At 38.4% G+C, this 144,179-nt stretch overlaps 1 protein-coding gene, 1 non-coding gene and 2 pseudogenes across 2 annotated transcripts; all 4 read left to right on the forward strand.

The window, feature by feature from the left end:
- The first annotated feature begins 11,492 nt into the window (after positions 1-11,492).
- LOC129249812 (calcium-dependent secretion activator-like) lies at positions 11,493-95,333 on the forward strand. The gene is made up of 2 exons (XM_054889461.1): positions 11,493-11,914; positions 95,229-95,333. Exons 1-2 carry the CDS (start codon positions 11,577-11,579, stop codon positions 95,260-95,262), a joined length of 372 nt encoding a protein of 123 aa, XP_054745436.1. The 5' UTR covers positions 11,493-11,576; the 3' UTR covers positions 95,263-95,333.
- On the forward strand, positions 48,400-48,593 carry LOC129250944 (U2 spliceosomal RNA). The gene has a single exon (XR_008582870.1). It is a non-coding gene; the product is annotated as a U2 spliceosomal RNA (small nuclear RNA).
- LOC129251118 (U2 spliceosomal RNA) lies at positions 49,068-49,250 on the forward strand (annotated as a pseudogene).
- Positions 49,725-49,907, forward strand: LOC129251124 (U2 spliceosomal RNA; annotated as a pseudogene).
- Positions 95,334-144,179: the final 48,846 nt, after the last annotated feature.

Raw genomic sequence — 144,179 nt, forward strand, 5'->3', positions numbered from 1 at the left:
TTTGCGCAAAGCTAAAGTTTTTTACATACTACGCAGGGTGTACGAATAATTGTGTGATCACTGTATGAACGTAAATATAAGTCGGCATACATATATGTACATATTATATTATGTATATGCACTCGCACGTACTCACCACAGTAAAAATATCAACGAATTCGCCAAATTCGGAACAATTCTATATTGCTAGTAGTAGCACCCCCCATACAAAATAATTTTTGTTCGAGATTGTAACTTTATGTTATTACTTACTCAATGATGACTGGGGTGCTCTCATATTATTTGAGTTCAGTTCTTGTGCTTTGCTTTTGCTAAAGCATTTGGCAAATGTTCTGCGTTTAAGAAGAATAAAATATTTCACAAATTTCCATTCAATTTTATAATAAATAACCTTAAGGAGTTATGTATCTCTTTTCTTCTTATTCAATTCAGCTACAAATTGTGGTATCAGAACCATGTGTCATTATTGTTTTATTGATTAGAAGAGTTAATTTCTTACTAACCTGATTATGTATGTATAATAATCAATCAAAGACATATTGCCTTGGCGCAATATGCTAAGTTCCTGCTAGCTTTACATATAAGGACATTTAGCAGCTTCCCGCCCGCTAACAGCTCAATGTAATTATACGTAAAGGGTAGTAAAAGATATTTCGATAACCATTTACCCTGCCTTTCATCATGATTCGTCACAAGCTACATTTGGATCTATCGTTTGCTTGGTGTATTCGCAAACGTTATTAAAGTTAACTACTGCTTCTAATTGCCTTCTCAGCTCCTCAATTTCATTCCTAAGGGCTGCTATATTTGTAGCTATTAACCTTGCTACGATTTGGAGGGACCTACAGTTTCAAGCCGACTCCGAACGGCAGATATTTTTATGAGGAGCTTTTTCATGGCAGAAATACACTCGGAGGTTTGCCATTGCCTACCGAGAGGCGACTGCTATGAGAAAAATGTTTTTATTAATTTTGGTTTCACCGAGATTCGAACCAACGTTCTCTCTGTGAATTCCGAATGGTAATCACGCACCAACCCAACTTGAAAAACAAATTTAAATCTTCACATGCCCTAGGAATCGGAGCGCTCACCCCGTAGTTGCTTCTCGAGAAGCCAATTATAAATAGATCCAGAAATGATATGAATAATAAATGAGCACGATAGAATAGATCGTCTGCTGTCAAGGAGTTTTAACTCAATCAATAAACATCGAGAGAAGGTTTAGAAAAGTTGAAAGATCGGAGCGCAAAACGAAGAAAAACATTCTGAACTCTCTTAATCTGATTAGAGAGACCTATTTGGCATGGTCTCCAAATACAGCAACATGCTCTAATTTTGACCTAACAAAAGGACAATACAATGTTTTGAGAGTGTATGGGTTGGTAAATGCAGAACAATTTCGGCGTATGATTGCTAGCATCGAATATGACCGTCTTATGGTGTGGTTAACTTGGCTAGTGAAATTCAGTTTAGAGTCGAAAATAACGCCTAAATCTTTAATTTCTTCAACGGATTGTAATAGTAAGCCAGCAATATTACATATACGAAGTATGCAAAGTATTGTTCGACTTAGCATATTTTACGTGAAAGCATTTGCTTATACATATTTAGTGCAAACGATTTAAATAGCACCAGTTCCGGACATTGTGTAAGTCGGATTGCAACTTTTCAGAGTCACTAACACTGTTAACCACCGCAAATATTTTAATATCATCAGCATATAATAAATGTTCAGCAAAAGAAAAGCATCAACGAATATCGTTAATACAGAGAATAAAAAAGGGGTCCTAGAATACTTCCCTGCGGAACACCAGAGGACGCAATAAATGCACGGGATGTCGTATTATCAACGGCTCCAACGCGGTGTCTATTGGACAAAAATGATTTGACAAAAACGTGGAGTGTATACCCATTGGCGCAAGCTTCGACAAGAGTAATCGGTGCGATACTTTGTCAAACGCTTTAGAGAAGTTTGTATAAATTGTATCAACTTGAGATCTGTTATGAAAGGCTGAAATGCAGTAATCATTGAAAATTGACAAATTAGAGGCAGTAGAATTGATTGCAACGAAACCATGCTGGTTGGTAGATATTAAGCCTTTGACAGCAAAATATAACTTATTATTCACAGTTATCTCAAAAAGTTTTGAGACAGACGATAGCTTCGGAAAACGAGCTGTAATTGCTAACATCGTTTTTATTTCCACTCTTAAATATAAGCGTAACGGAAGTTAATTTCCAGTCATCAACAAAGATACCAGAGGACAACGATTTATTAAACATAGTTGTAAGAGGCTCGGCGAGGCAAAAACAGTTCTTCAGCAAGATGGCCGAGAGCCATCCGAGTCAGTTTTCGATGTGGGCTTGAGCTTCATAATACCATTGACGACATCAGTAACAGATAGGCACAATGTCCCAAAATTAAGAGGCGAAAAACTATTAGAGGGCAAACCAGAATCGAAGTCTAAGTCGCGTTTACAATTAGAGCAAAAAAAAGTCAGCAAATAAATTGGCAGAATTTGCAAATTTACTTTTATAAAAATAGTGTTTGGCACTGTTGAGCAAGACTTTTTGATTTGATGAATTGCCAAGGGGCCTTCGAATCCGAAATAATATTGTTTTCGAAATTCAGGATGTAATCTTCTATATATATAAAAATGAAATGATGTTCGTTTGTCCGCATTTTTTTGGGCCGATACGAAGCCAATTTTATTCGTTCTTTTTTCATATTATAGGGATCCACTAGGGGAAGGTTTTTAGCAAAAAAAAAAATTCTTTTAAATATTTTCTTCATATAAAAAAAAGAAAAAATCAAAATATTGTCCAAAACAAAACTTGCTCGATTGTTAGATTAAAGTAAGTTTCGAATCGACATTCATTTTATGTGTAATTTTATGTGTACAACTTTTTTTGAATTTTTTGTATTTGTATTGTGATACAGAAATGTATTGTATACAGAAATTTCAAATGATTCGAATGAAAATTTTTTTTTTTTTATTTCTTCCATAAAATATTACACCTGTCGTTAGACAATAAGTAATTTAGATAAGATAAGAGTTTATTAAGTAGAAAAACGTTACAATACTTATGTTATCGCACAATTTACAGAAAAATAAGTAATTTGATTTACAAAAAGATGGAATGAGAGTGATATTGAAGGGCCAATGCCCCCAAGCTCATTTAGAAGAAATATATACATATTATTTAAAAACAAGTGGTTAACAAACAATGATATATACGATTAGTTGACAATTGATTACAAGGATTTTGCAAGATCTGTTGGTGTTTGACGGTTAAGCCGACTTTGGGTAGATTTTTCTTTATTTGGTAGTCTTCTCATCATAGGATTTGTATGCGTTAATAGTCTATTTATGTGCCTTCTGCTAGCGCTTTGTATTGTTTCATCAATAGTATCGATGTCAAGGTCGCGATGAATATCTGCGTTAGGTATGTACCAAGGTGCATTAGTTAAGGTCCTAAGTATTTATGAAAATAATGTTTCAATTCAATTGAGCAATGTTAGAATTCGAATTTTTAGATTTATTTTGTTTATTTCTCATTTTTTCAGAAGTACACCACACAACAACTCATTCCAACTCTGATTTTGAAATCCTGTTCGAATTGGTGATCGATAATTTTGTCACTATAATGGTCAATGGAAATTTGCGTGTATCAGACCCTACATATTATTTACCATATCAACTTTTTATGGAACATATGGACCAAATGAACACAAAAAAATAATTTAGTTTTGTTTTGATTTTTTGCAACATTTTGGTTTTCAGTTAATACAATAAAAACAATACTGTTTTTTCGTGAACAAAAAATTCTAAATTTATTACGTTGTTTGTTTAGAATTTTTTTAGAAAAAAAGTAAATTTTTTGGTTTTGAGGAAATTTGTTTATTGTTGCTATTTGTGAAAGCGTAGATATTTGTAAGTATTTGACTATAATCCTAAAAGTTAATGGAATACCACTATGATACATAGAAAACATTTTTTCAAAGGGGTGTTTTTCGAAAATTATAAAAAAAATTGTTTTCAAAAATTTTGAAGAAATAAAGTAAAATAAAAAAATTTCGAAAGCATGAAATTTTTTCAAAACCAAATTTTCCTCAAAAAGATATTATATAAGAAATTTCTTCGAAGAGGTGTTTTTCTAAAATTACAAAAAAAAAAAATTTCAAAAATTTTAAACAAATAAAATAAAATAAAACTTTTTCAAGGGCATGAAATTTTTTCAAAACAAAATTTTCTGAAAACCAAACAAAATTTAAAAAAAAAATGGTGTTTTCAAAGCATTTCATATTATTATTAATAGAGAATACATTTTTTCGAGGGGGTGTTTTTCAAAGCGGAAAAAAATCATTTTTAACAAATCAGTTTAAACTTTTACAAAAGTATGAAATTTTTTCAAGAACAAAATTTTCTCAAAAACGTTAAATTAAAAAAAAATAGTTTTTTCAAAATATTTAATTTTCAGCAATTAACTGAGAAGAAATTTGTTAGAGCGAAGTGTTTTTCAAAACTTCAAAAAACACTTTTTAACCAAAAAAAATAAACCTTTTTTCAAAAACAACAGGAATGATAACATTGCCTAACAATTTCTGCACTTTTGCACAGTCTAAAGAGGCATTGATACAGAGTGTATTTCCAAACATAATTCAACATTACAAAAACCATGATTGACTCAGCGAAAGAGCAATTTCAGCTGGGAAAAAAAGGACGTCAATGATATAAATTCAGCTATTTTAGATCAAATACCTGGTGACATAGTTGCGTTTAAGTCAATGGACACTATTACTGATCAAGATGAGGTCGTAAATTATCCAACTGAATTCTTAAACTCACTCGATTTGCCAGGCTTACCACCTCATAATTTACGATTAAAAATTGGAGCACCGATTATTATGCTGCGCAATAGTAATGTGCCCCGACTTTGCAACGGTACCAGACTCGCTGTGAAGAAGCTAGTGGGTAACGTTATCGAAGCAACAATTTTGAAAGGGAAGTACAAAGGAGAAGACATTTTGATACCCTGAATTCCACTGATTCCGGCGGATTTACCATTCGATTTCAAACGTTTGCAGTTCCCTATTCGCCTTGCCTTCGCTATGAGAATTAATAAGGCGCAAGGACAGTCTCTACAGATGTGCGGTATTAATTTAGAATACCCAATTTTTTCTCATGGACAATTGTATGTAGCTTGCTCACGAGTTGGCAAACCATCGTCATTATTCACGCGAAAGATGAAAAAACCAAAAACGTTGTCTACCAAAAAGTGTTACAATAAAGTTCGAATGAAATTGTATCAAAGAATTTGCTTTGTTTCGTATTAATTTTATTCTCTTTCAGCAAATCATTGAATTTATCGTCTAGCGAAGCGGGCGAGGGTACACTAGTTACATATAAAAATGAATGTTTGTTTGTATGTCCTCGATGAACTCAAAAACTACTGGTCCGATTATTAAAAAAATTGGTATATATATGTATTTTTCCACGGAGAAGGTTTGTAGAACATGCTCATTGCTGCCACTCGCCACCAGGTGGCGCTGTAGAGTAGCAACTTCTGCCCCGTTCAACCGATTTTTTCGAAATAAGCAAAGTAAAAAAAAAGGGTTCATTCATTTGAATATTGATGTACTGATTTCTCTTTAAAGTTATTTTTCTTAAATTTATTTTAGTTGTTGGCGTAGCAAAGCGCACCGGGTACAGCTATTTTCTATATAAAGACTTGTTCAAACAGTTAAATTCCTTTAAATGGCACTGAAATTTTGAGTAATGTATTGGGTCACCAGACTTTTTAACGAAATGAAAAGAAGAGCTAACGTCATTGTCATGTAAGGGTCAATACTTAGCACAATTTCTTTAAAAATTGAGAAGTCTAATGAGTTGTAGTTGAATTTGATGTTAGGCTCATCGGATACCTCAGAAAATTCATAAAATTCCAACTCAAGAGAAAGAGTAACATAATGTTTATCACTTAAAGATATGGGAGCAATACCTTCCGACAAAGTTTGATGTTTTTGGAAATAAACACTATATCTAGGATTCTATGTATGAAGGCTATTATAAAAACGTTTAATTTGCTATAAAGCAATGCTTAAAAAACTGTCAATGACATGAATTTCCGCTGAAGAATTTACGTTAGAAGCCATAAAAGCAGCCGAGTTTCTAAGTGGGGTCCAACTCAGGCGACATAAACTAAAATCACCGAGGACACAAAGACGACTGTCACCAGCCATGCTTGATGCTAATGACACAACATTGTCAGCATGTGCAAAGTATAAAAAATCCGGACTATTCGGCGGAACGTAGGATGCACACACATACACTGTTCCAGATGAGCGATAAACACGTACACAAAGCTGATCGATGTGTGATCAGAATTGGTAAGTGTTACCAATGACGCCCGAAATTTTCTCCGAACAGCAATGAGAACACCACCTCCTCTGGAACATCTGATTTGACAGGGTCACGATCTTTACGGAAAACATCGTACAAATTTCACAGTCAAGAAAAATTTCATTCAGCCAAGATTTAACGAATACAAAAATATCAAAGTCTAAGAAAGAACTTTTCATACACACAGTCGATCATTTAGTCCGAAGTCCCGATATATATTGAAAATACACTTTTAGTAAATCATGATATTACTAGTGAGTTAGGTGCGGCAGTAATGGAATTAGAGTTGGAGTGACGTCTTTTTGAAAATAAGTGAATGGCCGAATTTTTACGTTCGTAGGCCATATATCAGCATTTAACAGTTTGTCATTAAAAAATTCAGATACGCCTAGCTTAAAGTTTATTTTCTTTAAATCCTTTACGTGGGTATCCTTTTTGATTGGCATATAGCATGAACGAAATTTGCGGTCAATTTCTGCATGTTTCGCAACATAGTCCACAATATCGGCTACTGTCACAGTGTTAGAGAATGACGATATGTGCAGCCACTTCATGTTAGGAACTACACTTAATTCATTATTTTGGTTTGAACCGATAACTAATGGTTGTTTAACATTTTTTCTATTAGCTCTAGTTATGGTTTTCCATTCATATGTACGAGACATCATTCGAGACATCAGTCGTGGCTAATTGAGCTGGCGCTTCCAGTTGAATGCGATTTGATGTAGGTGCAAGAGAAGTCGGGATTGCCGTTGCTCGTACTCACTTTTTATTTAATTTTACACTAAAAGCATCTTTTTTCTTCTACACAGATTTATTCACAATAAATTATAGCGCAAATTGATATTGTACTTTTTCACAAAAAGTAATTGTTAAAAGATTAATTGTTTTTTCGGAAAACTTTTGTTGTCACAAGAATTTTTATTGTTTGTTTATTGGATTTTTATTTTTCTCCTTCTTAAAAGAATACTTGTTTTTCGCCAAAATGTTTGTTGTCACAGAATTTTTTTTTGCTTTTGTCAGTCTAGCGCCGAACGCCGAACAGTATAAGCCCTGAACGGTGATGACTCTCCCGTTTATTCGTCAATCCTAATTACATTACAATTTTATGTTTACATTATAATCCTAATTCTAAGCCAGTTTGTGCTAGTTATAATTATTTACATTAAATTCCATTGGGATACTAATGGAATTATTGGAAATTACTGTTAAAGTTCAGAATATGAGTTGTACTCAGCAGGTGCCATGCGCCTGTTATCTAATACCATAGTATAAAGATGCCAGTTAGTTTTCCTAAGATTCCTTATTAGTGTGCATTTTATCGTGTATGAGAACGTACTGTTAAAGCCAATGTACCTACGGTCCGAGTGTGCTAAGCATCCTCCAATTCTCTACAGTTATACTTCTTTCGGAGCATAGCGTTATATCTAGCACGGGACCCCACCCTGATTCGCTATAACAAAGCTACTTTGTAATATAAAGTTAAGTAGTGACTCATCTCTGGTTTCGTGTCCTGTCCTCGCCAGCCTTTGAAACTCGCTCGTCAGTGTGCCGTTTTCGTGTGGTAAGTAGCACGACGCAAGAAGTAGACGCCGGCTACTATCACCAGGATCATCTGTTGAGAGATTAGAGTTGAAGTAGGAGCTTATGCATTTACAAACTCATTATTACTCGGTTTACTTGTGAAGTAGGTGTTGTTTTTTTCGACTTCAGTTCAGGAATCGTGGATTGCCTCGAGGAACATAGTCGTAACCGCCCTCCACTAGGTTAAGGAGAAGCTCGGCTGAAGCGAGTTTAGATTTGTGGAAGTTGATATGAAGAACCAACGCCTTGGTTGCTCTTCCTCTACATTTCTTAACGGAAGTGAGGTCTCTAGCATCGCTTCCAAACCGAAATCTTTCTCTACCTCTTCCTTATGTAGCTTGTTGTGGTTGTTATCTGCTTTTTTTGAGGATCAAGGAATATACTGCCTACTCCCCACTTCATCTTCCCAAGCCTCGAGTAACGAATATCTTTCGCCTCCTTTTTTATCTGGAGAATGTATTGCTGATCTTGCTCGGCTTTGACCGGCTTTGGCACCATCCAGTCACTGGTCGGTACGTCTCGACTCTGTCGTTGTAGCAACCTTATTGAATCTTCTAGATCTACTACTCTTGGGATTAGTACTTTTGTACTTGTACATATGTATGTATGTAATAATTTAATAACAATTTAAAAAAAAAGTGACATGCCGATGTTCAAGTAGTTTAAATGTACAAACAAATTTTGTGTACTGTCGAGCTGAGTGTGGTGACATCGTACTCGCCGTTCGCCTTAATGTTTGGCAACTCACACTATTCGAGGCCCATGAGACTTTTCTATAAATTAACGTTCTCTGCATATGTAAATCTTACATGGTTTGTTTTGATAGTTCCAAAATTCCAGATTTGCTTAAAGTGGTCATAACTGGTGGCGAATCATGGGTATATGGTTATGATATCGAAACCAAAGCCCAATCGTCCCAATGGGAGAGTCCAGGAGAGCCAAGACTAAAAAAAGCACGCTAAGTTTGATCAGATGCCTGTTTTCTTGGATTATCATGGCGTAGGTAAATAAGGAGTATTACCTTGAAGTTATGCGCCGCTTGCGTGAATCAATACGAAAAAATACCCGGAATTGAGGACAATAAATTAAGGACTTTTGCATTATGATAATACACGTGCTAATCAGTGCTCAGCTACCGTATTCACAAGATTTGGCCCCCTGCGATTTTTCCTGTTCCCGAGATTTAAGAGACCCATGAAAGGGCGACGTTTTGCGTCGATTGAGCTCTCTCAGAGCTCAAGGATATACCAAAAAGTGCACATCAGAACTGCTTCGAGGATTGGAAAAAACGATGACACAACTGTATTATATCTGAAGTGGACTACTTTGAAGGAGATAAAATACAAATTGATGAATAAATAAATATTTTTTGAGAAAAATGAAAATTCATCTTAATTTATTGAAAGAAATAAAATTGGTAAATTCATACTATAATCAAAAACAATAAAACAATTATTTTTCAAAAAATTTTGCCTTTTTTAGTTTTAACTATATTCGTTGATTTCTTTAATTTGGCTGAAAATTTAGATTTAGTACAACTTAGGCAAATTCCAGAAAGCAAAAAATCAATTAAAGACTGTAATTAATTTTACAAACAAAAAAAAGTTATAATAACAAAAACCCAAGTTATAGTAACAAAAACCCATTCGGCGGTATTTAGAAGAACCAAAAAAGAATTTGTTATATCAGTAAAAGATTTCGGATAGCCAAGCTGCGATCCAGACTTTGGACTCGGCTATAAAAACCTCTAAAGTGGTGGAGCAAAGTAGGAATGCCTCACCACCTTGAGTGAAAACCATAAAGTAACCTTAATTTTGGTCCCGGGACACCAGAACATAGAAGGTATCGAAAAAGCCCATGAGCTGGCAAGAGGGGGATCTGCCATGAATAACGTTCTTGCAGTACCAGTATTCGCACCATTAGGTGCAGTCAAGAATGCAATTCCCCTAAAATACCTTCGAATCGCAGGTTTTAGATGGAGAGACCAGGCGAAATGCAAAATCAGCTGGACGTTATGGCCCACCTACAACCTCAAGCAATCGTCGACATTGATAAACATGAAACGACGGGACGTCTGTCGCCTGACTGCAGTCATAACTGGCTTCTGGAAACAATCTTCCATTTCCTCTGTGAATGCCCTGCCCTATGGAAGGACAGAATGTTAAACGTGTGTATATTAAAGAGTTACATAAATTAGCATTCAAAATTACCATTCGCTAAAATTATAGTTTAGAAAGCTAAACATATGCATTTATGATAATATAAACTAAAAAAAAAATATTTAAGGTAATGTGTCAGTTGGGCGCATGAAAAACTGCAAGACACGGGTTTTCTCAAAAATTTTAAATCTTATCTAATTTTTAGACTAAATGGATAAAAGAAAGTATACCTTAAAAAATTAAAAACAGGTTTTTATGATAATGTGAAGAAAGATTAAAAAATAGTTGTCAATAAAAAAATTTTGTGTAAAAGAGATAGAAAGTTCCCTAACTTGATGTAATTCAACATTTAAACGGCCTTAAAATGAGACGATTGGCGGCCCGTAATGGAATCATTACTGTATTCCCCCTTTCAATGAGCTGAAATATTCATGTAATTTAATTCATACAAGTTTTGTTTTTAGATTTTGTATTACCATGCGCTCTTGAACGCGGGCGCCGTACCCGAATGCGTTGGTGCGTGACTACCATTCGGAAGTACGTGGGTTCGAATCTCGATTCGAATGATGCCGCAAAATGATAGAAAATTTTTTTTTTCTGCCCCTTGGCAGGCTACGGTAAACCTTCGAGTGTATTTCTGAAAAAGTTATTCATAAAAAAACCATTTACCGTTCGGAGTCAGCTTAAAAACTGTAGGTCTCTATTTTTGTGGAACAACATCAAGACGCACACCACAAATAGGCGTAGGATCTCGGCCAAACACCTAACAAAAGTGTATGCGCGGATGATTTTTATTTTTATTTATTATTCGCTCTTGAACACCCAGAAATAAAAAGAGAAATAATATTAGGTTTGACACTGGTGATTTGCGAATGTGGTAAGAATGAGAAAATGGTTGAACGTGATGGGTTGCCAATGCAACTTCTCGCAACAATGAGATTGAAGTGAGTGACAATAAAATTAACTTTAACGGAAAGCAAATCTTGAGTCGTTTTGTTTTCCATTAAAGTTAATTTTGTTGTTATTTACTTTAATATCATTTTAAGCTTATTTAAAAAGTTAAATAACATCGAGCTAGTTTTGCCCTTATACGATATCTTAATATTTACAAATTGTTTTTTACCATACTTTTTGCTTACATTTTCATAAACTACATTAGTTTAAATATTTTTAAACTAACATATATAAATAATATCTTGGTATTGAGCTTATCCTCTTTCTGACCTGTTGCTAGAACATCCAAAATTTGGCATTTACTGCATATGTATTTTTAGTACCTACGTATTTTTCACTCATTGTTTAACGTAAAATATTTTATTTTCTTTTATATTTATCACATAGTTTAATATTTCTGCAATCAAGGAATATTTAAATTAGATCCTCACTTGACTGAGTTTATATATTGTAAAGCTATAAAATCAATCCAGCTATGATCGATCCAAGTTCAAGTGAAGAGGAAGGCGATGATGAGCCCGTGATCGTAGCGCTCCCGAAAGGCCGTCCTGTTATGATAACATCTTCTACTTCAACTTCCAAATCAAATCTTGCAACGACAAATGCAGACTCGAACGTCTCTAGCTTTAAACTCAATGGGGAGCACTTTCAAACATCTTCACATAAGTCAATTGGGGCGTCTGCTAATGGCTTTGAAAGTGGCAGTGCCAGTGTAGCGATTAGCGGAAACGGCAAGTTAGAGCACAGTACCCACACGATAGTTGGTAGTGACGCATCCGGAAATTTAGAAGTACCAAGCAGTGCCATACCAAGGTAAGAAGTATGCTGAAAGTACAAGAAAACACATACATTTTTTGCACCATTGAACAAATTATTTAGTAATTATTAATTTAATTTCTAAGATTCGTAAATTAATTTGATTCATATATTGGCAAAAACTTTAGCTGTATTTATTAGTAGAACAACACGATTTTTTGTTATATTATGTTAGCTTTTTCAAACGGTCTGAAATTTATTTATTTTCTCAAAGCACCGTCTGAAAAAAATATAGTTTTGCAATATAATACTAAGTAATAGCACTAGCTTTAACTTTTAAGTACCAGCTATGCTGTAACATTTAACTCACAAAACTTTTTGCTGGTACTATATACATATGTAGCTAGAAAGTGGTAGCGAAAGCTGGAATATCCAAACATATGTGAATTCATAAAAAATATCTGCCGTTCGGAGTCGGTTTGAAACTGTAGGTTCCTCCATTTGCGAAACAACATCAAGACGCACACCACAAATAGGATGAGGAAATCGGCCAAACACCCATTAACTATTTTACTCCTTACTTTCTGAAATCTACTTAGATAAATGTAAATAATCGGCCGGAAGATAATGTGTCCTCATGTGGTGTTCACTCCTTTGGAGAACTTTCGGAAAATCAGACTTAATATTAAAAAAACAATCAGAAGATAACACACTGTATTTTTACAAATAAAACAGCAAAGCCACTTGACTATACATGCTGACAAAGGAAAACGTAGAAACCAGTAATTTTAAGTATTCACCAGATTTTTTTCCCCCCAATGTCGGAAGAACTAGTTTCTACTAGCCAGCAATAAGCACCAGGTTTAACTGAAATTTTTATTCACCTTAAAGCTAGTTTAAAGTTTAAAGGTTCACACTTACCAATGGACATACCATATGTTTGACTATGTTGGCACTTGCCTATGTGAATATGCATGGAGATCTTACATATTATATATTACATTACATTATTAATATATATATTACATTACATTATATATGTTATTAAAAGAGAAGCAAAAATGTATTTTGATTGGTGGTGATGATTAATAACTGGTAGCGTAGATTAGTGACGTAATATTGTATTTAAGAAATTCCAGGATGGGTCGGGTTGGGTTATAACTATTTTCCTATTATGGGCTTATGACTATTTGTGATACTGCACGGGAAATAGGTATGTTGTAGTATCTCCTGAACTAATTGTTGACAGAAATTTTACAGAAGCCTTAATGTCGACTAATTTAATATCCTCCAAATAATCGAACAACTTGTTTATTTCGCTTTTACAAATCTGTTCAATGTCCATTAGATTTATTCTACAAACATGTTTTATTTAAAAATAAATTCAATTGAGTTTAATTTAAAATTGTACGTGGTTAACGTGAATTGGGGTGATCAAGAAAATCGTATCGCGGTAAGTGCGAGAAAAACGCGAGTCAGATATTACTAAAGCCGTGATAGTCATGCAAATGCATGTTGCATGCATATTTTTCATGTTTCGTCCATAAAAGCATATTTCGATTTAAAATACATGTTTGCATATTTTTTGAGTTATTTTAAGAAATTTAAATCATTCTTCTAACCAAAACATAAAGACAATTCGAAGCTGAACTTTCGTTTAAAGAACAGATCCATAACATTTTATGCGCCCGTCTGATTCAAAATTTTTTTATTTGCTTTCTCCAATGAGGCGACAAATGATTTGTAAAAATGAGACTCGAAAATTTCCACGAAATGAGTTTGGCGCAATTATTGGCTACTATGATTTGTAAAGAGAGCACAACGCCAAGTGCTATGCGTCACTTGTGTTAGTATGAAATGCATAGTAAACGCAGTAAGTTACATCATATTCTTCTCAGTTATTGCATGGTATTTGAAGTAATCGGTTGATTGAAAATTGGGTTAAGATGCCCCAAGATAGAAAAGAAACGTCGGGTTAATTTATTGTGCGTATGAAAAACCAATTTGCCAATGTTTTTCGGTCGGACAAATCAGTTTTATTTTGTTCACACGCAATGGTTTGGTGTCTGCGAAAAAAATATTTCAAGTCAAACAGCACATTGATTCAGTGAAATACAAGAATGCTCAAGAAAGAAAAAACAGAAATCTGAACGTCAAATGAGCCAATTGTAAATATCAAATTATTCAATATGGATTTATATAAAACTTTAATCGACGCCTACATTCCATCAAATAAAGTGAAGCATCCGAGTGTAGTACAATTCATAGCAAACAAAATTCACTTCACAAGCAGTTCCAGATCAAAGTACACTTCGTCGAAATTATATGCCACATTTGTATGAAAAATCGATTGAAAAATTGCATTTGAAAGCTGATGGAAAACATATTTGGGTTACTCTGGATTTAACAACGGATATAGAAAAAAGATCAGTTGCGAATGAACGTTAAAGTTCAAGTCCTTCAAGTTTTATTCCCAAAAATGCTACATGTTACAAGTTTTTCCCATGGATTGCATGGTTTGGTAGAATTTATTCGTTCAGAGCTCCATGAAGTAAATTTGTTGTTATCAGAAGTAAAAGCTTCTTCTTCTTCTTCTTAATTGGCGCGATAACCGCCTTCCTCTTCCTGTGCTACAACCAGCTGGTACCGCATCGAATACTTTCACAGCCGGAGCGTTTGTATCCATTCGGACGACATGACCCAGCCAACGTAGCCGCTGGATCTTTATTCTCTGCGCTATGTCTATGTCGTCGTAAAGCTCATACAGCTCATCGTTCCATCGTTTGCGATATTCACCGTTCCCAACATGCAAAGGTCCAAAAATCTTACGCCGAATCTTTCTCTCGAACACTCCAAGTGTCGCTTCATCGGATGTTGTCATCGTCCAAGCTTCTGCGCCATACGTTAGGACGGGCATGATGAGAGTCTTGTAGAGTGTTAGTTTTGTTCGTCGAGAGAGGACGTTACTGCTCAGTTGCCTACTTAATCCAAAGTAGCACTTGTTGGCAAGAGAGATTCCACGTTGGATTTCAAGGCTGACATTGTTATTGGTGCTAATGGTGGTTCCTAAATAAACGAAATCTTTTACAACCTCGAAATTATAACTGTCAACAGTGACGTGGGTGCCGATATGCGAGTGCGCCGACTGTTTGTTTGAAGACAGGAGGTACTTCGTTTTGTCCTCGTTCACCACCAAACCCATTCGCTTTGCCTGCTTAGCCAGTTTGTTGTTCTTTAGCCGCGTTATCGCTATTCTCACCTCGTCATGGTCGGGTAGCGGAACGTCGATTCCGTCGTCGTCGATTGGAGTATCGGGATCTTCACATTCTCTGTGACATGCGCAGCTATCACTGTTTAAGAGGTTCGAGAAGTGTTCCCTCCATAATTTAAATTTGCTCTAGATGTCAGTGACCAGTTCGCCGTCTTTGTTCTTACAGGAAAACGCCCCGGTCTTAAAACCTTCTGTAAGCCGCCGAACTTTCTGATAGAATTTTCTTGCGTTGTTCCTGTTGGTCAGTATCTCAAGCTCCTCGCACTCACGTATTTCGGCCCCTCGTTTCTTCTTCGTAAAGTAAAAGCTACCTTCGTCAAAGTACATATTGGTATTTTTATCTATAGTTCAAATTCTTATATTGAAAAAAACATTAAATTCCTTCACAGTCAGCTGCTCGACGACAGCTGTTTAAGCAAGCAAATCCAAACATTCCACTGCCACCCGAACCAATTGTCACTAGATAGGGAACTTAGCTACAAGCATGTGATTACTATGCTGAAAAATTTGACGCTATAAAATCGGTGGTTGATTATTTGAATGATGCAGATTCGGAATGTATTCGAGGTGCAAAAAAAGCATTTAGAGCGTCCAATATTCGATAAGATTTGGCATTCATAAAAGCTAATCTCATGTTCATCGCAGACAAGATCAAAATATTAGAATCGAAAGGACTGAATTGAAGAAGTATATAGAGCTGAATGAAAAAATGTATTCTATCTTAGGCATAATGACCAACGACCGTTTTTTGAAGAAGTTCGAAGAAGTGTTATCTCGGAATGTTGGATATAGTTCGTTGCTTGAAATTAATGATATTTTGCATGGAGATTCACGAGCTAGCGCTTCAAATGAATATATAACAGCATTGACACCATGTGAAATAACATTTTTTAAATTTGCTGTTGCTACATCGGTGGATGCAGAATGTTCCTTTTCAACCTAAAAGTCAATTTTAACTGAAAAACGGCGGTGCGTCTCGTTCGATAGTCTGAAACAACATCTTGTTTTGACTTGCAACAATGAACTACTATAAGTATCTGGCTAACTGATATAAAAATGTTTACTAGCCCAGGAGAAAAAACTACCTTTTTTGCATTTTCGGTATTATTTTGAGAGATTTTCGAATATTGTTTTGGGTTTTTTTGCATGTTTTCATACATATTTCCGTCATATTTTGTCTTTTTTGCATTTTTTCGTGCATATTCCAGAGTTTTTCATGCATATTTTAGCCTTTTATTTTGCATGACTATCACAGCTCTAGATATTACAATACGTTTGTTGAAAATAAGTCAAAATCGTTTTCTCTGACGAAGCCCATGTCCACGGCGGTTATGTTAACAAGCAAAACTGCCACATCTGATGATCAGAACACCCGCACGCGATCGTCGAGAAGCCAATTCAACCTCGGAGGGTGACAATTTGGTACGGATTTTGGAGCGGTGGCGAAACTTTTGTTTCATGCTACAATCAATATTTTATAGTTAACCGTCTCGGGGATGTCAATTGGCCACTTCGGAGCATCGATTTGACGCCGTTATACTCTTTTCTGATGTGTTGTGATGTATGTTAAGCAAACAATCTATTAACTACTCGGACCCTTAAGGTAAACATCGAGCAAGCCAGCCAAGGCAACCAGATCAATAAAATTGTGTGCCAATAATGGAATGTTTGCTCTTTTGAATAAACTAAACACCAAAAATAGTTGAATCTTGTTAATTTCTTTGAATTTTGAAAAATGAACTACTAAATGGATCACTCTTTTTATTGCATCATCAATCGTCTTTTGAAATCATCTAAAATGGAGGGCATGATCAGATTGGTCGTACGCGCATGTTTCGTTCGAGTAGGGCCATAAAAACTGTGCGGGAGTGAATTCGCTGAAACTCCTTAAGGAAGCAAAAATCATGGCTGGATATGTCTAATGTCATGCACACATAATGGTTTGGTAGGGAGTATCCCATAAAGGCTTAATTTCTTTACATTTTCACAAGAATCGCATTTTTAGAAAAGATGTCCTGAAACACGGGATAAAGAATTTAACAACCCTCTTTAATGGAGAGTACTTGGTGACCGGCACATAAAGCTAATCAACTCAGAAGTGGTTACGGCAGAATATTTCAGTTTTTATTTATGTTGAATATTGACCGTCAGGGAGCCGAGATTTAAATTTTTCAACTAAAAATTATGGTTGAAGTTAGAGAGCATGGCCTGCCAAGTTCGCACTTTGTAACTATATACTTAATGGCCCTTAGTTATAAAGAATTAAAGAAAAAGGTTTAACGATTAAAACTGTGTTTTATAAATAATAAAGTCAATTTTAACTCTGTCATACTCTACTTAAAATTTATTTTATCACAAAAACAAAGCTTTAACTTTGTTATGAAAGAAACATGATTTTAAAATGTTAAAAATTTAAATTTTTCTGTCAAATTTGTAAAAAATGTAAAGTATGCAACTCGATTTTAATAAATTAAAACGCAAGTGAATAAGTCTTATTTCTAATCACTGAATATTTCGAAATTTTGCGATTTTGGATAACGTAGTATCAATGGTGAAAAAATTTTGAATGCCTGACTAACACCAAACCGTTCAAAGGCGCCCAGCGAATTTGAACTAATCAACAGATATGCTGATGTAACTGTGGTCGTAACAGTAGTTTGTTTACGAAAACACTAAGATTATGTTGCTGCTATACGAAAAAAAAAACGCGGTCTTCACTCAAGATGTTTCGTTTTGTCGGAACAACGACTGATGGAGTGACAGGTGATTTCGTTTTTAACATAGCCGATGGCCAAACCTGGTAATGTATCATCCTTGGTCACGATGTATAGAAACTAAATGTGGCGTGTTCCGAAAACAACTACTTTATTTTTCGAAATTTTCACAACCAACTGAAACCAACAAATATGTATATATATATTTTTTTTTATCGGGACAGACTAGCAAGTGCAGCACTCGGACACAATTAAATCCATTGTACTACACTCGGGTTCCCTTTTTAATTTTCTTTAAATCGACTCGATCTCCGAAGAAATCTGAGTAGATCTTGTAGTGCCAAGGAGCCAAAGTGGTCACTTCTTAACACATCAGTGCCAAATACCTCAAACCTGATTTGAGCGAAAGCGGGGCAGACACACAAAAAGGGGACCGCCGTCTGATCCTCCTCTCCACATGCTGGGCAAAGTGCACTGTCTGATATGCCCACCTTTTCCATGTGCATTGCCCTTAGTAAGTGGCCCGTCATCAGTCCATCCAGCCTCCTACAGTTCCTTCTATTTAGTGACTGGAGGAACTGCAACAGTCGGTCGGATATGACATGTAACATAAGTTTTGTCCATCTGCAGCCTCTCTCAGACTGCCAAGGCTCTCTTGTGGGTTAGAGTAAGACGTTTGCTGACCGTGGCTTTGATAGCTGTAGAAGGGAGTGGGAGGCCAACTTTTTTGGCTAAAGAGTCAGAGATCTCGTTTCCCGCGATATCCACGCATCCCGGGACCCATCTTAGAATCAGGCTATAATGTCTACCGACAAAATTCAGCCTGGATTTACAGGACTCGACTACCTTTGAAGTGGCACCCAACCGCTCTATTTATTTCCCACACTATAGTTCATCGCTTCTTGAACAGCATACACCTTCGCTTGAAACACAGATGCATGCATTCCAAGAGCAAAGTGCAATTTTTTCCTGCTGGATTCCACGTAGACCCCAGTGCTTGGCCCTGGAACCATCCGTGAAAATGCAAAAACAGTGCTTGCGGGCTCATTTTCTGAATTTGACTCCAGTTGAGCTTTTGGCACCACCACACTGTATCTCTTGTCAAGCAGGACTCTGGATGGTATGGAGTAAAGGGGCATGGCAAGGACCGTTGCGTCGAAGTCCATGCCTACTCTGTTGTCCAGTGCCATACAGGAAGCGTACCAACTCCCATTGTGTTTCAGCCTGCAGATGGCCTTCCTTGGACGATAACATCAAGTGGTGGTAGACTAATCAGAGCATCTAATGCCCGGCCTGAAGCAGTCGGAAAAGCTCCGATGCAACAGATGGCCACAGTGCGTTGAAGTCTCGATAAGGTCTTCCTGACCCCCACGAGAGAGAGGTTTTATAATAACCATGAACTAGAACCTTGCTAGGATAAAGACCTCACGTTTTCACAAAGACACCTTTGCACTGCCAGAAGGCTGTAAATGCTTTGGATGTCTTTGTTTAAACATGTGTTTTCTAGAAGAGCTTACTATCGAGGATTCCTCCAAGATATTTAATTTCCTTGGACAGCTGGATTGTGACTCCCTTTAGCTTAGACAGAACGAGACCACCAAGCTTCCTCCTTCTGGTGAAGAGGACAATACCAGTCTTGGTGGGATTTGCCGATAGCCCATTTGCACAGCACAAAGTGTAAATCATATCCAGAGTTTTCTGGACTTTCCTGCAGATGCTCATACGCGAAGGGGCTGCTACGAAATAGGTAACATCGTCCGCATATGATTATGTGTAGACTCCCGAATCGTTTAAGGTGGTGAGCAGAGGATCGATCACCATACATCAGAGCAATGGAGACAGCTCACCACCTTGGGACCAACCTCTATTAATCCCGGGTGACACCAGCAGATCTTCCTCTGCTCGTACCGAGACGATTCCTTGGGCCAGCATCGAACGAATCCAGTTCTCTAGCACCCGGTCTACGCCGTGCCTATTATCAGAGCTACACATACTGTCAAAAGTGGCATTATCAAACGCCCCTTTTATGTATAAAAAGGTGCCCATAGCGTAGTTCCTCCTGCCGATGGCCTAGCAACAAGCTTTTGCAGTGCTGACTCGCAAGATTTTCCACTTTGGTAGGCATGGGGCTTCTTCTGACGATTGCGCAACTCATCTAGCCGTTCTAGACTTTTCACCATCTAGTCGTCTCTACCAACCCTTGGGATGAAGGCGACCCTCACCATCCCCCAAGAACGTGGTATATAGACCAGTGCCAAGCTTGTAGTAAAGGTTTTCTTCAAGGCTGTAGTCACGAACTTTGAGCCTTCCTTCGGAATGGCAGGATGTATGCATTCAGGTCCGGGCGGTTTGTAGCAGCCAAAAAATTTGATGGCAAATCGAATGGCGGCCTCATACACCACAGATCTTGCAGTGTACCAGTCATGCCGAGAAGGTGCAGCAGCTCTGACCTCAGCCTCTTGCAATAAGGACTGTTGTCGGCCAACCTTTATCTGATTATCTGGAAAGTGAAATTCCATCAGCAAGCTGATCATCTCAGTTTGCCTCTCCGTGAAGGAGCCATAAGAATTCCTAAGTGACCCCAGCTTTGTAGTTGAGTCCCTTTTCAGATCCAATCACAAACTTCGACCAGCCGTGTCTACCTCTATAACACACCTCAGCCGCTACCAGGTCTTGGCAACACAATTGCTCAAGACCCATCACAGTGAGATAGGATGATACTTTAAGACCGGTCCTAGGTCTACTCGAACTCCTGTCATATAATAACATGGCACCTTTCAACGTGCTTAAGCCACAGAGGTGGCCCCTAAAGACCCAGGGCTCTTGCACTGTTGTTATGTGGGGTAATGTGTGCAGCTGAATAAGCTTTCTACTTAGTAGGTAGCGGCTTTGGAATACTGCAAGTTTATCTGCGTCACCGCCAAAGGACGGTAGCTACAGGAACCGTCCGAGCCAATCATTTGGGAAAGACGTGGAAACTGACCGTCCCAAAGAAGAGACTCACACGGTTCCCGTACCGTGAGCATATGACATCAACAGTGGCCCCAGATACTTCCACCATAAGAGAAGACCCTTCCTTTCCGTTGCTACTCTTGGTATGCAAAAGAACTCGCCAAAGCCTCGTGCTGATGCCCGGATTCTGAGCACGTTGCAGGATAGGAATCCAGCAGATAGCCTTCCTCAGGGGTACACTCTCTTCGCTGTAGACTGCGAAGCAAGTGATCCGCATGTGGGCACGTTATTGACAGCGGTGATGATCCATTCGAAGTTGGCCAGAGACGCGCACGTCACCCTTATGATGCCAGCCTTTGTCTCATAGCCCTTCGCGTTGGCTTTAGGACCGGAGGAAATTGCCTGGCGCATCAGTCGACTTTTGCAGTATTTGATTTCTGCATCCGTCAGCTGATGGTCCCAGTTTTCCAATCACATCCACAGGTCGTGGGCCAGCAGACTTCTCGCTATAGGATGGCTTGGCCCCACCCTTGGATTTGCTTGGGCGAAGGTCCAGCTCGACATTTGGAAAACTGACGAATATTTCGCTGGACAAACAGCTGTGCTGGACTTTTTGTCGAGGCGCCGATAGGACGTGGCTCAGCAGAACCTTTTTCCGCCACATAGATTGGCGCCAAAACCGCGCTCGTACCTTGGAGTTCGTGGCTCGGCCATTAGCGGCAGCTGCAGGGGAGGGTGGTGTACTTCTTTTATCCACCGTCCTTCTCCGCTTACCTCGAGAACGAGACAGTTTGGGAGCGCCCGTTCCCACCGAGGACTCGGTACCATCCGTGGGTGTGACTTTCGCCGACCGAGGTCTTTTGGAAGACACAGACGCAGAAGGGCCGGCTGAGTCCCATGAGGATTTCTCCCGCATGAGCCTTGCCCGCCGCTTTCTTCTCTCCCTCCTTGCCACATTCTTCGATTTCTCGACTTCTTTGTGAGGTCGTGTCGCCACCGAAGAGTCTCACAACTCAGGCCGTCCCAAACTGGGAAACGTTTGTCAGACTCTGAAAAAGAGGAGATTGATATAGCAGCCCCCGGATCCTCCAGGATTCGATCTCGCTCATAGAGCTGAGAAACTTGTGTAATGGTTGGGACCAGAATACATGCACCTGCCGCGGAAGCGGGTGTATTGTCATTTGTGTGGATTCCACCTGGAGTAATATCCTCTGTATTCTCCATTACCAAGGAGGGTTTTTATTCGGGACTCCTCCCTAGCCAGTTGGCTTCGCGGATGGCACCTTGATTCTATGCCAACTTTGAGCCATCACACGAATGTTGAACCTACCCCATCACGGAAGGCCACTCGTGTGATGTCAGGGCTTCCCTATCCACCACCTGGGATGCGCCCGATGGGAAATCAGCCAACTCCTCACGAGAGTGAGGATATATAATTATACAAAACAAATAAACAAAACAAACAAAAGGAAGAGAAATGATAGGCCTATCATATTGGGTCCATTCCCGCTATTGCCGTAACGAATTTGGCTGACAAAATAGATTATATATTATATTTGAGACGAAGGCGTCACATGCCGGAATGCATAAAAACTGGCAAATTTATTTTTTTGCCCTACGACAAGTGCGGCATAATTCTGCCATGAAAAAGCTCCTCATAAAAATATCTGCCGTTCGGAGTCGGCTTGAAACTGTAGGTCCCTGAATTTGTGGAACAACATCAAGACGCACACCACAAAAAGGAGGAGGAGCTCGGCCAAACACCCAAAAAAAGGGTCCTTTAAGTCCTAGCATGCATACATATACACATACCTACTTGCCTTCTCAACTTTCTACAAAATAATTGTATTCAAATGTAGGTTCATAGGTGCAAAGGCAGCAGCGTGCGAAGCGCAAAGGCTGCCTTGTCACCACGCATTCGAAAATATTCTAGAACAGAACAAAAACACATTTTTGTCATTTCGCGGCTCCGTATATATGTATGCACTAGGGCGGTTCGATTTAAAAATCGCTCATTGCTCTGTGAAAATCGTATGCTATGGATCAAAATAAGAAACTTTGCCGAAGGAACCATACCTCTAAAGCGAACTCTGATGTCCCCCAATTTGGGTCGAACTTTAGGGTAGGGGCAAATTTTGAAAAATCCCACTTTGACCCATTTAGAGTGCTCCAATCGAGTTTAAATGTATGACCGACCCCCACAACTTTGGACGGCCGAGCCACCCATGCCAGTGGCACACCCCCAGGAATTTCCATGTGGGGTTCCCCATGCAATCATTTCAAAATATCACCATTTTTGGCCTTTACATGAAAAAATCAGCGTTTCTTTATTTTTATTTCTTTATAATAATATTTATTATTTATTTATAATAATATCTATTTTTTCTCTTAAGAAATTTATTTAGTCAGAACATATGTAAATGAAAAAATTAATTTAAGTGAGTTATAGAAAAGAAACTAAAAAGTCCAATCCAAATTGAGGGACATCAGAATTCGTTTTAGAGGTATGGTTCCTTCGGCAAAGTTTCTTATTTTGATCCCTAGAATATGATATTCCCAGAGCAATAGGCGATTTTTTGCCTCCCCACAAAAGAAACTAAAAGTTCGACCCAAATTGGGGGACATCAGAATTCGTTTTAGAGGTATGGTTCCTACTGCAAAGTTTCTTATTTTGATCCCTAGAATATGATTTTCACAGAGCAATGGGCGATTTTTTTGCTTCCCCACAAATCGACCCGGCCTAGTATGCACCCTTATCTATATACATATATAAAAATTCAGCCGTTTTTCGCGTTGTGATGAACTTTACGGAGAATGGCTCAACCGATTTTAACCAAACTTTGCCACATTGAAGAGACACATATGGAGGAGGTTTGTGTTTTGAAATTTTCGGAATCGGATACCAGGGTCTCGAGAAATAGGCCAAACGTGGACCCGGGTAACCATAGGATGTATTTGTACAATATGGGTAGCAGACGGAAGCTGTTGATGATGTCTATAGTATAGAGTAGTTTTCTTACCGTTCCGTGACTAGGGTCTGGAGATATATGCCAAAACGTGGACCCGGGTAACCCTACGATGTGTTTGTACAATATGGGTAGCAAATGGAAGCTGCTGATGATTGCTATAGTATAGAGTATTTTTGATGCCGCTCCGTGACTAGGGTCTCGAGATATCGGTCAAAATGTGGACCCCGATAACTTAAGGATGTGTTCGTACAACATGGGTATCAAATGGGAGCTGTTGATGATTGCTATAGCATAGAGTATTTTAAATGCCCACTAGGGTCTCGAGATATAGACCAAAACGTGGACCTGGATAACCCTAAGTTGTGTTTGAATCACATGAGTATCCATTGTAAGTTGTTGATAAATGCTACTGAAAAGAAGACTTTTCTTCTCGCTGGGTAACTAAGGACTCCAGATATAGACCAATTGGGAGCTCGTGGTATATTCAATCACATCTATATATATAAAAATTCAGCTGTTTTTCGCGTTGTGATGAACTTTACGGAGAATGGCTCAACCGATTTTAACCAAACTTTGCCACATTGAAGAGACACATGTGGAGAAGGTTTGTGTTTTGAAATTTTAAGAATCGGATTCCAGCGTCTCGAGAAATAGACCAAAACGTGGGCCCGAGTAACCCCAGGATGTGTTTGTACAATATGGGTAGCAAATGGAAGCTGCTGATGATTGCTATAGTACAGAGTATTTTTCATACCGTTCTGTGACTAGGGTCTCGAGATATAGGTCAAAACGTGGACCCGGGTAACCCTAAGATGTGTTTGCACAATATGGGTAGCAAATGGAAGCTGCTGATGATTGCTATAGTATAGAGTATTTTTGATACCGCTCAGTGACTAGGGTCTCGAGATATCGGCCAAAATGTGGACCCTGATAACTTAAGGATGTGTTTGTACAATATGGGTAGCAAATGGGAGCTGTTGATGATTGCTATAGTATAGAGTATTTTTAATGCCCCTCCGTAACTAGGGGCTCGAGATATAGACCAAAACGTGGACCTTGATAACCCTAGGATGTGTTTGAACCACATGAGTATCCATTGTAAGTTGTTGATAAATGCTAATGAAAAGAGGACTTTTCGCTGGGTAACTATGGACTCCAGATATAGACCAACTGGGAGCTCGCCTTCAGGTTAAGAGATTGCATTCTTATGTACTACAACCAGTTAAAATGGTCCCCGAACAGGTAAATAATATTTTCAGTGTGTTGACATTTCAAAAAAAAGTTAGTGCCATGAATTTTTATTCTTATCGATTGATGGTTCGTCCACAAGAACAAAATTATATCTTGAGATGTCGTAAACTATATCATTAGTACATCGTTGATATGTATGCCAAAATAGAAACAGAACGTCTTAATTTTATTCGTTTCAACCAAGCAAAATTAAGATCTGAACAATATATTCATTTGCAATCTATATATATAAAAATTCAGCCGTTTTTCGCGTTGTGATGAACTTTATGGAGAATGGCTCAACCGATTTTAACCAAACTTTGCCACATTGAAGAGACACATGTGGAGAAGGTTTGTAACTGTGTTTGGTTAAAATCTCTTTTACTTCTTCGTCAACACACAGTATACACGAGGCGGCGTTCTTTTTACGCGTGTGGTTGTTATTGTAAACGGTTGCATGGGGCGTACATTTTACGCACATACATTTCAATGGAATGCAAACATACATACATATACATATATTCATACAGCAGTGGCTGCACGCCTGCATTCGCATAGAATAGAAACATACAAATTAGCAGGCACAGCTGTAGCTGACCGCCTGCAATAATTAATCGTAACACAATGCTGCTGTGACTAACTTAACACTTTGCTTAAATACTTCTTCTTTACACCCACACTTCGGGATAACCGAAGCAAAAACATTAGCTCAACGAACCTGAACAGGTCGTCGCTAAAAAAGTACTTAAGCAAGGCCGTTTTCTTAGAAGATTACCAAAGGTTATCAGTAATAGTGCATAGTGAAAGAAAGTGTTAAAACTAACAAGAACGTGTTTTATTTGGTAAAGTGTTCAAGTGAAGCAGTTTCCAAGCATCAACCAAAGAGATACAAAAAAGTGCGTCAGAAATATTTAAGACAAGAGATTGTTTTCACATTTTCCAACGATATTTTCACGAAAAATTTACAAAATACATATATATTAATTTTGCAAATGATTGATAAAAAGTGAAACAGTGAATAAATGGTGTGAAAAATACACACACCAGAAATCGGCAAAAATAATTAATATTTTAGAAGTTTTTACTTAAGATATTTAAGAAAAGAGATTGTTTTCACACTTTCCGTAGATATTTTCAAGAAAAATTTCAAAAATATATATTATTTTTGCTGATTATTTCCCATTTTTGTTCTGTGTAATTTTCATTTCAACGCGTGCTCACAGTTCAATTATATTTTTAAAAGATGGCGCTAACAGTATCTTAATTTGAATTCCAGTTTAAAAACAAGAAAAGTAGCAATCAAGAGCTCAGAGTGACATAAAGAAGACATAAAGAAGAGAAAAATTTCAAAAATATATATTATTTTTGCTGATTATTTCCCATTTTTGTTCTGTGTAATTTTCATTTCAACGCGTGCTCACAGTTCAATTATATTTTTAAAAGATGGCGCTAACAGTATCTTAATTTGAATTCCAGTTTAAAAACAAGAAAAGTAGCAATCAAGAGCTCAGAGTGACATAAAGAAGACCACTTTGATTCGGTAAAAGAAATGCCAAGAGGTAGAAGACATGCTAACATCGGACGTAATACACGTCACAATAAAAATGTGCAAAATCACAGACAAAATGAAAGTGAGGAAAATCATGCTGATAGATTAAGTCAACAAAGAGATCGTACTAGGTCACGTTCTCAAAATCGGCCAATAAATATCAATTCTGTAAATTTGAATGGTGCAGCATTTCAATATAATCCACAACTTGATTATTCATCTCACAAATACGTTGTCATTGGAAGTATGGATAAAATTTGCGGATTTTGTCAAGCATTGAAATTCAAAACTGAAACACCAGGCATGTGTTGCGTTGCAGGAAAAGTTCGTTCACCAGACATACAATATCCGACCGAACCATTAGCTACATTATTATCGGGAACATCACCCGATTCCAAACATTTTCTTGAAAAAATTTCCACATATAACTCATGTTTTCAAATTACATCTTTTGGTGCTGGAAAAATTATAACCGATAACTTCATGCAAGGTAATACACTTCAACGTTCAACAACATTCGTTGACACATCTAATGAATCATTAGATTTTATGGACACAAATTATGGCTTTTTTCAGATTCAAGGGCAAGCATATCACTTAATAGGTTGATTACTACCACTACCCGATCAAGAGTCAAAATTTTTGCAAATTTTTTTCATTAATGTCAACGATGATGAATTTGAAGCACGGTGTGCATTATGAGAGTGTTACAAGATTTATCACACACACACAATGTTGGTGCAAAGTTCTAAAACAACAATCGAAAGATTGTTATCTGATAATCATAAAATTAAAATTGATGCAAATAAAACGCCTGCCGGCGAACATCGTGAAAGATACAATCAACCAACTTCAAGCAACGAGGTTGCAATTGTTATATCTGGAGATGAATTTCAACCAAAAGATATTGCTTTGCAAAGAAGAAATGATACACTGCAACGTGTTAATGAAACGCATCGAAAATATGATGCATTACAATATCCTCTTATGTTCTGTCGTGGTGAAGATGGTTATTCGATTGATATAAAACAAATAAATCCAGCAAATGGTCAAGAAACAAATAAAACTGTAAGCGCAATGAATTATTATGCGTACAGAATCATGATAAGAGAAAATCAAGAGAATCACATTTTAAAATGTCGTAAATTATTTCATCAGTATATTGTTGGCATGTATGAGAAAATAGAAACAGAACGATTGAATTACATTAGATTCAACCAATGAAAATTACGTTGTGACGAATACATACATTTACGAGATGCAATTACCAACGATACCAACGTTAATAACATTGGTCAAATGGTAATATTACCTTCATCGTATACAGGCTGTCCAAGGCATATGCATGAATACGCCCAAGATGCAATGTGTTATGTCAGAAATTATGGTCGACCAGACTTATTCATAACTTTCACATGCAATCCGAAATATGATGATATTAAGAATCATTTATATACTGGGCAATCAGCTACTGATAGGCATGACATTACTGCAAGAGTGTTTAGACGAAAGCTACAGTCTCTAATGGATTTCATTGTAAAACATAAAGTTTACGTAGATGTACAATGTTTCATGTATTCTGTGCAATGGCAAAAAAGAGGCTTGCCTCATGCGCATATTTTGATTTGGTTAAAACAAAAACTAACCACAGATAAAATTGATCATATTATATGCGCTGAAATTCCAGATATAAATGAAGATCCAGAATTACATACTACTGTAACCAAAAACTTGATTCATGGACCGTGTGGTAGGTTAAGTCAAAATTCTCCATGTATGGTTGATGATAAATGTTCAAAAAACTACCCAAGGGAATTAATTGCTGAAACAATAACTGGAAATGATGGATATCCATTGTACCGTAGAAGATCACCAGAAGATAATGGAAAAACAGTCACAGTGAAAATAAATAATCAAGATGTAGAGATCGATAACCGTTGGATAGTTCCGTATTCCAAATTATTATCGAAAACATTTAACGCACATATAAATTTTGAATATTGTAACTCCGTAAAATCCATCAAATAGGTACATATGCAAATATATCAATAAAGGAAGTGACATGGCAGTATTTGGAGTTGTAAATCGAAATGATGAAATTACTAATTACCAAATGGGAAGATACATTAGTAGCAACGAAGCAGTTTGGAGAATAATATCATTTCCGATTCATGATCGCCATCCAGCTGTTATTCATTTGTCAGTCCATTTAAAAAATGAACGAAGTGTTTATTTCACTGAAAATACTGCTCAACAAATGGCCGAACGACCACCAGCAACAACACTAACTGCATTTTTCAACTTATGTGAAACAGATTCATTTGCAAGAACATTGCTTTATTCAAATGTTCCTGAATATTATATGCATCATCAAGGTCCTGGGTACGAAGGCAACGAGGAATACCTGTAGATGGATATCCAGGTGTTCATTTGGGTGATGCAATTGGACGACTTTACACTGAGCATCCAAGGAAAGTGGAATGTTTCTATTTACGTTTACTCTTAGTTGATATTCCCGGCCCAAGATCATTCGAAAGTTTGAAACGAGTTAATGGTCATCTTTGTTGTACTTATCAGCAAGCATGCAAAGAATTGAATTTGCTTGAAAATGATAATCAGTGGGATGCAACTCTTATGGATGCATGTGCAACAAGTTCTCCTTACCAAATAAGAACACTATTTGCCATTATTATTGCTACATGTTTCCCAGCAAACCCAAAAGAATTGTGGAGTACTTACCAAGAATACATGACAAAAGATATCCTACATCAAGTACGTTGCATTACTGCAAATCCAAATTTGAATTATACAGATGAATTATATAATGAGGCATTAATTAAAATCGAAGACTTTTGCCTGATGATTGCAAATAAAACTCTGACTGAGTTAGGTATGATCGCACCAACTCGTCCGATGCATGATGCATACAATGCAGAATTAAGATGTGAAAAAGAATATGATCGAAATGATCTGAACACATTTGTAACAACAAACCTACCAAAATTAAACACAGAACAAAGGCAGGCATATGACACAATTATAGACAATGTCGCAAATGAAAGCGGAGGAATATTCTTCTTAGATGCACCAGGTGGGACTGGAAAAACGTTTTTGTTGTCGTTAATTTTGGCCACCATTCGAAGAAAATGAAGAACCAACTTGCAACATTTCTAAAAATTCTGGAATGGGAAAGGTTTTACAAACATGTAAAATTATTGTATGGGATGAATGTACGATGGCTCATAAAAAATCACTGAAAGCCTTAAATAGAACACTGAAAGATTTTCGAAATAACACAAACATATTTGGTGGTGCACTAATTCTACTGGCCGGTGATTTTCGAAAAACTTTGCCTGTTATTCCCAAATCAACAGCAGCTGATGAATTGAGAGCGTGCCCTAAATCTCCTAATCTGTGGAGATATGTTCAAAAACTCACATTAACTACTAATTTTCGTGTGCAGTTACAGAATGATCCAACAGCTGCTGAATTTTCCGAACATTTGTTGCAAATCGGAAATGGACGAAAGCCAATTGGTAAGAATACAGGCATGATCACACTTCCAACTAATTTTTGTACCGTAACAGAATAAAGAGTACAATTAGTGCAAAATGTATTCCCAAATATTGCACAAAACTATCGAAATCAAGATTGGCTAAGCGAGAGAGCTATATTAGCTGCCAAAAATGTTGATGTCAATGAAATCAATGCCAGTATTTTAACTCAAATTCCAGGTGAAGTTGTCACCTATAAATCAATTGATTCAATCACTAATCCCAACGATGTAGTGAATTATCCAATTGAATTTTTGAATTCACTTAACTTGCCTGGTTTGCCACCACATCGTTTGCAATTGAAAGTCGGCGCAGTGATCATTATGTTGCGAAATATCAATCAGCCGAAACTATGCAATGGGACAAGATTAGCAGTGAAACGGACAATGAACAATGTAATTGAAGCAACAATTTTGAAAGGCAAATTTAAAGGTGAAGATGTTTTGATACCGCGCATTCCAATGATTTCAACAGCCTTTTGATTTTAAGCGACTTCAATTTCCCATTCGCCTTGCTTTTGCTATTACAATCAATAAGTCTCAAGGTCAAACACTTGAATTACATGGATTTGACCTAACTTATCCATGCTTTGGACATGGGCAACTCTATGTAGGATGTTCTCGAGTAGGGAAACCATCGTTACTTTATATTTATACACCGCATGAAAATAAAACCAAAAATTTTGTGTATCACAAGGCTTTAGAATAAGTTGTTAGTTTACAATCATTAGAGTAAGTCACTAAAATAAATAAAACATTGTTATTAGAATAAGTCACAAAATAATGGCCGAGCATGAATTAAATGATGAAACAAGAAAAAAACAAAGAACACTTTTCATTTATATTTTTCTTTCACCCAGCGAAGCGGGTGAGGGTCCGCTAGTATGTACATATGTAAATATGTTTTCTAAATGTTCGACAGCCGCGAGTTGAATGCGAGTTAGATTTCTTGAACAATTCCAGCAAATCACATACGTATACCCTACCATCAGAAAGTACCGGGAATGTTTACATAAAACAAAACAGAGTTAAATTTCAGGCAAATTTATTTTATCCCCTTCAAGCGAGACACGTGTGCCAACGTTTACCCCAGCCCTCCATGCACCCCTGATAGGCCGACGAAAGTTTGGCCTTCAGCTCCTTCGCCGCATTCTTTTTGATCTCCTCTATCGACTGAAATTTCCATCCATGAAGTGGTAACTTCAACTTGGGAAACAAAAAGCGTTGTTATCACGCAAAATCCAAAACGGTTTGGCCACATTTGCGGCCGTTTGCGACGCTTCGAAACGGATAAATAATATTCTTTATTGAATGTCTGGCCCGATGGAAGGTACTCATGGTGCACTACGCCTTGGCAATCGAAGAAAACAGTCAACAACATTCCCGTTACTACTTAAAAAAAAAAAAATTTTTTTTTAAATTCATAAATTTTAATTTTTTTTTTTTTATTTTTTATTAATATAAGCCAGCAAATATTTACGCACAGGATACATGTAAGCTCATAATTCTGAATTACCCTCAAAATGTCAAAACAAAATTAAAAGTGTTTCGTTATCATTATGCACACACTAGAAAGCGTTTAGTTATTATCATTGCCAAAAAATAATCAGTGGCGCCTGGTGGCACCTGCAATTGATTAAAACTGAAAGAGACGTTATTAAGCAACACGTTGATACTAGTTTCTGACCGTAGGTAAATGTAGCTCAACTTGCAGATCCAAGAATATGAAGGAATATGATTTTTTTTTTTTTCGTAAAATTAATTATAAATAGATAATCAAATGCTTTACAGCCTTTGTTCTTCCGGCTAAAATATATAAAAATATCGTACCCTAAATGAAAAGAGGTTGTCTGTAAAGTCGGTTTACTGACGATAGTTTAACGTGATAACGTCATAAGAAAATACTGATTGAATGGTTGCATTTTTCAAAAGAAAATTTTAATTTTATTTGTTTGATAGATATTTTGTATGGATATAGAGAATGAGTTAACATTAACATAACATAATATAACATAACACAACACAACACAACACAACACAACACAACACAACACAACACAACACAACACAACACAACACAACACAACACAACACAACACAACACAACACAACACAACACAACACAACACAACACAACACAACACAACACAACACAACACAACACAACACAACACAACACAACACAACACAACACAACACAACACAACACAACACAACACAACACAACACAACACAACACAACACAACACAACACAACACAACACAACACAACACAACACAACACAACACAACACAACACAACACAACACAACACAACACAACACAACACAACACAACACAACACAACACAACACAACACAACACAACACAACACAACACAACACAACACAACACAACACAACACAACACAACACAACACAACACAACACAACACAACACAACACAACACAACACAACACAACACAACACAACACAACACAGCACAACACAACACAACACAACACAACACAACACAGCACAACACAACACAACACAACACAGCACAACACAACACAACACAACACAACACAACACAACACAACACAACACAACACAACACAACACAACACAACACAACACAACACAGCACAACACAACACAACACAACACAACACAACACAACACAACACAACACAACACAACACAACACAACACAACACAACACAACACAACACAACACAACACAACACAACACAACACAACACAACACAACACAACACAACACAACACAACACAACACAACACAACACAACACAACACAACACAACACAACACAACACAACACAACACAACACAACACAACACAACACAACACAACACAACACAACACAACACAACACAACACAACACAACACAACACAACACAACACAACACAACATAACATAACATAACATAACATTACATAACATAACATAACATTACATAACATAACATAACATAACATAACATAACATAACATAACATAACATAACATAACATAACATAACATAACATAACATAACATAACATAACATAACATAACATAACATAACATAACATAACATAACATAACATAACATAACATAACATAACATAACATAACATAACATAACATAACATAACATAACATAACATAACATAACATAACATAACATAACATAACATAACATAACATAACATAACATAACATAACATAACGTAACATAACATAACATAACATAACATAACATAACATAACATAACATAACATAACATAACATAACATAACATTACATAACATAACATAAAGCATTCACCAACAGCTTCAATTTGATATCCATATTGTACAAACACATTCTAGGGTCCACGTTTTGACCTATATCTCGAGACCCCAGTCACGGAGCGGCATGAAAAATACTCTCTACTAAAGCATTCACCAACAGCTTCAATTTGATATCCATATTGCACAAACACATTCTAGGGTCCACGTTTTGGTCTCTATCTCGAGACCCTAGTCACGGAACGGATGGAAATACTCTGAACTAAAGCATTCACCAACAGCTTCCATTTGATACCCATACTGTACATACACATCCGAAGGTTACCCGGGTCCACGTTTTGACCTATATCTCGAGCCCTATTTCCAAAATAAAATATAATCCATGTTACTCGTGGATGATGTAGCTTTCGAATGGTGAAAGAATTTTTAAAATCGGTCCAGTAGTTTTGAGCCTATTCATTACAAACAAACAAAGTTTTCCTCTTTATAATATTAGTATAGACAACATATTTTATAAGGTATATTATATGGTAAATATTACCATACATTTTTTCCTTCATATATAATAAAAAAATTAATAATTATAACATTAAAACAACAGGTATTATTAACAAACTTGGTTTTATTTTAAATTCTTCAAGTGAATCAAATTAATAATAACACAGGCCAACAAAATCTCGCTTTGTTACAGCTTTTAAAACGGCTATGGGTGTTTCTTGAAGGGTTTTTTATGCTGACAACGAATATGACCTTGAAAATGCTCCAGCACGTCAGGATTTTTGGCAATTTGAGGTTAAAAAGTCAAAAAAGGCAGATTTTGGCCATTTTTGATAATTTTTTTTGGGATAGAAAATTTTTCTTTTCAATTTTCGACGAAAAGGTTGCATAGTACAACTCTTTAGCTTTAAAACCCATTTTTTTAAATTATTGTGCGATTTTTTAAAAAAAAGTTATGACATTTTGAAATTAACAGTTTCAGTTACGTATACGTTGGGTATAACGTCTATTGGCGTAACTGAAACTGTTAATTTCAAAATGTCATAACTTTTTTTTAAAAAATCGTACAATAATTTTAAAAAATGGGTTTTAAAGTTAAAGAGTTGTACTATGCGACCTTTTTGTCGAAAATTGAAAAAAAAAAATTTCTATCCCAAAACAAATTATCAAAAATGGCCAAAATCTGCATTTTTTGACTTTTTAACCTCAAATTGCCAAAAATCCTGACGTGCTGGAGCATTTTCAAGGTCATATTCGTTTTCAGCATAAAAAAACCTTAAAACCTTAGTTAAAATTATCGAAAAAGTTTTTTGGTTGTTGGCCTGTGTAATCAATAAGAAGGCATATGCAAATACAAATACGTGAATTTATATATGTACATTTGCGCATATACATACATACATATATACGCTCACTTAAGTAGGAGAGAGCAAGATATCGAACGTTGCCGTTCGTTTGCTTTGTTTGCTTTGTCGTTCGTTCCGCCCTTTCGCTTGCAGTTCATTCAATGCAATGAGCAAGGTAACGGCAATGAGCAAGGTAACACTAATATGAGCAAGGTAACACTAATGAGCAAGGTAACACTAATATGAGCAATGTAACGGCAATGAGCAAGGTAACACTAATATGAGCAAGGTAACACTAATGAGGAAGGTAACACTAATATGAGCAAGGTAACGGCAAAGAGCAAGGTAACACTAATATGAGCAAGGTAACACTAATGAGCAAGGTAACACTAATATGAGCAAGGTAACACTAATGAGCAAGGTAACTACATACGAGCAAGGTAACGACACATTTTTTCGTGCGTGCAGCCTGTTAAATCGAATTATAAGACGTTATCACGTCAAAAATAAAAAATTGGAAGTCGGCTCAAGCAAAAAGAAAAAAACCACCTTGGGCTTTGAAGTTTTTTCTTGGTCAGTTCAATACTATAAAAAAATTATACTTTTGACATATCTATAAAAAAAAAACTGTAAGTCGGAGTTTAGTAATTCTTTTTGATTTTATTGTTGGTTCTATTCTGGAATTTAGAAATACCATTAAGCATTGCGTAGGTGGTATGTTGCAAATTTGACTTTTTTCCGCAAAATCCCCAGTGTGCGCCGCTTGCGCGAATTCTCCGGTGGTCCAGGTAAATTTGGATCTTGGAAAAGAAGTGTGGAAAGGAGTTATTAGCGTTATCAGGAATAAAATTATAGGACATGCGGGCATTGTATTTGAGTCATACAATACACCCTTAAACAGGGCCGCTATTTCCCGCTGCCTTACCACTCATCACGGTGACAAATGAGATTTAGATACTCTCGAGTATCAAATGTCATCTTTAATCCAAGGAAATCTGTCCATACAGGAATTTTACCAAAAAGTTTATACCAATCTTTCCCTAATCCTTAGCGTAATTACATGTTTGGATGCAGGAATAGAATCTCGCACCTTGCTGGTATCCACATTGATAAGAGGTCCCAACGGAGGTCTCAACGGAGACTTACCTAGATTACTAGGGATTCGGGAACCTTCCAATCTTGCTGAGGCACTCCAATTGTGCTTAAAATTGGAAAATCAAACTTTCAGAGCAAACGTTGCTCACTATAACTCCCGTAAAACTCATCGTGCAACGCCTCCACCTCCACCTCTACGGAGGAACTCTCAACCTCAAATATTTTATCCACATTTAATTCATTGGAATCAACCAATGCAAAGACATAGGTATTATCAACCCTCACCTAACCAACAATGGCAACGACAACAAAATTTCAATACACGGCCATAAATATTTAACCAAAAATGGCAACAAGTTCCTCCTCGACTTTTTGCACCTAAACCATTACCAAAACCTGAACCAATGGATATTGACCAAGTATCCAAACACAAAGATTTAATTACATAAATCGACCAGCCCCGAGTCCCTTTTTAGGGATAAGCCCAACAAATTCCAAATGAGCTTCTGTATAAATTCTGAAGTTCACCCTAACGAAGAAAACTACGGTCAATTTGAGGAAATACACTACAGTTATCCTGACCAACCAAATCAGGGATGTAACGATAATTATGAAACAGATAATTTTGACCACCAAGAAAGTGAAACTTTTATTGAGGATCTTTCCGATATACATTTTTTAGACTAGCGAACTCCTCACTGCCTTATTTTGAGTGTAAGACTCAGGTTCTAACAAAAATTACATTCAACATTCTATAGTACCCAAACCAATTCCGAATGACAATATATTCTTGGCGAACTCTATCGGTGGTAACGTAAAAATAACGCATTATACAAACGTAAATCTTTTCGGAATACCAGATCTAAAGATATAATTTTTTATTCTGCCTTCATTAAAATCTCTCCATGGAATTTTAAGAAACGACAGTTTAAAAGCCCTTTCGGCCATAATTCACACAAAACATGACTAGATATATAAGAATTCAGAACACAGTAAAAGTTCCAATTAAACAACATATCATGCAGGCAATCAACAAAATTGACATACGTACTGACCATATAACAAAATATCAAAAAGATACTTTAACAAGACTGACTGCTGATTACTAGACACTCCTTAGTGAACCTGCCGAAAAGTTGACATTTACTACCACAGTGACCGGTGAAATTAGAACTACCAACTACCGTACCCAATGTGCCCCAAAGAACAGGTAGAAAAGCAAATTGAGGAATATCTCCGTGACGGTATTATTCGACCATCTAGGTCTCCATACCACTCACCTGTATGGGGAGTACCAAAAAAACTTAGATGCGTCAGGAGAGAAAAAATACCGAATGGTGATAGAGTATAGGAAACGAAATTCAGTAACAATAGCCGATAGATATCCAATCCCCGAAATAAATGGAGTACTTTCAGAACTCGGAAAGAATAAATTATTTTCAGTACTCGATTTAAAGAGAAAGTCACAAAATGACAAACCAATAACGTGCATTTCTAGAACTTTATCGAAGACCGCAAAACATTACGCAGCGAACGAAAGAGAAATGGTAGTGATAATCTGGTCCCTAAATTCCTTAAGAAACTATCTTTATGGCTCCGCAAAAATCAAGATTTTTACTGATCACCAACTACTCACATTCGCCCCTAGCAATAGAAACCATAACAGCATAGTAAAATGAAGAGATGGAAAGCTAGACTAGAAGAATATAACTACGAGTTAATCTATAAACCAGGCAGAACAAATGTTGTAGCTGACGCACTCTCAAGATTACCACAAATATCTCACAATAATTCATTGACAGATAGCAATGACAGTTCCGCACATAACCTTATTCCCGCAGTAGAAGCACCAATAAGCGGTTTTAAGAATCATATTTGGCTCTTAAGTGGCGAAGAAAATAGTTATCAATTTAAGATTCCATTTCTCACATTTCATATAATTACATATTTTTATTCAGCATGACTACACTGACAAAAATCTAATTTCCATTTTCAAACGATACTTAAATCCTTTAGTAACAAAAGGCAAGTTTACATCGGAACCAATCATCGTAAAAATTCAACAAATATACCCACTAAATTTTTCTAAATTTAAAATACGTTTTACTCAAACTTAAGAAGAAGATTTGTCAGAAGAAGATAAACAGGAAATAGAGACTCATTAAGACAGATAATTTTCGCCTTTGGCGTACCCAAATTTATAATAGTAGATAATGAAAAAGCTTTGAATTCAGTTTCGATATTTTTCGTGCTTGAAGATCAGTTACAAATACGAATTTATAAAGCACCTCCTTACACAAGTACAGTCAATGGACAGGTAGAATGATTTCACTCAACCTTTACTGAAATTATGCGTTGTCTGAAAGTTGAAAAAATGCATAGATTCTTTTCAGAACTTTTAGATAGATCTGTATATGAATACAATTACACCATTCATTCTACAATAGGAAAACGACCAATAAAAGCATTCTTCGGAAGAAGAGTTTCTACAAACCCAGAGCAATATGAGAATTCACGAAAAGAAAACATAGAGGCAATTAAGAAAAAACAGGAAAAAGATTTAGAAGTGCATAACAAAAAAATAACTCCTATGAAAACATATTCACCAGGCGATGTTATTTACGTAAGAATTAATAAAAGATTAGGTTCAAAACTCACTGCTAGATATAAAAAGGGAATAGTAAGAGAAGAAAAATCAAGTATAGTTATTACTGAAAAAGGACGAACAGTACACAAAACCAACATTAAGACACACAAAATTTTATATTTTTCTTTTTAGATTACTTCTGCCACTAGTCACTGGCGAATTTAGGATACTTGACTATACTAACTCAAAATTAGCGACTTTTAATACAGGATAGACCAAAATTCAGTCCGTAACTTATAGAATTATTCATACAATTGACAATAAATGAACACCAAAGGATATTGGACAATCTTAACAATAGCATAAGACATAAAATTATTGCTACCGATTCCCTACTCCCCTTCCTAAATAACGAAGTAAAACAAATACAAAATTTCCTAAATATAATAGATTAAAACCTAGAAAATCAAAAGTTAATAAAAGATCATTAAATGACCTAGGATCTGCTTGGAAATGACTGGCAGGAAGTCTAGACTATAAAGACTTTAAAATATTAGAAAATAATATTAATAATGTCCTTGAAAATAATGATAGACAAGTAATGATAAATAAGTTAATGAATGGAAGAATTAATAATATTACAGGGATTTCAAACAAAATAGTTGCACTATTGAAAAATCATGATAGCATTCAACATGATGTTGCTGTAAGTAAATTGAAATTAATAAAAAACCTGGCTGGCTGAAAGCCATCACATAGACCTATTGATCCTTAATGTTACCAGATGGAGCTAGACCCTTACGTTTCTTTATAGTAGACATCTTGTAATAAGTCTGCGTCTGTTGCGAATATAAGTAAACTTTGGAGCTCTATACCCGAGAGGTACTCTAACTTCTCATATTGTAAAGCTCCTAAGCATTTTAATCTGGTTCTAGCTAATGCAGGGCAGGAACATAGAAGGTGTTCTAGCGTTTCCCTCCCTTCTAGTTCATTGCAAAATCTGCAGCTATCATTGTTTGTAACTCCTATCTTGTATGCGTGCGCCGCTAGCAAATTGTGGCCTGTCAGCATACCTACAATAGTTCTGCTTTCTTTTCTAGACAGAGCTAGTACGAATCTGACGTCTTTATCTGCACTCTGTGTACACATGATTTTCGTGGTTTTGCAAGTGGCTAGATTATTCCACTTCCTATCTATCCGTATTTGCATGTCCGCAGCGATGTTCTTGTATTCCGTATTTAAAGGTTTCAGTATGGCGTTTTCTTCTTTCGCCCAGAGCCCATTTTGCCACTCATTTCTGCGTCCATCACAGCCACGGTCAGCAAATGGGTAACTACCACCCACAAGCGAGCTCGGCAGGCTGAGAGAGGCTGCAGATGGACTAAACTGATGTTACCTGTCATGTCCGATCGACTGTCGCAAACCCTTCTGTCATTAAGCAGAGGGGAGTGCAGACGGCTGGTTGGACTGATGACGGGCCACTTTTTCTGGGCGAAGCTCATGGAAAGGTTGGGCATCTCAGACAGTGTACTCTGCCCAGCCTGTGAAGAGGAGGATGAGACGGCGGACCACTTCCTGTGTGTCTGTCCCGCCTTCGCCCGAATCAGGTTTGAGGTCTTTGGCACTGATGTGTTAAGAAGCGACCATCTTGGCTCCTTGGCACCACAAGATCTACTCAAATTTCTTCGGAGATCGGGTAGATTTAAAGAAAATTAAAAGGGAATCCAAGTGTAGTACAATGAACTTAATTAATGTCTGAGTGCTGCACTTGCTAGTTGTTCCGACAAAAAAAAAAAATGTCGTTTTCTTGTACGAATTGTCTATAAACAGCGCTTTTGGCAATCTCATCTATAATTTCGTTTCCTACAATGCCCTTATTTCCGGGTACCCAATAGATATGTAACCGTCTGTCTGCGTCTAATCTGTCTATGGCTTCTCTGCTTCTTAGAACATTTTTAGATGAAATTTCATATGAGTTTATTGCTTTTATCGCAGCTTGGCTATCAACGTATATATTTATTTTGCAGTTGCTTGATTTCCTTGCGAATGCTATTTCGGCAGCCTTACCTACAGCAAAGACTTCTGCTTAAAAGATACAGCAGTGGTCAGCAAGCTTAAATTGCTGTTGATGCCTAGCTCTGCGCAGTAGATCCCTTCCCCTACTCCGTCTAACATTTTCGAGCCATTAGTAAATATTATATATTAAGAGTATTTGGGTTAGGTTTCATTCCTTTTTTCCATCCCGGAATTTCTTCACCCAACTGCATTTCGGAGTCATATAGTCCATTTGGACCCTAAAACTAATACCTATTGAGCTATGTCCGAATGTTTTACAGGTAAATTCGCCTGTTGCGGCGGATTTAGCTGCTAGGCATTCCGCCGTAATATCAATCGGTAACAAGTTGAGTATTTTTTCAAGCGCTGCCGTTGGAGTAGTTCTAAATACACCTGTTGTGCTCCGTATAGTAATATTGGCTTTACTATAGCTAAGTAGCACCAATACATTATAGCAGGAGATAGACGCCATATAACTCCCAGCATCGTTTTGCATGCGTATAGTGCGTTACTGGCCTTTTTCTTTCTCCCTAATATACTGTGCTTCCATGATAGTTTACTATCCAGAATTACTCCAAGGCACTTTGTGTGGTTTTTAAGAGTTAATTCCACGTCGTTTAGCTTCGGGGGTTGCCAGTAGGGGATCTTGTACACTCTAGTAAAAAGTATCATATCCGTTTTATCAGCATTTATCCCTAGGCCTGGCTGTGTTGTCCATTGGTGCACTGCGCCGGGTGTATTATTCATTATCTCACTCACGTTGTTAAGGTATTATTTGCCTGTCACTAATATGGCTATGTCATCTGCATATGCTACTAGTTTCGATCCCGTACCTTCAAATTTCTTTAGTAACTCATTAACAGCGAGTAGCGATAGAACACCGCCTGTGGCGTACCCTCGCATTCTACTTTAGTGAGTTTAGCTTCGTCCCATTCCGCCCTTATTATTCTACAACCTAACAGGTTCTTTATCCATGAATAAATAGCGGGTTCTGTATTCGTTGTGTTTAAGCGCCTTAAAATGGCATCTCTCGACACATTGTTGAATGCACCACTAATTTCTTGAAATACTCCTAAAGCATATTCCTTGTAAGCTAGAGCTTTCTCTATAACTAACACTAGTAAGTGTAACGCAGTCTCTGTGGATCTGCCCTTAGTACAATATATGCGTTTTGTGCCTTAGACATGAAGTCTGTCATCTTTTCTCTGATGTGTGCGTCAAGGATTTTCTCAAGCGTTTTCAGAAGAAATGAGGTCAAACTAATGGGCCTATAGTCCTTTGAGAGTTGGGTTGTTTCCTACGGGTTGTTCATACTAGTTTTCGGTATATATACAACCCTTGCTTCTCTCCAGATAACAGGTGTATAGTTTAGCCTCAGACATTCTGTGTATATCGCTTTTAACCATGTTACCAAAAGATCGCTCATCGCCCATTCTATTTTTTTGGATTGTAATAAACTCTTCCGTGATGTGTGCTACGTTATCTCTCAAGGGATCGTGATCTGAGTAGTCTATGCATCCTGGAAAATGCGTGGTGACTAGATCTTGTAGGGATTCTTCAGAACTATCAGTCCAGTCTCCGTTAGTTTTGCGAATTAAATTGGGCGTGGTGGAATGTTTCGATAACAGTTTCCTGATCCTAGCTGCTTCATTTGTAATTTCTATACTGCCACTGAAGTCTTTCCACGATCTGCAAGGTCTGCGCGTTTGTCACCGTTCTAATACTTCTTCCAGTTTAACATAAGAGCTGAACCTACGAGGTCTCAATGGTTTTTGCTTAGCAATTTCCTAAACAAATTCCAGTTTGTATTTCTAGGATTTCTGAAGGTATTGCTCTTTAGCTTGGGCGTGAAAGTTGTTCTGAAATGTATGTATCTGTGGTCGGAGAAGGAAGGCGTTAATAACACTCTCCAATCTTCCACCATCGTAAGGTTATTCGTAAAGGTTAAGTCTAGAACATTTTTCGAGGTGGGCCCACTATATGTTGGTTCCTCCCCATGGTTTGCTACTGCAAGGCTACTTAGTAAAATAAAATAAATCTATCGCTTATGTCGGAGCTTTCCCAGATGGTATGTTGGGAGTTTCCATCGGACCCTACGAAAAGCGCTAGCTTCTTGCCCTCGGCTTCCTTGACCAAATTTTGAAGCTCGTCCAGCGGTGCCTCCCTTTCGTGTGACATGTAGCAGGACCCGAAAAGTAAAACTTTATTCTTGCAGTCCTGGATTGTTACAACTGTCAGGTCATCTGTGGAGAGATTAGAATTAAAGTAGGAGCATACACTTTTCTTAACGAGTATCACTGCTCTTACCCTGTTTGTAGCGATCGGGAAGTAAGTACTGTAGTTTGGTGAGCCTAGTCCAGACACCAGGTTTTCCGAACCAATCCATGGTTCCTGGACCAGAGCCATATCGTAGTTGGCCCCTTCTAGATTCTGAAGAAGCTCAACTGAGGCTTCCTTACATTTATTTAAGATTTATTTGAAGAACCTTCAGTATCAGGATTCGGCTCCTTCAAGGGGTTGGATGCCTGCTCCAGCTCACCCTCCTTCACTTCTTGTAGAATTAGGGTGGTTTCGAGGATGTCTTCTATGCCGAGATCCTTCTCCACCTCCCCAGTTTCCAGCGTGTTTTCATTAATGTCTGTTGGGCTGCGTTTTTTGAGGCGAAGATACACGCTACCAATACCCCACGCCATTTTCCCAAACCTTGCATATAAGATGTCCTCCGCTGTTTTATTAATTTGGATGATGTAGTTTTGGCCTCCATCAGCACTTGCTAGGAACATCCGTATTTTGTCGTTGCAGGAGTTTTAAGACCTACTCTCTATTGACCGTGCGCGGTATCAGCACCTTGGCTTTCGGTATTGTTGGTGTGCAACTCCGATCCTCGATTTCAAGAGATGCCCTTCCCATAGGCCGCTTCCTTAACCCATATGAGAGTGGGATCGTCTTTACACTTTATTATCTAGACGCCGCTGATCCAACCTGTTCCATCAAATGTAGGCATTGTTGCGCTTGGATCAGCGTCAATTTTGGCGAACAAGGCCTCCAGTAGTCTCATCTCAACTACCTTCCATTGCTCCTGCGTCATTCGTCCTAACGGGTTACTGCGATCAGTAAGCGCCACGGTCAAGTGCTTCTTGGCTAACTCACTGACTGCCGCCGCTGCTTTAGATGTGGATGGTTTTTCACGGTATCTGGTTGAGTGCGTTGCGATTAGCTTTACAGCGGCCTTTGCACCTTCTTTTTGTCTTCCTTTCGCTTTCCGTATATCGCTGCCTCTTTAAGGCCATTTGCTCCTCTACCTTGTTGGAGAAGTTTGGGTTCGATGCGGAATATCCAGCAGGTGTTGCAAAATATGCACGGCCTTTTCCTACTTCCTCCCTAGCCCATGCCAGTCTTTCCGCTGCTGCTTGCGTCAGATTGGCCATGCCACCAAGTCGGTCGCAGATCTTGACCGCTGCTTTGTATCGCGACTTAGCTTTCATCCCCTCCTTACTTGGCTTTACTCTAGGTATTTTCGTACTGTCAGAAATGGCACCATCGAGTTTTACCGGAGAGCTATGTAAAGCGTCTTCTCTGCGGTATTTACGCTAGCTGAGATTTCCAGGCTATTCCGAGTCTACTTGAACTATGGCACCCACATGTTGCATAGCGATTTCGTTTTTTGTGTTTGTGTTTGTGTTGGCAGTAGCAACTGCTCCCGTTAGAGTAGAGGTGTGGCCGCTGGCGACCCAGCTTAAATCTTCACTGTGCCCGTCGGTGGTAGCAGCCTCTTCTCCCACCGACGTTTGGGGTAATATCCTAAGCCGCGTGTTTTCCTCGTCTACCTCCATATGAGTTTTTCTTTCAGGGATCTCAAAGCCATAGCGTTTTATTCCTAGCTGCCAGGAACGTCATTAGCAATGATCTTTGTATTAGCCCCCCGACCACACCTTGGGATATTATAACATATAGAGTTAGTCACCGCGGAGAGGAAGGAGAGCTCATGCATCGATCCTAACTAGACATCAACGATCCACATTGCACTCAGGTAGACCTGGTTAAGCCTAACCTCATGCAATGCAGCTAGTGGTGCCCATTGCCCAGTCGGCGCCCATGGGGAGGAACTAGCTACGAGGATTTTCGCCAACCATATTGAAATGAAAATAATAAAAGAAATTTTTGAAAAAGATTAAATTCCCTTTAGTAATGTTGAAGAATCTGCAAATGTGAAAATTGCTTCAAATAACTCAATGATTTTATATCTAATTGATATCCCATTAACTGATGAAAGTTTATGTGAATCTCTATCAATTAAAACACTTAAAAAGGGAAAAATATATATATTTAAATTAAATTTTGGGAAAATTTTAGTATTTAAAGATAAAGTTTTCGGCATGAAAAATAATTGTGTAAAGCATAATGAAATTAAAATTTGTACAAAAAAATATTGTCCTCCTGTATTCCGCATTTACTAAAAAGCCTTCCACTTACTTGCATTTTAATAAACAACCAGCACTTTCCAACAGTCGAAGAAATTTTCGCCGATGTCATACTTCTCAATCAATACAAAGTAATAGTTCACATAGGCCAGGAAGATGTCAATCTATCCGGCTCTTTTGTTTACAATACCGCAATTCTACAATTACAATAACCAAACATATTCAGGCAGCAAGCCCCTTCCTGCGATATAACAATCAAGCGCTATAAGAACAGCGGAAGAAGAAATATTAAGCATTGAAATGTTGAAGGAACTTCACTTGAAAAACATAAAAAATCTTCAGAATCTCGAAAGTAAAGGACTAACAGCATCTTTGGCAAATTTCGGAATATCTGGTACCATTCTAATCATAATGCAATTTTGGCTATCAGGCTAAAGCTAAAGAAGAAATCAAAATTAACCGACAAGTACATTCTTAACATCGAAAACAACATTCCGTTGCAAAAACTAATTCTGAAGCATCACGAGCAATCTGAACCGCTTCCACGGGTGGACCAATCAATCCCCCACCATGTGTAGACAAACGAGGACGCCCGTTTTTAAAGGCGGAGGAGTTAACACCAGTAAATTCAATTTATTACTTTCCCAAGAATTCGAGTGAACTCGGTACTAACAAAATTGTAAACAGACATTAGGTCAGCATAAAATAATAAAGCGTGCCGGAAATGCAAAGGCATTCGTATCGTATTTACCAACAGAAATGCAAACCTATTCGTATCGTACTTACCAATGGGAATGCAAACAAACCATTTATGTACATACATACCTATATACCTACTAATGGGAATGCAAACATAGCATTTATCATACTTAGTAATAAGTTTAATTAGGCAAATAAGGTGTAATAAGAAAGTATTGAAAAAGTATAGTCAGTCTGAAGTTTGAAGTGAAATAAAGAAGAGCTAAAAGCTCTAACTATTTTTTAAAAACATCAAATTAATTATAATATGAAAACTTATATACATGTATGTTTGAACGTGCATGGATGTAAATACTTACATATGAATACAAATATTTATTAGGAAGTTGAGAGGGCAAGTAGGTATTTATGTGCATATGTATGCTAAGGCATAAAGTAGGTATATATACATACACACCTGCATATACTTTAGAGCAGCACTTGGAAGAAATTTGTTCATTAGTACGTATTTTTTTTTTTGTTAACGAAGGGGGAATCTTTCATAGATACCGTCAACTTAGAGGGCATGCACGATTCATACTGCTTGCTTAGGGTACACCTCATTCGGCACCACGCGCAGTCAGTAATTTTCATACTGTCTGGACTTGCAAAACAGTACACCTACGTACTAAACCCTTGAATTCCGTCTCCTCCACCACTCTCCCTGCGGAACTGCTTCAACGTATTACTTCGCAGGGCTGGTTAGCTATATAGCTTCGTCAATGTCTATCGGCTAATGCGTCTCATTTGCTCAATGTATCTGAGCTTTTTTTGAATTCTAGTAGCGAATGCAGCTACCTCCTCCCACTTTTCTTCCGATTGTAACATGAAGCCGACTACCTCAGTTGCACTTGGAATTATTCTTCCTGTTATAAAACGTGGGCAGTGGAAACTGGCATGTTCCACGTCTTCTTCTACATTGATGCACACAGGGCAGTAGGGGCTGTCATCATGCCCGAGCCAATGCAGGTATTTCCTAAAACTTCCATGTCCAGAAAGGAACTGTTTCACATGGTAGGTTGTATCTCCAAGACTCCGATTTAGCCATGGTCGCAAATCGGGAATCAGTTTATAAGTCCGTCGCCCTTTACTGGAGGTATTCCATCGGTCTTGCCACCTTGTTAGTGACGCAAGCCGCTCTTCTTTTCTCATCGCTCTTTTATTTATTTCGGCATCCGCTGCACATCTGTCATAGACTCGCTTCATTTCACTCGCGAGAATGTCCGCTGGTATCATACCAGCTATGACAAACGCCACGTCATCCGATATTGTTCTGTAGCCGCAACATGCCCTTAGGGCACTTAGCCTATATACAGACAATAGCTTCCTTTTGTTATCCTTCAGTTTCGCCGTATTTGCCCAAACTGGGGCTGCATACAGGGTGACTGAAGGGGCCACATTTGCCAGCAATTTTCTCCTAGTTGACTTAGGACCACCTATGTTAGCAGTAACTTTGTACATTTTTTGTTCCAGCACTGCTCTAATACATCAGTTCTCTATCAGAGAAGTAACTCCTTAATATCCTGAGAAGATACGGCGGAATGCCAATTTCATACAAGCTTTTCACTACTACGTATTTATATTTGACTTTTTGTGATGTGCTGAGACATGTGTAAATACATAAGTCAAGGTTATTTGGGCATACATGCATATGTAGATACGTGTGTACATATGAAATGAAGATGCTGTTGCACTAGTGCATTATTGTTTTCATATACAAATATACATACATACTAGGGTGGTCCAAAAAAAATTTGTATGCTGCCGCCCCCCAAAATAGTAAAGAATGAAAAATAAAAAGACCCGTATTTTTTTTTTTTTTAATCAGACCATATTTAATGGTGCCGCCGGGGCTTTGAAATATCCCATGTATTTTGCATGGGAAAAAAATACTTTTTCGTAGATTTCATGTAAAAACCTGGAAAATGAATATATTTTAACCGGATAACTCAGTTTCTCTTCATAATTGGTCAGGGAATAACAACCTATATCTCGAGACCCCAGTCACGGAGCGGCATGAAAAATACTCTGTACTAAAGCATTCACCAACAGCTTCAATTTGATATCCATATTGTACAAACACATTCTAGGGTCCACGTTTTGGTCTTTATCTCGAGACCCTAGTCACGGAGCGGCATGAGGAATACTCTGAACTAAAGCATTCACCAACAGCTTCCATTTGATATCCATATTGTACATACACATCCGAAGGTTACCTGGGTCCACGTTTTGACCTATATCTCAAACCCTATCCACCTCGCTGATGGTACCCTATGTTACTTCTATCACCTCCAAAAACATGTGTACAAAGTTTCGTAAAAAAAATATCATAAAAGTAATATAAAATATTGTTTTCCGATTTTTTCTTAGATTTTCGTTTTATGGGGGCTTTTTGGGGTTCTATAAAAAATAGTTAATACAAAAAAATTAATTATTTCATAATTGGTTGTTATTCCCTGACCAATTATGAAGAGAAACTGAGTTATCCGGTTAAAATACATTCATTTTCCAGGTTTTTAGAATCGTTGGGAGTGAAACGAAAAAGCGACCCTCTTGGCTACGAAGCGTTATATTATATGTTGATATAAACGTAGCGACGAACTAAATAAAAATAACTTTTATTTTTTCTTGTGATTCGAACCAAGGATTTTGGATCGGAAGCTCACATTGCTAGTCGCTCGGCTACCGCGCCATGCTGTCGTCGCTGGCCTAAAAGTTATTTAGTTACGAAGCGTTATATTGTATGTTGATATAAATAATTTTTGTGAGCGTGTAATTCTCAAAAGGTTTATTAGAAAATCTATTGACTAGGTAGTGTGGTATCAGTTCTTATCATCTTAACATCTGATAGATCCTCCTTCGGAAGACAACAAATGTTAAACTAATTTTTGGAAATGGGCGGAGTGTTTTAGGGGCTTGCTCCACCTCTGCCACGGGTTGGCCCGGTATTGCAGTACCGCCGGGATTTCGGCCTTGAATAAATACAAGAAGAAATATACTAATACATTTAGCTTTGGTGGGAAGAGACATAAATTTTTATATGAATGCATGTAGACGAAAAGGGAATTTTTTTTTTTTTTTTTGAAATTTGCATTGTAGGACATTTCTGATTATTTATTGAAAACAGTTTTTTGCTTTTCTATTTTTGGTTTAGATACTGAAAGTCAGTTTAAGTGAATCGGTATAAATATTTCGTACATTAATTTTTGTGAGCGTGTAATTCTCAAAAGGTTTATTAGAAAATCTATTGACTAGGTAGTTTGTTGGTTGTGTATGGTTATCGGTTCTCGGCCTTATGCCTAAGATCAAAGTGTGGTATCTGTGTGTATTATACGCGTTACGACGCTCATAATAGTTTTTGGTTTAGATGCTGAAAGTCAGTTTAAGTGAATCGGTATAAATATTTCGTACATTAATTTTTGTGAGCGTGTAATTCTCAAAAGGTTTATTAAAAAATCGATTGACTAGGTAGTGTGGTATCTGTTCTTATCAGCTTAACATCTGATAGATCCTCCGTCGGAGGACAACAAATGTTAAACTGATTTTTGGGAATGGGCGGAGTGTTTTAGGGGCTTGCTCCACCTCTGCCACGGGTTGGCCCGGTATTGCAGTACCGCCGGGATTTCGGCCTTGAATAAATACAAGAAGAAATATACTAATACATTTAGCTTTGGTGGGAAGAGACATAAATTTTTATATGAATGCATGTAGACGAAAATGGAATTTTTTTTTTTTTTTTTGAAATTTGCATTGTAGGACATTTCTGATTATTTATTGAAAACAGTTTTTTGCTTTTCTATTTTTGGTTTAGATACTGAAAGTCAGTTTAAGTGAATCGGTATAAATATTTCGTACATTAATTTTTGTGAGCGTGTAATTCTCAAAAGGTTTATTAGAAAATCTATTGACTAGGTAGTTTGTTGGTTGTGTATGGTTATCGGTTCTCGGCCTTATGCCTAAGATCAAAGTGTGGTATCTGTGTGTATTATACGCGTTACGACGCTCATAATAGTTTTTGGTTTAGATGCTGAAAGTCAGTTTAAGTGAATCGGTATAAATATTTCGTACATTAATTTTTGTGAGCGTGTAATTCTCAAAAGGTTTATTAGAAAATCGATTGACTAGGTAGTGTGGTATCTGTTCTTATCAGCTTAACATCTGATAGATCCTCCGTCGGAGGACAACAAATGTTAAACTGATTTTTGGGAATGGGCGGAGTGTTTTAGGGGCTTGCTCCACCTCTGCCACGGGTTGGCCCGGTATTGCAGTACCGCCGGGATTTCGGCCTTGAATAGATACAAGAAGAAATGTACTAATACATTTAGCTTTGGTGGGAAGAGACATCAATTTTTATATGAATACAAGTAGACGAAAATGGAAGAAATTTGTAAGTCTGTTTCTTCGGTCCGTTTGGGTATTTTTTTTTGACAACATCGAAACCAAAGCATTTGTATCATATTTTAGCTATCATAAGCCACTCGTATCATTTGTTGAAATTGAAAACATTGAGGATGAATAATAATAAAATGAAGAAAATAAAATATGAACTTTATAGCAATATTATAATGAACCTATAATTATCCCGCCCCTAATGCTGCTTTCGTCTCATTCTCTCTCAGTTTGTTTTACGGAAGGTTTCACTTCTATCCCGTCTAACCGTTAGACTGGTTTAATTTTTTTATTTATTTTTAAGGAGATCGATAGCAGATTTAATGGCGATTAATTCCGCCGTGTAGACCGAGCTATATGTTGGTAAATTGGATATATGAACGTTTTCAGTCTCAGTGCTAACGCCCACTCCGGTAATGTTGTTGACTTGTGAACCGTCTGAGAATAGAAAAGTATGGATACTGAGATTTTTTTTTATATAGGCAAACCTTTGATGGTATATTATAATGGGTGTATCAGTTTTTTGGTATTTACGAAGTTCAGTATTGAGCGAAGTATGATATTTCTATACAACCATTGAGGTTTGAGTCCTGGTATAGGTTTAAGGGGAAGAAATGGAATATGGAATTTTTTACTGTTCAGAATAATTTTGCTAACTGCTGAAGGGATTCTTTTAGGTAGTTTCTTTCTTTTATATGTTTGAACAATTTTGAAAAGCGGTTTATTATAACTGTGTATGAGAATTTTGACCAGTTTATTTAAAAGAAAGTCTCTTTTAGCTTCTAGTGGGGGTATATCAGCTTCGAAAACGTATATTGTTGACGGGGTAGTTCTAAATGCTCTTAGTGCAGCCCTCATGGATGCGTTGATAATAGTTTTAATTTTGTTTATGGCGTGCTTGGCTGCATAATCGTAAAGGTACAGATCAAAGTCTATTTTAGATATTAATATAGCGTTTGAGATTTCTATGAGAGCTGCCGAATTGCAACTAAATTTCCAGCTAGATAGGCACTTAATTACATACTATATATTTAGTCGTTGTGGTAGGACTTTTTGTAGAAGAGTTATATGTGCATTCTAATTGTATCTTTTGTCGAATATTACTCCTAATAATCTTAAATTTGCTACATTTATTATTTGGATGGTGTTGCAATGGATGGAGAACATGCATTCTTTTTTACCGCAGATATGTAAATGTTTGCATTTGTATAATGAGAGTGATATACCGGAGTAGTTACACCAATTTTGTCTTCAAATAGGGAGTTTAAGCCAGTCCTAATATCGGCGTAAGCGCAAAAGGAAATTTCTTTGTGAAGGGATATTGTGCATAATTATTTAGTCCAGTCAAAAGAAGATTTAACTTAGTAATTTTAGGAGTATGCTAGTTTATGGTTTTATTATGTAAAGCCCATCACTGTGAACTTAAGTTTGAGTTTTCGGGGTCGGGGGTTGTGTCCCGCGGCCGTCATCTTGGAAATAAGGGTGCAACTGGTTTTTTGCGTTTATCTCGTGAATTCCGAAAGTTACGAACATTTTGTAACATACTTTTTTGTAGACAATAATATTATCTACAACTTTCATTCAAAACTTTTTATTGTAAAATTAATAATAAAAAAGTTATAAACAAAATTACGCGAAAAATTAAGGGATGAATTGTTTTAAAGCGTAATAACTTCTTTTTTATAGATTTTATGGAAAATATACTCCAGAGCTTTTTTATAGAGCATTCTTTTGTGAACATTTTTGTCTATACGTTTTTTCCGCTATCTTTATTTAGTCGTATGATTTTGAGCTGCTAAGCGGAGCAACCAATACATTAGCGAAGCGCGTACATGATTACACAGGCCGATAAAATTTAACCAACATTCAGACCCAGAAACCAGACTATATATTTCCGAAGGTTTATGATGCGCTGAATCCAAATCTGGCCTCGGAATTGCTCTATCTGCTCTGGTTTTTGAGATATCCTAATCTAAAAGTGCAAAAAACTCCATTTTTGCCCATATTTGAGGTTATGTAGCCTTGCAGATGTTTTCTTTCACCAAAGTTAAAGGATGGCATCTTTAAATACAAGCCTTCTTGTTTCAAATGGCGTTTTGTTTGCTCAAATATCATTTTTTTTTCGCAGAGATATCGCATTTTGAAATTTTCATGTTTCTAAATTTTCCTACACCTGAAAATCGATTAAGATAACATAGACATGATATAGTCGATTACTAATTTTCTTGAATTGAGTCTTATTTTTCTTAAAATTTTGTCTCACATCATAAGTGTGCTGACTCACCACACCCCTACACTATCTAACCTTTGGGTACCGAGTCACACACAGCCCTAACCCCTAGAAACCACCCCTATCATACCGCGAGCAGGCTAACCCACTTAACCGCAAGCAGGCTTACCCACAAACTCCAAATTTACATACTATTAATCCATATATTTCAGGCCCTCAAACCCAAGAAAATTAGTGATCGACTATATCATGTCTATGTTATCTTAATCGATTTTCAGGTGTAGGAAAATTTAGAAACATGAAAATTTCAAAATGCGATATCTCTGCGAAAAAAATGATATTTGAGCAAACAAAACGCCATTTGAAAAAAGAAGGCTTGTATTTAAAGATGCCATCCTTTAACTTTGGTGAAAGAAAACATCTGCAAGGCTACATAACCTCAAATATGGGCAAAAATGGTGTTTTTTGCACTTTTAGATTAGGATATCTCCAAAACCAGAGCAGATAGAGCAATTCCGAGGCCAGATTTGGATTCAGCGCATCATAAACCTTCGGAAATATATAGTCTGGTTTCTGGGTCTGAATGTTGGTTAAATTTTGTCGGCCTGTGTAATCATGTACGCGCTTCGCTAATGTATTGGTTGCTCCGCTTAGCAGCTCCAAATCATACGACTAAATAAAGATAGCGGAAAAAACGTATAGACAAAAATGTTCACAAAAGAATGCTCTATAAAAAAGCTCTTAAGTATATTTTCCATAAAATCTATAAAAAAGAAGTTATTACGCTTTAAAACAATTCATCCCTTAATTTTTCGCGTAATTTTGTTTATAACTTTTTTATTATTAATTTTAATAGGACTATGAATAAGTTCGTGCGGTTTTACAACAGATGGCGTAACTTGATTATTATTCCATCGATCCACATTTCCAAACATTCATTGGAGAGCTACTGTCGTAAGGCACAAACGTCAGTATAAGTTTTTTATTTGAAGCGTAAACAACAATATTTTTACCACACTTGAAAATGTCGAATTTCGTGCCAAATAATGTGTTTTTGCGGGGAATTCTTCTTCATTATTTTAATATGAAGAAAAAAGCAGCCGAAAGTCATCGTATCTTGGTGGAAGTTTATGGTGAGCATGCTCTAGCTGAGCGAACGTGCCAGAAGTGGTTTGCACGCTTTAAAAGTGGTGATTTTGGCTTGGAAGACGAAGAACGCGAGGGTGCGCCGCCAAAGTTCATGGATACCGAATTGGAGGAATTGCTCGATCAAGATCCGGCTCAAACGCAAGAAGAGGTTGCAAAAACTTTGGGAGTTGATCAATCAACCATTTCCAAACGTTTAAAAGCCATGGGAATGATCCGAAAGGTAGGCCATTGGGTGCCGTATGAATTGAAGCCAAGAGACGTTGAACGCCGTTTTATGGCATGCGAACAACTGCTTCAACGGCACAAAAGAAAGGGTTTTTTTGCATCGAATTGTGACTGGCGATGAAAAGTGGGTCCATTACGACAATCCAAAACGTCGGGCAACGTATGGATACCCTGGCCATGCTTCAACATCGACGTCGGCGCAGAATATTCATGGCCTGAAGGTTATGCTGTGTATCTGGTGGGACCAGCTGGGTGTTGTGTATTATGAGCTACTGAAACCGAATGAAACGATTACGGGGGATGTCTACCGACGACAATTGATGCGTTTGAGCCGAGCACTGCGAGAAAAACGGCCGCAATACGCCGATAGACACGACAAAGTTATTTTGCAACATGACAATGCTCGGCCACATGTTGCACAAGTGGTCAAAACATACTTAGAAACGCTCAAATGGGATGTCCTACCCCACCCGCCGTATAGTCCAGACCTTGCGCCATCCGATTACTATCTCTTCCGATCGATGCAACATGGCCTGGCTGACCAGCACTTCCGTAATTACGATGAAGTCAAAAAAATGGATCGATTCGTGGATTGCGGCAAAACCGACCGAATTTTTCACAAAGGGAATCCGTGAATTGCCAGAAAGATGGGAAAAAGTAGTAGTAAGCGATGGACAATACTTTGAATATTAAATTTGTAACCATTTTACGTCAATAAAGTTTCAAATTTCGAAAAAAAACCGCACGAACTTATTCATAGTCCATTACAATAAAAAGTTTTGAATGAAAGTTGTAGATAATATTATTGTCTACAAAAAAGTATTTTACAAAATGTTCGTAACTTTCGGAATTCACGAGATAAACGCAAAAAACCAGTTGCACCCTTATTTCCAAGATGGCGGCCGCGGGACACAACCCCCGACCCCGAAAACTCAAATTTACGTTCACAGTGATGGGTTTTACATAATAAAACCATAAACTCGCATACTCCTAAAATTACTTAGTTGGCTATTTTTTTTGTCTCTTTTGACTGGACTAATTGTACGCTATTAAAAGAGAAGCACTGAAAGAGGCAATTCTTGCGGTATACCGTTATGTAGTGTAAGTGTATCGGAAAAGGCATTGTTTACTTCGACCACAATTTTTTCTATGAGTCATAATTTTCTTTATATATTTACATATATGTGGTCCGGCTTTCCATTCTATCAATTGATCTAGTATAGAGTGGATACCGATTTTGTCATATGCCTTAGCGAAATCGAGAAATATAATAGATATGTGTTTTCTTGCAGATAGGGCGGCCGCAACTTGATGGTCTACATATAGTAAAGCATCAGTTACTTACTTACCTGGCTTGAAGCCAACCTGGTTATCATGAAAGAGTTTGTTATTACTAACAAACCACCATAACATATTGGCTATAATTTTATCGCGGACTTTGGAGCAGCATGCGTTTAAAGAAACTGGAGGGTATGAGTTTATTTCGGTTTTATTAGATGAAGGTTTTAATATAGGGATTAGTATACTTGTTTTGTAGTCTAGCCCGGGCGTTATACCTTTAAGTTTAAGTAAAACAGATTTCAATTAAAGGAGGTTTATGTCTTTTTCAATTTCTAAAGCTTTATTGTCAGTGGTTGATGGGAAGTGCCTGTTGAGGGATGCGTGCTTACTCTCTTGGAATAAAACTGGAAAATTGATATCAGTGGAATAGTTGGACCAGTGGGAACAAAAAGTATCTGCTATCTCCTTTCGGTCTGTAAGGTTGGGGTACTGTGGGTTGGGGATATTTAAGCAGTGGATTTCATGGCTTATTTTGAATCCTCAAAAACGTCTTATATTAGACCATATATTTTCTGTTGGAAGGTAGGATTTAAATTTTTTCATTGATATTCTTTTTGATAACTTTAAAGATGGCGTTAGCTTTTTTATATCACATTATAGTACCTTGATTAATGTTTCGCTTCAAAATGCACCAGCAAGAAAAACTATCACGCAATTCCTGTAATATTAAAATCCACCATGGAACATTATGCTTGAATCTGTTTAGGTCAGATTTGGGAATAGATGCATGTGTAATTTGATGCATGTAATTTTGTTTATATTCGCAGCTTCTTTGTTTATATTATGTGCTACAGAACGGCTACTGCAGTTATTCAGAGCATTTAATCTATATGATTCCCAATTTGCTTTTTTTGTTATAAATCAATGTTTTTGTGTATGGAAACTAGGTTGGTGGTTGTGGAAGAGGGAGACTATAAGGGAAAGTGGTCACTCCCACATATTTGCGATATTTGGTGAGCAGATTGAGATGTCTATATGTGTGGCTGAAATGAGTTGGGGTGTTATTGTTTAGAATAATAAAGCTGGATTGAGAGATGAAATTTGCTAGAGTTCTGCCTCTACGATTTGTGAGGGTAGATCCCCAGTCGGGGTGCCTAGTATTCACATCGCCCATAACGAATTTGGTAGGATTTCAAGAACGCTTTGTAGGTTGGTTAGGTTAAAATTTTTATTCGGTGGAATATATGTAAAGACTAGTGTAAATTGATTTTGTGAGAAGATTTTAACTGCAATAGCATCAAAAACGTTATTCATTGATATGGACTGGTGCTCAATTGATTTTTGTAGGAGAATTGCCACTCCACCGCAAGAGTTGGAGGCATTGAGGTGGTGTACGGAGAAGTTTATTGGTATGGGAATAGGTGAGTTAAGTTGAATGTGTGTTTCTTGTAATGGTATCACTTTGATATTATGTTTCTTTATTAGCAATAGAAGCTCATTATAATTATTAGTGTAGCCTCTGATATCCCATTGTAGTACTTTAAGAGTCATAGTTAAAGAATAGGAATTTAGGTATATGAATATGAGCAACAAAATCTGGATTTTGAGTTAAACAGTTATATGTAGTATAAGTAAGCTATAAATAGGGTGATGATATACGATATGATATATGTACGTAAGATTAAAAATGTAAGTTAGATATATATGTATGTATAGTATATTGATAGGTCTTAAATTTATATGTCGCTCATGAGCGCGTCGCTGTCCTCTTCTTCACTTAAAGTTGCTTTCTTTGGTTTTGGAGAATTGGTTTTGGTACTTGCTTTGTTTTTGTTTTTTAATTGTGTAATGATTCTACGTGATGTGTTCCTAGGGAAGATTTTAGTGTTACTATTTGTAGCGGCTTTAGGGGCTACTTTCAATAAAGATGCAGGTGGGTTTATATCACCTTCAATATCCATCATGACGTCTCTATATGTGCTAATGATTCGTTCCAGTGTGTACGTATTGTTGTTGTACTGGTTATGTTGTAATGATGCGGTTGGGAGTGGCTGATTTTGCTTGTGTTCTGTCACCAAAGGTTGGGGGGCAGCGACTGAGGCGTAAGATGCCTGAGCATGTGTATGATGCTCTTGATAGATTGTGTACGCAGTTTTGTTGTCAACTTTATATGCTGTTGTTTAAAAAAAATTGGACACTTCTTATCGATAGCAGCAGGGTTAGTTGGGCTTAAATTGGATTTTAAACAATTTGTACACGTTTTTGGGTTAAGACATTGTTCGCCTAAATCTTTATTTAAATGAGAGCCTTTAGTACAGAAGGGGCAGATTTTATTGTGATTGCAGTATTTAGAGGTGTGTCCATAATTAAAACAATTGTTGCATCCGAGAGGTCGGGGTATATGCGGGCGTATAGTAATTTTTTCATAACCAATGCGAATATCAAGAGGTAGTTAAGTCGCGGCAAATGTCAAGATTACTAGACCTGTAATGATTCAGTTTTCTTCACTATTTTTAAGTATTTTTTCCACTTGATACACATTTTGGATATTTATTTCCTCTAGAATTTTGTTTTCAGGTATGCCGCGTAACCCATTGCAGTATATAACCCCTTTCGTATAGTTTAAAGTTTTGCTTTCAGTGATTTTTATTTTTATATCGTTAGTTAAGGCGGTTAGAGTAAGTAATTTGTTTGCTTGGATATGGTTTTTTGTTTCTATTAAAACATCTCTATTGTGGACCTTTTATAGTTTTATCCCATTCTAAAAGAGGTTGATTTGAAGCTGTTTCTATAAAAGGTGGTTTATTCGTATTGGTAGAGCTTAGCACAGCCAGGCTCTATTGTTGATTGACACTGCACTAGTGGTTTTTGTTTTTCTTTTGATAATTCCTCTTTCGGTCTTATTTGTTTTTCAACGTTTGGTGCAGTGAGTATGCACTTAAAGTTCTTATTGGTTACAATGTGTGTTGAACTAGTCCAGCAAGTTTTGTTGTTTTTATTTGCCGGTATAGAAAAATTCTAGCTTTCAGATTTATTTTTGCTCACTTGGGTAACAAAGCGATTAGTTTAGTCACTGATTGGAAATTGTATTCGAAAGTTGTATTCAAATTTTCTTTGACTTTTGTTATAACGTTAGGTAGAATGAATTGATAGTAAAATTTTACTTTGACATTACTAGAGGCTTTGTTGCTTGCATTACTTTCACAATTTTTAAATTTTACTAAAAAGTTTTCGTTTATTTTAATGTTGATTTTGTTACAAATATGCTCGACTTTGAAATATAAATTTTTAAATATTAGTATACTAGAGCGACGCCCGTAGCCGAATGGCTTGGAATTCGGGAAAACGTAGGTTCGAATCTCCGTGAAACACCAAAATGAAGAAAAAGTTGTTTCTAATATCAGTCGGCGCTCGGAAGGCAGTGACAAATCTCCGAGTGTATTTCTGCCATGAAAAGCTCTTCATAAAAAAATATCTGCAGTTTGGGGTCGGCTTAATACTGCAGGTTCCCCCATTTATGAAACCACACAGAGACGCACACCACAAATAGGAGAAAGAGCTCGCCTAAACACCCAAAAAGTGTGTAAGCGCCAATTATACAGGGTGGGCCGAATAAGACCTACTACCACTACGCAGCAGGTCCATAGTTTGCCTAGCAGTATGCGCAGTTGCTCCATCTTGTTGAAACCACAAACTAAGATTCTGCTCCGCCTTTGGCCGTCAAAAATTTTCAATCAATGTTCTGTAGGTTAGGTTAGGTAGTGATGGTTGCTCAGAGAGTGGACCCACTTGGACGAAGAAGTTTGGTTCATCCTTTGTGATACCATTGCAAGAGGGGGAGAAGAGGTGAAGGAAAAAAGTGGACGAAAGGGAAAGGGATGGGGAAGGTTGAGTGTATGTGGACTACGAACGGTGACCAGTCTACGGTTGTGTTAACCTCTTTATGTTGCTGAAGAATTTCATCAGATTTTTGTTTTCAATAACTGCTATATCAGCAGGCGCAGAAACAAAGTGAGAACCAATATGCTTGAATCTTAGTCCCACGAGAACTGGGCAGCTGAGGAGCAGGTGCTGAGATGATTCCACCTCATCATCCATACAGCTGACGCAAAAAGGACTCAAAATGATTCCGAGTCTCACGGCATGTATACCCCGCGGACAGTGCCCCGTGAGGATGCCCACAAAATTTGAGAGATGAGATTTTGTCATCCTCAGAATATCCCTCGAGCGCCTCCTATCCAAACGTGGCCAGAAGGACTTCGCGACCTTACACGTTCGTGTATTTGCCCAGCGCTCGCTGAGTTGGTGCAAAGCCCATCCTTCCAGGAGTAGAGCGCAGGTTTTCAAGGTGATCCCGATCCTCTCCTTTCGCGGGCACACTACCTCACAGATCCTTTGTCTAGCCAGCTCGTCAGCTTCTCAGTTTCCAGCAATGTCAGTGTGACTAGGTACCCAAATTATCTTTATATCGAAGAATTCTAATGCAATCGAGAGAGAGACCAGGCATTCTTTGACCAATTTCGAATGCACAATCATAGAGCCTAGGGTCCTAATTGCCGCTTGGCTATCGGAGTAAATATTTACCTTCTTAACAGGTATTACGCAAATAAGTAGCCAGTCAGCTGCTTCGTTGATTCCGGCCACCTCTGCTTGGAACAAACTGCAGTGATCCGGTAGCCTGAATTTGAGTTTGATGGGGAGCTCTTTGCAGAATACTCCTCCTCCAACCCTACCGTCCAACTTTGAGCCATCCGTGAACACGTTAACCAGGCCCTGTCTCCAAGGGTTGCCCTCGGTCCACTCTTCCCTTGGTGGAATGTGGGTGGAGAAAGTTCCGCTTATACTAAGCGAAGGCACACACTGATCCATCGACGAGGGGATGAACTCAAAGTTTCTGAGGATGCTTGAGTGTCCATATGTGAGATTGAGCTTATAGCCCGAGCCCCTCAGTCTGATTGCGGTACGTGCAGCGGCAATTCTGCCTGCAATGTCTATAGGTACCACATTTAACATAACATTAAGCGCCAGGGTAGGAATAGTTCGAAGCGGCCCACTGATTCCAATGAGTGCAGGCCTCTGAACTCTTTCTAGCTTTTTAACTGATGTCGTCTTCTCCAGTGAGTTCCACCAGACAACGACTCCATATAACAGGATTGGCTTTATTATGGTATTATAGAGCCAAAATACAACTCCAGGCGAGAGGCCCCATCTTTTTTCAATTGCGCCCTTGCATCCATACAAGGGGATTGTTGCCCTCCTTACTCTCTCCTCAATGTTGGGTTTTTACGTTAGCTTACTGTCAAGGATTAGATCTAGGTACTTCACCTTGTCAGAAAGCACCAACAGAGCGCCAACCATCGAGGGGAGTTGAGCTCTGGGTATTTTATATTTCCTCGTGAAAAGGACTAGCTCCGTCCTGAGAGGATTCACCTATAAGCCGCAGTCTGCTGCCCATCGAACAACTACGTTCAGATATCCCTGCATTAAATCGTACAGGGTATCTATAAACTTTCCTCTAACAATTAATGCCACATCATCCGCGTAGGCAATCACCCTACAGCCCCTACTCACCAGCTCCTCCAGCAAGTCACTGATAATAATGATCAAATGAAATGGTGAGAGAACACCGCTCTGCCACGACCATCCTGTCGCTATGCATTCTGTAGATGAACCTGGAAAGGTCGGTTCAAACCCTCAGCCTGCCCACAGATTTAGTGATTGCCTCCGGGAGAACGTTATTAAAAGCCCCCTCAATATCGAGGGAGGCGCCAACTGCGAGTTCTTTCTGATACAGGGATTCCTCAATATCCTTAACAATTGTGTTCGGGGCAGATTCCACTGATCTGCCTTTACAGTAAGGATGTTGGGTGCGCGACAAACGAACCCGAGGAATTTCGCTTCTTATGTGTAGAACATGTGAGCTCTTGCCAGCCTTGGGTATGAAAACAACCCTCACAGCCCTCCAAGATCCCGGTATATAGGCCCTGGCTATGCAGCTCGCATAGATGGGGCTCAGCCAGCGGCATGACACCTCCGCAGATTTCTGCAGTTGGGCAGGTATGATGCCATCAGGAGCAGGTGACTTGAAGGGCCCGAAGGAGCCAATGGCCCAAACCAAGCGGTGCTCATCCAGCAGGCAGCCCCGGTTCTGAAGAAAGATTGGTGTAATTCCCAAGCTGGTGCTGTTGGATACCGTATTGGTCGGAAAATGAGCGTCGAGAAGCAGTTTTAGTGATTCCTCGCCGCTCATCGCCCAACGTCCCGATTCACCCATTAGGTATCCCAAGGGAGTCCAGCTCCTCGTGAGTATTCGTCTAAATCTTGAAGACTCATGACAGAGTCCCTCTTGGGCTTCATAATTTCGGACTTATAGATTCCTAGCCCTGCTTTATACAGTTCCCATCCTGAGGGGGAGACTTAATTCTTTCAGCCCTATTAAAGAGGCGTCTGCACGAAGCCCTAAGCTCAGAAAGCTCAGCTGCCCTCCAAGGCGGTTTCTCCTCCTTAGGGAGTGTTCTAAGTAAACAGGAGCTTTTGAAAGCCTTATTACAAGCTGAAGTGAAGATCTCCATCAGATTATCAGTCGCTCCCTCCGAGAGATCTAAATTTTCCCTTGGTGCTTCGGGGAGAAGGTTCAGCAGATTCCTAGTATAAATCCCAGTCCGTTCTCCTCAGTTTCCCTAGGAGGGCCTTTTTGGACGGGTTTCAGTGAGAGAAAATTTAATATACCAGTAATCCGAGAAGGAGTGGGTGTTAAGCACCCTCCAATCGGAAATTCGGTGTAACAATGAGGAAGAGGCCAGAGTAAGATGCAGCACCTCTTTCCTGGTTGCAGTAATGAAAGTAGGGTCCCTACCACCGCCTTCAGCTTAGCTCCCTTCCACACCTCTCCCACTAAGGCCAGATAGCTGAGAAACATTTTCGTTGCCGTAGCGCTCCAGGATTTTGTAGCAAGACGAAGGTCGGAGAAGGACCGCTTGCTTTGCCCTGCCTGCCGTTTAAGTTTAACAGGGGGTCCCCGAATTGGCAACCCGGAAGCTCCCGGAAAATTGAGGGAGGACCCGTTACTGGTACTGGCCACTCCATCCAGAGCCGTTAAATTAGGAAACGCAGACGGTTCCGCCTGCAGTCCCCTACCTACAATAAGCAGGCTCCCGCTTGTGACCCCCACGTTCTTGCTGGAAGTCGGTTCCGACCTCCCCTCAGGGTCCCCCTTGTGTTCTGCCCTATTAGTCGATTCCGACAATTTGCTGCCACTAAGAGCTTCGGCCTTCGGGGTTGTACCCCGCGAGAATTTGCGAAGAGGCGATTACGCCCCTCTTATCCTACGGGAGATGGTTTTAGGACTTGGCTCCGAGTTCCCGCTACCACCTGATTTTTTTGGTGTTGTGCTTGTTGTATTGGTATTGGTATTCATTTTTTTTTTAAGTGGGTCCCCACTCGAAGCCGCTATCCAAAGCCCGTAAACTGTAGTCGTCCCTTAGGGGTCCCATGGTTGTCTATGCCGCAGCAGGGAGGCCATACGAGGGTTGACGTGTGACCTCATGAGGCATGCGTTCAGAGCCAGACCGGACGAAAAGACGGGAGTCATCTCAACCGCACCTACACCGCCAGCCCAATGGCGTCGGGTTTGGAATATACTCCGAGGCCTGCCAAGGTTTTACCGGGACGAAGGCGGTCGCAGCATTTGCCCACCAGCCATTTCTGTTAAGTATCACCCTAACACTCTCAGGTGGCAGAATGCCGCAACCACCACTCAGAAAGATTCCAAATCGTAGAAAAAAGTAGGATTAGTCCAAAAGGCCGTACAGGCCGCAGATCATTTGGCGCTATCCAGGGTGTACAACGCGGCGGCGATCTGCCTTTCACCCCAGGTCTGTAAGAAGCTCCTGAAATCGATTCCGGCGTTTCATTCTCATTTTCAAAGAAATATGGACCGATAACTCTAGTGGCCATACCACGCACTAATCAGTACATTTAGATGGATGCAACTGATGTTGATGTGTTGCCCTTGGATTTTCAGAGCCCCACCATCTACAGTTTTGTTTGTTGACATAACCATTTAAATGGAAATGCACTTCATCTGACATCAAAAAATGTTGCCGATATTTACGCTGCGTTAAAACAATTGATCGTTGACAAGAATAGAAAAGTTAGATAATTTTAACACGTTGTGTTGTATTGTAGGGATCCATAATAAATTTCGAACAATTCAATTATAACCTATAATACAAAAAGAGAAGAATAAATATGTCAAAAAATAAAAAAGTTGTTTGTGCTTAATATTAGTAGGTCTTATTTGGCCCACCCTGTATATGCTCTTATATGTACCAGGTAGAATTTCGATTACGATTGATTCATCTAATGTTTGCATATCGCAGTATGCTTCCACGTAGTTTAATATACTAGAAATGCATTCATTAGAAATTTGAATTCAATTTTTTCTTCTTCTTCTCGTTTACATCAAAAATATTTGTTTTGAAATCTATTAGTATTTCGTAGGTATTAATATAATTGATTTTTTGCTTACGTTGGGAATCTACTAAAATATCATTTTGGATAGAAGTTCCTTTCAGTATTAAAGAATTTGAAGAATTATTACGATTTTATCATCGTGTAAGGCGGCGGCTATTTTAATATTTGTGTATTTGTCAAAATCATCTGTCATGCTCTGTATATATTCCTAGTTTGCTAGAAAACATTATTTGCCCAATTTCATCGATATGGTGGTATTGGTAAAAGTGAAATGTCCTTGTTTATTTGGTAAGTTTGTTCTGTAAATGTTATTTCGCCCCCTATTGTCGCTATTTTATTAAGCATAAATTCTTTAAATTTATTTAAATAATTCTAATAGGAAATTTGCTTTTGGCTTATATGGTCAGTAATATTTCATATTTGGGAGCACTTGAAGTGGTTGCTGAAGGTGAGGTGGTTAATTTCTTCGATTTTATGTAATGATTTCAGTGAGACGGTCATTTGAAGTTCGTCGCCATTGTCTATGGTAATGGTAATGGTTGTACGCTCTATTATTTCCCACAATATAGTCCATCGCTTCTTGAACAGCATACTCCTCCGCTTGATACACATATGCATGCATTCCAAGAGCGAAGTGTACTTTTGTACCGCTGGATTCAACGTAGACCGCAGAGCCGGAACCGTGCTTGGTCATGGAGCCATACGCGAAAATGCGAGAACAATTTTGTCAGGCTCATTTTCTGAATTTGACCACAGTTGAGCTTCTGCCAGCACTACACTCTATCTCTTTTCAAGTACGACTCTTGATGGCATGGAGTCAAGGGGCATGGAGAGAATCGCAGGATCGAAGTCCATACCTTCTCTGTTGCCCAATGCCGGACAGGGGCCGTAGCAGTTCCCATTGTGTTTCAGCCTGCAGATGGCCTTCAAGGGCTCTCCTTGGACGACAACATTAAGTGGTGGTAGACTAATCAGAGCATTTAATGCCGGGCGTGAAGTAGTCGGAAAAGCTCCGACGCAACAGATGGCCTCCTGACTCTTACGAAAGAGAGTCTACTCATCCAGACCACTGATGCATAGGTGATAATAGGTCTTCTCATAGCCGTGTAGATCCATAGAACCTTGCTAGGATAAAGACCCCACGTTTTCCCAAAGACACCTTTGCACTGCCAGAAGGCTGTAAATGCTTTGGATGTCTTTGTTTAAACGTATGTTTGCTAGAGGAGCTTACTATCGGGGATTCCTCCAAGATATTTATTTTCCATGGACAGCTGGATTATGACCCCTTTTTGCTTAGGCAGAACGAGACCTTCAAGCTTCCTCCTTCTGGTGGAGAGGACAATACCAGTCTTGGTGGAATTTGCCGACAGCCCATTCGCCCAGCACCAAGTGTCAATCATATCCAGAGTTTTCTGGACTTTCCTGCAGATGCTCGTAAGCGAAAGGGCGGTTACCAAATAGGCAACATCAGCCGCATATGCTTGTACGTAGACTCCCGAATCGTTTAAGGTGGTGAACAGAGGATCGATCACCATGTACCAGTGCAATGGAGACAGCTCACCACCTTGGGAGCAACCTCTGTTAATCCGGGTGACACCAGCAGATCTTCCTCTTCTCGTACCGAGACGATTCTTTGGACCATCATCGAAAAAAACCAATTCTCTAGCACCCGGTCTACGCCGTGCCTACTATCAGAGCTACACATACTGTCAAAAGTGGCATTATCAAGCGCCCCTTCTATGTCTGAAAAGGTGCCCATAGCGTAGTTCTTTCTAGCAACAAGTCTTTGCAGTGCTGACTCGCAGGATTTTTTCTGGGGAAATGGAGACAGAGGGTGAGCTTTCAGCGACTTCTGACGCATGCGCAACTCATCTAGCCGTTCGAGAATTTTCACCATGTAGTCGTTTCTACCAACCCTTGGGATGAAGGCAACCCTCATTTGGAGCTCTCCATTCCACCAAGGAACGGAAGTCCGTTCACTGAAACTCAAAGTTCCTGTGATCTGAGCACGAATCTTCGGCAAGGACTCTCCAGTTTTTGACTGACCGCCCAATCACCTCCTGCCTTCTAGCAGTTACAAACGTAGGCTGTGTGCTCTTGTTGTGTATGTTTTAAAAAGAGAACGCGATAAACTCGAATATCCGAGAGCCCCGTCCATTGCACTTGCTGCTGTCCCAGATTGTATGCTGGGCATTGGCATCGTAACAGAGAACAAGGTCAAGATTGCTCCGCTCACAGAACCTCACGAGGCTGGTGGCCTTCCCAGGTGGTGGCCCTTCCAGAGCATCGTAAGGAAAATAAGCAGATCCAATCACAAACTTCGACCATCCGTGTCTACCTCTTTAACACACCTCAGCCGCTACCAGGTCTTGGCAACAGAATCGCTCAAGACCCATCACAGTGAGATAGGATGATACTTTAAGACCGGTCCTAGGTCTACTCGAACTCCCGTAATATAATAACATGGCCCATTTCAACGTGCTTAAGCCACAGAGCGGGCCCCTAAAGACCCAGGACTCTTGCTCTGTTGTTATGTGGGGTAATATGTGCAGCTGAATAAGCTTTCTACTTAGTAGTGCGGTAGCGTCTTTGGAATGCTGGAGGTTCATCTGTATCACCGTCAAAAGACGGTAGTTACAGGAACTGTCCGAGCCAATCATTTGGGAAAGACGGGAAAACTGACCTTCCCAAAGAAGAGGCTCACACGGTTCCCGTACCGTGAGCATATGATATCAACAGTGGCCCCAGATACTCCCACCATAAGAGAAGCCCATTCCTTTCCGTTGCTACTCTTGGTGTGTAAAAGAACTCGCCAAAGCCTCGTGCTGATGCCCGGATTCTGAGCACGTGAACAGGATAGGACATGCGCCGTAGACAGGTCTGGATTCGGAATCCAGCAGATAGCCTTCCTGAGGGGTACACTCTTTTCCCTGTAGACTGCGAAGCAAGTGATCCCCATAGGGGCACGTTATTGACAGCCATGATGAGCAGCTCGAAGTTGGCCAGAGACGCGCACATCACCCTTATGGCGCATCAGTCAACTTTTGCAGTATTTGATTTCTGCATCCGTCAGCTGATGGTCAGGCCCCGGTTTTCCAATCACATCCCCAGGTCGTGGGCCAGTAGCCTTCTGGCTAAAGGATGGCTTGGCCGCACCCTTAGATTTGCTTGGGTGAAGGTCCAGCTCAACATCTTCCACTGACGAAAATTTCGTCGGGCAAACAGCTGTGCTGGACTTTTTGTCGAGGCTCCGATAGGGACGTGGCTCAGCAGGACCTTTTCTCGTCACATTGACCGCGCTCGTACCTTGAGGGTCGTGGCTCGGCCATTAGCGGCAGCTGCAGGGCAGGGAGGTGTACTTCTTTCATCCACCGCCCTTCTCCGCTTATCTCGAGAGCCAGAAAGTTTTGGAGCACCCGTGCCCACCGAGGACTCGGTAACTTCCGTGGGTTTCACTTTCGCCGACCGAGGTCTTTTGGAAGACACAGACGCATGAGGGCCGGCTGAGTCCCATGAGGATTTCTCCCGCATGAGCCTTGCGCTGCTTTCTTCTCTCCCTCCTTGCCACGCTCTTCGATTTCTCGACTTCTTTGTGAGGTCGTGCCGCTACCGAAGAGGCTCATAACTCAGGTCCTCCCAAACTGGGAATCGTTTGTCAGACTCTGAAGAAGAGGAGATTGCTATAGCAGCCTCCGTACCCTCCAGGATTCGCTCTCGATCATTCAGCTGATTGGGGTCTCCAGAATTCATACTCCTGCCGCCGAAGCGGGTGGATTTCCACTTTTGTGGGTTTCACCGAGAGTATTAGTCTTACTGTTGTCTATTAGCGATGAGGGTTTTAATTCGAGATTCCTCTCTAGCCAGTTTGGATCGCGGATGGTACCCTTATTCTGTGCCAACTTTGAGTCATCACACGAGTGTTGAACATACCACATCAGCAGCTCCTCAATCGATCTATTGTGCGACCATAAGTACTTAATTTTAATTATTTAATAGGACTATGAATAAGTTCGTGCGGTTTTACAACAGATGGCGTAACTTGATTATTATTCCATCGATCCACATTTCCAAACATTCATTGGAGAGCTACTGTCGTAAGGCACAAACGTCAGTATAAGTTTTTTATTTGAAGCGTAAACAACAATATTTTTACCACACTTGAAAATGTCGAATTTCGTGCCAAATAATGTGTTTTTGCGGGGAATTCTTCTTCATTATTTTAATATGAAGAAAAAGCAGCCGAAAGTCATCGTATCTTGGTGGAAGTTTATGGTGAGCATGCTCTAGCTGAGCGAACGTGCCAGAAGTGGTTTGCACGCTTTAAAAGTGGTGATTTTGGCTTGGAAGACGAAGAACGCGAGGGTGCGCCGCCAAAGTTCATGGATACCGAATTGGAGGAATTGCTCGATCAAGATCCGGCTCAAACGCAAGAAGAGGTTGCAAAAACTTTGGGAGTTGATCAATCAACCATTTCCAAACGTTTAAAAGCCATGGGAATGATCCGAAAGGTAGGCCATTGGGTGCCGTATGAATTGAAGCCAAGAGACGTTGAACGCCGTTTTATGGCATGCGAACAACTGCTTCAACGGCACAAAAGAAAGGGTTTTTTGCATCGAATTGTGACTGGCGATGAAAAGTGGGTCCATTACGACAATCCAAAACGTCGGGCAACGTATGGATACCCTGGCCATGCTTCAACATCTACGTCGGCGCAGAATATTCATGGCCTGAAGGTTATGCTGTGTATCTGGTGGGACCAGCTGGGTGTTGTGTATTATGAGCTACTGAAACCGAATGAAACGATTACGGGGGATGTCTACCGACGACAATTGATGCGTTTGAGCCGAGCACTGCGAGAAAAACGGCCGCAATACGCCGATAGACACGACAAAGTTATTTTGCAACATGACAATGCTCGGCCACATGTTGCACAAGTGGTCAAAACATACTTAGAAACGCTCAAATGGGATGTCCTACCCCACCCGCCGTATAGTCCAGACCTTGCGCCATCCGATTACTATCTCTTCCGATCGATGCAACATGGCCTGGCTGACCAGCACTTCCGTAATTACGATGAAGTCAAAAAATGGATCGATTCGTGGATTGCGGCAAAACCGACCGAATTTTTCACAAAGGGAATCCGTGAATTGCCAGAAAGATGGGAAAAAGTAGTAGTAAGCGATGGACAATACTTTGAATATTAAATTTGTAACCATTTTACGTCAATAAAGTTTCAAATTTCGAAAAAAACCCGCACGAACTTATTCATAGTCCATTGCTTGGAATCGAACCAGTTGTAAGAATTCATTCTTTGGTAGGTACGAGCCCTGTATCTCCTGTGTCCTAATGCTTCACAATTGGTGATTAAGTGTTCCATGGACTCCTCTTCATCACAGCAGAACCGACATACTCTAGTGCTATATAGTCCTTGAAGTGCTCCACCGAGGAATCTGAGGCCCGTTTTATCTAATGCTCTGATGTTATTAAAGTTCAGGAATTTTTTGGAGTGACTAAGGCCGTTTGTGCCGTTCAAGTATTCCTCGGCTTTTATTTGGATACACTTTTTGGTTTGCTGTTTTAGGTTGTTTTTGTTAAAGCCGAAATATGGGGTTGGCCCAATAAATGGCCGCCCCCGTTTTTGGCCCTCTCGTTTCCTTCGTGTGCCTCATGTCCTGGTACCCAAATCGGTGAGACCTGAGTAAGAGTCGCCACTTTGTTGAGTGCATTGTTACACACTATACGCACTTTTGAATTAAACGTAAAGCTATTCAATGCTTTAAGGACTGAATTTTCTAATTTTTACGTTTTCAAACCCCCTTTAGGATACGATTTCCACTGTTTCCTTTATGGCGAAAAGCTCCGCATGGTAAATTGTAGTATCTGTATTCAGTGACATTGTCCATAGTATCTGCAATAAACTTAAGACCTTTCCCTAGTAGGGTTTTCAGGGCTTTTTTTAAGTTTAATGTGTCCATGTAGGCAGTATCGTTGATAATGTGGATGATTTTGTTCTATCCATAAATAAATTTTTGTTCCTTATTTTGACGCTATGTTTCCATTTTTGGTAGTTAAGTCATGAATGTGGATAGATAGATTGTGCGTAGGTGGTCGTTAAATTTATAATCGAATAAATCCAGGGTGTTATCTGAAGGGATTTTATATAAGTTTTCAAAGTTTATCGTTTATTTTGGAATTATTTTTATCGCGAATTTCGTGTTTTTTTTTCACAACATATTTATTTATTCATTAATATCATTAGAAGGACTATTCTCTCCATGACTTTCCTTTTCGATTTGATAAATAGGGTTATAGACTCCCCATTGCTACTCGAGAAAGTCAATTTCAATATTCCTCAGCAAGGTTTTCGGAATAATGATTTTTTCTGGTTAGGGATGGTAAGAACTAATTATGCTTCCAATGCTCCGATTTCTAGAACACTGGGTAATTTTAATTCGCTTTCAGATCATACTGGCCTGGATTTTTCTTCCACAAAGAATCACTTCAAATTGGTTCTAAATGAATTGTTGAACTAAATTCTTAGTGTTATCTAATAATCTTCCTCTGTAAATTATAAGAAATGTTATCATTTTCTTTCACTCATTACAATTGAAACTAGTTAATTATAAGTTTAATTTTACTTTGATTAATTTATTCAGCATGAATCTGTTTTCCTAGTCTGTAAGAAATACTGTATTTTTTAGACTATTAATTAATTAAATAAGTAAAAAAAAAACACAGAATAAAGTTAACCAAGATAACTCATCAAATCACTCTCCATTATCCAACAATACTATTTCTCTTTCCAAAAACTCAAAGTACACAAATATGTATTATAGAAAACCATTTAACTACTCGAAACCATATGCTTAATTAATCCACAAGCCAACAAGCAATAAACTCAACAATAAATAACAACTCTATGCACCTCTCTATATCAGACAGCAACAATCTCACTATTCCCAATGTTATTGCCTCAAATAATGAATAGCACGTCACAACAACACAATACTGATAACATAACGCTTCCCAACAATTACTCATATTCCTCTCTAACTTCCAATCTCTATGGCTCTAATTCACCTACCGACATGAAACAATAAAAACAAACTTTTACTACGGAACACCAGTTCTTCACTAGTAGAGATTCTAAACTTCACTCAGTTTGCTTATCATGGTACTTAAGATTCTGCAATGGAATCTTAATGGTTATCTTAATAATTATAATGAGCTCACTGTTCTCATAAAAGAAAAGAAATACGACATAATCGCTCTGCAAGAAACCCATCTTCACTCAAACCCACCATCAAACAGAATACCGAAAAATTTCTCTATCTACATAAAAAAACTATATAGAACCAAACTCTGTAGCAAAAAGAGGAGTTGCTCTGTTAATACATAACACATTAAAACACACTGTAATACACACGAACACCAACATTTTATCGATCTCAGTTAAAATTTAATCTTATATCCATTTCACAGTAATTAGTACTTACATATCCCCTGCAGATAGTCTTACAGAAATTAATTTACAGCATCTCTTTTCAAACTTAAATACTCCATTCCTGCTTTTGGGCGATTTAAGCGCCTGGAGTCCGCTTTGGGGCTCACCGAACTTTAGGCAAAATAATCACTAACTTCATTCAAAACAGTAATTTGATATTACTTAAGGACAAATCCCCAACACATTTTTCAACAAGATCCACACACACTCAAATAGACCTTAGCATCTGCAATCCACCCCTCAACATCGATGCTGCATGGAAAATCTTTGATGAGTCTTACGGCAGCGACCACTACCCAATATCAATGAGCTTATTTAATCACAACACTCTGCCACACACAGATAATGCCAAACGCTACAACTTAGAGCTAGCAGATTGGTCCTCCTACCAGACCCTCATAGATTATCACTTTGATAATCTTACACTAAATAGAAACAACAGCAACCAATCAACAGCTATCCTAACAACGAAAATTAAACTTTGCGCGAACGCACCAATATTCGTACAGCAAACCATCACAGTCGGGTTATTTACTGGTGGAATGAAAATGTATCCTCTCTCAGACGCGAAAAAGTTTATCTCTCGAAAACTGCAAAGCCCAACCCCACAAAAAAAAAATATTTGAGAATACAAAAAGGCAAATGCCAAATTCAAAAGAGAAGCAAAAATTTCGAAAAGGGAACGATTCGTAGAGTTTAGCAGAAATATAAACCCCCAAACCCCAATAAGTACTCTTTGGAAGAAGGTTAATAACTTACACGGTAACTTCCCTTCGAACAGAATACATGTCATACAAACATCCGAAAACTCTTCCGCATCCTCTGATGAAGAAATCGGACGTTTCTTCGTCAAAACATGGTCGAAACTTTCTAAAAACCGAACTTTATCCAACGAATTTGTCTACAAAAAAAGTGTTTATTCCAAATCCCGTCAACACTGGCTATGTAGCTGATAAAATAGCAATGCAATTAGAAGCCCCTTTGTCTCCACTGAAACTCAATGCTTGCATTTCGACCCTTAAAGGCAAACCCCCAGGCTTAGATAACATCTCTTATCCTCTCATCAAAATCTTACCGCCTATAGAAAAATCTAAACTATGCAGCTTTTACAATATAATTTTCTCAACGAGCAGAATCCCTCAACAATGGAAACCCAGTTTAATTATTCCGATCCCCAAGCTTAATAAGCCTAAAAATACCATTGAGTAATACCGCCCTATATCATTTAAAACCTTGTTTATCAAAAGTCTTGGAGAAACTGATAGCACGAAGACTAATGTGGATTTGCAACAAAAAAAAACTATTTTCAAACCATCAAACCGCCTTCAAACCAGGATGTGGCACAGTACATTCTTTACTAACAGATATCTAACTCCATCTCCTGCAAAAATCATTTTTCAATACTCTCGTTAGATATAGAAAAGGCCTTCGATCGGGTTGGCTTACATACGATAATAGAACAGCTAATAAACTGGACAGTCGGCCAAAAAATTATTAACTATATACGCCACTACTTACAAAATGGAAAAATTTGTGTGAAAGTCGGCAATAAAATATCTGAGCAGTGGCCGAACGAAAATAGCATCCCCCAGGGGTCACCCCTTTCTGTAACACTATTTCTCATAGCATTCGACCGACTAAGCTGTCTTATAAAAGAACTGAAGTTTTTCAACCACGTTATTTACGCGGATGACCTTTACGTGTTTACTGCTGTTCGGAATATCGATAATTTCTTATTCCAAACAAATGCTTTACTCCAAAAAATTTCTAATTGGTGTAATGCCAGCGGAACAATTATATCTACTAATAAATCTAATAATAAATAAATCTAATAATAAAAATAAATCACTAATAATTACAATATTATTGTACTAATGTAAATTGTCTTAAAACATTAGGCTTAGTGATTAATAATAATTACACCTGGAATGATCACATAACTGCACAACTCACTTCAAAGCAGATTGAATGTTATATAAAATTGGAGAGAAATTCCAACACACTTGTGCGAATTATAAAAGCGACAATATGAGCTAAAATAGATGATGGCCTTCCAAAGAAAATTATCAAAATTAACTTCAATCTACCATACAGCAGGAAGACTGGCCATTGGAGCATTTCGTACCACCCCTATCATAAATACATTAACAGAAGCTGGACTCCCAACACTAAAAGGTCGGATAGTTTACATCAATACATCAAGCTGTTTTGAAAAAAATATTAAAAAGAAAGCGTAATACGAGGAGAACTTCTACCCTGCAGAAACTTGTAGAATTCCCAACACTTCCACTTCGCGCACCTCCTTGGACTCTGGAAAAAAACTCTATCATACTCGACCTAACGAAATACAAAAAAGAAACTACACCTATATCAGTATATTTACAATCCTTTCTAAATATACGCAAGTCACGTGTAAACATATACAGGCGGATCCAAAAACAGTAACATTGGGAGTAGGATAGTGGACGATACCTCAACAATTCTCTCTGCAGTACTAGCATGGCACTCGTCAGTCTTTTCAGCAGAAGCAACAGCAATCCTCTTTGCCTGCCGATATGCCGCAAAATAAAGCATCGATACCTTATATGCAGTGATTCCTTAGGAGGAATCCAAGCAATCTTAAATGCTAAATTTGGCGATCTAACAATATCACAGATAAGAGACATTCTTATTGAATACACCGAAAACATCAAGCTATTATGGATACCAGTCTACATCGGTATAATTCAATACACTTGCCGACTCTGCATCCAAATTTAAATCCCCTGTTATACTCATCAATATCATCAACAAAAAGGACATTAAAAAACTAACTTACAAAAACTGCCTAAGATATGAAATTACCCAATGGTCTGAATATACTCATTACTACAAAGAGATAAGCCCAACTCGTCAGCCAACAACACTACCAACAAAAATAGGTTAGGTTAGGTTAGGTTATGGTGGTAGTCGGTCTGCACGACCAACTCACTTAGACCTTACAGGTCCGTTGTGATACCACTGTGCTACACGGGAACCTCATTTATCTTCCTTCGTGGAACCATTTCGTGGCTCTTATGAAGCGTAGTATTGATGCCAACCCCACGCCAGACAGTTCTGTAAGAGAATTAAAGACGTATTTACCTAGACAACCTGCTCTGATTTTAGCTAGGGCTGGACAATTGCAAAGGAAGTGCTCAACTGTTTCTTCCTCTTCCTCATCTCTGCAACTTCTGCAATATTCATGGGAGAAAACTCCTAGTCTCGAGGAATGCCTGCCAAATAGCCAGTGACCGGTTAAACAAGCCACGACTTTCGAGGTATTGTCTCTTGAGAGGCTAAGCAATTCCTTTGTTCTTTTCTTGTTTATTTGCGGCCATAGTAGCCTAGCTGTTAGACACGTATCTTCATTTCTCCATGACCTATTGGCCTCTTGGATAAAGTGGTTTTTTATTATTAGTTTACTCGTGGCCATGGGTATTCCAATGGTACTTTTATCACTCAGCAGTTGGAGAGCGGTACCCTTTCTGGCTAGCTCATCTGCTTTACAGTTTCCCTCAATATCTCTATGTCCCGGAACCCAAATAAGGCTGACCTTGAATACGTCACTAATATCATTTAGAGCTGCCCGGCATTCCTGTGCAACCTTCGATCTTAGTAAAGCCGCATTCATTGATTTGATGGCCGACTGGCTATCCGAGAAGATATTTATAATCGTTTTTGTTACGGCGTGCGTATTTAGGTATGTAGCCACTTCTTTATAGCTAGTACCTCTGCCTGATAGACGCTGCAGTAGTCTGGTAGTCGAACGGATAGTTCCAGTCCTAATTCCTTCGAGAAAACTCCGTAGCCAATCTTATCGTCTTGCTTGGAGCCATCTGTATAAAAGTTTAATTCTCCCCTTCTCCATGGCCTTGTTGTATGCCACTCCCTTCTTGACGGTATACTCGTCTTGAAGAGCCTTTCAAAGGTGAGTCTAGGGATAGAGTAGTCTATTTCTTGTTTATGACTATTCAGAGAGTGCAAAATGGAAGCGTGGCAAAGCACCGGTCTTTCCATAGCGCCATACTTTTTAGTCTGAGCGCCGAGGCGGCGGCCACGTATTTTCCTACCAGATTTAGGGCAGGTAAGTTGATTAGCACTTCCAGCGCTTTGTTTGGAGTAGTCCTTAAAGCGCCAGAGATGCATAAAAAAGCTGTTCTTTGGACCTTACTCATGATTTTAGCGTAAGTCGCCTTTTGAGCAGATGGCCACCATACAAGTATTCCGTACATTAAGATTGGCCTAATTACCGAAGTATAGAGCCAGTGCGTAATACGGGATGTTAGTCCCCATTTGATACCGACCGCTTTTTTGCAAGTGTATAATGCAACGTTGGCCTTCTTTACTCTCTCCTCAATATTAGATTTCCACGTCAGTTTCCTGTCTAATATGAGTCCTGGGTACTTGACATTCTCTTTCAAAGGAATCTCCACACCCTTAAAAATTAGCGGGGAGATTATAGGGAGCCTATGTTTCTTTGTAAAGAGAATTATTTGAGTTTTTGAGGGGTTTATATCGAGTCCCCTGCTCTCAGTCCAGCTTCTAAGCGTGCCCATGTTAGAGCGCAGAATATCCATAAGGGTGTTGGGATATTTGCCTTTAACGGCGATTGCTACGTCATCTGCGTAAGCTGTGACGTGGCAACCCCCTCTTTCCAGGGTCAGCAACAGGGAGTTTACTGCCAAAATCCAAAGAAGAGGGGAGAGGACTCCACCTTGCGGTGTGCCTCTGCAGACCTGTCTGCTTAGAGTAGTGCTTCCTAATTTAGCCGTTACCTTTTTTTTGATGAGTATATCTTCTATCAGGGCTACGACATGTGGTTCAACTCCAAAATCTTCTAATGAATCTACTATAGCGTTTGCATTTATATTGTTGAAGGCGCCTTCTATGTCTACGAAAGCAACCAATGCAAACTCTTTGTCTGATAAGCTTTTTCCACCAACCCGACGAGTGAGTGTAAGGCGGTTTCTGTGGACTTCCCTTTAGTATAGGCATGTTGCGCCGAAGAGAGCCTATTTAAAGGCACGACACCCCGTATGTATTCATCTATTATTCTTTCCAGGATCTTGAGAAGAAAAGACGTTAGGCTAATGGGTCTGAAGTCTTTAGGGTTAGTGTGTGAGGACCTGCCTGCCTTGGGTATAAAGGAGACTTTTGGCTCCCTCCATCCTAGCGGAATGTAGCCCATGTTAAGACAACTTCTAAGGATAATTTTGATAAACGGTAGTACAATGCCCCGTGATTGCTGCAGTTCAGCGGGGTAGATACCGTCCATTCCTGGCGATTTATAAGGACCAAAAGTGTTAATATCCCATTCGATTTTTGAGTGTGTAACTAAGAGATTTCCTAGGTCGGATTGCCTTTCATTATTGGCGGAATGGTTTTGTTCCACCGGCTTGTTTCCTGGAAAGTGTGTGTCTAGGAGAAGACCTAACGATTCCTCACTTGACGTAGTCCATGTATTCCCTTGACCTTCTAGGTAGCATGATTGCATGGCGTCTTTGAGAGAATTTTTCTTAAACTGGCCGCTTCTGAAGTCTCTTCAATTTCTTTGCAATAATTTTGCCAAGATTCACGCTGCGCAGTTCTAACTGATTTTTTGTAGTTTTTCAATTCAGCCTTATAGGCTTGCCAGCCCTCTGACCTTCTCGTGGCCTTGGCCAGATTAAATAGTGTTCTATGGGATTCTCGTAGCGAGGTTAGCTACTTGGACCACCAAGGTGGTTTAGACTTCCTTCTGGGTCGGACAACCGGACAGCTGGCTGCTAACGAGCTATTCATCGCTTTAGTTACCTGATTAATCAGTTTATCCAACTCCCCACAAGTAGTGGGGTTTTTGGGGGCTTTCTTTGGCAGTAGAGCTCTTAATTTTTTATTGTAAACTCCCCAGTCAGTTTTCCGTATATTCCTGAACTGACTAACTTGGGGAGACCTAGTGTCGATTTCGAATTCAATATACCGATGGTCTGAGAACGAATTTTCGTTTGAAACTCGCTATCTTTTAATGTTATTAGAGAACATGTCGGAAGCCAGGGTGATGTCCAAAACTTCCTCTCTGTTCATAGTAACAAAAGTCGGCTCTGAGCCTAATTTCAAAACACTAATTTTATTTTCTAAGATAAAGTCCAGTAGTGACTCACCTCTAGAGTTAGTGTCGCAGCTCCCCCATAGGATGTTGTGAGCATTTGCGTCGCAGGAGACAACCAAATGTTTGTTCTTCCGGGCTGCCTCTTGCACCAGAGTACAGACTTCGTCCGGCGGAGCATCTCTGTCATAGGCCATATAGGCGGAGGCTAGCCAAAAACCGGTTTTCCCGAGCTCGATGCTTGCCGCCACCATGTCGCCGCTACTAAGCTGTGGGAGCAAGAAGATATTTATATATATTTTTTTAGCGAGGATGCAGCTACGGATCTTACCTCTGTGTTGTACGGCAATCAGTTTAAATCCCTTCACTCCGAGGCCGCAGATTTTATTGCCGTATATCCACGGCTCTTGAATGAGGGCTATGTCAAGTCCACCGGCAGCCAAGCGGACGGAAAGATGCGCGGACGCAAGTTTGGAGTGGTGGGGATTAATTTGGATCAGCTTCATGTGAATCTGTCCGTTTCATCTCCACCATCGTGACCTCGACGTCCTCCTCCGAGATTTCGCCCCCCTCAATGTCAACGAGGAGATCATCTTCGTTAAAAAGCGGCCCCACACCGGTCAGCCTCTCCGAGTCGGTTGAGCATTGGCTGTTGGCCAACCCTTCTGCAGTATCGCTCCGCAAGCTGGCTTTGTCACTCTCCTCATCTGAGTTCAAAGCTGGCTCGTCGCTGCGATAGATTCGAATGGTTGCGTCAACGAACCCGAACCTTACGACATTGTTTTTCTGCGCCAGTAGGCCGAGCGATTCTCCATTGAGGATGAGCATCACCTGTCGCCTACCTTCTACTGGCTCCTCTATTCTACCTACCTTCCAATTATGTGTTGGCAGGTCTCTGTTGCAGGACTTGAAAATTTCCTCAATTTTGTTTGGCTCTGCCGGCTTGGCCGGAATCCAAACTCGAGCTCGAGGCCTGCTTGGAATTTCATCCTTGCTGACCGCATCGAGTTTGGCACCCGGCCAAACCTCTCCTATCTTGCTTACGGCCAACCTGTAGAACGTGGCTGACCTAGTGTCTTCGCAGGCGATGAGTTTAGCTCTACCTTGATACCAGCCTGCGTCATGACAAAGGGGAGGAGGTCCGGGGTGTTCCTGTAGGACCTGGAGGTACACTTCGGCGATAGCCTCCTCAATCCACCTCCATTTTTCCTTAGGAATCACTCCTTCCTCCTCTCCTTTGTCGATGACGGCCAGTATCTCACCGCCGCCTTTTACCACCTCACTAAAGGTTGGATGTTTTTGGCCACCTACCCTTTCCATTGTCTGCTCTGCAGACCGTTGTCTTTTGGGAGTAGCACCCGCCGGTTTTCCCAAGTCGGATATTACTCCCTTTGCCCACTCTAGCGATTTAGCCTGGTCTTCGGTTAGCTGGTCTTTTGCTACCTCTCCTAGTCTAAATAAGACCCTGCTGGCCGCCTTCTTTTCATAGTAATTTTCTTTGGAGGGACGGACATGTTTAGCCGCCCCCCCCCGTTCTGCGCTTATGAACTGCCTAGTGGTACTAGGCCCTTCTATGGCAACCTGCCGGTTAATCCAATAGCAGGTGCCGACCCCCGTCCTCTATAAGAGGTTGAGGTGGGATGGGGGTTATTTGTCCTACGCAGCGTTGCCCTTGCAGCTTCTGCCATTGACTGATTTGAGACCGGTTTACCCAAGCCTTCTCGCCCCCCGCTGCCTCCTGCAGTACTCGTGCTGGGATCAGCCCTTTCGCTTAGACCCCCTCTAGCTCCTAATAGCGGCGGTCTGACCACTGCCTTGCTCTCAGCTGTAGCAGTAGTCGAAGCCACTTTTGTTGGTTTTTTGGGAGGACCGACCTCCTTGTAAAAAATGTTTTTCTTATTTGTCATGTTCATTTTGGCCCCACGAGTGTCGGACAAGGGAGGTCCGCCTGTGCAGAGGTCCGTGTGCACAGGTAAGGCTAGATAGAACCGGAGGTCGCCAGGTATCCGGAGCACTCCGTCCAAGACTGGGCTATTTTTGGACTGGGTCCCCAGCCAGGCTGAACCTCGGCACGGGTCGTATAACACCTTGTTCCGACCCAGGGCAGAGCTTGGTCATCGTTCAAAAAGCAGCCCGAACCAAGGGGTAGAAGAAGCTTGGACGATGACAACATCCGATGAAGCGACGCTTGGAGTGTTCGAGAGAAAGATTCGGCGTAAGATTTTTGGACCTTTGCACGTAGGCAACGGCGAATATCGCAGGCGATGGAACGATGAGCTGTATGAGCTTTACGACGACATAGACATAGCGCAGCGAATAAAGATCCAGTGGCTACGTTGGCTGGGTCATGTCCTACGAATGGATACAAACGCTCCGGCTCTGAAAGTATTCGATGCGGTACCAGCTGGGGAAAGTAGAGGAAAAGGAAGGCCTCCTCTGCGTTGGAGAGATCAGGTGGCGAAGGACTTGGCTTCACTTGGTGTGCCGAAGTGGCGCCGGTTAGCACGGGAAAGAAACGACTGGCGCCTTGTTAAACTCGGCCATAATCGCGTAAGCGGTTATCGCTTCGCTGCGAGCCTTAAACATGACGAATCCCTTATTTGCGTGTTGAATCCGAACGGCAGATATTTTTATGAGGAGTTTTTTCGACGGTAGAAATACATTCGGAGGTTTGCCATTGCCTGCCGAGGGGCGACCGCTATTAGAATTGTTTCTTAATTTTTCATCTTTCACCGAGATTCGAACCGATGTTCTCTCTTAGAATTAAGAATGGTAGTCACGCACCAACTCATTCGGCCACGGCGGCCGCCGAAATCCTCTACTAGCGTGGTAAACATCTAAAGCCTTTACTAGTGTAAGTTGAATTTAAAAATCCCTTACTATGAATGTACAAATTAGTACTCGAAAAAAGCTCATTTAAGATTTGCGCCTTCTCATCTCATTAACATTCTCTGGTTAAATATAGCGTTTGCATTGAAATGCAAAGTGCCATGATTTGGTGTTAGGCAAAATAAAATAACAGCAGGCTTGTACATTTGCCTTTCATGCTTATTCACCGTCGGCATTTTGCATGAGCAAATGGAGGCGGCCGCCGTAGCCGAATGGGTTGGTGCGTGATTACCATTCGGAATTCACAGAGAGGTCGTTGGTTCGAATCTCGGTGAAAGCAAAATTAATAAAAACATTTTTCTAATAGCGGTCGCCCCTCGGCAGGCAACGGCAAACCTCCGAGTGTACTTCTGCCATGAAAAAGCTCCTCATAAAAATATCTGCCGTTCGGAGTCGGCTTGAAACTGTAGGTCCCTCCATTTGTGGAACAACATCAAGACGCACACCACAAATAGGAGGAGGAGCTCGGCCAAACACCTAACAGAAGTGTACGCGCCAATTATTATTTTTTTTTTTTTTTTTAAATGGATCATTTCTTGTGAGGTTAAAAAATTAATTCTAAGTATATAAGTTTGCATGCATGAATATAAAATTTTAAGTATGTGATTAGCTAAATTGTATTAATATTAAGTGTATTATTAAAAAATATTACAAAATATCCACAAAAAAATTAACTTAAATATTTTTCATTTCAACATGCAATAATTAGAGAGTAAATACCCGAATGATCGAAATCCTGCTTAACATATGCTAATTCATGTTTCCAAAGATAAAATTATAGGCCTAGCGACTACAAGAACAAATTACATTCATAAGTGCAGCCGTAGCGGCCATTATTATTTTGGTCGCGACTTTGATCTCATATTTCTACAAGCAAAGTACTTTCATTCATGAAACGAGCCGCCCATATGCGGCTGCGAGATTAAAGAAATCACAGACGGCCATTCGAAAATAGACAATACTAAAATATTTCTTATAGAAATATTTGCCAATATTTGGTGAATCGTGAATTTCTGTCATGTCGAATGGTCGCGGCGCCGTACATACATATGTATGTATGCATCAATATATGTATGCATCAATATATGTATGTGTGCTCGACTGCCACAGCTGCTGTTCGTCAAGTGCGCGCACGAGCTTAAAGTAAGATACTGAAAACAGCAGCAAGTAGTTTAATAAAAAGTTCTGTCCCGGACATTTCAATACTAGAGAAAATTTTGAAACAATTATTTTATGTTCTCTGATAGTAGGTAAAAAATTAATTAGTATGTTACTTTAGGTATATACTATAGTTCTCCAATTGATAAAAAGTGCGCACAAATTTATGTATCATGTATAGCTGCAAAGTTAGAAACTTAGTCTGAAACCAGAGGGCGACTTATTTGGAGATTACTGTACATACATACAGCCTTTGGATGAAGCCGAATGTGCCGAACATTGAATATTAAAGAAATCACTAAAATTTCTTTCAGCTGTGTTCACCTACAGAATTGTTTATAACAACAGAGACCAAGGCCTCAAATTTTTAAACTAAAATCTTTCAATCAATATGCACTTTTTATTTCTAAAATGTATTACATACTCTTCTTCTTGAACATTAAAATTCACATATCGAATAATAATGTACTGCTTCATGGCAAAGACCTAAAAATGTGCGTACCTATGAATGTGCGCTGGATTCCTTGAGCATTTTTTGCGAATAGTAATCTTTTTGCTGTGCCAAGTGAGTTCAGCCGTATGCCATCTTCCTGAGTGCCTCGTAATGAATCATTTCTCTATGAAGGAATTTGATTTGCTTAAAAGAATTTTAATCATCAGGATTTATACTTACATGATATGATAATACATAAGCATGCATACATATCATACAATCACACATTTATCCAATATGTGGTGCAATTTTCATAAAAAACCAAAAAGAAAATGCATACAATCATATGGACATATCAAATGAACAAATCTATTATGTACGCAGGCAAACGTAAGCTAATGTAAATTATATTTTTTCACACTTACGTGTCACTCTCGCCCTCTCATTTGTTTCCGGCAGTTATATTAATTAATCTCTCTCTTGGATGAAAACATCAAGTGGTGGTAGACTAACCAGAGCATCTAATGCCGGGCCTGAAGTAGTCGGTAAAAATCCGGTGCAACAGATGGTCACAGGGCGTTGTAGTCTCGATAAAGTCCTCCTGACTCTCACGAGGTTAGGTTAGGTTAGGTAGTAATGGTTGACCAGAGAGTGGGCCTACTTGGACGAAAGAACTTCGGTTCATCCTTTATGATACCATTGCAGGAGGGAAAAAAGAAGTGAAGGAAAAGGACGATTGGACGAAAGGGAAAGCGGTGGAGAGGGTTGAGTGAAGTTCATCAGATGTTTGATATCAAGACCTGCTATATCAGCAGGCGCAGAAAATAAATGAGAACCAAGATGAATCTTAGTCCCGCTTGAGCTGGCCAGTTAAGGAGCAGGTGCTGAGATGATTCCACCTCATCATTCATGCAGCTGACGCAAAAAGGACACAAAGTTCTTCCGAGCCTCACGGCATGTATACCCCGCGGACAGTGCCCCGCGAGGATGCCCACAAAATTTGAGAGATGAGATTTTGTCATCCTCAGAATATCCCTCGAACGCCTCCTATCCAAACGTGGCCAGAAGGACTTAACGACCCCACACGTTCGTGTATTTGCCCAACGCTCGCTAAGTTGGTGCAAAGCACATCCTTCCAGGACTAGAGCGCAAGGTTGTCAGGGGATCCTGATTCTCTCCTTTCGCGGGCACACCGCCTCACAGGTCCCCCAATGTCACTGTGACTAGGTACCCAAATTATCTTTATACCGAAGAATTCTGATGCAATCGAGAGAGAGACCAAGCATTCCCTGACCAATTTCGAATGCACAATCATAGAGCCTAGGGCCGTAATTGCAGTTTGGCTATCGGAGTAAATATTTACCTTCTTAACAGTTATTACGCAAGTAAGTACCCAGTCAGCTGCTTCTTTAATTGCGGCCACCTTAGAACACACAGCAGTGATCCGGTAACCTGAATTTGAGTTTGATGGGGAGCTCTTTATAGAATACTCTTCCGCCAACCCTACCGTCGAACTTTGAGCCATCCGAGAACAGGTTAACCAGCCCAGTCCCCAAGTGTAGCCCCCGGTCCACTCCTTCCTTGATGGCATATGGGTGGAGAAAGTTCCGCTTGGACTAAGCGAAGGCACGCACTGATCCGTCGACGAGGGGATAAGCTAAAAGTTTCTGAGGATGCTTGAATGCCCATATGTGAGATTGAGCTTATAGCTCAAACCCCTCTGTCTGATTGCGCTACGTGCAGCGGCAATTCTGCCTACCATATCTATAGGTACCAAATTTAGCATTACATTAAGTGCCAGGGTAGGAGTAGTTCGAAGCGCCCCACTAATTCCAATGAGTGCAGACCTTTGAACTCCCTCTAGCTTTTTAACTGATGTCGTCCTCTCCAGTGAGTTCCACCAGACAACGACTCCATGTAACAAGATTACCAGATTGTCAATTATAGAGCCAGAATACAACTCTAGGCGCGAGGCCCCATCTTTTGTCAATTGCGCCCTTGGATCCATACAAGGGGATTGTTACCTTCCTTACTCACTCCTCAATGTTGAACTTCCACGTTAGCTTACTGTCAAGGATTAGACCTAGGTACTTCACCTTGTCAGAAAGCCCCAACAGGGCGCCCCTCATCGAGGGGAGTTGAGCTCTGGGTATTTTATATATCCTGGTGAAAAGGACGAGTTCCGTCTTAAGGGGGTTAACCGATAAGCAGCAGTCCACTGCCCATCGAACAACTACGTTCAGATACCCTTGCATTAAATCGTACAGGGTATCTATAAACTTTCCTCTAACAATTAATGCCACATCATTCGCGTAGGCAATCACCCTACAGCCCCTCCTCACCAGCTCCTCCAGCAAGTCATTGATAACAAAGATCCAGAGAAATGGTGAGAGAACACCGACTTGCGGCGTGCCCCTGCTCACCTGCCGCCGGTGAGAGACGCCGCCCCACTCTGTCATGACCGTTCTGTCGCTAAGCATTCTGTAAATAAACCTGGAAAGGTCGGCTCGAACCCCAAGCCTACTCAGAGACTTAGTGATTGCCTGCGCTTCTTATGTGTCTCTCATCTTTCTTGCTGAAAACCCTTGAGAGGCTGATTCACCTAAAATTCTTAGGCGAGTCATGTGAGCTCTTTCCAGCCTTGAGTATGAACACACTCTAAGATGCCGGTATATAGCCCCTGGCTATGCAGCTCACATATATAGGGCCCAGCTAGCGGCATGACACCTCCGCAGCCCCAGCCAGCCTGAAGAAAGACTGGTATACTTCCCAAGCTGGTGCTGCTAGATACGGGATTCGTCGGAAAATGAGCGTCTAGAAGCATTTTAAGTGATTCCTCGCCGCTCGCCACTCATCGCCCAACGTCCCGATTCATCCCACAGGTATCCCAAGGGAGCCGAGCTCCTCGTGAGTATTCGCCTATATCTTGAATTCTCATGGCAGCCCTCCACGCTTCCACAGAAGTTTCTCCAAGAGTCCCTCTTGGCCTTATTAATTTCGGACTTATAGATTCCTAGCCCTACTTTATACCGTTCCCATCCTGAGGGAGGCTTAATTCTTTTAGCCCTATTAAAGAGGCGTCTGCACGAAGCCCTAAGCTCAGAAAGCTCAGCTGTCCACCAAGGTGGTTTCTCCTTCTTAGGGAGCATTCTAAGTGGACCGGAGCTTTCCAGAGCCTTACTACAAGCTGAAGTGAAGATCTCCACCAGGTCGTCGATCGCTCCCTCCGAGAGATCTAAATTTTCCCTTGGTGCTTCGGGGAGAAGGTTCAGCAGATTCCTGCGGTATGTATCCCAGTCCGTTCTTCTCAGAATCCTGTAGGAGGGTCTTTTTGGACGGGTTTCAGTGAGGAAAAGGGGAATATACCTGTGATCCGAGAGGGAGTGGGTGTTAAGCACCCTCCAATCGGAAATTCGGTGTAACAATGAGGAAGAGGCCAGAGTAAGATGCAGCACCTCTCCCTTAGTTGCAGTAATGAAAGTGGGGTCCTTACCCCTGTTGCAAATAAACAAATCTTCGTTTAAAATAAAATCAAAAAGTGACTCACCTCTTGCATATATGTTGGAACTTCCCCAACACGTACGATGGGAGTTTGCATTCGTCCCTACAATAACACCGGTTTTCCTGCGCCTCGCTTCAGCCAGGGCTTCCTTCAGCATCATCGGAGGTGGCTTCACCTGTTCCTCATGCGCCATATAGGCCGACATCAGCCACAGGTTTCCGGTATGACCCTCTCAGCTCACAGCCACAATGTCTTCATTGCTCAACCTTGTTTAGAACTGCACCACCACCAGCACAGGGGTCAAAAAGATTCCAAACCGTAAAAAAGTAGGATTAGTGCAAAGACAAATGCAGGGGTCGTCACCGTTCAGGTTGTCAGAAAGGCCGTTAAGGCCGCAGATCAACTGGCGCTATCCAGAGTGCACCACCCGAAGGCGATCTCCCCTACACCCCGACTCCCACGAGAGAGAGTCCACTCTTCCAGACCATTGATACGTAGGTGATAATAGGTCTTGTCGTGGCCCTGTAGACCCATAGGAGCTTTGCTAGGAGAAATATCCCACGTTTTCCCAAAAACACCCTTGCACTGCCAGAACGCTGGCAGTGCTTTGCATGTCTTTGTTTCAACGTGTGACTTCCAAAGGAGTTTAGTATCGAGGATTACTCCAAGACATATCATTTCTTTGGACAGCAGGATTGTGACTCCTTTTAGATTAGGTAGAACGAGTTCTGGGTAGGGTTTGGCTTAACAGAACCTTTTCTCGACACATCTGCTGACGCTAAGACTACGCTCGTACCATGGGGTACCGTAGCTCGGCCATTAAAGGCAGCTGCAGGGCAGGGAGGTGTACTGCTTTCAGCCACTGTCCTTCTCCGCTTACCTTGAGAGCGAGACAGTTTAGGAGCGCCCGTGCTCACCGAGGACTCAGTAGCTTCTGTGGATGTCACTTTCGCCTCCGAGGTCTTTTGGAAGGCACTGACGTAGAAGGACTGGCAGAGTCACATGAGGATTTCTACCATATGAGGCTTGCCAGCCGCTTTCTCCTCTCCCTCCTTGCTACGCTCTTCGATTTCATGGCTTCTTTGGGAGGTCGTGCCGCCACCACAGTGACTTCATAATGCAGGCTCTCCGAAGCTAAGAAACGGCTTTCAGTCTCTGAAGAAGAGGTGATTGCAATAGCAACACTCGGCTCCTCCAGGATGCGCTCTCACTCATGCAACTGGGCGACTTTGGTAATGGTTGGGACCTCCAGAATACATGCCCGGCACCCGAAGCGGGTGGATTGCCACTTTTGTGGGTTCCACCTGGAGTATTAATCCATCTGTTGTCCATTACTGATGATGATTTTAATTCGGGACCTCTCCCTAGAGAGTTTGGTTCGCGGATGACGCCCTTATTCTATATGAACTTTTAGTCATCCCCCGAGGGTTGAACCTAATTCATCAAGGAAGGCCACTCGTATGATGCCAGGGCTTCCCTATCCACCACTTGGGACGCGCCCGATGAGAGATCAGGCAACTTCTCAAGGGCTGAACCATAGATAATAAGATGCGAAACTCTTTCATTTTGAGCGAGAGCGCGCCCATGAGCTCGTTTCAAAACTTGGCCGCATTCACTCATTATGGGATGATCAGCTGATACGCGAAATGACGGGCTGCCAGTTCGATTTTGCGAAATGGATAAATTTCGGTACAAAAGGAGTTACGAACAAGGAGCTATTATCAAATTTTGTTTTAAAATCGATAAAACGTTTACCGCGATGATGGGCTATCTGGTGCCAGAGCTCATGAGTTTTTGATATGGTTGTGAGGGCATAAATGACAATGAACATACGGGCCGCCGAAAATCAGTAATCACCAAAAACTCGATGGAAATTGCACCTAAATTTATCAAAAGTGAACCGAAATCATCGTTGAAATTAATGGAATCCGAGTTGAATATCTCCAAAACATCGATTTATCGCATTTTAACTGATCATTTGGGTTTACGTAAGGTCTGTAAACGCATTCGCCATAAGTTAACTGAGGACCAAAAATTGGTCAGAACTCAACATTCGAAAGGCCTCATTGAATAGGCGAGAAAAGACGGTAACTTCCTTTACAACATTGTAACTGCTGATAAAGCTTGATGTTTCCAACATGAACCTGAAACTAAGCGTCAAAATGCCGAATGGAAAACCGCAGATGAGCCAAAACCCAAAAAATGGCGTTTGGAGAAGTCAAAAATCAAGTCGATGCTCATTTCTTAATACGATTCCAAGGAAGTTGCCCACAAGGAGTTCGTGCCAACGGAGCAAACCGTCAATGCAATTTTCTATCTTGGAGTTTTGAAACGTTTGTTGCATCGCATTCTTCTAATTCGCCCTGAATACCACGAAGGAGGAAGCTGGAGCTTATTGCATGATAATGCATCATCTCATCGATCCGCTCTTATGACTGATTTTTGGCTAGAAATCGCATTTTAACCATAAATCATTTACCGTATTCGCCTGATATCGCTCCCTGCGACTTCTACCTATTCGGAAAATTGCATTTGGCCATGAAAGGAAAATGTTTTGCGTCCGCAGACGCTATCCAAAGGGATTGTATCGACATCCTGAAGGACATTCCGGTTGATGACCTGAAACACTCTTTCGAAAAGTTTTTAGATCGCGCAGAACTGTGTATCCAGAGGAGACTATTTTGAATAAATAAACGCGAAGTTGTCAGAACGAAGCTCCTGTCATTTCTATTGTATTTTACCTTAGTCTTGTTTATTTTGGACTTCACCTTATATATATGAATACGTTTAACATTTTTGTAATATTGTTGAAAAGCGTAGGTTAGGGAATTGAGTTTGAGGTATTTTATATTAGTTATCTGCTTTAACTTATTCTATTCGTCGTTTCAGCACTTTATTTTTTTCCCACTTTTTATGTTTTATTAAAAAATCGCAGTATTTTAAGTATTTATTTATACTTACGTTTTTCGTGTTCATTACTTTATTATTAATTTATTACTTTTGTATTTGAGTTTTGAATTATTTCGTTTAAATATTAAATCTACAATTTTTTGCTTATTTAGGTATTTTATACTGACTATACTTCTTTTTATTATGTATATGTAGGTCTATACGGGTAATAAAAGCCTACGGGACAACTGCGCACTAAATACCAACCTTGATGGTGTGGAAACTGGAAATGCCCAATTTTTGTTTAAAAACATACCCATTCAATCTTTCTTCCTGTGTGGCATTACATCAGTGCTGTCCATCCCATACATCAATTGATCACACGTATTCTTACTCTCCATCGTTCAGTCGTTAGCAAACCAGCAACGAATAAACACCGAGTTTGTCCGCGACGCTTAGTGTATGCAATACAATGCCCTGTGAGAACTTTTTTATGCTAGAAAATGCCTTTGGCGACTTGCAATGCCTTTTATGTTACAAGTCGTTCAAAGAAAGCTATAGATGTAATATCAAAAAGCATTTCGATTCCTTCCACAAAAATTTTCTACTCCAATCCAATATTTATTTATTTTGGTTTAAATTTCCCACTGGGCTGCTCCCATTCTCTCGTTCTCACTTATACACTCACATTTTTCATTTTGGGCAGCACTGCATTACATGCAGCGTTGCCGTTTGGCTACAATTGTAGCCAATTTGCTACATTTAAAATTGAAAGCTACAATGCTTCTTAAATGGCTACATTTTTATAGTTTCAATTTTTTTCAATAAAAAAAAATTAGAAAACTAACACTTCATATGATATATAAAATCATAGAAATAAGATTGTGTTCATACCTTTAGTGCATATATAAACCAATTGACACTTTGTATATGTATACCTATCACTCTTGCGCAATTTCCCTTACTTGACATTGTTCGCGCGCAGTTATGCCATGCAAATGTCAAAATTAGAAGTTATGTGAAGCTGGAAGTGCGTGGTAACCGATTTTAAAGTGAAATGGATAAGTAAGTTTATATAATTGTAATATTAAATCAACAGGCTTATATAATTTCATTTTAGATTCGTGGTTAAGAAACCGAGAGCAGCCGTGGAGGAAGAAATTGAAGTGGAGGAAGAAATTGAAGTAGAGGAAGAAATTGAAGTGGAAGAAAATATTTATGAGAAGTAAGTACTTTTGCTTTTGCCAATGTCAGAAATGTGTTTGATATTTTATTATTTTGGTGCAGTGAAACAGAAACATTGAAAAGGAACAGGAAGTTCAGAGTAGAGTGGCTGAAAAAATTTCCATGGCTGGAAAACAAAAGCGGTACGGCTTTTTGCAAAGCGTGCAATAAAAGTGCTGTCAATATTTTGTCACACCTGAATAGACACGCAAATTGTTCTACGCATTTGCAAAACATGGAATCCAGAAGAAGCCAAATATCGATGGACTCATTTTTAGATGCGAAGACAGAACAGATGAGCAAAATGGTGAAAAACGCAGAACTCACGATTGTTATGTTTTTAATAGCACATAACTTACCTTTCCTACTAATGGATGTCTTTCCTGATCTTTTAACTGAATGTTGCCCGGATTCAGAAGTGGCAAAACGTTTAAAATGCGCCAGAACGAAAGCGACGAAAATAACAGAGGACATTTCAAATGCAACAACTAAGGACCTCATTTCGAAGTTAAAATCATGTAAGTTTTCGATCATCATCGACGAAACCACAGATGTTTCAACGAAAAAGTGCTTAGTGCTAGTTGTGAGATATGTCGCAAGCTTTATCGTACTCGATCGCTTCCTAGCACTCATAGAACTACCAAAATGTGATGCATCATCAGTGTTTGAAGTTTTAAAAAATTTCTTTCATAACAACAATATTCCGCTTAAAAACATCATTGGTTTGGCTACGGATGGTGCCAATGTAATGGCTGGCCATTTATCAGGTGTAAAGACTTTGTTGGAGGCAGAAACAAATATTTTTTATTTGAAGTGCACTTGCCATTCTTTGCACTTGTGCGTAAGTTATGCCTGTAAAAAACTACCCGGAGACGTTGTTTGGTTATGCCGAAATATATATAGTTTTTTTTCGCACAGCCCTAAGCGAGTGCACGATTTTGCAGAGTTTCAGGACTATTGCTCTGTAAAACCACATAAAATTTTAGCTATATCTTACACTAGATGGTTGTCCTTAGAGGGAGTTGTCTCCCGTTTAATTGAACAATGGGACGCCTTAAAACTTTTTTTTATTAATTGTAAATTAGAAGTAAATGCAGTTCGATCTGTTCAATTGGCTGAAAAAATGAACAACGAAATAAAAGTTTATTTCTTATTTCTTTCGTACGTGTTGCCTCTAATAAACAATTTGAATAAAGAGTTTCAGTCGGAACAAAGTCGTTTGCCATATCTTTACTCAAATATTAAATCACATTACCTTTTAATTTTGAGCAATTTTATTAAAAAGGACATACAATTGCACGTCGATATTGACTACAAAAACATTTATAATTATAATCAAACATCAAAAATTTTCATTGGTACAAAAGCAGAATTTTTTCTACTAAAAACAAAAGCAACACTAGAAGAAGTAAGTGACATAAAAGGAGAAATTTTAAAATTTTACATTGAACTTTTAGATCAAATCAAATTAAGATTTGATTTCATGAGAAAGGACTTGGAAATTTTAAAAATAATAACCCCTATCGAGTTTCTATCAAACAATGACAATTCTATTTTAGATTTAATTTTGCAATTTGAATACTTATGTAATACTGACTGTGATAAAATTGTTAGCCAATGGACTTTATTAAAATTAAGTGATCACAATTTAAAAAGTGATATCGATATTGATTCCTTTTGGCAAAAAGTATCTAACATAAAAAATGGACTGGGTGAGCTAATGTTCCCAGACCTTACTAGTTTTATATTTACCTTATTATCCTTGCCTCATAGTTCTGCAGTCGCAGAAAGAAAATTTTCATCATTAAAATTAATAAAAACGAATACAAGAAATAAATTGGAAACAAAACCATACATCACATTTTGACTTGTAAAGAACTAATTAAAAAAAATTGTGTATGGTCGGCTAAAAAAGACTTTTCTTTAAAAATGGACTGAAATTTTAATTTGGTTGTGAAATATTTTATAAAAACCTGAATTATTTTTTCTGTTAAAAACATTCTTTAAGTACTTTTGTATTGTTTAAAACAACATTTGTTTTTTTTTTATTGTTTAAAACAATAATTGTTTTTTCTTTTATGTTTAAAAATTATTTTAAATGCTTTTATTTGAATATTGGTAATAAATTTATAATAAAAACAATGAAAAAAAATATATATAGAGCTATTTTATTTAATGATTTAAATTTTTGATAAAAAAAGTAAATTCTACCAAATACGTAGCTATAATCAATTATTATTGCCGGTTTTTTTTTTGGCTACATTACAGCCAGATTGGATACATATTTTGCTACGAAGAAAATGTATTGAGTGGCAACACTGATTACATGCACATATTTTAGCGCTCTTACGAGAAAGAGTACCGTTACTTTACTCTCAGCGAATTCGACAATGAGTTACGCGGTCTTAGCACCAGTATGGCCAGATTACCATTTTCGTAACTTGATTTAGCATTTTTTTTTTTGTTATTTAGTCTCGGAGTTTTCGCTCTTTCTTCATGACATTTTTCTAGCCTGTTCTAATTAAAAGAAATGTTTATAATTTTGTAATATATATATTGGTGTTCTTCTGTTTTCAGCAGTCAAATCTCTCTTGCACTATTGCAGTGTTGTCTAGCTTTTGATGTAAAAACGCACTAAAATGCCGATTTAAAGAAAATAAAATCCCAAATTTTTATTGAATTACTTAAAGAACTTTGTATGCGTGACAAGAGAATGTGCGTTGTTTTTAATAAATGTGTTATGGATATGTACAATTAAATTTTGTTAAGGGAACGACTTATTTGCTATATTTCCGGTTATGTAACAAAATAAGATACTCTTTTCGTTAAAATGTCGTTATGGTTTTTTCAGTATTTTCTGGTATTTTTTTGCTTATTTTTACTATGAATACTATACACCTCTTGATGCTCTATGTCCCACTAAGGATTAAGAACCGGACAAAACGATTACACCTCTATGGTTTTAATTCGCATTCAGTAAATTGAAACGCTTTTCAAAATGTGTAAAGAGGTTTTCAATGTTAAGAAGAGGTAAGAGAAGAACATTTAATATTCTTGCATTAACGTAAAAGGAGTAAAAAATTAAATTTGCACTTTCAAAATATCAAAGTTTATAAGAATCAACAAATTTGCATTAGCACTGAAATCTTCTCAGAGTGGCCCTTTTTAACATTATTTTGTTTAATAATACATTTTTTTTTTTAACTAACAGTTTCGGTACCTTTAGGTTAAAAACAAAAAGAAACAAACACCAAACTTAAAAATGTTCGCATTTTCGGTAAAAAAAAGGACTAAATTTATTGTGAAGAGCAAATGGCGGCCACCATAGCCGAATGGGTCGGTGTGTGACTACCTGTCGGAATTCACATAGAGAACGTAGGTTCGAATCTTGGTGAAACACCAAAAATAAGAAAACCATTTTTTTTATAGCGGCCGCCCTCCGAGTGTATTCCTGCCTTGAAAAAGCTCCTCATAAAAAATATCAGCCGTTCGGAGTCGGCTTGAAACTGTAGGTCCCTCCATTTGTAGAACAACACCAAGACGCACGCCACAAATAGGAGGAGGAGCTCGGCCCGAAACCCAAAAAGGGTGTAAGCGCCAATTATTATTATATTGAATGGTTAGCAGCACCTCACAACTTGGCAAACGTGACGTCACGCACTCTCTGATGGGTGCAATATTACTTCTATCATTCTTGTATCCAGTCATCTATAATATGATCTGAACAACGACTGATAGGTATAGTGTGTGAATGCATGTGAAATGATTCTACAGAATTCGGCTGACGATAAGATTGTATTTAGTAATATACGAAAAATATTAACACAATGTCACTTCTATAGATAATAAGATGAGAAATTCCCTCATTTTGAGAGAGAGCGCGCCCATGAGGACGTTTCAAAACTTGGCAGCATTCACACATTATGGGATTTTGAACAGCTGATAGGCGAAATGGCGGGCTGTCAGCGAAAACGCGCCAAAAATAACCAACGAAAGCAGTTCGTTTTTACTTAATGGAGAAATTACGCGATTGAAACGTTTATAATTATTTGTCTTAAAATTAATTCAATTGAACGTTATAATTTAAATTGAAGGGAGTTTTAGAATAGTTCAAAGCCTCTTATATCCTTTTCAACTTCTACTTTAATTTGTCTTATGTACATATGCATATGATTTATTTACTCGTACATACATGTACTTTTATTGAAATCTGTATGTTGGTTTATGTCTGTAAATTTGTATATACGTAAATATTCTGTGATTCTAGGTAAGGGAATTTAATTTGAGTTCGAAATATTTTACAAAGATTAAAAGTAACTTTTTTGTTATATTAAAATATCGCAATATGTTATGCATTTATTTATAAGTAACGTTTTACGTGTTTATTACTTTATTTTTATTAAATTACTTTTGTATATCAGTTTCAAATAATTTCATTTACGTATCAATTTTTAAATTTTTGGCTTATTTATGTACATATTTCATACGGATTGTGCGTATTTTTTTTATATGTAGGTGTATATGAGTGATATAAGGCTACTGGGCAACCGCACACTAAATACTAACCTCAATGGTGGTGTGGAAACTAAAAATTCCAAACTTTTGTTTAAAAAATACCCAATTTATGTTTCTACCGGTAGGGCAATATTGGCGAATGTTATAAAAAATGCACATTTTTCAGCGCTCTTACGAGAAAAAGAGTTTCCCATCTAGTTATCTATGGTCACTTCGTTGCAGTCTGAACAAACACTGATTGGGCGAATGTGTGAATATGTGTGAGATTATCGTGCAGATTTCGCCTGGTGATAAGATTGTGTTAGTGATATACGAAAAAAAAAAAATCAACGCAATCTCTGCTCACGATGTTTTATTGCTATCTGAACAACAACTAATTGGACGAATGTATGAATACGTGTGAAATGACACACAATTTTTCACCACAATTGTTCAAGAATAATACAGGGAACGTTAATGTATAGAGAAGTCTCACGAGCTACGAATAGTATAAATTGTCAAAAATTAAGTCTAACCGCCGCCGTGGTGTGGTGAAACTTTTAACAGAGCTGATTATAGTGAATTCTCTCTTTATTATATTGGCTCTGCACAGTTTTTGGCTTCTGTAGGAAATAAAATTGGGGAATAGCCGACGGCATTTTGCAAAGAATTTGCTTGTGCATTTTTATGTTCCCTTGTTAAACGTAATTTTATTCAATTTATATTTTCAAACAAACTTAAATATACAATCAAAGATACATATGTATATTTGAATTATAAGCACCAACATTTAAAATCAAAGTAACTTTAATATTTGCTTATTTAATTTATAAAGAAGAATTTAAACAAAATCTTCTATATATATAAAAATGATATGATGTTCGTTTGTACGCATTTTTTTGGGCCGATACGAGGCCAATTTTATTCGTTCTTTTTTCATATTATAGGGATCCACTAGGGGAAGGTTTTTAGCAAAAAAAAATTTCTTTTAAATATTTTCTTCATATAAAAAAAAGAAAAAATCAAAATATTGTCCAAAACAAAACTTGCTCGATTCTTAGATTAAAGCAAGTTTCGAATCGACATTCATTTTATGTGTACAACTTTTTTTGAATTTTTCGTTATTGTATACAGAAATTTCAAATGATTCCAATGAAAATTTTTCTTTTTTTTTTTATTTCTTCCATAAAATATTACACCTGTCGTTAGACAATAAGTAATTTGATTTACAAAAAGATGGAATGAGAGTGATATTGAAGGGCCAATGCCCCCAAGCTCATTTAGAAGAAATATATACATATTATTTAAAAACAAGTGGTTAACAAACAATGATATATACGATTAGTTGACAATTGATTACAAGGATTTTGCAAGATCTGTTGGTGTTTGACGGTTAAGCCGACTTTGGGTAGATTTTTCTTTATTTGGTAGTCTTCTCATCATAGGATTTGTATGCGTTAATAGTCTATTTATGTGCCTTCTGCTAGCGCTTTGTATTGTTTCATCAATAGTATCGATGTCAAGGTCGCGATGAATATCTGCGTTAGGTATGTACCAAGGTGCATTAGTTAAGGTCCTAAGTATTTATGAAAATAATGTTTCAATTCAATTGAGCAATGTTAGAATTCGAATTTTTAGATTTATTTTGTTTATTTCTCATTTTTTCAGAAGTACACCACACAACAACTCATTCCAACTCTGATTTTGAAATCCTGTTCGAATTGGTGATCGATAATTTTGTCACTATAATGGTCAATGGAAATTTGCGTGTATCAGACCCTGCATATTATTTACCATATCAACTTTTTATGGAACATATGGACCAAATGAACACAAAAAAATAATTTAGTTTTGTTTTGATTTTTTGCAACATTTTGGTTTTCAGTTAATACAATAAAAACAATACTGTTTTTTCGTGAACAAAAAATTCTAAATTTATTACGTTGTTTGTTTAGAATTTTTTTAGAAAAAAAGTAAATTTTTTGGTTTTGAGGAAATTTGTTTATTGTTGCTATTTGTGAAAGCGTAGATATTTGTAAGTATTTGACTATAATCCTAAAAGTTAATGGAATACCACTATGATACATAGAAAACATTTTTTCAAAGGGGTGTTTTTCGAAAATTATAAAAAAAATTGTTTTCAAAAATTTTGAAGAAATAAAGTAAAATAAAAAAATTTCGAAAGCATGAAATTTTTTCAAAACCAAATTTTCCTCAAAAAGATATTATATAAGAAATTTCTTCGAAGAGGTGTTTTTCTAAAATTACAAAAAAAAAAATTTCAAAAATTTTAAACAAATAAAATAAAATAAAACTTTTTCAAGGGCATGAAATTTTTTCAAAACAAAATTTTCTGAAAACCAAACAAAATTAAAAAAAAAATGGTGTTTTAAAGCATTTCATATTCTATTAATAGAGAATACATTTTTTCGAGGGGGTGTTTTTCAAAGCGGAAAAAAATCATTTTTAACAAATCAGTTTAAACTTTTACAAAAGTATGAAATTTTTTCAAGAACAAAATTTTCTCAAAAACGTTAAATTAAAAAAAAATAGTTTTTTCAAAATATTTAATTTTCAGCAATTAACTGAGAAGAAATTTGTTAGAGCGAAGTGTTTTTCAAAACTTCAAAAAACACTTTTTAACCAAAAAAAATAAACCTTTTTTCAAAAACAACAGGAATGATAACATTGCCTAACAATTTCTGCACTTTTGCACAGTCTAAAGAGGCATTGATACAGAGTGTATTTCCAAACATAATTCAACATTACAAAAACCATGATTGACTCAGCGAAAGAGCAATTTCAGCTGGGAAAAAAAGGACGTCAATGATATAAATTCAGCTATTTTAGATCAAATACCTGGTGACATAGTTGCGTTTAAGTCAATGGACACTATTACTGATCAAGATGAGGTCGTAAATTATCCAACTGAATTCTTAAACTCACTCGATTTGCCAGGCTTACCACCTCATAATTTACGATTAAAAATTGGAGCACCGATTATTATGCTGCGCAATAGTAATGTGCCCCGACTTTGCAACGGTACCAGACTCGCTGTGAAGAAGCTAATGGGTAACGTTATCGAAGCAACAATTTTGAAAGGGAAGTACAAAGGAGAAGACATTTTGATACCCTGAATTCCACTGATTCCGGCGGATTTACCATTCGATTTCAAACGTTTGCAGTTCCCTATTCGCCTTGCCTTCGCTATGAGAATTAATAAGGCGCAAGGACAGTCTCTACAAATGTGCGGTATTAATTTAGAATACCCAATTTTTTCTCATGGACAATTGTATGTAGCTTGCTCACGAGTTGGCAAACCATCGTCATTATTCACGCGAAAGATGAAAAACCCAAAAACTTTGTCTACCAAAAAGTGTTACAATAAAGTTCGAATGAAATTGTATCAAAGAATTTGCTTTGTTTCGTATTAATTTTATTCTCTTTCAGCAAATCATTGAATTTATCGTCTAGCGAAGCGGGCGAGGGTACGCTAGTACATTATAAAACGACCTTATATTTTGTTGTGTGACTTCACATTTCATACAAATTTGATTAAAATTTTTATTAATTTTCCTAGTCGAAATTAATTTTAGACGAGAGTTCATAGAGCACACAAGTGTTTTAGTATATTGATATCAATGTATATCAATATATACATATATTATGTTAGTTATGTTTGTGGAAAAGTTCAATTGCATCTTCAATTCTTATAGTGTTACATACATATGTGCATACGCACTGCAGCAACCATGTCCTATCTCACGACGCATCGCCTTATCATATTTACATGCCATAATAGGGAGTAAATACCCGAATGATCGAACTCCTGGCTAACATATGCCAAACCAATTTTCTTTTGCATATGCATGTACATATTTGTATATAGGTACGTATGCACACTTGATGCCCCAGCCTATGTACGTACATATTTTTATTCTGAACTTCAAAACAATGATTATTTATATACACATATACATGTACATACAACCGCTCACACAGGCCACTCACTTTATTCCTGTAAATACGTATGTCGTCCAAAGCTAAAATTCTATGCCTAGTGACTCCAAGAACAAAATGCATTAATAGGCGCAGCCGTAGTGACCACGGTGCTGAACAGTCTGAAATAGTCGCAGCCGCGCTGAACAGTTTCAACTAATGCTATTTGCTGGGAGCTCCGAATAAAAATATGTACGTATGTACATAGGCTAGGACATCAAATGTGCATGAGCACATACAAATATGCATACGCATATGCAAAATAGAATTGTTGTAGCATATGTTAGCCAGGAATTCGATCATTCGAGTATTTACTCCCTAATTAGGGCATGTAGATATGATAAGGCGATGCGTCATGAGATAGGTCATGGTTGCTGCAGTGCATATATATGTACATACAAACTATCACCTTCCCAACTTGCATACAGCAAAGGCAAATCAGTGGAAATAGCGCTCCATGATCTAGTTCACACAATCGAGAAATCACTTCACTACAACCAAGTACAACAAATCACTTCACTACAACCAACAATACAAATATACCCTCGCTGCCTTTCTAGACATCGTGGGGGCCTTCAATAATATATATCCGGTAGCAATTACCACTTCGCAAACGGAAATGGGAGTAAGCAATACAATAGTCTCGTTTATAGAACGAATGCTAACTGGGCGAACGATAAGCGCAAGTTTGGGGGACACATTTATTAAAAAATTTCCGATCAGGAGTACACCCCAAGGTAGGGTAATATCTCCACTTCTGTGGAACTTAACTGTCAATAATCCAAATAAAATAAAAGAATATCATATGCCGATGATATTGTAATAGCAATCTCGGGGAAACACCTTTCAACATTATGTGATCTCAAACAAAGATCTCTCAACAGATTAGCACTTTGGTGTAAAAGTCGGGGACGAGAAGTAAATCCGGAAAAAACGGATCTGATACTTTTCAGTAGGAAACACAAAACACCTGCTCTTCAACAAATATTCCTAGGAGGGAAACCACTTAGAGTAACAGAAAGGGCAAAATATCTAAGACTTGTACTAGATAGGAAGCAAAATTGGGGGCTCACAGTCGCAGACAGAGCACGTAAAGTTATGACCGCAATGACCTCCTGCGGAAGGCTTATTGGGAAGAAATGGGGATTGTAACACAGAATCATACACTGACTCTACACAGCAGTGGTTAGGCCAATTCTCTACTGTGGTATTGTAATATGGTGGGATGCCCTTCAGAAGGGTGTGAACATCAAAAAAAATTGACAAGGTTCAAAGACTAGCATCTGTTCTGATAACCGGCGCCATGTCAACCACACCACCGAAAGCATCATATGCGACATTAAACCTCCTTCCGATAGATCTGCGGGCAATATATAACACACGCGGTGCGGCAATAAGACTGAACACTATAAATAAGTGGTCAAACACGGATTATGGTCACGGTAAAATCCTGGCTGGCACTTTGGGGCTTCCCGGACTGGTGGACTATGCACTCCCTCCTATACTTGCCATGACATCATTTACGACTCTTCTACCCTCAAGGGAAGAGTGGGAACGGGACGATGTGAGACAGGGCGAGTCCATCCATGTATACACAGATGGCTCAAAGCTCGAGAGCAGGGTGGGCGGAGGTGTATATTCCGAACATCTGGGGATCTGCTTCCCTTTTCGGCTCCCCAACTACTGTAGTGTCTTTCAGTCTGAACTGATGGCAATAATAAAAGCCGCGACTATGTTACAGTGTGATCCGATATCCGGATATGATATCTACATTTGCACTGATAGCCAAGCGGCGATAAAATCCCTCACAAAACAGTCGAAAATCTCCAAGGTAGCCAAGAAATGCCGCACATCTCTTAACGAGATGGCTGAGACAATTCCCCTAGGGATAACATAGGTTCCTGGCCATCGCGACATTGGGGGTAACTATAGAGCCGATGAACTAGCAAGACTCGGCACCAAGTTGACCGATGAGTACATAGACAATGGCATAGGGATACCCTTACAAACATGTAAGCTACTCATCCTTGAAGAAATTGTAAAGAAAGCAAACGAAAGATGGCGTAATGAAGCCACCTGCAAAACAGCCCGTCAACTGTGGCCGACTCTAAATGCTAAACGCGCACAATCTCTGCTAAGCTAAAATAAACACAGTCTTAGCACAATGATCTCAGTCATAACGGGGCACTGCCTAATAGGTAGACACGCCCAAATAATGGGTGTGCAAACACATACCTTCTGTAGAAGTTGTCTAGATGAGGACGAGGAAGAGACAATCTCGAACCTACTGTGCCACTGCCCTGCTCTATCCAGACGCAGGTTTACTATTCTGGGAAACAATTTTTTAATGAGTTTGAAGATCTCAGTTCTACAGGAATCAGAGATATTTAAAAATTTTTGGAGAGATAGGGTTTTAGGAGAGATAGGGACAAGCTTCCCACGCGGCATCACAATAGGCTATTAGCCTGAGTGTGTCCCACAGGACAACCGCTTCAACCTAACATAACCTACATAATATATGTACATATATATTTACATATGTATACATATAATATCTACATATTATGTATCAATATTCCAAAATACTTATACGCTCTATGCATTATCGTCTAAAAATAGTTTCAACACAAAAAATTAGCAACAATTTTCATCAAATTTGTATAAAGTTTAAATTTACTAATATAAAACGCAGGCACCAAAATGTGAGATCGTTCAACAATGTTATTCAAATTATTCTTTTTAAATTAAAGTAAGCAACATTGAAGTCATTTTGGTTTTAAATGTTGGCGCTTATAATTCATGTATACATATGTATAGGGTGGGCCATGTAAAATTTGCTTTTTGAATCGGCTATAAAAAAAAACTAAGCCATATTTTTTGAACTTTTTTTATTTTAAAGATTGAACATTGTCATTTATGACTGAAAAATAATATCGTTCAAATGACTACCACGACTGGCTTTACAGTAGGCCATTCGATCAACCTAATTTTTAAGCACATTTTCGATTGTTTGGGCTCCAATTTCATGAATGGCGACTTCGATTTCGTGTTTGAAAGCATCAATCGTCTCTGGATGGTTTGCATAGCATTTGTCTTTAACGGGTCCTCACAAAAAATAGTCCAACGGGCTTAAATCACAGCTCCGAGGCGGCGAATTGATATCGGAATTTCGGCTGATTATTCGGTTTTCAAAAACGGGAGCCAAAATTTCGAGTGTAACTTTGGCAGTGTGACAAGTTGCACCGTCCTGTTGAAACCAAATGTCGTCCATGTCATCCTCTTCAATTCTTGGAAACCAAACCTCGTTGAGCATGTCACGGTAACGCTCGCCATTTACTGTAACCGCGGAAGAAGAAGGAGACTCACCACTTTGGAAATAGGTTTTCAATATTTCCCAATTTTGTTCAAGCGTATAGCGTTCCATTTCGTAAATGTCAAACTCTTAAGTAAATTATGAACACATTTGACATGTCATTTGTGTTACCATTCTCAAAGAAATAGGTGGTTCGGAAAGGAAACGCTCTATGGCCCACCCAATATGTACCTTTGATTGCTCATTTAAGTTTGTTTGAAAATATTATTGTAATTGATAATAATTTAAGAGCGAAGATGGCGAATACTGTGGATAGTGGGAAAGATCCACCTGATATATATTTAAAGTGTCACCCCGAACATCATCCTGCATGCGAATCATACATAAGATTAAGGAAAAAAGTTATTGATAAAACTAATTATCCTTATAACCCTTTAAATAAATAAAAATGTATTGCAATGAGTTTGAAATTAATAATTTCGAAAAGCTGTTAGAATGCACTAAAAATGAAGATTTTCTACTGTTGCATTTAAATATACAAAGCCTAAATAGTAAATATGAGAAATTATGTGTTTTCCTTGAACAATTGACATTTAAACCACGTGGTAGTGAAACGTGGATGTAAATATGAAATTGATGGATATAAAATGTATTATATATAGTAGCGGTGAAACCAGTCCAGCAGATGGGGTTGTTATATACATTCAAGAAATTATAGAAGAATCTACTGTAATAGTAAATGATCTAGATAACTATCTTTTAAAAAATAAAAAATGAAAAAATCATTTTATTATTGGGGACATAAATATTGATATTAGCCATAAAAATTTATTACTAAGCAATAAAGACAATTTAGAACCCTTCGATTTATATATAAATTCTATTTACGCCTATGAATTTAAGCCACATATTAACGGTATAACAAGAGCAAACAAGAACGGGGGCACTTGCATAAATTATATTTTCGGTAAAATCAGTAGTAAAGTAAATGATATTTCAACCATCATATATAAAAACAATATTGGAGATCATTATTCCCCTTTTCTTATTATTGGCTTAAAAATAAAAATTATCTCTGTTAATAAAGTAATCACAAACGTTTTAAATTATGAAAAACTCTATAAAATAGCTAAAAAAATTGATTGGAATCTATTTGATTAAATGAATGATGCAAATGAAATGACTAATCTATTTATTGAAAATATGCAATATATCATGCACAGGGCAACCAAAGTTAAAAAAAAATAAAAATAATACTAATAATAACATTAAAAGAAGTAAATGGATAACGCAAGGTCTAGTTATTTCATACAATACAAAAGAAATGCTCTACAATCTTTTCTAGAAAAAACCCTAATGATGAAAAAAGTCATACATTATACGTAAATTATAATAAATTATTAAATAAGCTATTAAAAATTGCAAAAGATAATTATGAAAGAAATTGCTTAAAAAATCTAAAATCTAATAAGCAATTTTTGAACTATATAAATAATAAAATAAACTCTAATAAAAAGAAAAATAAAAAAAGGTCAATTGATTACTTACTTATAAGAAACGAAAAAGTAACAGAAAAAAAAGATAGAGCTGATAAGTTTAATACTTACTTTAGTAATGTAGGCACAGAAATGGCAAATAAAATCAAATATACAGGTGAAGAATGGGTAAAAAAAGGGTCTGGATTAAAAATTCAATATTTTTATTTTCTACTCATCCAGATGAAATAAAAAAAATAATTAAATTATTAAAAAATGATACAGCAGCCGGAATAGATGAAATTCCAACAAGCGTATTAAAAAAATTAAGTAATTTCATTATAAAACCTCTAGCTAACATTATCAATATATGCTTAGATATTATATCATTAATTTCTAATGTATCAAAAATATTTGAAAAAGTAGTGCACAAAAGATTACTTTCCTTTCTTAACAAATATAACGTGTTAAATAAAAATCAATATGGCTTTCGCCAAGGAAAATCAACCCAAGATGCATTAGCTCATTTTGCTGAATATAAAGGTTGTCAAAAAAGTTTTGCGGTATTTCCGCAAGCTTGTCTTTGCAAGCGCGTAGTTCTAGTTGTATTCGTCGCATCGGTTCACGCTAGAGTTTTTTGGAAAGCTCTTTTTACGTGCTAACACGTGTTTGATTAATTGTTGTTTGCTTTTAGTCGTTCGTGAGTTATAGCGTCGCAAACATGGAGCAAAATAAAGAGAAAATACGGCATATTTTACAGTACTACTACGATAAAGGCAAAAATGCGTCTCATGCTGCCAATAAAATTTGTGCAGTTTATGGACCCGATACAGTTTCCATTTCCACCGCACAACGATGGTTTCAACGTTTTCGTTCTGGTGAAGAGGTGATCGAAGATGCGTCACGGTCCCGAAGGCCTGTTGTCGAAAATTGCAATAAAATCGCTGAATTGATCGAAAGAGACCGGCATAGTAGCAGCCGTAGCATCGGCCAAGAGCTGGGCATGAGTCATCAAACCGTTATAAACCATTTGAAGAAGCTTGGATTGAAAAAGAAGCTCGATGTATGGATGCCACACGACTTGACGCAAAAAAACATTTTTGGCCGTATGGATGCATGCGAATGGCTTCTGAATCGCAACAAAATTGACCCGTTTTTGAAGCGGATGGTGACTGGCGATGAAAAGTGGGTCACTTACGACAACGTGAAGCGCAAACGGTCGTGGTCGAAAAGCGGTGAAGCTGCCCAGACGGTGGCCAAGCCTGGATTGACGGCCAGGAAGGTTCTTCTGTGTGTTTGGTGGGATTGGCAGGGAATCATCCACTATGAGCTACTCCCCTATGGCCAAACGCTCAATTCGGACCTGTACTGCCAACAACTGGAGCGCTTGAATGCAGCACTCATGCAGAAGAGGCCATCTTTGATCAACAGAGGCCGAATTGTCTTCCATCAGGACAACGCCAGGCCACACACATCTTTGGTGACGCGCCAGAAGCTCCGGGAGCTCGGATGGGAGGTTCTTTTGCATCCACCGTATAGTCCGGATCTCGCACCAAGTGATTACCACCTATTTCTGTCCATGGCGAACGAGTTTGGTAGTCGGAAGTTGTCCACAAGAGAGTCCTGTGAAAATTGGCTCTCCGAGTTTTTTGACAATAGGGAAGCGAGCTTCTATAAGAGGGGCATTATGAAGTTGGCATCTCGTTGGGAACTCGTCATCGAACAAATCGGCGCATATTTGACTTAAATCGCATTATTATTACCAATTTTATGAACAATTGAAAATTCAATAAAAGTACCGCAAGACTTTTTTGACAACCTTATATATATAGGGTTTTTCAACAAGGGCGGGTAGATGTTGAAATGGAATAAAATGGCGTTTGCTGTGTGGAACGTAGCGCCGTCCTGCTGGAACCACATATCGTCTAGGTCCATATGGTTAATATGGGCCATAAGAAATTGGAAGGGCCACCACGTCTACCGAAAAATGGGCGCAATGCGCTCAGCGTTTGCGTTAATGAACACTCATTTTGATAATAAAGTTTTATCATTTGAACGTGCTGTTCAATCGTGTAACTTGCTATGATGATTTGGCCGAAACAACTGAATAATATACAAAAGATTTGACAGATGTCACCAAAACAAAATGACTGCCACAGGGCGCCAAAATCGACCCGCGCCAATTGAAAAACGTTTGCGTTAATGAACACTCATTTTGATAATAAAGTTTTATCATTTGAACGTGCTGTTCAATCGTGTAACTTGCCATAATGATTTGGCATTAACAACTGAATAATAAACAAAAGATTTGACAGATGTCACCAAAACAAAATGGCTGCCACAGGGCGCCAAAATCGACCCGCGCCAATTGAAAAACCCTTTATAAAAATCTTGATAATAGTAAAAAAAATATTGCAATATTTTTAGATTTAGCACAAGCTTTTAACACGGTTGACCACAAAATTCTAATACAAAAATTAAGCGGTATTGGTATCCGTGGAATCGCCTTGAATCTTAAAAAATTATCTTACTGGCAGAACACAATGTGTAAAGGTAGATGGTACTGTTAGTAGTAAAACGATTGTGGAGATTGGAGTCCCTCAGGGGACGGTATTAGGACCTTTATTATTTTTGATATACATAAATGAAATATATAGTGCAGTACAATTTAGCCAAAAAAACCCTCACAATATAATATCGTATGCTGACGATACAACTATTCTTATAAGTGGCGATACTTGGGAAGATGCTGAATTAAATGCAAATAAAATATTTACATGGATGTGTCAAAACAAGTTATCTGTGAATATTAATAAAACGGTATTTCTAACTTTTGGAGTTTATAAAGATTATGTACCTGGAAATATTAATATATTTATGCATAATCATGATTCTATCAGTAAATGTAACTGTATTCCAATAACACGGGTTGAAAGCACTAAATATCTTGGCATTTTAATTGACTATAAGTTAAAATGGGAGTTTCAAATTAATTATTTAATAAAGCGAAATATATATTTAATCTTTGTCTTTGCCAAATTAAAATATATATTAAACAAAGAACAATTATTAGCTATTTATTATGCCTTATTTGAGTCAGTCACCTCTTACGGTATCGTAGCTTGGGGAGGTGCGTACAAACTTGAACTAAATAGGATTGAATTAGTACAAAATAAAATATTAAAAATAATATTTAAGAGTAAACAAAATTCAATAACAGATAATTCCTCAAAGATTAGCAACATTCCTTCGATAAAAAAGTTGTTCTACTTTACAGCTTTAATACAAAATTACAATAACTTAAAGAATTATTTTCTATCAAGGATAATAAATACTAGAAATAGGCAAATTGAGCATATAAAATGTAAATTAAGTATTGGTTCAAAATGTTACATAAACTATAGCATTAAAATATTTAATCAGCTTCCAAAGAGGCTAAAAGCCTATGATGTAATTAACGACAAAAATAAAAAATATATAAAAATCTGGTTAACAAAAACTAATTTAAACCTATGATATTTGTTAATATCGCGTTATTTCATTGTAACGATTGACACTTTAAAAATTAATTAAGTATTTAAAATAAAAATAAAAAATTTGATTTTATGTTCTTCATAGAACCGCTAAATATAAGTAAGTGTGTTGTAACATTAAGTTAAATGTATGTTACATATAAAACCTATTTTGTTAAATGTCATATTTAGTTTGTAAGATTGTTATTATAAATGCTACTAGCCTACGAACATACTTTTAATAGTCTCTGTAGGACTTACAGTTTATTGTAAATTATAATGTATTATTATACTAGGTAGGTAGGTAGGTAAGATGGCAAGAGTACCCCCGGTACGCTACAAGTAGCACTTACGTGCCGTTTTGATACCATAGAGTGGACCACTACCTGTGAAAGGATTAAGGGAGGAGATAAGCCCGTCTACAGCCATCCAGTGCTGTTGATGTAGCGGAGGAGAGAAAAGGCATCTAGGCTGGAGAATTTCATCAAGTCATCCCCAAAGGGGACGCTGAGGAATCTCAAGCGCTTAGCCGTCAAAGCCGGACATCTGCAGAGAAAGTGTTCCACAGTCTCTTTCTCTGTATTATTATACTAGTAATAAATAAATTCAAGTAATAAAATTCAAAATATTTCGTTTATCAAGAGAACATAAAAATGCACAAGCAAATTCTTTGCAAAATGTCGTCGGCTATTCGCCAATTTTATTTCCTACAGAAGCCAAAAACTGTGCAGAGCCAATATAATAAAGAGAGAATTCACTATAATCAGCTCTGTTAAAAGTTTCACCACACCATGGCGGTTAGACATAATTTTTGACAATTTATAAAGGGTGTTTTTTTTAGAGGTTAGGTTTTCAAGATGAAATAAAACGTATATAATTTAATGTTATAGCCAAGAATTTAGCTTTATTATAAAGATAAGGGTTTGCCATTATGTTTTAAAAATGATTTCGGGCAAGTGGCCGCCGCGGCTGGCTCGAATAAATTCCAGCCGAGAGGCCCAATTTTCGACCACTTTTTGCAGCAATTGGGACCGTATGTCAGCAATAACGCGCCGAATATTCTCTTCCAAGACGTCAATCGTCTCGGGCTTATCTACGTAGACAAGCGACTTCACATAGCCCCACAAGAAATAGTCCAGCGGTGTTATATCGCACGATCTTGGAGGCCACGCCACAGGTCCACGGCGCGAGATAATGCGCTCACCAAAAGTTTCCTTCAATAAATCGATTGTTGCGTTGGCTGTATGTCATGTAGCGCCGTCTTGTTGGAACCAAAGGTCGTCCACATCAATATCGTCCAATTCAGGCACGAAAAAGTCATTAATCATGGCTCTATAGCGCTCTCCATTGACTGTAACATTATGGCCGGCTTCATTTTTAAAGAAATATGGACCAATGATTCCCTCTGCCCATAGAGCACACCAAACAGTGACTCTTTGAGGATGTAACGGCGTCTCAGCAATGGCTTGGGGATTATGTTCACTCCAAATGCGACAATTTTGCTTATTGACATACCCATTCAACCAAAAGTGAGCTTCATCGCTGAACAAAATTTTCTTCGATGCGTCGCGCGAACCGAACCATTATTTTCGTAATAAATTTGCACGATTTGCAAACGTTGTTCAGGTGTAAGTCTATTCATTATGAAATGGCAAACCAAACTGAGCATAAATCAAGTGACAGCGGTCAAAAACGCAATCTACGAAAAAAGTAGTGCCAACTTGAAAACCTAACCTCTAAAAAAACACCCTTTACTATTCGTAGCTCGTGAGACTTCTCTATACATTAACGTTCCCTGTATCATTCTTGAACAATTGTGGTGAAAAAGAAAATTGTGAGGGCAACATCGGCTGGCACATACCCATAGCCGAATTATGCAGGATCATTTCTCACGTATTCACACATTCGTCCAATTAGTTGTTGTTCAGATAGCAATAAAACATCGTGAGCGAACTTTGCGTGGATTTTTTTTTCGCATATCACTAACACAATCTAATCGCCAGGCGAAATCTGCACGATAGTTTCACACATATTCACACACTCGCCCAATCAGTCGTTGTTCAGACGGCAATGAAGTAACATTGTGTTAATATTTTTCGTAAATCACTAATACAAGGTGGCGCAAAAGTAACCTTGGGATGTTTTTTGGCTGTAATTAAAAAAAAAATTAAAAACTTTGATTCTTCTTGTGCATTATTTTTATTTGGTCTTTTAATTTTTTTTACATCAAGTCGAGAATATGATGTCATGTAAATGGCCGCCGCCACAGTTGATTGTCATTTGAGCCCTTTTTATGGCATTTTCCATCTCTTTGGCCAAAACTTCCGGCGATAGGTCCTCACATTCTTGACGGATATTGTCTTTAAGAGCTGCAAGAGTCTGAGGCTTGTTGACATAAACCCGCGTCTTCAAAAAGCCCCACAAAAAGAAGTCTGGAGCGGACAAATCAGGCGCTCTTGCTGGCCAGTGCAAATTGCCAAAACGGAAGATTAGGCGCCCGGGAAATGCATCCTTCAGCATATCGATTGTGGCACGTGCAGTGTGTGCCGTTGCACCGTCCTGTTGGAACCACATGTTTTCCAATACCAATTCATCAAGTTGCGGCAAAAAGAACTCGTTAATCATTGCTCTGTAGCGCTCACCATTCACAGTAACCGTTTGGCCCGCGACGTCTTCGAAGAAAAAAGGTCCGATGACTCCTCCAGCGAAAACAGCACACAATACAGTGACTTTGAGCGGGTGTAATGGCTCTTCGTGGATTACACGCGGATTTTCAGTGCCCCAGAAGCGTAAATTTTGCTTATTTACGTACCCGCTAAGATGGAAATGGGTCTCATCACTCATGATTATTTTTGATGAAAAATCATCTTTCTCTTCGTCCCCTTAGTATTAAAATAGCCTATAAATTTTTTTAAGTTTTGAGAAAATGAATTTCAAACTTTTTGTCGAAAGTAGCTCTCACTCAAATCTCGTTATGTCTGTAAATATGTATTATTTTTTGACTGACGTTTTGACCCACTTTGTGGAACTAGAATTTGACAAAATTTTGACCACATATAAAATCGACGATGGAGAATCCAAAAATTCAAAAAAAGCACATAGGCTATTGTTATACTAAGGGGACGTCTTGGTGGTGATTAAGGATGGCTTGAGCGTATGTTAGACGCGATTGGCGGTCAGCAGCTAACAGTTCATGCACCGTCTGGACTTTGTACGGCAGCATCTTCAAATCTTGTACCAAAATTCTCTGTAAAGACCGTCGAATGATACCCATTTGCGTGGCACGTCGCACACTGGGGATTTTTGTACAAAGATGCGGAAAAAAGTATACATCCCAAAAAATATTTACATTTTTACTACTAACGAAGTTGTATATATATTGTGTATGAAAAGAACATGTTTAAAAACTATTTAAAAAAAAATGTTTAAAAACAATGTTTTTTAAAATTCATAAATTTTAATTTTTTTTATTTTTATTTTTTTATTAATATAAGCCAGCAAATATTTACGCACAGGATACGTGTAAGTTCATAATTCTGAATTACCCTAAAAATGTCAAAACCAAATTAAAAGTGTTTCGTTATCATTATGCACACACTAGAAAGCGTTTAGTTATTATCATTGCCAAAAATAATCAGTGGCGCCTGGTGGCACCTGCAATTGATTAAAATTGAAAGAGACCCTATTAAGCAACACGTTGATACTAGTTTCTGACCGTAGGTAAATGTAGCTCAACTTGCAGATCCAAGAATATGAAGGAATATGATTTTTTTTTCGTAAAATTGGACTATGAATAAGTTCGTGCGGTTTTTTTTTCGAAATTTGAAACTTTATTGACGTAAAATGGTTACAAATTTAATATTCAAAGTATTGTCCATCGCTTACTACTACTTTTTCCCATCTTTCTGGCAATTCACGGATTCCCTTTGTGAAAAATTCGGTCGGTTTTGCCGCAATCCACGAATCGATCCATTTTTTGACTTCATCGTAATTACGGAAGTGCTGGTCAGCCAGGCCATGTTGCATCGATCGGAAGAGATAGTAATCGGATGGCGCAAGGTCTGGACTATACGGCGGGTGGGGTAGGACATCCCATTTGAGCGTTTCTAAGTATGTTTTGACCACTTGTGCAACATGTGGCCGAGCATTGTCATGTTGCAAAATAACTTTGTCGTGTCTATCGGCGTATTGAGGCCGTTTTTCTCGCAGTGCTCGGCTCAAACGCATCAATTGTCGTCGGTAGACATCCCCCGTAATCGTTTCATTCGGTTTCAGTAGCTCATAATACACAACACCCAGCTGGTCCCACCAGATACACAGCATAACCTTCAGGCCATGAATATTCTGCGCCGACGTCGATGTTGAAGCATGGCCAGGGTATCCATACATTGCCCGACGTTTTGGATTGTCGTAATGGACCCACTTTTCATCGCCAGTCACAATTCGATGCAAAAAACCCTTTCTTTTGTGCCGTTGAAGCAGTTGTTCGCATGCCATAAAACGGCGTTCAACGTCTCTTGGCTTCAATTCATACGGCACCCAATGGCCTACCTTTCGGATCATTCCCATGGCTTTTAACCCTTAACTGGTATCGTGGGGGCCGCGCAGACCCCACGCGTTTTATTTTTTTGAATTTCTTAAAAACTACGCATAGTACGCGGCTGCCATTTCGAGTAATCTCATTACGTCGCGACACGCGGCGGGTGTCGGACGTTCGGCGCTGAAGCTTTTACCAGAGCGGAGCTACGTACGTTGCGGGAGCCGTGCGGACCCCACTATTCCCCCACTATACGTTGAAATACTTATGTTTTAGTTTATTTTTTCAAAGTTGATTTTACAGGGTAGGCCATTTAAAGCGGGCCCATTTGTTTCTGAAAAAAAACGTTGAAAAAAACATTTTTTTTTGTGTTGATATGAAAAATCATTTATTTTGATTCAAGGATATTTGTTCCAGCTAGTTTTTGAAAATGATATCCTTCAAATGTTTGCCTCTGGCCTTGATGGCCAAATGTGTCCTTTTTTCGGCGTTTTCCATCGTTTTGGCCAATATTTCGGCCGGTATGGCGGCGATTTCGCGTCGGATATTGTTTTTAAGTTGAGTTAGAGTCCTTGGCTTGTTGATGTATACCTTGGATTTCAGATAACCCCACAAATAAAAGTCCGGTGGCGTCAAATCTGGTGATCTCGGTGGCCACGGAAAATCACCATTTTTCGAAATCAACCTTCCAGGGAACAATGGCTTCAAAAAATCGGGTTTAATTTTTGTGCCATTTGAATTTTGTACGGAAACATTTTCAAATCGATGCGAATTATGCGCCTGAGTGTTGTCCTGGCGATGCCTAATTCCTGAGAACGACGATAACTCGATGTTCGCGGAGCCTCCTCAACACTGGCTCGTACAGCCTCGATATTTTCAGCAGAACGTCGTGTACGTTGTCTGGATGCGTGGCTGGTATTGCTGAGACTACCGTGGTTAATAAATTTTGCGTATAAACGCTGTAAAGTGCTTTTGGATGGCGCACTTTTAACTTTATTTTTTTTTTTAAACGCACGTTGAGTTTTCACAATTGAGAAGTTATTTTGGATGTAAAGCTGAATTATTTCAGCGCGTTCTTTTGGAGTGTACTGCTCCATGGTAAAAATTGTCTTGGACTGACGCTTCCAACGCGCTATGTCATTAGTCGATCTGACGTTACTGTCAAAAGTTATAGGGTTGCCAGATGGGCCCGCTTTAAATGGCCTACCCTGTATAAGAAATAAGAAAACATACATATGTTAGCTAAAGACTTTCGAAATAATAGTTTTTTTTTTATTTTTATAGTGGTAAGAAAAAAATACCAAAAAATTGTCCAAATTTTGTGATCTCTTGTAGTAAATAAGTTAAAAGAAGTATATGAATAAAAACTTATTAATTTCATAAAACAAGCTTGTTATTTGTCCTGTCAAAATAATTCTTGAAAAAAAATGTAGACATTTGTATCCTAGAATCTAATTTTAATAGGGGGCCGCGCGGCCCCCACGATACTAGTTTCGTTAGTCAAATTTACGATACCAGTTAAGGGTTAAACGTTTGGAAATGGTTGATTGATCAACTCCCAAAGTTTTTGCAACCTCTACTTGCGTTTGAGCCGGATCTTGATCGAGCAATTCGTCCAATTCGGTATCCATGAACTTTGGCGGCGCACCCTCGCGTTCTTCGTCTTCCAAGCCAAAATCACCACTTTTAAAGCGTGCAAACCACTTCTGGCACGTTCGCTCAGCTAGAGCATGCTCACCATAAACTTCCACCAAGATACGATGACTTTCGGCTGCTTTTTTCTTCATATTAAAATAATGAAGAAGAATTCCCCGCAAAAACACATTATTTGGCACGAAATTCGACATTTTCAAGTGTGGTAAAAATATTGTTGTTTACGCTTCAAATAAAAAACTTATACTGACGTTTGTGCCTTACGACAGTAGCTCTCCAATGAATGTTTGGAAATGTGGATCGATGGAATAATAATCAAGTTACGCCATCTGTTGTAAAACCGCACGAACTTATTCATAGTCCTATTAGATAATCAAATGCTTCACAGCCTTTGTTCTTCCGGCTAAAATATATAAAAATATCGTACCCTAAATGAAAAATAAAAAATTGAAAGTCGGCTCAAGCAAAAGGGAAAAAAACCACCTTGGGCTTTGAAGTTTTTTCTTAGTCAGTTCAATACTATAAAAAAAATTATACTTTTGACATATCTTTAAAAAAAAAACTGTAAGTCGGAGTTTAGTAATTCTTTTTGATTTTATTGTTGGTTCTATTCTGGAATTTAGAAATACCATTAAACATTACGTAGGTGGTGTGTTGCAAATTTGACTTTCTTCCGCTAAATCCCCAGTGTGCGTCGTCTGGTCGATGTCGACGGCGCTTGCATTACATTCTCGGCTACAGCAGCAACATTCTCTGCAGAACGGCTACTCCGGGGTCTGCCACGCCTGGCAGCATCTCGTGTTGTGCCAGTCTCTTCGAGGCGAGCGGCTAAACGTCGCAGTGTTTCACCAGTAGGCGTTGGACGGCGAGGAAATCTGCGACGAAATTCACGTTGTGCCAAAGTCACCGACCGATTATTGGTCAAAAAAATAGTCAGCAATATTCCGCGTTCTGGAGCAGTGTAGCGTAACATTGTTTATTAACGTGTATTTCGCATGTGTTTACTACACAAATGTCAAAACAGAACTGACATTAGGGGCCAATCGCAAAATTTATAGCATTTTCTGATAGAAGGATTACTTTAGCGCCACCTGTTACATGCTTAGTTTTTTCATAAACAAACCCATTCATAACCGGTCTACGTCAGAACATCAACTGATTGTGTCAAATTCGCTGAGAACCGGATAATGGCCTGTTATTGGTCTCACCTTCTCAATTATTTTCATCATGATTCTGCTTGGACTGAGGTGAGAAATGAAAAGGGGAAGAAAAGAATGGTTACTGTTTCTTCAAGTGATAACACCGATTTAAGTATTGCCATTCGCAATAAAACAAGATCATCTATTCTCGGTTGCTCCGACTGTTGTTGCAGATAATATTAAATGCTGAGTAGAAGAGCATGCAAATGTTGATAAGAGCTCTCTTTTATACTTTCCGCTGATAAAGAAAGACAATCCAGTAGACAACCCAGTGGACAAAAACAACCATAAAGGAGTCAACATCAAACTAGGCATTTCATCTGCAAATATTGATAAATACAAAAGGCGGAAAAAGCTATGAGTTTCGAAATTGAATGGCGAATAGTTCAAGGGTGTTTCTGAGTCTTCCGCATATTGTACTGAAGCCAAAGTGTTTTCGAAATAGCACATGAAGAAATGGAGCTCCATCCTTTCTGCAGTATTCGGCAGTTTAAAGGAGATAGAGAAATTGAATGATTCAGAGAAAACCCCCGCTCCGAGTCCCGATTCCATCTTGGAAACGTCAGTGAAGACAGAGGTACAAGCTTTGGTGCAGATTTTCCCCTCGATCTAATCCTGCCTATTTGGAAAGATTGCCTTAACACGACTCTCAAACTCTAGTTTGCGGATAGAGAGATCTGTTCTAAGTTCGGAGATATTCGGTGTTAACTGACCGAAAATGCTACCATGTCCCTTGAGAGATATCTTCCAGATTTCAATCTCCTTTAACCTGATTGTACTTTGAGCTGCGATGGAAATAACCGAAAAGTCGATGGAAAGTAAGTGCAGAACGACATTCAGGGCAGCACTGGGGTAAGTTTTACATGCTCTGGTGTTGCCAATGTAGGAAGTCTTTTGCACCCTCCACAGTTTAGTGTTATTATATCCCTTCCGAAAAGCTTCCCATCAAACTAGGCACCCATACGTTAAAATTGGCAGAACCATTGCGTTGTACATCCACAGCACGACCTGTGACTTGAGTCCCCGTTTTTACCAAACATAGATTTGCAGGAGTCGAAGGCTTTACTTTCCTTCTTTACCCGACTTTCAATGTGTAGATTCCAATTGAGCTTGGAGTATCACTCTAAGATACCAAACTTCCGATGAGAGCGGGAGAACGTGGTTGTTTAATTTAGGAAGTCGAAAGGGTGGAGGTTAATATTTTCCGGTAAATAGCACCAGCTCCGCCTTGTCAGAGTTGACTCTGAGGCCGCACGTGGCCAAGGACCAAGTCATCGGCGTATGCCACTACCTTAACCCCACCCCTATTAAGCATCAATAGCAACTAGCCAAAGTAAGTATGAAAGGACACCACCCTGCAGCGTCCCCCTGTGAACAAATCTAGTGACTTTAGCCGCTCTTGTGACCGCATTAACTTCCCTGCAGCCAAGCAGGGACGAGATCTGGAGAGAGATAAGTCTTTCCACCTCTAGTCTATCTAACGCAGTGACTATTGGCTCCGCCCTGATATTATTAAAAGTTCCTTCTATATCTATGAAGGCCGCCAAAGGGAATTTCTTGCCTTATAGGGATATTTCCACAGTCCCTACAACATTGTGTAAGGCTGATTCCGTGGATTTCCCTTTCAGGTAGGCATTTTGCATTGGAGATAATTTGAGTTCGATGTGCTCTCGGATATGATAAGTAATCAATCTTTCAAAACCCTTAGAATAAATGAGGTAAGACTTATAGGCCTAAAGTCCTTGGCTGAGTCGTGACCCTTTCTTCATGCCTTAGGTATGAAAGCAACCCTCGTTTTTTTCAGTTACCGGAGACGTGATTAAGAGCGATACACGCCAAGTAGAGTTCTTGGACAACACGATCCACCGAGGTACTTGTTTTCTGAAGCATCACAGGCAAGATATCGTCAGAATTAAAAGCTTTAAGGTGGGAAATTATTTATTGCCCACGTGATTCTTTCAACTGATAGGATAGATTCCAGGGAAACATCGAGTTGCCCCAATCCCCATCCTCCCTTTTTAAAAGAGTTCTGCAGGAGTGGTCTCTCGAAAGGATCTTGCTTAACCTGGCAGAATCTTTCACGGATTCAATGGATTTGCAGTTCTCCTTCCAGGCGTTGCGTTTCGCATATTTAACGGCATTTTGCATTCATTCAAAATTACACGGCAATTTTCGAAGTTTTTAGTTTGGTAGCATTCGTTAAAAACCCTCATAACCTTCTTTTTCAAGTCGGTCAGCGTCTTTCTCCACCAAGGAGCAAAGTCTTTCTTACTAAAAGATACTGGACAAGCCCTTTTGAAAGCCGTCTGATAGGATCGCTGCAAGTGTTCCACCTGCTTGTCCAGATGATCAGTGGATGAGTAGGAAAAAGTTCGCCTGTTCAATTTATTATTGAAAACCCTATTGAACAGAGACCAGTCGGTTCTTTTAGGGTTCCTGTGGGGAGATATGGTTTCCCGTGCGAAATTTATTTCGAAAAGGATCACCCTGTCATCCAAAAAGGAATTTCTCTAAGAAACCTTCCAATTATCAACCCTAATGGCAGGTGAACTAGTCATGAGATACAAGTCTGGAAATACAAACGGGGGTGTTACCCTTGGTCCAAATAAGGAGATTGCGACTAATAATGAAATCAAAAAGAGACTCCCCTCGATCATTTATCTCGCTGCTTCCCCAAATGGTATGTCCCGCATTGGCATCGCAGCCGATTAGGATGGCCTCTTTTTTAATCAAGGTGTGTCCACCAAACGCCTCACTTCACCAGAAGGTGCTGCATTTTCGTGGGACATGTATGCAGAAATCAAATAGTAATAGTGGCCACTAAATGCTTCTGCACGCACCACTGTCACGCCTGGCGAGCTGAGGAGGATTTCATGAAGCTCTTGGCTTCGGGTACCGCGTCCCTCGCAGATGGCCGTAGTGCATCTAGCGGATTAGGTACTTCCCATATACCGATCAGGCGGCCGCCGTAGCCGAATGGGTTGGTGCGTGACTACCATTCGGAATTCACAGAGAGAACGTAGGTTCGAATCTCGGTGAAACACCAAATTAAGAAAAACATTTTTCTAATAGCGGTCGTCCCTCGGCAGGCGATGGCAAACCTTCGAGTATATTTCTGCTATGAAAAAGCTCCTCATAAAAATATCTGCCGTTCGGAGTCGACTTGAAACTGTAGGTCCCTCCATTTGTGGAACAACATTAAGACGCTAGGAGAGGGATATATATATATATATATATCAGGTCACCATCCGAAGCTCCAAACGTGGAGAAGATCTTAAGTTTGGCCATCTTGAGGCCAAAACGTAGTTTATACTTCTTTTCCTCGAGTACCTTCAGGGACTTTACAGAAATAAGCAGCAGTGCGGTGGAGCTGTTATTAAGGTCCTCCAACTCGATCATAGACCAGTTGTCCATAGGGACCTCAAGGTTTTGAAGCTTGAGGCCGTGGAGGACCTTCGGAACCTCCAGATTCACTTTCGGTAGCCAAACGCGGGCCCTGGATCTTCTTGAGGTCTCCGAAGCTAGTATGAGCTTCAGTGAGAGCCCTCCCCAGGCATCGCTGACTTCAGCAACGCACTTCTTCAGAAAGCCCCTAGAGAATTCATCAGCACACATGATCACCCTACAGCCGCGACAAATATCTCCCGAGTCGAAAAGAGGTACCTGTCCTTGGTTTGCCATGAGGTATTCGCGACCATTTCTGACAGCCGTCCCTCAATGGCACCCTAATTGGCCAGCCTCGCTATCAATATTGGATGTTGTGTCTACGAGGGAAACTCTCAGGTGATCCTGGCCACCTCGCTATAAGCAACCCTCGTAGTCGCAACCACCGCACTTGTTGTAGCGCCGTCTTGTCCCCTGCATCGCGATAATTTGGCTACCTGCCAATTCATTCTTAGCTATCTGAAGGAATTTGGCTCTCAGGTAGCGCGCTTTGAGCAGGATTTTTTCTTTTTGGCATCCCTACCTGAGGTCGCCAGAGAAGAGGATTGCGTTTGCCCAGCACACTCTCAGTTTTAGAAGTTTGCGTAAAGTTTCTTGTAATGTTTTTTGTTTTGTTTTCCATTTATCTAAACTTTGGTCCCACGAGTGTGCACGGAAGCAAATGGTCCGCCGCGGCAGAGCCGGCATACCGCGGTAAGGCATTTGCTACAACAGGCCTTGCCTGGGCATCGCAGGGGACCGTGAACGACTGGTTATTTAGGCACTACAAGTCATGCAGTTCTCGGCACGGGTACCTCAGCACCTTATCCTAAAGTGCTGACAAGGTTATACTCGGTCGACAGAGCTTTGTTTTGGTTGGGCTCCACTGTTAGGTGGTTGAACGCTCCAATGACGACAGTGTTTCCATAGTCACCAAGCCGTTTCTGTTTCGCTTAGCCTATTACCGTTGAGTTAACACAGAAATAACAGGCTGACGTATGGTTTTTAGTCGCCTCTTATGACAGGCATCCGTTACCTCGAGCAAATTCTAACCCCTAACCCGCGGGGGGATAAAGTTCTATTACCATAGCATTTCGTGCTTAAGGACTAAATCGTATATAGCGCGTCAGTGTTGTACGGATGAGATTTATGACATTATTGTTATTCTTGAGACATGGTTCACCTGGAATTTTTATGATAGTGAACTCTTTGTCTTAAATCTGTTCGACTTTTTTCCTAAAGACCGTGATGCAGCTAAAACTGGTTGCTTAAGAGGAAGCGGCTTTCTAATTGCCGTCAAAAGAAGGTATCGGGCGTTTCCAATTACGCTCAAAAATGATGGCCCGTTGCTTGATCAACTTTTTATTTGCGTCAAAGGCTGTATATGGCTGTTTGGAGTTATATAGGGCGCATGTGGACAATATTACTGCTCTAGTTGTAGATAGTTTAAATGATGATCATCTTTACGTGTTAGGTGATTTTAATTTATGCAAGATAATATAGTGTAATAATTCTGCAAAATCAGGTCTCTCTCCTAGTAATGTCACTACTGAAGTTTGAACAAAACAAAAATAGAAACGCAAAAAATGGCGGTAATAAAGGTAGCGCTGAGAATAAAAGTAAGATAAAGTGTTATAATTGTTTTGAAGAAGCTCATATAGCGACGAAGTGTTCTAAGCCACTACGAAATGACAAACCGTAAAGTCGAGTTCGATGAGGAATTTTGTATTAAACTAGTATGTGTTAAAAACCAAGCAATAAAAGTATTTGTGGACACAGGAAGTGAATGCAGCATGATACGGAAATCATGTGCTAATAAATTCGGAATTGAAACAGAGCCTTGCGTGTTAAAAATAAGATGATTAAAGAGTTATTAGTTAACGATATAACAGAACCATCTGAATAAGTGAGTCCAATTGTAAGGAACAAAATTTTCGATGGGGCGAAGAACAGCAAAGGGCTTTTGATGAGCTGAAGTTGGCACTGGTGTCCAAACCGGTGATGACGTCATATAGAATTGAAGCCAAGCATGAGATCTATACCGATGCGAGTTCCATTGGATTAGCTGGCGTGTTATTGCAACTTGAAGAAGATTATTGGAAGCCAGTAGTATATTTTAGTCGATCCACGAGCGAAAATGAGAAAAGGTATCATAGTTACGAGTTGAAACTCTTGCAGTAGTGGAAACACTAGAGCGTCCTAAATATTACGTCTACGGAGAAGAGGTTACTGTAATAACCGACTGCAATGCAATCAAAACAGCAATGGCCAAGAAAGAGCTTATCCCGCACATAGCGCGCTGGTGGTTCAAAGTGCAAGAGTACGAGATAAAAATAGAGCATCGTTCCGGTAAGCGGATGGAACATGTCGACGCGTTGAGTAGCTCCCCAGTAGAAGCATCGCGTGAGGGGGACGAAGCGTCCTTTTGTGTCTTGAAAACAGCTATAGACGAGCAGGACTGGTTATTTAGTATGCAGATACAGGATGTTGATATCAAGCAAATAGTCGATAAAGTGAAGTCGAAAGATACTAAAACGTTAGATGAATATATACTTGAGCGTGGTCGATTGTACAAGAAATATGAAGGTGCGAAGTTGTGGGTTGTACCAAAGACACTACGATCGAAAGTTCTGTTTGATTGTCATAACAATGCAGTTCACTTACATAGGTGTTGACAAAACTATACAGCGACTACTGAGTTATTTATGGTTTCCGAGGATGAGAAATTATGTAAAATCATACAACAAGTCGTGCGTAGAGAAGGGGAATACCATTTCGACAATATATGTAGAACCAATTCCGTTTAAGACAGTGCACTTAGATCATTTAGGTTCATTCCTTAAAAGTAAACAGAGAAACGAGCATCTGCTGGTCTAAGGTGATGCATTTACAAAATTCACAGTCATACGAGCGGGAAAAAGTACCAAAACCAAACCTGTATTAGATATAATAAACGAAGTTAGTAATTACGTCGGTATGCCAGTATGCCACTGCTTTAATTTCGAAAAAGTTCACGAAATATTGCAACGACAACTGTATAAAACACATCAAGAATGCTGTGCGTACTCCTAGAGCAAACTGACACGCAGATCGAGCAAACAGAACAATTTGTCAATGCTGTTGCCAACCTCAACCGAATATAGATGTTGGGACGAAAGGCTACGAGAAATACAGTGGACAATAAACTCAATGAAAAACAAAACTACTACCAAGACACCCCAAGAACTACTGTTGGGTTACTCCCCCCGAGATGTCCTACAAAACAAAATATTATAAGCTATACAAGACGAACAATGTGCAGTTAACAATACTGATTTGGAAGAGGTCCGACGTAGTGCAGCAGTTAAAATCAACGAGGCTAGACAAAAAGCCAAACTCAAATATGACAATCAGCACAATAAACCCAACAGTATACAATGTAGACGATTTGGTGCTCGTGAACAATGAACCAACGAGTACCGGACATTCACGAAAATTAGAGCCACATTACAAGGGACCATTCATAATTACAGCATCTCTTGGAAATGATCGGTATGTGGTTGAAGATTTGCCAGGTTCATTATTCATCGGTGTACGCATCCGATAAGCTAAAATTGTGGTAACCTCCTCCACCATGCGACGGTATCGAAACATACGAAGATGAGACTAAAAGAGAATCTACAGAACCTGAGCGGGGTCGCACCAGTAAGTCAGGATAGGCCGAATGTAAGCAAACACCGATGGCAACCCAGAAGAAGACAGCAACCAGCGGCGGCAAAAACTGAGCACGATATTCTTTTTGACGGCTCCAAGCTAGACGATAAGGTTGGCTACGGAGTTTTCTCGAACGAATTAGGACTGGAACTATCCGTTCGACTACCAGACTACTGCAGCGTCTATCAGGCAGAGGTATTAGCTATAAAAGAAGTGGCTACTTACCTAAATACGCACGCCCTAACAAAAGCGACTATAAATATATTCTCGGATAGCCAGGCGGCCATCAAATCAATGAATGCGGCATTACTAAGATCGAAGGTTGCACAGGAATGCCGGGCAGCTCTAAATGATATTAGTGACGTATTCAAGGTCAGCCTTATTTGGGTTCCGGGACATAGAGATATTGAGGGAAACTGTAAAGCAGATGAGCTAGCCAGAAAGGGTACCGCTCTCCAACTGCTGAGTGATAAAAGTACCATTGGAATACCCATGGCCACGAGTAAACTAATAATAAAAAACCACTTTATCCAAGAGGCCAATAGGTCATGGAGAAATGAAGATACGTGTCTAACAGCTAGGCTACTATGGCCGCAAATAAACAAGAAAAGAACAAAGGAATTGCTCAGTCTCTCAAGAGACAATATCTCGAAGGTCGTGGCTTGCTTAACCGGTCACTGGCTATTTGGCAGGCATTCCTCGAGGCTAGGAGTCTTCTCCCATGAATATTGCAGAAGTTGCAGAGGAAGAGGAAGAGGAAGAAACAGTTGAGCACTTCCTCTGCAATTGTCCAGCCCTAGCTAAAATCAGAGCAGGTTGTCTAGGTAAATACTTTTTTAATTCTCTTACAGAACTGTCTGGCGTGGGGTTGGCATCAATACTACGCTTCATAAGAGCCACGAAATGGTTCCACGAAGGAAGATAAACGAGGTTCCCGTGTAGCACAGTGGTATCACAACGGACCTGTAAGGTCTAAGAGTTGGTCGTGCAGACCGACTACCACCATAACCTAACCTAACCTTCTTTTTGTGCAGTTAGTTACCGCGTAGCCAATGAGACTGAGGGAGCCGAGGGCGATCATTTCATCTATTATAGGTATTGTTAATTAGATTGTGGTCCTTTGAACTATTTTGATATTGGATTTTTTTGCTGTGCTCCAGATTTCTATCCCATATTTCCAACTACTTTATTGTTAAGGCTTGGTTTTGAATTTTTAGCCAACAGCCAGTATAGTTGTCTGAACTTGTTTTTGATTTCATTTCGCTTGTTTTCTATACGTCGTTCCCAATTTAGTTTTTCATCTATAGTTCTGCCAAGGTACTTTGCACTAGGAAGAATTTTTATTTCATTGTCTTTTAGTGTTAGTTTGTGTTTCTTAGGCTTTCTATTTGTATACGTTACTTTTACCGTTTTATCTTTGTTGACTTCTATTCCCCAATTATCGAGCCATGATACAGTGTCATTTATTGTTTAATGAAAAATGTCAGTAGCTCTTTATCTATTTTATCTGATGCCGTTAAAACCGAACTTTATACAAAAATGTTGGTTTTCCAGGTAACTTTTGAGAATGGGGAAGTGATTTCGTGGTAGTATTTTGCTTAGCTTATACAGTAGTCCCTTATGCCACACCCTGTCAAAAGCTTTTGCAATATCTAGGTAGACAGCTATGCTCACTTACTTACTTAGGTGCCCATAACAACCCGTTACCGAGTTACGGACGACCTCACTAGCTCTTTCCAGGCGCCTCTGCTCCGCGCGCGCCTTCTCCAATTCTTTAAACCAAGCGAGCATAGGGTCTCCACCACCTGGTCTTTCCACCGGAGCAATGGTCTTCCTCTGCGTCGGCTCCCATGGACTTCGCCCTCGAACACCTTCTTTGCTGGAGCTTCTTCATCCATACGCACTACATGCCCTAGCCAACGCAGGCGTTGGATGGCGATGCGTGGAACTACGTCAATGTCGGCGTAGAGCTCATACAGCTTATTCTTGAACGGTAGTCTTCGCCAACGCGCACAGGACCGAAGATCTTACGAAGAACTTTTCTCTCGAAGACCCCAAGAGCGGCTGCATCGCTTTGTGACACTACCCATGCCTCTGCACCATAAAGCAACACAGGTATGATGAGCGTCTTGTAAAGTGTCAGTTTGTTCATGCGCGAGAGGGCTCTACTACTCAATTGCTTACTTAGCCCATAGTAACACCTATTAGCAAGAGTGACTCTCCTTTTGATCTCCAGGCTGATATCGTTGTTGCTGTTAACGGCGGAGCCAAGATAAATAAATTCGGGCACAACTTCGAAGTTTGTTTTAGTTTTCCGCAATGACGTGCGTTCCTACAAGCCGTGTGCTCCGCGTTGTAGACAGCATATACTTCGTTTTACCCTCATTCACCGCCAGACCCACTTGTGATGATTCCTTTTCGATAGCAGAAAACTCTGCGGTGACATCTCGCTTACAGCGGCCGATAATGTCAATGTCATCGGCGTACGCAAGGAGCTGGACACATTTGTAGAAAATAGTGCCATTACGGTGAACACCTGCTTTTCGGAGCACCCCTTCCATCACGAAGTTGAAGAGGTTGCATGACAGTGGATCGCCTTGTCTGAAACCTCGAACGTTATTGAATGGCTCGGAGAGGCTATTTCTTACCTTGGCGGAGCTGGTTGTGTTGCTCAACGTCATTCTGCAAAGCCGTGTGAGCTTCGCTGGTATACCGAACTCAGACATGGTGGCGAACAGACAATCCCTTATCGGACTATCGAACGCAGCTTTATGGGTGTCGACTTGCTTTTCATGGGTCTTTTCCAGGATTTGGCGTAATGTGAAGATCTGGTCGATGGTGGACTTACTACGTCTGAGGCCGCACTGACAAGGCCCAATCAGTGTGTTGGCAAACGGCTTAAGTCTTCCACATAGGACGCTAGTTGGTGCAGATCGTCGAGTCTCCCTTCTAAAGTACAGGACAAAGAACACTGAGATTCCAATAGTCGGGCATGCTTTCTGCTAGCCATATTTTGCAGATGAGCTGATGCATGCTCCCTATCAGAACTGCTTTCACTAAGTGCTTATGAAATGTCCATTGTTTTCTCGTATAGCATCTAATAATTTTCGGGTTTTAGAAGTTGTTAGCCGTGAAATAGAATTTTTCGCATTGTTGTCACCTCCAGCGATATATCGACTTCCTAGTCCGTTTAAATGGTTCAGATATTGATCTTTTGTGTTATTGAATTTTGGCGGACAGTATACTGCTGATATGGTTATTGGTCCATATGAGCTATTTATTGAAATTGTCGTTGCTTGAATGTTATTTTTTCTATAACCATCAAGTTCGTGGTATTTAATTGTTTTTTTCATGATTATTGCAGTTCCTCCGTGAGCCTTGTTATCTGGGTGATTTGTGTAGTGTATGTTGTAATTAGGTATATTTAAAAAAAATTTGTGAGTTGCATGAGTCTCGGATATTAGCATAATATCAATTTCTTTATCCAGAATAAAAGCTTTGAGCTCTAATTCGCGGCGCGTGAGTCCGTTTGGGTTCTAAATTGCAATTTTTATTTTACTTAGTGCGCCCATCTAGCTTCGATACCTGTATGGTTACAATCTCATCATGGTGGTCATTTGTGTTATCAATTGTTTCATCACAGTTTTAAGTTCAGTTAAATCATCGTTACTTGATGTGGTAGAATTAGGGTTGTTCAATTCATTTGTTAATGTTTTCGTTGACGTTGCTTGTGCATAAGAAACGCCTGGTATAAGGCTTTGATTTGTATTTGTGCCAAGGTTTTTCTGGAGATGTTCATTATTGTTCTTGTGCAGCGTGAACTTCTTTTTTGCGTAGTGTCGGATATCTTTGTATTTGGGGTTTTTTGTAGATTTCGCAGCCTCTATAATTAGCTGTATGGTTTTTGCCACAATGAGCACATTTAATTTCGTCTGTTTCCACTTTGTTCTTAATTTTGCACATATGTGTCTTGTGTTTGCCAGCACATTTTACGCAGACTGGTTCTACCATACAGTAGTTTTTTGTATGCCGTATCTCTGACAGTTTGCACAACTGTTCTTTTTTGACGCGGTGGCTCAAAACTAATTGTCTAACTGTCTTTATTGTTTTCGTTTAATTTAAGTTCAATTGAAAATATTGGCAGAGGTTGTTTTTTTCCTGAAGCGTTTTTAATTTGTATGTTGTGAATATTAGTTGTTTCATGACCTACTTCAAAAAGTGAATTTTTTAATAGGACTATGAATAAGTTCGTGCGGTTTTACAACAGATGGCGTAACTTGATTATTATTCCATCGATCCACATTTCCAAACATTCATTGGAGAGCTACTGTCGTAAGGCACAAACGTCAGTATAAGTTTTTTATTTGAAGCGTAAACAACAATATTTTTACCACACTTGAAAATGTCGAATTTCGTGCCAAATAATGTGTTTTTGCGGGGAATTCTTCTTCATTATTTTAATATGAAGAAAAAAGCAGCCGAAAGTCATCGTATCTTGGTGGAAGTTTATGGTGAGCATGCTCTAGCTGAGCGAACGTGCCAGAAGTGGTTTGCACGCTTTAAAAGTGGTGATTTTGGCTTGGAAGACGAAGAATGCGAGGGTGCGCCGCCAAAGTTCATGGATACCGAATTGGAGGAATTGCTCGATCAAGATCCGGCTCAAACGCAAGAAGAGGTTGCAAAAACTTTGGGAGTTGATCAATCAACCATTTCCAAACGTTTAAAAGCCATGGGAATGATCCGAAAGGTAGGCCATTGGGTGCCGTATGAATTGAAGCCAAGAGACGTTGAACGCCGTTTTATGGCATGCGAACAACTGCTTCAACAGCACAAAAGAAAGGGTTTTTTGCATCGAATTGTGACTGGCGATGAAAAGTGGGTCCATTACGACAATCCAAAACGTCGGGCAACGTATGGATACCCTGTCCATGCTTCAACATCGACGTCGGCGCAGAATATTCATGGCCTGAAGGTTATGCTGTGTATCTGGTGGGACCAGCTGGGTGTTGTGTATTATGAGCTACTGAAACCGAATGAAACGATTACGGGGGATGTCTACCGACGACAATTGATGCGTTTGAGCCGAGCACTGCAAGAAAAACGGCCGCAATACGCCGATAGACACGACAAAGTTATTTTGCAACATGACAATGCTCGGCCACATGTTGCACAAGTGGTCAAAACATACTTAGAAACGCTCAAATGGGATGTCCTACCCCACCCGCCGTATAGTCTAGACCTTGCGCCATCCGATTACTATCTCTTCCGATCGATGCAACATGGCCTGGCTGACCAGCACTTCAGTAATTACGAAGAAGTCAAAAAATGGATCGATTCGTGGATTGCGGCAAAACCGACCGAATTTTTCACAAAGGGAATCCGTGAATTGCCAGAAAGATGGGAAAAAGTAGTAGTAAGCGATGGACAATACTTTGAATATTAAATTTGTAACCATTTTACGTCAATAAAGTTTCAAATTTCGAAAAAAACCGCACGAACTTAAACATAGTCCTATTATGTCTTCGATAGGAGTCGAGTGATGCATCTGTCGTAAAAATACTCTAAACCCTTGTTGCTCTTTTGGTCTAAATGCATAAAATTTTTTTTTTTTTTTTTGTTCTAGTAAGTCTATTATTTTTGTATAATGTGTTTGTGATTATCTGAGCTTAAATAATTAGCTTTTATAATATAAATGGGATGAATTATTGTCTAACTCGGGCATTCACAGTTGATTTTCTGATTTCAAATGAATATGCATGAATTTTGCTTTAATAACATTCCTTTGAAAAAGAAGCGGGGTTATAAGTCATCTGGGCATAATAAATAAATTTAAAAATCTTAAAAATAGCTGCCTGAATTTTTAAAATACAAGATTTTCAAAATAAATCTAATCAACTTTTCAAAAACTATATTCTTAGCACTGAACCGAACATCAAAGCTAATCTGAAGTCAATAGTTATAAGTTCTAGCTCGAGTATACCTGCTTCGGTGATGTTGGATCCTAATTTAAAAATATTTTACACCTACCGAATCAGCCAACTTATTTGCAGACTTCTTTATTGAAAATTATGTCTCGGCTGAAGAGCCTTGAGCCCTAGCTTTCGGCCAAAAAATCTTCGTTTCGAAATTTTAGCAATTCGCACATGTCATCTTATGACATTTTCAAGGGTATGCTTCCCCTCAAACCTGCGTCACATACAGATGCTGATGATCTTTCAACTATTTGCTCAATAATTGTCCAGCGGAAGTAATTCTTCTTGAGTTTTTTACAAATCTTTATCCACGGGCACTTTTTTAAATGAATGCGATTAATAATCATCAAACGGATTTCCATCCTATTAAACATCTCTAAATTCATTGAATGCATTGTATTTTAACCTTTCTCCAATGGCTTAAGTCATATTTGATGGACAGACGGTGCGTGGTACAAATTTATGGAGTATTATCGAACCACTTTGTTGCTATTTTAGGTGTACCTAAGGGAACATCCAAGGGCCATTCCTTTTTGTAATTTTTATCAATGGCATAAGCAAATGTTTTTCCTTTTCGAATTAAAACTTTTTATTTAATTTAAAAAATTTCTCATCCGTTGGGGACTCCATGGTGCAGCTTCAACTCGACTTGCAGCAGTCTTCATCGATGGTGCATGAAATCGCAGGCGTGATTTTTGAATATTAAAAAACGTTTTCATTTAACATTTTCGAGGAATTAGTCTATTTTTAACACATCCTACACCATGTCATCTTGGAATGTTATTCGATACGAAATTTTCCTTCAGTAATCACACTTATTTTATTCTTTCAAAACTAGGTTTTAGGCTCCATTCGTCGCGATGTTTACGGCTCTTGTTTGTTCTTACTTAGCGTACGCTGTTATCATTTGGAGACCTTACGACCAACTTTCGATAAATAGAATTGAGCGCGTTTAAAAAATATTTCTTATGTAGGCATTACGTTCACTGCAATTTGAGGCTCCTGTTCCTTCCTATAATTCTCGGTTAAAATTAATTAAGCATCGTCGTTCCATTTATGGGACAACATTAAGACGCACACGAATCTGAGGAGGAGCTCGGCCAAATACCCAAAAAGGGCGTTCGCCCAATTATATATATATAGAGGGTCCGGAACTCGAAGCGTAACCTATTAAAAGGTCAAAGGTCAAATTATTTTTATTTAACTTAAAGTAAGAAATGTTTGAAAATAATAAAAAATGTTATGTTTTTATACTATGCGTATCGGGCGTGTTTTACTGTCGATCCGTGTTAATAAAAGTTTTCTTAACAAACTCAAAGTGCAGTATTGCTAACAAGAGATAGCACTCATAGCAAACTGCATAGAAAGTGCAAAGTGCTTTATCAAGTGAAACTCGATAAGCCAACAAATATTTAAATTAAAAAAAAAGAAACACTCAAACCAAGCAAAGTAGCTTGTAAAATAAATAAAAAAGAAATATGAGTATGTTACGTTCTCCCCCTTGGCAGAGAACATCATCCAAAAGTTAGACGAAAGTTCTTACTCTGCATAAAATTCCGCTACATACCGAAAACTCGTGTCAATGCCGCGCACGAATTTAGCACAAAGCAGATCAAAAGCAAACGGGTCAACACAGTCAGCTCCCATAAGCTGCAACAACAATATGCGCTCTACATACATTATCGCCATGGAGCGCAGAGAGCATCATGCGTGAGCACAACTGGTATGCCTACAACTACCACTACAAATACATCTACAACAACTTGTTCAGCCGGCTCTTCAAAAGCTACAACAACAACAACTGCATCAACAGAACTACTGCTAGCGATCCATTTGTCAGCGTCTACGCAATCAGCTGAATCAGCAAAAAAACAACCTGTGATTAAAAGAGCACGAAACTCACCCACAAAGGTCTCAACATTAACTGCTAGTAACAAAAAAATAAAAGCAACATCTACCCTCAATCAAAGTAAGCTGCCAAATTAATGGCTGAGTGGAACTTTTTCTGCTAACAAATTTGAAGCATTAGATATGGATGATGAAGAAGAATTTGCTCAAACTGCAAACAGTGGGCAAATTAAAGATTCACTGTCACAAAATGCAAATAAAGAAGAAAAAGAAAAAATTAATAAGCCACCGCCAATATATGTTCAAGGTGTAGAATGAATAAAAACATTAAAGAGTGCCTTCAATGAAATAGGAAATAACAACATCACTATAAAAATTTTAGCAAATAACGAAGTTCGCGTTCAAGCAGAAAATTTAGAAATATATAAGAGATTACACCACATGCCAAAAGAAAAAGGTACGAAACTGTATAGATTTATGCCAAAAGGTGAAAGAGGATTTAAAGTAGTCCTACGAAATATGCACCACTCTACAGACCAAGAAGAAATCAAAAAAGAACTAACCGAAAAAGGCCACAAAGTGGACCAGTATCTATCTCCTTCATTTATTGTCCACCTACACACATAATAAACTCGGATCAATATGACAAATACATAAAGACGCTTAACAATAGATTTATTGAAGCTGGAGGTCTGAATGCAAAACATATTGATTGGGGCCCCAAGACTCACCAACAAAAAGAGGCTATGAACCTTTTTGGGACCACTCGCCGATATTACTTGAATATGTAAGTTATATTAAATCTATAGATACATCTTTTCGCATACTTAATGACAGAACCAACTGAAAAAAACTCCGCCACTATATTGACGACCAACTTATATCAAATGTGATATTAAAAGCGCAACTTGACATTGAACATGCCATTATCCATTTCAACGACGTAGTACTAGAAGCAAGGATCAGATCGGCACCAAAGCAAGCAAATAGAACAAATACACCAACAACTGACATTACTATTAAGAAGCAAATTATGGAAAAAATAAAGTTAAGAAAAAGATGGCAAAAAACAAGATCACCTGACGACAAAAGAAAACTGAATTTAGCTACAAAAATTCTAAAGGATACCTTATATAAGAGAAATAACAAAGGAATCGAAAACTAGTTGAAGAATCTGACTCCCTATCAAGATACAAACTTCTCTTTATTGAAATGTATGCACTAAAAAATTAGAGACTCAAATAACACATGAACCACCATTAAAAAAAGATAACAATTCATCGGCTGTTACAAAAGATGAAAAAGCGAAAACATTGGCAAATTACTTCGAAAAAGTTCTATCAAATGACGAAGAAAAGAAAAACAACTTCCACTATGATTTTACAAAACTAAAAAGGACGAATACACACGAAATAATAGCTTGCATCAAAAAAGGAATAAAACATAAAAAAGCACATGATAACAGGAAAAGCACTAGCGGAGCTACCAACCAAGGCATATACATATATACATACTTGCGAAACGTTTTTAATGCAATGCTTCGCATACAATATTTTCCGAAAACATGGAAAGTGGCAGAGATTATTGCATTGCCAAAACCGGATAAAGATCCAACTATCGTGTCATCATATAGACCAGTGGTCGCCAACCCGTCGATCGCGAGCTACCGGTAGCTCGCAAAGGCAATTCTGGTAGCTCACGCTGTTCACGTTGCAAAAAATCCAAAACTCTGAAAATCATAACAGTATTAGCAAATTTCAGAAATTTTCATAATAAATAGATAAACAGCGGCAACCCTGCGGTAAGCGATTCGCGCCGACAAACATGACGCGAAGTCGCGTCTCCGTTCTAGGATCGGCTGGAACCGATTAGCGTCTTCGAGAATTTTTTGGCTTTATATATACGCAATGCACGTCGATATTGCGCTCAGTTTAATATTGAACGGCATTATCAACGTTCTGCGTGCAGCGGTTGGGTTAGAGTTCGAAACATTATGGCAAGCAGTAGTAAGAAGGCGAAGACATACCATTTCCATTCGGAATGGGAAGAACAATACTTCTTCACAGAAGATAAAGGCAAAAGTGTTTGTTTGTTATGTAATACATCTGTGTCAGTTCCTAAAAAAGGAAATGTTGAGAGGCATCATAGAACTGTACATTCGAATTTTGAGAAGGCATTCCCTTAAATCCTGCCACCAGAAAAGAAAAGCTGAAACATTTAAAAATCCAGTTAATTGGACAACAGTCAATATTTTTGAAAACAATCGCAGATAATTGCACATTTTTGAAAACAATCCCAGATAATTGCACAAAAGAAAAAACCTTATGAAGACGGGGAAATCATAAAATAAGCATTTTTGGAAGCTGGCTTGATTTTACAATTAAAGAAGATCTTTTGAAGTTTATTCCACTCAAAGGACATACTAGTGGGCTAGAGCTGTTTTCTCATTTAAAGAAGCTCATCTCTTCTGAGAAAATTCCAATATCAAAAATGGTAGGCCTGACAACTGACGGTGCTCCAGCTATGGTGGGTTGTGATAAGGGGCTCGTGGCGCTATGTCTCAAGGATGAAAGTTTTGCACAATTTCTTAGTTACCACTGTATTATACATCAGCAAGCATTATGTGGAAATTTTCTAAACTTGAACAACGTTATGAAACTGGTGGTGAAAATTGTAAAGAAGATTAGAGCTCAAGCGTTACAAAGAAGATTATTTAAAACCTTGGCTGATGAAATTGACGGAGAGCTACTTCTTCACTCTGAAGTGCGATGGTTAAGCGGAGGACGAGTGCTCAAACGTTTCAATGATGTCCTGCCTGCTATACTCCAATTTTTCAAAGAACGCGATGAACCGATTAATGAACTGGAAAATTCGATTTGGCTCAGAGATTTGGGTTTTCTTGTGGACATTACAGAGAAATTAAATGAGCTTAACTTGCAGCTTCAAGGCAGGGATAAAGAATTAGCGGAAATGATTTCTGATATAAATGCATTTATTACAAAACTTGAATTTTGGGAACAAAACCTAAAAAACCGCGATACTAAGCATTTTCCTATTCTTTCCGAAAAGATATCCAAAAATCTAATATATTAGAGCCCTATGACAGTAAATATCATATGGAAATAGTTTCTAACTTGGAGGAAAACTTCAAAAATCGTTTCAAAGATTTCAGCAAAATTGCTTTAGTGACGCAATTTGTTGTTTCACCCTTCATGGACATTGATATACAACAGTTTGCAACTTGTGTTATGAAACACTTTGGCGAAGACATTGCTGTGACAGAAATGGAACTGATTGCTTTTCAAAGTGACTTGACTTTAAAATCTTTAGGTTCAAATACAAAATGTATATGGACTTTAGTAAGTAAAGATAAGTATTCAGTTTTATGTCGTGTTGCGTTGAAAGTGAAAGCGTTATTCAGTTCAACTTATTTGTGTGAATCTTCTTTTTCCAATATGAAATTTATTAAAAATAAATACTGCAATCGGCTTACAGATATACATTTGGATAACTGTATTCGAATGACTGTATCGAATTATACTGCAAATATTAAAAAAAATATCGATGAGTCAGAAAGTCAACCTTCTCATTAAATATGCTCCTTTTATCTGCCCATATTTTATTTATATAATAATGTACAATTATTGTTTTGTTGTTTTTTTAAGTCGCTTGTGGTTTGCCTTTATGACTGCAAAAAATTTTGTTACGATTGATAGGTGTGAACATGGATGTAGTTATACCTAAGTATAAGCACTATAAGTCATAAGTTTATTATATATAGAACGTATATTGGTAAAATAAATACATGTATTGTATGTCGAATATAACTGTGTATTATTTAATTTATGTTGGCTTATGCAAGTAGCTCGCTGTTTATTTCAAAATCTTGAAAGTAGCTCAACACATTGAAAAGGTTGGCGACCACTGATATAGACCAATAAGCTTATTACCGACAATATCTAAAATTGCTGAAAAATTACTGCATGATCGAATAAGCCAATTTCTAGACCAAAAACGTATAATACCGGATCATCAATTTGGATTTAGAAAAAAACATTCGACTATTCAACAGTGCCATAGAATTACAAATAAAATTCAATCAGACCTTGAAAACAATTGATATTGTGCCGCAGTATTTTTGGACGTAGCTAAGTGACAAAGTGTGGCACAAAGGCTTACTCCACAAAATAAAAAGAATGCTACCTTTTGACTACTATCTCATCATAAAAAGCTATCTAACCGACCGAAGCGTCTATATTAAACATGACAATCAATGTTCAGATGTTCATCAATTAACTGCTGGAGTTCCGCAAGGAAGCGTTCTTGGACCTCTACTATATGTTTTATTCACCGCAGACATACCACCTTCTGACGAAACTAATTTTTTAATTGCTACGTTCGCAGACGATATAATACTATTAGCATCAGACAAAAGCTTAATTATCGCTACTGAAAAACTGCAGCGATACAGAAACGCAGTTAAGGAATGGTTTGATAACTTGGGCCTAAGAATAAATGAAGACAAAACCGTACAGGTTGTATTTACTAACAAAACAAAATTTACTGCAGTCCCAATTAAAATAAATGACAAAACAATTACACTCAACTACTTAATACCTGGGAATTCACTTGGACTCCACACTAAATTGGAATCACCACATTAAGCAAAAGGTCAAACAAATAAAAGAAAAACTCCGACAACTTCATTGGTTAGTCAGCTCTAAATCCAGACTCACTATACAGAACAAGCTGTTATTGTACAAAACTACGACTAAACCAATCTGGCTATATGGACTACAGGTGTGGGGAACGCCTAAAAAACTCATATAGAAAAAATCCAACGACAGCACCTTAAGATTCTTCAAATTTTGACCATCGCTTTTGACACTGGCCATTAAGCGATGTATATAAACCCTGATGAAATCTTTAAACAACATACTTAATGTCAATGAACAGATGTATAAAATAAATGGGGACTATAAAAACAAAAATTACTTTTGCTCTATATGACCACCTTTTGCCTTGCCTATGGCCTTGAGACGGTCTAGAAATGAGTCGCAAGCTGTCCGAATGTGACTTGCAAGCAATACACAATTGACTGCTTTCGGCTAAGCGAAACAACTCCTTCGCTCTCTCAAGCCTGACTTTTTGCTCCTTTGGAGTGAGTTCATACGCCTTTTGGATCTTGTGAGGCTTGACTTTCAGATAATTTTTCAGTATGCGGTGGATGCTACGCTTAGATATTTTAAGTTCTTTCGCCATTTGATTGGCAGTTCGCCTGGATTTTGCTCCAGTGGCCTTTTCACCTTTGAAGCATTTCACGTGAAGTTGCAGTCGTTTGATGACCACCCCCATGATGTTTCGTGTAACGGTGGGATAAACAAAAACTTTATTTACTTTAAAATGCTCGGGCTCACGAACAATCCCTGGTTGTGATTTTCAAGCCAAATATAATTCAACCACACTATTACGTTTGAAATCCATTACTGATTTTCTTTTTTCGCGTTCATTATCTGGATTGTCATAAAACCAACTAACAGATAGCTGATGTCCGTGAGTCAGCTGCGCGAGCGGTCTGAAGTTGGTTACATTTCGAGTGCCGGACCCTGTGTATATATATATATATACCTCCGAGTGTGTTTCTGCCATGAAAAAGCTCCTCATAAAAATATCTGCCGTTCGGAGTCGGCTTGAAACTGTAGGTCCCTCCATTTGTGGAACAACATCAAGACGCACACCACAAATAGGAGGAGGAGCTCGGCCAAACACCCAAAAAGGGTGTACGCGCCAATTATATATATATATATATGTACATATATTATATATATATTTATATAATGGCATCGTCGAGCGGATAAGCTTTATGGGGAAAAGTTCTTTCTAATTTGTTGAATAATTTTGTTCAGTCTCGTTTAGAGTTTCTGAAATAAATCAAAAGGCTGAGTTCGGGTTGGAATAACTGTACTTGAGCTTCGAGTTCGTCCTTGATTTTATTCATCGTTTCTGGAGCAGGTTGGTCTAGTTTTATATACATTTTTCCGCTCTGATTTTTTGATAAGACTTCATTTTCGCCTCTCAAAAATGTTGTTAAAGGTTTAACAACTCCAGCGAAATATTTTATAAATTTCCTGTTAAAACTGGCTAATCCCAAGAAGGATCTAAGCTCTTTTAACCCTAGTAAGATAACGCTATTTTCTACCCCTAAAAAGATAAGAATACGTCTGAGTGACGCATCATCTTTTTGTGTCAATTAAGAGTGGAATAAAAATAAAAATTACTAAGTTTTTAATTGAGATCATTTATTTCATTTATTTTCAGTCGAATAAAGTAAACAAAAACATAAATAATACATAACGTAAAATAAATAATAAATTTCATTTTTTCTTACAAAACGTAACAAAAATTAGGCAGTCTTCACATAAGGACACAAATTGATTTCTTAAATCTAAATGAATGGAAATTTTTTAACTTCATTTGCACAACAATGCACCACTGCTTCTTCCAGCGCTGACGGTTGAGTTTTGTATGGCAACTTGAATGCTGCTGCGCAAAGTTTTTGACAGTGAAGGAATTTCAAGTCGTTTTTTCATCCATGGTGTTGTTAACGATGAGGAAAGTGCCTTCATATAATCTTTTCGGGTCAATGGCTTTTTATTGATACTCATTATGTTATGGCAATATATGATATACGAATTAATGAATGCTATATATAACATGCCATAAAAAACTGCCATCGGCCATCTATTAGTTTTTCGCGAACACGACATCACGGAACACATTTCATCAAATGTATGAATGTTTATTTTGGTTATAATACAATATTATATTCCGCTTTCCTGTTGCATCATCAATAGTACCTTTCTCATTATTAGATGACAGTAAATAAACAATTTTTGATGGCTTAGATTTATATGAAAGGAGTGTTAATGGGCCGTCATAGCAAAAATTCGAAGTTCCAACAGGTCGTATTCGTGAATTTTTCATATCTTCGGGTATTTCACGTTTGTTTGATCTTATGGTGCCGACAAGAGTTAATTTGTATGGCTCTTTCAGTAAACTCTTCGCCAAGGGGATCGACGTGAACCAATTATCACATGATATATTTCTGCATGTACCATGAATTGGTCGTGAAAGCTCTTTTACATAGGACTCCCCAAAGGGGGATCGGAAGTTTCGTTGTTTTTCCAAGATAAGGTATCGCATTAAACATGTATTTCGTAGTGCTGTCGCATATCATAGGTATTTTGATTCCATACTTTCTTGGTTTATTCGGAATGAACATTTTAAAGGGGCAGCGCCCACGAAATCCCAAAAGCTGCTCGTCAATAGTTGTATGTGAGCCAGGAATGTAGCTGGATTGGCACTGTTTTATAAAAATATTCCATATATTTCTAACAGGAGTAAATGCGTCGTTTGGTCGAAGTGATTGGCGCAATACCTTGTCATCAAATCTTAGATGACTAATGAGATAGTCGAATCTATCTCGACTTAATGCTGCTGCATACCGTGTTCCACAGTACGTCATATTAAACACTTCTTCAGTTGTGAGGTGATTGTCTTTTAAAACTGCAGTTAGTGTAAGAACTCCAATTAAAGCACGAATTTCAATGGCAGTTGTTTCTCTAAATGTTGCAGCTGTCATATCCTCACGACGATTTATAGAGATTTCAGGGTTAGTCCATTGAACCACTTCTGTAATTATTTCGTCTGTAAAAAATACGTTGAAGCATTCCTGTGGATCATAAAACGGTTTGCATTGTCAAGTAGGTCCTCTTGCGGTTCTAACTATGTTTGTCAACGCAAATCGGGAAACACTACAGGGTGGCTGATGAATTTTGCTACATTAAGAAACTCAAATAACTTTTTTTTTAGTGTATGGAATTCATTTATTTTTTTTTTCTAGTTGAAGGTGATTAAATTTTATTAAATGTAGCTTAACTAGTTTTAAAAATAATTGAATTTAAATGCCCCCCATGCTCGTTGACACAAGTGCGGCATCTTAGTAAAAAGTTGTTCATTGCTGCTTTGAGAGTTGCGACAGGAATAGCGCAATTGTTGCCCGAATGGATTGTTTTAGTTCATCCAAATTTGTTGGCTTTGTTTTATAAACTTCTTGTTTACATAAACCCCACAAGAAAAAGTCAGGTGCAGTAAGGTCAGGCGACCTGGGGGGCCAACGAAATTCGGAGTTTCTTGAAATCAGTTTATTGGGAAATTTTCGTCGCAACTCTGTCATAACAGTCTGGGCTATGTGAGACGTTGCCCCATCTTGTTGAAACCACATAGAGTTGAAAGGAATTCTCTTTCGGCGTAGTTCTGGATAGAAAAATTCTTTCAGCATTTTCAAATAACGGTCTCCAGTAATCGTAACGGTGCGACCATTTTCTTCAAAAAAATAAGGCCCGACAATACAGCGTGAAGAAACCGCACACCACACTGTCACGCGAAAAGGATGCAATTCCGTCTCGTGGAGTATTTGTGGGTTAGAAGTACTCCATATTCGACAATTTTGTTTGTTCACATTGCCGTTTAAATCGAAATGGGCCTCATCAGACATGAAAAGGCAGTTTAACATGTTTTGGTCTTCTTCCACCATTTGCAGGATCTTCAGGCAAAATTCCAAGCGAATCGGCAAGTCTGCTGCATTCAGTTTGTTAACCATTTGAATTTTGTAGGGAAATAAGTCTAAATCTTTGTGCATTATTGTTTGCAAAGACTGTCGGCTGACACCAAGTTGAGCAGATAAGCTTCTTGTTGAAACCCTTGGATTGCTTTGTATAGCTGCAGCTACAGCAGCGATCGTTTCCTCCGTCCGAACTGGTGGGTTTCGATGATAATGCCTTCTTGCGACTGTTCCTTGCTCAGCAAAATTATTCACCAGTCTCATTATGGTCCATCTGCTCGTGGGATCGCCGCCAAACATCCGCCTGTACTCTCTCTGTACCAAAACTACGGACTCCAGTGCGTGATAGCGGCGGACTATCCAAATTCTTGTTTGCGTATCCCAGTTATCCATTTTAATAAATTTTAAAGATCAATCTGCAAATTAAAACAAAAATGGAACAGATAACTTAAAAAGAAAAAAAGTTATTCAATTTTTTTTTGGTAGCGGCTTTCATCAGCCACCCTGTATTTCCTTTTGATGTACTCCAGCAATACCCACTTTTACTTCTAAAGGTTGGTATGGATACTGTTATAATGCGTGAATCGGAAAGAGTAGTATTTGAAGTTTGTGATGGTGACACATTCTCGTCTTGCTCCTGAATATCAACGAGATCATCTTCTTCATCCCTTTGTATATCATCCTCCAGTAAGGCATTTTCTGTTTTCATTATTAGATCAAATTGAGTCATCACATAACTGCTCTAATAGACTACTTATTTGTGAGTCATCTAATCTACATGTAGATGACATATTTTCAACAAATCAAAACTAAACAAAAACAAAAATAGAACGCTAAGATAGTGAAACGAAACCCAAAAAGTGCTAATAAATTGTATAAGCAATTTCGACGTATGTTATGATTATAACTCAGAAAAAAATAAACTTACCTCGTAAAAACAACCACCGCCAAACAACTGCAGTTACTAACTGAGCAAACTGAGCGTGTGAAGTTTCTCCGACAACAAACAAGAGATTGAGAGCGTAAGAGAAAAAATGAGTACGTCATTTCAACGTGCGTTATCTTACTAGGGTTAAAGTAGTTGGTTTAGGATAATTTCTAATTACTTGTATTTTCGTAGGATCCACAGTGATTCCATTATGTTTAATTACATGACGTAAATATTCTATTTATTTTTTAATGAAGTGAGATTTTTTGCTTGAAATTACATATTTGCTTTGTGCAGAGTGTTGACTATCGTTTCAATGTGTTCAATATGTGCCACTAGTGCGAGGACGTATTTACAATATAAGCGTATGCAAATTTATCTGGCGTTAAAATATCGCGAAATATATAGTGAGGTATTCGAATAGTAAGGTATTCGAATAGTAAGGTATTCGAATAGTAAGGTATTCGAATAGTGAGGTATTCGAATAGTAAGGTATTCCACTAATGAACTATCCGAATTATTTGAAACGAATAGTATTATTCGTTTTATTCGAATAATGTTTGTTCGAATATTATTCGAAAATAATCCCACTCCTAATTCCTATATTTAATCTCTTCAGTCAAATCTGAACTACTTACATACACATATTGATGAGAAAATATTCTAATATCCATGGATGCATCCAGAAAGCCAAACGCGAGTTACATATTCAATTCCAAAGACAAGCTCATATTTTAAGACAGACGAAATTGATGAATTTGTAACTAAAATAATAAACAATAAATAAAAGTAATTTGAAACACATTTCCTGTTTTGCAACAATTTAACTTACTTAACAAAATATAAGAAAGGAAATGCTGAACAAGACATTACCAAATAAGCAATTACATATGTACATACATTAGTTTAAGCCTGAATGTAATGATTGAACAAGTAATAAATCAGTTGTTGAGAAGCCCTTCAAAGCAAAAGTTATCCTTTTTTTTTAAATTCTCCTGCTTGAGAAAATTGTAAAACTCGCGCATACACGCATATGTATATAAATATTATATGTATATACAAACCTTCAACGAACGCAAAATGTATGCATATAAAAAACAACAACTGCGACCGCCTTCTTGTCCGTCACTGAAAAGTTGGGATATATAAACCCTACGATCAAAAAGTACCGGGAAGGTGATGTTGACTGTTTTCTTCGATTGCCAAGGCATAGTCCACCATGAGTACCTTCCATCGGGCCAGACACTCAATAAAGAATATTATTTATCCGTTTTGACTGCGTATTTATCCTCCCCATGTGACTCGGCATCAATTCTCGGCGCCAATTGTTTTTTTTTTTTCTTTTTAAATTTTTTTTTTTAATGTAATCGTAAAAAGATTTGTAATAAATTTATAAATTTTATGTATCCGCTTATCATTTCAAAAGTAACAAAATGGTAAAAAATAAGCAGTCGAAGAAATAAAAGCACCGCCTATTTTTCCTCGCCACATATTTGACTCGATATCAATTCCCGGCGCCAACTTTTTTTTTTATAAATTTTTTTTTAATTAGTTTTTTTTTTAATGTAATTGAAAAAAAAATTTTGTGTAATAAATTTTACGTATTTGCGTATTATTCAAAAATACGAAAATAGTAAAAATTTAATTGGTTTCATGTCGAGGTGAGAAATGTGTTGTGTGTTGAGGTGAAAGATGTGTGGGCAAAACTCAGTGAGGTGTCTATAAAGTCGATGGTCTAAAATCCCTTACTACAAATCTTTCAAATCTCAATTGTACTAAAAAAAGTTAACAGTAACATTTGCACTTTCTCATTCCATTAACATTGTCTGGTCAAACTTAACGACAGAAATATGAAATACCTAAGCATATTAATAACTAGAAAATAATTAATTGAAATTTGTCCCAGTAATAAAAGAAAAAATACTGATGAGATTTTTGTAGTTGTGATTTTCCACCGACCATTGTTTGTTTTGGATTAATTTTACTTGTAGCAATTATTAAAAGAGATTTAAGATGCTGATCGGTTTATTTAGATCTGTAAATATTCTTTGTGTATTTCATCTTGGAAAACGTTTTTTCACACAAGTACGTAGTACCAAACACAGAAAACAATCCACGAGCAAACTTATGCAAATTATCAAACTGTGCCTGTGGAAGACTCTTATAAAATTCCAACAAAGATGAATTTTGGTATTTGTTCTTAAACATATCACTGCACTGTAAATCAATAATTTCTATTTGGATTTCCGAAGCCAATGGCAATAAAGTCTGAAAAACGACTATCGAAATTATTGTTCAAAGTACTTAAAGTTTCGACTGCAAAATCGACGGAATGGAAAGATGCGAGTGTATGTGTTTTCTTATGGATTTCTCTGTTTTTGTTGTCACATGCACTTGTCACGAAAACAGACACATTCGCATGTTTTCGCGACAAATTCGTGTACCAACAACTACAATATAGGAATTTTAGAAAATATTAATATATATAAGAGTAATTGGCACAATTCAATCTTTGCCACTTGGCGCGATAGTTGGCAAATTTTTACAAGAAGAGAATGCTTGCTAATTTTTAAGTGTGCCTGGTGCAGTAAATTTCGTGCGACGTCTCGCCTGTCTACTTGTCTGTCAGACCAACTAACAGACTGACAATTCCCTTATGCCTACCCCCTGTAACCCGTGTCCCATTGTCGGATTTTGGATGGCAGAAAATCAAGAAAAATAGAAATATTTTGCCTAAAATTGCTTCAGAACTTCGTTGTTAAATTTCTTGACATCCTCCATTCAAAAATCTATTTCTGTTGTCTTCAGAAGAAAAAAAAAACAATACAAAATTTCCTATATATGCACCCTGTTGTGAATAGCTGAAATAGATATGACGTAGTGTAGTACATAGCAGAGAACGTAAATTCATAGAGAAGGCTCAGGAACGAATGGACAGGTTAAAACACATCAAAACGAGGGTAGGAAGTTAACAGAAGAGAGTAAACATAGCGGAGCGGAGTTAACAGAAATAAATATAGCGTTTGCATTGAAATGTAAAATGCCATGATTTGGTGTTAGGGAAAAGAAAATAACATTTTTCTTTCATGCTTATTTGCCGTCGGCATTTTGCATGCGCAAATGGATTATTTCTTGTGAGATGAATATTTTAATTCTAAGTAGCGCAATAGCACCGTAGGCCTAAGTAGCTAGTGTGCTCTATCAATTAGTGTTATATTTCATATTGCTCTAATAAATAATAATATTATAATTCTAAGTATATGCATGCATGAATATGAAATTTTAAGTATCTAATTGACTAAATTGTATTGAATTTAGGTCTGTTATCAAAATTATTCAAATATCATAACACAAAAAATAACTTTGTAAACCATTCATTTACATCAAGGTTTATTATTCAGCAATATGTTGTACTTTTTAAATTATTATATACATATGTATGTATATTCATTTACTACAAAGCGTTGAATATATTATATATAACATATACCATCCATATTCATGTGGGCAGAAAAAAATCTTGACTTGCCTCAAAACCCAGCTCATACACCTCTCATACACATCTCCATATACAGAATTCAAAGCAAATAGACAAACGTATGCAAACATATTTCTAATACACATACATATGTATGTGCAAAATTCACATTTCTCTTTCATGCTTTTTTCCCGTAGGCATTTCGCATGCGCAAATAGATTATTTCTTGTGAGATGAATAAATTAATTCTATGTATGTATGTATATGCATGCATGAATGTGAAATTTTAAATATCTAATTAACTAAATTGTATAGATATTAAGTGCATTATCAAAATAATTTCAAAATATCCACATAAAAAATTGGCTTTGTAAACCATTCATTTGCATCAACGGTTATTATTCAACAATATGTGCCCTTTTTAAATTTTTATATCCATATGTATTTATATTCATATACTAAATACATAGATATAACATCTACCATCCATATTCATGTGGGCAGAAAAAAATCTTGACCTGCCTCAAAACACAGCTCATACATATGTATCTACATATAAAAAATTCAAAAGCAAATAGGCAAACATATGCAAAAAAACTCATCTAAACCTTATTCGCGTACATATACATATGTATGTATGTATGCACATACATATGAATACATATGTTGGGACAATGTACATATTTACGTAAAAGTTTCTATTCTAAGCAAAACAATGAATATTCGTATATACATATAACCGCACATACTTACTTTATGCCTCTACATGTGTATGCTGCCAAAACTAAAATTCTAAGCCTAGCGACTACAAGAACAAAATGCATTCCTAGGCGTAGCTGTTGCCGCCATGATTATTTACCCGCGACGGCGCTGAACAGTTTCAAATATTAAAAAGCACAAAAAAACAAATTCATTGATAAGTTCGAGCTCATATTTCTACGAACAAAGTACTTTCATTCATAAAACGAGCCGCCCATATGCCAATTTTCTCGACCTTTCGAAAATAGTCAATATTGGAATATTTCGCGTAGAATTATTTGCCAATATTTGGTAAATCTTGAATTTTTGTCAAGTCGAGTGGCCGCGGCTCCGTACATATGTATGCATCAATATATGTATGTAAATATGTGTTCTAAATTCTCGACAACAATAGCAAATCGAAATATTTTTTCTGTCGCAAGTGCTCGCAGCGTCATATGTATGTATGTCTATGGAAGTTTGTATGCATGTATTTATGTGTATGCGTGTTTGCTTTTGCACGTCCATATGAACGATTTTTCATATGCAGATATTCATTTGATTTACGAACGAATATGTATATTGATTTTGTAAGGAAATCCTGTCGAATTAAATTATTGGTATATGTTCATTTAAGTTCTTCTTACCAAATAAATATTATTATCCTTAAGAAAATTGAAACACTAGTTTTTTTAATCTCTATTTTTTAATTTTACCAACAAGTAAGTTAACTACTCATATATAGTATATATATTTTACAATACTATAAATAGGTATTTATTGTACAATACATTTCCTGAAATGAAAAAAAATATATAAAATTGTGAAAGCACGAATTACGAAATTGTTCTTATATTATAACAATTTCTCACACGACTTCGATATTGACATCGATTAAGTCATATCAGATATCAATCGCGCTACTATGTACTGCACTTCGTGTGCTGTGGAATGAGTATTAATACCCTGACTAGCTCGGACCCGATAAAAGAAATTTTCTAGACAATCTTGGTTTAACTTTCCAAGGAAAATAAATTTTAAATTTTAATGCTGTTGAAAAAGTTCCTCGCACAATTCCAGCATCGATTTTATTGTAGTACGAAAGCCTTGGATACATTTAATGGTAGAATATGCACGCATATTGTAGACAATGGACTAAAGTTCGAGTTCTTTAGTAATAACTTAAAGTAACTTAATAGTCTTTCAACTTTGCCCCTATCATCCCGCTTCAGAGGAGACCTTAATGGATTTGTTGACTGGAAATGCTTTGCATCGAGTTCATCAAAAAGATCATTCATTTCTTTAACAAATATCTGCGTGGGCTTGGCAAAATTTATCAAGATTTCGTCATTACCAAATAAATTTTGACTACACATCATGTAAATACCTGACGCTACCGAATTGCTCAATACTTTTGTTGCGCGTGAAACTCTAATTTTTTCGAAAATGCTTGGGTAAATATGAGCCTCCCTCAATTTTGGGCAAATTTTAAAATTGGAATTCTTTTGATCAATATCAAATAACTTCCTAATGACCTTAAAGCTTGCAGTGCCATGGGCGGTTGGAATATCATATTTCATAAATACATTACGGATGGACTTTATGAGATGGCAATAGTCAAACATGCAAAAATTTAATATTTACGCACGACAACGATCCCAAACATACTGCGGGACTGGTCAAAAACTGGCTTTCGCAGGAAAATATTACCCAGCTCGATTGGCCAGCACAAAGTCCGGATTTAAATCCAATCGAAAACTTGTGGAATGATGTGAAGACGATGGTTGGACAAAAAAAATTTAAAAATATCGGTGAACTTTGGGAAGGTGTACAGGAAGCATGGAACTCTATTCCTTTGGACAGGTGGCAAAAGTTAATAGAGAGTTTACCACGCAGGTGTGAAGGAGTTATACAGAATAACGGCTATTCTACCAAATATTGATATGGTAAATAATAATAGTCAACAATCTTTTCTCATTTCTTACAAACATTTCATATTTTTTACAGAAATCAAAACTGCGCTAAGTCTTTGTCCAAATCCCACTATGACCAAATAAGAATTACTTCTATTTTATCATATTTTTTCTAGGGAAAACTGTCTACTTTAAGTTATTTTGTCTTATAATAAAGTGTTAAATATATTTAGTTAAAAAAACTGGATTTATTTTGGTTTCATATCATTTAATCGAGCATTATATTGAACTCTTTTTAAGTGCGCTAAACGTTTG

The sequence above is a fragment of the Anastrepha obliqua genome, chromosome 6 (assembly GCF_027943255.1).
Source record: "Anastrepha obliqua isolate idAnaObli1 chromosome 6, idAnaObli1_1.0, whole genome shotgun sequence".
Classification (NCBI taxonomy): Eukaryota; Metazoa; Arthropoda; class Insecta; order Diptera; family Tephritidae; genus Anastrepha; species Anastrepha obliqua.

Excerpts from the sequence above, each read along its gene's own strand:
- LOC129249812 (XM_054889461.1), top strand. The coding sequence starts at position 11,577 with ATGATCGATCCAAGTTCAAGTGAAGAGGAAGGCGATGATGAGCCCGTG. Across the intron at positions 11,915-95,228 it reads CCAAGCAGTGCCATACCAAG|AAGTACACCACACAACAACT; the intron begins GTAAGAAGTATG and ends TCATTTTTTCAG.